At 43.2% G+C, this 144,179-nt stretch overlaps 3 protein-coding genes and 1 pseudogene across 4 annotated transcripts; 3 read left to right on the top strand and 1 right to left on the bottom strand.

Moving 5' to 3' along the window:
• The first annotated feature begins 55,717 nt into the window (after positions 1-55,717).
• On the top strand, positions 55,718-55,834 carry LOC136643285 (5S ribosomal RNA; annotated as a pseudogene).
• A 17,125-nt stretch (positions 55,835-72,959) lies between these two features.
• MOCS2 (molybdenum cofactor synthesis 2) lies at positions 72,960-78,722 on the top strand. 2 transcript variants are annotated; one of them, XM_066618299.1, is made up of 4 exons: positions 72,960-73,085; positions 75,818-75,889; positions 75,980-76,101; positions 78,596-78,722. In XM_066618299.1, the coding sequence occupies exons 1-4, from the start codon at positions 73,074-73,076 to the stop codon at positions 78,720-78,722; spliced, it is 333 nt and encodes a 110-aa protein (XP_066474396.1). In that variant the 5' UTR covers positions 72,960-73,073. The 2 variants fall into 2 exon arrangements, with proteins under 2 accessions (XP_066474396.1, XP_066474397.1); XM_066618300.1 differs by lacking the exon at positions 75,818-75,889.
• Positions 78,723-80,546: 1,824 nt separating this feature from the next.
• LOC136642087 (molybdopterin synthase catalytic subunit-like) lies at positions 80,547-89,421 on the top strand. The gene is made up of 4 exons (XM_066618298.1): positions 80,547-80,667; positions 82,190-82,343; positions 85,527-85,650; positions 86,773-89,421. Exons 1-4 carry the CDS (start codon positions 80,547-80,549, stop codon positions 86,839-86,841), a joined length of 468 nt encoding a protein of 155 aa, XP_066474395.1. The 3' UTR covers positions 86,842-89,421.
• A 5,332-nt stretch (positions 89,422-94,753) lies between these two features.
• Positions 94,754-143,011, bottom strand: ITGA2 (integrin subunit alpha 2). The gene is made up of 29 exons (XM_066615771.1): positions 142,915-143,011; positions 133,265-133,374; positions 131,788-131,879; positions 128,747-128,861; positions 127,591-127,718; positions 126,377-126,525; positions 125,183-125,333; positions 123,498-123,663; positions 122,740-122,813; positions 120,731-120,869; positions 119,292-119,437; positions 119,029-119,172; positions 117,927-118,130; positions 117,341-117,477; positions 116,516-116,655; positions 115,554-115,705; positions 113,806-113,916; positions 112,547-112,629; positions 111,148-111,289; positions 110,334-110,426; positions 106,111-106,187; positions 105,889-105,972; positions 104,469-104,571; positions 103,203-103,313; positions 101,650-101,754; positions 101,151-101,264; positions 99,652-99,741; positions 95,536-95,652; positions 94,754-94,934 (listed from the first exon to the last, which is right to left on the bottom strand). The coding sequence occupies exons 2-29, from the start codon at positions 133,329-133,331 to the stop codon at positions 94,848-94,850; spliced, it is 3,321 nt and encodes a 1,106-aa protein (XP_066471868.1). The 5' UTR covers positions 133,332-133,374; positions 142,915-143,011; the 3' UTR covers positions 94,754-94,847.
• Between the last annotated feature and the right edge of the window lie 1,168 nt (positions 143,012-144,179).

Genomic DNA, 144,179 nt, shown 5'->3' with positions numbered 1-144,179 from the left:
TTTTTATTATCATTATGAAATGGATGGCAATAGGAACTGAACCACCAACACTTTTGAGTGTATTCCACCACCAATTATAGAATAATAGGAATTAGAGATGGAAAAACATATTAGGTCATCTGGGCCTCCTTTTGCCAGTGGATTATTGTTTCCTACAGCATCTTGTCTGGCACACTCTCCTGTCTGGCTTTAAAACTCCTGCAAAGTCAGTTTCCATCACTTCCCTGTGGGAACTACTCCATAGAATAATGGATCTTCCTGTTAAGGAATCATACGCTACATATTCACAAGCCGCGACACTGTTTTGTCTTCCTCCACTAAGTATTATCTCTCTGACATTGATCACTTGAATTTAAAGCACTTGGAGGAATTTGACTTTCATGCAAGGAAATGATCTTAATGAATGGAAGATAATGTTATGAAAATACATGAGCGGCATCTGCTTCATAGCAAATACAAAGCCTGTGTCAAGTCACTCTGGAGATGGGAAGGCTCATCCTATTAAGCCACTTTAGTGCCTTCAAATGCAGACAGTGGCTTGACCTGTGGCAGAGGAAGTCGTTGCCTGTGCTTGGAAACTGCAGTAGATATTCCAAATTCTGTCCCACTAACCATCCTGGCAAGAGTACAGAACAATCCCATCTGTAGTCCCACGTGTGTTTTTTATTACACAGGCCTACACGCATTTTGTTATCTTCAAAGTCAGACCTACGCTTTGGGTATATTTAGGGTTCTGAATCAAAAAATGGCATTGGTTTTGGGGGTATGTCACAGCCTTGTTAGTGAATGGTGCAAGCAGATTCCTCTTGAGGAAGCCTTTTTCTTAAACGTCTGCCAGCTACAGATCTGGCAGAGGTCTGAGGAGACCCATTATGGATCAGGAGGCTTACAGAGGGGTAAGGAGACTTAAATCCCATTTCCCAGCTGAAGCATCCTAATCCGCCCCGCTCCGCTAGATACAGCATGTCATTTTTTGGCACAGCTGCACCAGCGGGGACAGGAAGATAGGGTTGGGGTCTTAATAGCAGAAGAGTGTGCATAGGATTGTAGTGTTGGTTTGCAGCAGCAGAGAAACAAGAGTTGCAGTGGTACCTTAGAGCAGTGATTTTCAACCTTTTACATCTCACGGCACACTGACAAGGCACTAAAATGGTCAAGGCACACCACTAGGTTTTTGACAATTGACAAGGCACACCATGCTGCCAGTGGGGGCTCACATCTCCCATTGGCCCTATTAATAAATGACCTTCCCCCAAGTTCATGTGGCACACCTGTGGACCACTCGCGGCACACCAGTGTGCCACGGCACAGTGGTTGAAAATGGCTGCCTTAGAGACTAGTAGGTTTTCTGTCATGAAGTATAAATAGTAACCTAGTTCAAAGAAGACATAGTTCTGCAGTTTGTGTACACCAGATGAAGTTCCCTTAAAAAAAAATCAAACTAAGTAAACAGCTTTGTTTATAAGGTGTTATGGTGCACTTTGGATGCAGTTCATCTTTGCAGGATCATAGGGAGCACACACAGTTCTGTGAGAGATCAGTCCATTGACTTCAGCATTGCACCATGAGTTTCACGTGCAAAAGAATAGGGCAGAACTCATGCAAGGGGAACACTAAAGTCTCCACTCCTGCATTGGAACATCAAGACTGGAGGATTTCAAAGCAGGGCAGAGTGCAAAAACAGGCACACATACAGGTGCATTAGATGATATGTTCAGTTTGACTTTGTGATAATAGTTCCAAAAGTTTCTGAGTCAAGAATATGAGTAAAAACTACTAAATTTCAAACAATTATCTTAATTCAGACCACTGCCCTTGTTTGATTTCATTTTTGTTCCTTTCCGCCCCCTGTACATAATTAAGAACAGTTCCTGTTCATGCAGGCTTCTAGTATTTGGCTTCTGCCTTTCCATTGGACCATTTCAGCGACGTGGAGAGGGGGGATTTGCTGCATGGGTAACAGCCTATCCTCCATACCTACTTTACCCAGGCTTCGCGCACTGGAGAGGACACTCTGTTCCAGAACCACCATTCAGAGCGCGACACCATAGTCTTCTGAGACTGAAGGATGCCAACAATTAGCCATGATATCACACAATTTATTTATTTCATTTATATGCTGCCTTTCCTCCAAGGAGCTCAGGATGGTATAAATGTTCTTATCACAACAAACCTGCGCGATAGATTAGGCTAAAATACAGTGACAGGCTCCAAGTTACCTGAAGGCATGTAACAACATGGCAGAACTCTATAGGCATCTGAACCTAATTCAACCCTGTATTATGCTAGCTGGCTCTAGAGCACCTGTGCATCTTTCCAATAAATTAAATGCAGTGCAATCCCATGCAGACTCGGGCTATCATTAGCCCTGACTGTCTGAGATGGGACTGTGAAATGTCAGAATTCTGAGATTGTGGAAAAATTCCAAAAGTCACATTTTAGTAATATCTTTGCTAGCCTTTTTGCATCATTTTGTTTGGTCCTAATATAGGTGTTACTATAACGTGAACCGACACAACTACATAAAGGTATGATAAAACTGAGGAGAAAAACTTTGTATTTAGTCTACAAAGAGTAACACTGCAATCCTAGTCACGTCTGTTCAGAAGTAAGTCTTATAGTGTTCAGTGAGGCTGACTCTCAGAAAGTGTGTATAGGATTGTAATTTAAGGGCCCAATCCAGAGCAGTCTGTGCCTCTTCACCGCCAATGTGCACTGTCGCAAACATGCCGTAAGGCACGTTTGCAAGAACTAGCACCCGCCCGGTGCCAGAACAGAACAGCGCCAGTTGGCATAGAGGTAAGTGGGGGCAGGGTGGAGATGGCGTTCCGGGGTTGGCAGAGGGTGAGGAAGGTGTAGCAGACCAGGGCAGGAGAAGACAAGAACAGCAGAGCGCAGCTTCGCCGGATCTGGCGTCTCATATCGGGCCTTGCGGCCTGACATCAGGTATCTTGACTCTGCACTAGCTAAATAGCCACTACAGAAGTGGAGCACTGTGAGATACAGGAAGCTAGACTAGATGGGACTTTGGCCTGATCCAGCAGGTCTCTTCTTATGTAGAGCTCTCAACTTATGTAGAGTTGAGTAGCCCTATTGTAGGGCTACTTCCCTTACTCAGTGGAAGGGAATGGATGACCTGTTGCCGACAGCCTGGTGTGCTCAGAATGCCGTGGCAGCCATTTTGGCGTCACGGTAGCCCCATGTGCTGGGCAGCTCAGGATTGGGCTGTAAGGCAGCAATCCTATCCACCTTTACCTGGGAGTAAACTGCATTGCCAATAACAGAGGAGTTATTTCTGAGTAGACATGCATAGGATTAGGCTCTTACGTTCTTACTCTATATCTGATAGTAATTTGCAGTGAGACTTACTTCTGAATAGTCATACATATGATTAGGCTGTAAATCTTCTGCAAATGAAATCAGCCAGAGAAGGTGCAAGGCAATTAAAGTGAATGATTATATTAAATTCTACAGAAAGAAAGAATGAAAATGAAGGGATGTGACTATGGTTGAGAACAGAGACATCATGAGACTTTTGTCCAGGTTAATTCTGGAAAATCTTGTATCTCTTTAACATGGGACAAGATTTTTTGTCAGAAATCCCAGAAGGGTGGTGTTAACATAGCAGATCATGAGCTTAGTGTGGAATATGCTCCTTTGTGTGTGGAAGATCCATAGCGGATTTTGCTACACCAAAAACCACCATATAAACAAGGTGACCAGATACAGTGGAGGACAGAGTGCATATACCTGTAACCATTGTGTGGAAGGGGGAATTTTTGGCAGGTGCAGCTCAGCATGGAAGGGTTTAAAAAGCTACATCTGTCAAAATTCCCTTGCCTATATGATAATTAAAGGCAGGCCTTCCCCCATCCCTTTAAGGGGTGGGGGGAGGCAGAAGGCAGCAACACAATCCCTAGGATCATGCTGGGGCCGATGGGAGGGGTTTTTTTACACTTACCTGAAGGCAGCACTGGAGTTGGGGGGAGGGGGTCCAGGCATCCAGGGAGTCCTCCACAGGGCTCCATGCACCTCCAAACTTCTTTAAAAAAATAAATAAATAAACTGGCACTTCCAGTTTCACAACAAAAACTGGAAGTGCCAGTTCCTTTCTTTTTTTAGATGGTTGGATGTTTGGGGAGCCCTGCAGAGAGCTCTCTGGCCACCCCGGAATTCCTGTACTGGCTGCAGGTAAGTAAAAAAAAACACAACTCTCCCATCCCCGGCAGCAGTGCAATCCTGGGGATCGCATTGCTGCTTTAGCTCCTCCCACGCACACACTTACCTCTGGTCTCAAACTCCCGAGGACTTTGAGAACCAAGAGTTAAAGGTATAGACGCTCTGTCCTCCATTATATCTGGTCATCCTGCGTATAAACCTATAGGACCAATACAGAATATTTTTAAACATTTGTAATACTGGCTTTTTTTCTGAATTAAAATTAGGTACTTCTGAGATATTCCTTAATCTTCTGACAACCTCCTGTGGCTCCCCATTCCCTTCTGTTTTTTGGTTTACAGAGAGAGAGAGAGAGAGAGAGAGAGAGAGAGAGAGAGAGAGAGAGAGAGAGAGATGTTTTGAAGTGAAAGGAATGCACAGACCAGTATGAACTAGTATAGCATATGACACAATTTTTGGCTTTACTGCAATCATAATTGGATGAGCCTATGATCCACCCATAGAAATAACACAAATCCTTTAACAAGAGTCTTCAGGATGGTTAGCTTGGGCCAACTTAGCAACAAACTTCCTCTGTAAACACACCTTATCTCAGGAAGTGCAAACTCTTCAGTGCCCAGATTTCAATTAACTTTGTCAAGCTTTGGAGAAACACTGAAGTTTTCAAGCTTGATTCACATTATGATGAAAGATCATTGCTTTTACTGGTTTGGCTCTGCAGAAAGATGGAAACAAGCTTTGCCAGACTGGATTACATGGGTGAAAAACACTAATTTGACATCTAGAATGTCTCATCCCTTTCTATACCCCTTTTCCTCTGGATACATATGTGTATATATGTGCAAAACCTCCTGTAAAGGCTTGTCTGCGTTTGTCCGTAAAAGCCTGAGCATTAGATCACAGGCTCTTGTTTATATAAGCTTCAATTTACTCCTCAAGCTGAAACTTAGAGATTTCCAAACACACGGATGCTTGCCCCCTACACATTTTGTTTGAAATGTTCTGTACAGCATCTCCTTTAACTCAGCTAACCTTCCAATTGTTCAAATCCTCCAAAATTTGTTTTGATTGCTGCACTCCATGGCTAGCATTGCAATTGCCAGCAAAGTTAATTGGAACACAAATACGTTTAATCCCAGCAAGAAAACAAATCTTCTTTAGAAGTCTTACTTGGACTGGAACAGGTTTAGCTTTGATCCTGCACACAGTTACCACTATAAGTCCTAGGGATATTTGTCCTAAGGATATTTGGCACAACTTTTAGTTCCCACATCCTACTGTAACTAATAGCCCAATCCTACCTAAATCCCCGTGCAGTGATGCAATGGCACCGGCACAATCTATGCTGCAACCCAAAGGAGATTTTTGGCTGCTGGAGGTCTCCCTGAATAAGAGGACATTTGTCCCCTTGCCCCAGGGTAAACTCCAGCAGCCACAAAAGGTCAATCTTGACTTGCACATGCAATATCGCTGGGACAAATCCAGGTTGATTCATGCAGGCGGATCTGGCTCAGAAAGGCAGTTAGGATATGGTGCACACCAGTGCAGCCTCCTGGGCCCGATCTACCCATCCCCCACTCTATTCTGCCCTCAACCCCTCCCCACCCCCTCCCACACTTGCTCCAGCAGGCCTCCCAATGACCTCCATCGCTCCTGAAACTTGCACTATTGTAACACCCTTTAGGTCACTTTTGCAACTGTGCACACCAATGGAATGTACATTCTGCCTGCTCAGGCCCTCAATAGCATTGGGCCATGTGCTGCAATCCTCTACACACTTATCTGCGAGTAGATCCAGTTTAACTCACTGGAACTTACTTCTGTGTAGACAAGCCTTGGACTGGACTGTAAGTATATATCATTGAAACAAACACATCTTTCCTCTGATGATACTAATCTCAATTTCATTTCCCTTCCTCTGTAGCCCTTCATGAATTTTTGCTTGTAAACTCCTCAGAGCAGGGATCTGTATTCTTGAACTTTGTAAAGACATATACATGTTGATGATAGTGTAGATACAGTTATCTTTAAAATGTATATCCCACCTTTCTTCTACATACAAACTCAAAGTAAATGTCATTTGGGCAAATGTACTCAAACAAAAATATAAGAATAAGTGTCTAGAAATTTGTGTCACTTGTAGCTTAGGCAATGAAGTGTGATGTCAGACAGGTTTCTGGTTGGTGCAGGGGGGCAGGAGGTCTGGTCTAGAGGGTAGAGCCTCCGTTTGCCTGAAGATAACATCCGCAGGTCACCAGTTCGAGGCCACTGGCACCGTGAATGGTGAGACCTTGAAGCAACTGACAAGCCGAACCAAGTTATTCCACCTGCTCTTCACGTCTTGGCTGCCCTCCATGTGAGAGGGGTGAAGGAGCTGCTTGTCAGTTTGCATGGGAGGAAACTGGAGGCTAGCATGTGATACCAGATCAGAAAGATCCATCTGAAATGTTGTGGTTCTTGAAAGATAGAACCTTTCAATTGTAAAAATCCCTATGGGGATTTAGAACAGCCTGCCTTTGTAAACCGACTTGAATAAAGTCTGAGGAGAAATCTGACGACCAAGAAAGGCGGTATATAAATACCTGTGTTGTTGTTGTTGCTGCTGTTGTTGTTGTTATTATTATGGCCAGTCTTACTCTGATTCTTAATACACTCATTTGAAATCAAGCCTTGTGGGGTTTTGATGTATAAATGAAGTTCTGTGCACCTGGGGTGTTCTCTGACATGTAAGTGAACAGAGTTCTCTTTCACTGGGAAATTTGTGCATGTTCACTGGAATTCCATGTGAATACCCCAGATCTCTTGCTGGACTGTTGGGAGCAAACAGAGAAAGTTCTTGGTACTAAAGAGGCTTAAACTAATATATGTGCTTATATGATAGTCTTAAATTTACTGTCATTACTTCTCTACCTGTTGAAGACATCAAGAAATTCTTAGAAATTAGGGTTCTCCAAAAACACCAAAATATTTGGGTTCAAAATATTTGGGTTCTCCAAAAATAATATCACCATTATTGACTCCTCTGTTAAGGAAGAGTCAATAATTCCCAGAGTCCCATGGAGCAGACCTGCAGAACATGCTGGCATCCTATGCTGAGTGCAGCAAAATAGCCATATACTGTATTGTCAACATTTTTTATTAGAAACTCTGTCCTCAGTAAATCAGAAACCTATTACAAATGTCTTTTCCACTATTTTCTATGAAGGCAGAATTGTTTCACCAAAGACATTTAAATCAATACTGCCCTTATGCTTGTGAAAAGGGGACACCTGGAATTAGATGTATGCCTAAATAAAAATGAATAAAGATGAACTACCTACCAACAGAGCCTCCATCTTATCTGGACCAAACTTCAGTTTGGGATGTGATGGGAAACCAATCACATTATGGGAACCCAATCCTATGCAATCCATTCAGACATAAACCTCATTAAATCAATGGGGTTTACTCCCAGGTAAGTGTGGATAGAATTGCAGTCTGCATCAGTGATTGCAGAAGGTGGCTTCTTAGGGAGATCTGGAACCAAAAAAGATAAGTATCAACCTCCTCCCCAGCCTTCCAAAGAAGTTATAAATGGAACTGATTGTTTCCTTAACTGATAAAAAAATGTTTCTAAATGTGCTTCATTTGTATCAATTTTCATTTGTTGCACAACAAATGCACACCCCTCTTGAAGAAGTCAAAAAGATGCAGCTTGAAAGAAATTAGTTTGCCAAAATTGTTCATGGCTGTTTTAAGAGAGACCTTTAAAGAGTTTGCCTGAGTGTACATCAAGACAAGAGTATATAAACATCAGCACGAACAGGCTGAACCACATGTGGTTTGCAGGTGACTTTGCTTTCCGTGTAAATGTGCAAGAAAAAACACAAAGCTGCACATCACATATTCAGCAAAGCAGGTAAGAAGAAGAACCCAGATGATCTTGATGGTCTTCAGCTGAAGAAAATGACACGGAGTTGTCTATCCTTTGGATGCCTTGTGCAATCCATACTCACTGCTTATGTCATGCTATAATCTGGTCTTGTCACAAACAATATTCTTTAATTTCAAGGATTAATTTGTTATGGATGATTTGGGCATGGGGAATTTAGCATCCCTCAAGCAGTTGGATTAAATTACATTTCCACCTATAAGATCATACCAATATGTAATTTTAATGCAATAGCTCCAGAAGGGAAGGGTGTTTTTTGCCAGAATTTATGCCAAATAATTGCACACCATGTAATATAATGCTGGTCTGCATAAGAGTGAAGACAGAAAGACATTCTCAGACTGGCAGAATTGATTTGAACACATATACTTCATACTAAAACAAATTCCTCAGAATGCAGCACAAGTGTATACAAACCGCTTCCACTGTGTGATAGAATATCTGTCTATCTTCACCCTAACAAGTTTAGTTAATATAGTCAGAGCAGGGGTAGATCCAAGGGGGGGCTATGGGTGCAATGGGTGCATAGCCCCCCCCCCCAGTCTACCAGCAGAGAAGGGCACCCACCGGGTTGGGGAGCAAAATTGGGCACCAGGGGAAAATCCACTGGGTGGGGCGCCAGCAAGATTGGCTGGAATCCAATCTGGGCTCTTGGTTCCAAATCTAGGTGAGAACCCAAATGCCTGCTGGGTAGACCTGGGCTCCCACCTAGACTTAGAGCCTAGATCTACTTGCTGGGTAGACCTGGGCTTCCAATTTAACTTGCGGCCTCTGTGGCCAAGGTTTGGTGGGCACGTAGACTGGCTCCCAGCTGGGTAGACCTGGGCTCCCATTCCAGCCAATGGCTCAAAGTCCAGGTGGGAGCCCAGGTCAAAATGTGCAATGTTAGACCAAAGAGGTGAAAAATATGCTGGCAGATGAGGCTGTAAGTCAATGGAAGAGTACATGCTTTGTATGTAGAAGAACTTAGGGTGCCATGGATAATTCCTGGAGAAGACCCTATCTGATGACCGCTTTGCAATAAGGCTTTTGACAAGTTTCCGCATGACAGCTTGCTGCACTGGCTAGTGAGATGTTGGCTAGATCTTCATGGCTATTGTCATGAATATGTGGCTGGCTGACAGACCATATCCAGAGAGTGCTTGTCAATGGTTCCTTTTCAGCTTCATCAAGGGAAGTGATGTGTGGGATGCCTTTGGCCTGGTGGTTGTTCAATGCCTTCAGATTGACTTGGATGAGGGAATTGAGGAAATGCTCTCAAAGCTGCACATGATACCAAACTGGAAGGGGTAGGTAATACCCTATAGGACAAGAAAAGGATCCAAGTCAGTCTTGACTGGTTGGAGAACTGAGCAAACCACAGATAAATGAACTTCAGCAGGGATAAATGGAAAGTTCTGCATTTGGGTAGGAAAAATCAGTAGCATGTATATAAGATTGGGGTAGTATATGTGAAAAAATCTTGGTGTTTTAGGTGACCAATAGCTAACCATGAATCAGCGGTGTGTTATGTTGGCAAAAAAGACAAATACAATGTAGGCTGCATTAGCAGAGGTAGTAAAAGAAGTACCCAGAAATAATAATAATAATAATAATAATAATAATAATAATAATAATAATAATAATAATAATAATAATAATAATAATAAACTTTATTTATATCCCGCCCTTCTCCCTAAAGGGACCCAGGGCGGCTAACAACATATGAAACACATTTAAAAACATAAATTAAAACAAATAGCAGATAAAAACATTAAAAACACATTAACAGCGACCTTAAAAAACAGTAGTCAGATTAAAAGACAGAATAAAAAGAGTATAAAAGAGCAAGTTACAGAGGAGTCAGACCTGAAAAAACTACAAAATGTGTAAAAAATGTTAAAAAGGCCAAAGAATCAGAAGGCTTATGTAAATAGCAGTGTCTTCAGGCCTCGCCGGAAACTCTCAAGAGAGGGAGCCATTCTCAAGTCAAGGGGAAGGGAGTTCCATAATGTTGGTGCCACTACCGAGAAGGCCCTATTTCTTGCAGCCGCCCCCCAGATCTCCTTGGGTGGCGGCACTTGTAAAAAGGCCTTCTCTGATGACCTGAGAGGGCGAGCCGGATTGTACGGGAGTAGGCGGTCTCTAAGATATCCTGGCCCAGAGCAGTATAGGGCTTTAAAGGTCAAAACCAGCACCTTGAATTGGGCCCGGAAACGAATGGGCAGCCAATGTAGCCCCCGGAGAAGCGGACTGATAGAGTCAAACCGCCTAGCCCCAGTGACCACACGGGCTGCCGCATTCTGCACTAATTGCAGTTTCTGAACCGTCTTCAGGGGCAGCCCCACATAGAGCGCGTTACAATAATCTAACCTCGATGTCACCATGGCATGGATCACCGTGGCCAGGTCTGTACGATCCAAGTACGGCCGCAGCTGGCACACCAGCCGAAGCTGAGCAAAGGCCCCCCTAGCCACAGCCGCCACCTGGGAATCCAGGAGCAGCTGCGAATCCAGGAGGATCCCCAAGCTGCGAACCTGCTCCTTCAGAGGGAGTGCAACCCCATTCAGAGCAAGCCGATAATCCAGCACCTGCGTCGAGGATTTCCGAACCAGGAGAGCCTCTGTCTTATCCGGATTTAATTTCAGCTTGGTAGCCCCCATCCAGATCCTTACTGCTTCCAGACAGCGCTCCAGGTCCTCAACCGCCACCCTGGAATCTGGAGGAAAGGAGAGATAGAGCTGGGTGTCATCAGTATATTGATGCCACCTCACTCCAAACCCCCAGATGACCTCTCCCAGTGGTTTCATGTAGATATTAAATAGCATGGGGGACAGAATTGAACCCTGCGGCACTCCGCACCTCAAAGGCCAGGGTGTTGAACAGGCATCCCCCAGCACCACCATCTGGGACCGACCCTCCAAGTAGGAGCAGAACCACCACAAAACAGTGCCTCCAACTCCCAACTCGGCCAGTCGGCCCAGAAGGATACCATGGTCAATGGTATCGAAAGCCACCGAGAGGTCCAGCAGGACCAACAGGGACGCACTCCCCCTGTCCAGTCCCCGGCGTAGGTCATCCACCAAGGCGACCAAGGCAGTTTCCGTTCCAAAGCCCAGCCTGAAACCAGATTGAAAAGGATCCAGATAATCCGCTTCATCCAAGACCCTCTGGAGTTGGGTCGCCACCACCCGCTCAATTAACTTGCCCAGAAACGGGATGTTGGAGACTGGCCTGTAGTTATTCAACACAGTGGAATTCAGGGAGGGCTTTTTCAGGAGGGGGCGAACCACCGCCCACTTCAAGGCGAGCGGCAACATCCCCTCCACCAAGGAAGAATTGACAACCCTCCCCGTCCACTCAGCCAGTTCCCCCTGGGTGGCTCTAATCAGCCAAGCTGGGCAAGGATCAAACAGGCAGGCAGGCGGCCTCACACTCCAAAGGAGTCTGTCCACAACCTCAGACTGCACAAGCTGAAAAGAATCCCACAACACTGGACAAGCAGTTGCCAAGGGGACATCATCAGACATTGTCAATGTGGCATCCAAGTCGCGACGAATATGATCGATTTTATCTGCAAAGTGTTGGGCAAACACGTCGCAGCGGCTGACCGTGTATTCCTCCTGGACTACCAGAGGGGCCTGATGAAGGAGGCCCCGCACCACATGGAACAGCTCTGCCGGACGGCTATCAGCAGACGCAATGGTAGCAGAGAAGAACGATCTCTTCGCTGCTACCACCGCCACGGAGTAGGCTCTATAATGAGCTCTACTCCGTGTTCGATGGGATTCATCTCGAGTTTTCTGCCACTGTTGCTCTAGACGCCTGCCCTGCCGCTTCATCATTCGCAGCTCCTCAGTGAACCAAGGAGCCGCTCCGAGTCTGCGACATGGCAGAGGTCGCTCCGGAGCAATCTCATCCAGAGCCCTGGCCATTTCCCCATTCTAGAGGTCGACCAGGGCCACAGATGAGGCGCCAGTCTTGGCAGTGGGAAAATCCCTCAGGGCCCTCAGGAAACCTTCAGGATCCATTAGCCTCCGGGGGCGGACTATAAAAAATGGTCCCCCGCCTCTGCGGAGGTAGGAAGTTGCAACCAGCCTAAACCCTACCAGGAAGTGATCTGACCATGACAACGGAGTGATCTTGATCTCTTCTACATCCAGATCACTGCCCCCGTGTCCAGCTGTAAACACCAGGTCCAATACGTGTCCTGCTGTATGTGTTGGGGTCCAGATCTTCTGGGACAGGCCCATGGTTGTCATGGCAGCCATGAAATCCTGAGCTGCACCTGCCACAGGGGCCTCGGCATGAACATTGAAGTCCCCCAGCACTAACAGGTGGGGGGGCCTTCAATGCCACCCCCGAGATCACCACAGTCAGCTCAGGCAGGGAGACTGTTGGGCAGCAGGGCGGGCGGTACACCAACAGAATTCCAATCCTGTCCGGCCCTCTCAACACAACATGCAAGCACTCGAACCCAGGAGACTGCTGGACAGGGCACCTGGTAAGGGAGATGGACTCACGATAGACCACTGCAACTCCCCCTCCCCATCCCTGCAATCTTGGCTGCTGCAACACCTGGAAACCTGGCGGACAAAGTTCAGAGAGACTAACGCCTCCCTCCCCGTCCAACCAGGTCTCCGTAATGCATACCAGGTTGGCTTTCTCATCCAGAATCACATCCTGGATGATACAGGTCTTGTTATTCACCGACCTGGCATTCAAAAGCAGCATCTTCAGATCCAGGGACTCACCGCCAGGACCACCAGGTATCCGAGAATTGGGGGAAGGACCAGAAGGGGAGATGATCTGTCTGCAATGAACTCTCCTTCTCCTATAACGGCCTGTCCGACCCCCACCACCATATTTCCCCTGGCCCGTCACACTCTTGATAGTGACACCCTTCTCTTCCCCTGGGCTCCCTCCCAAGAAAATAGACATGTGGCGAGGCCCATCTTCTGAGACTGGCCTGCAGGCAGATCCTCTGCTATAAGACAGCTGTTGCTCCTCTCTCCCCTGCCGCAACAGAAGGGGAGGAAATCTGACCACTGTTGAATTGGTCAACTGTTCAAAAAGGCACCCGATCTTCCAGGCACAAGCCCCAGGCTAAGAGCCACAGGCCAAGAGCCCCTTCAGCTCTTGCCAAAGGCTCGCGCCTCTGGCAAGCCCAGAAGCTCTAAATACCTGCGGAGAGAGGAGAGCAATTAGGCAGGCCGGCTTGCAGGCTCCACCCCTCAGCTGGTCAGACCCCCCAGCTGGGCTCCTCCAGAGTAACTGCCTCAGGGGAAGCAATGGTATCATTATATTATATCATTATATATAATTATTATATATTATTATATTATATATATTATTATTATATATTATATAACATTATATATAATATATAATTATTATATAATTATATCATTATATATAAAGGGGAAATAATGGTATCATTATATTCTGCTTTAGTCAGACCCTACCTGGAATTTTGAGACACACCAAGGGCCATAGAGCACTTTTGGTTTGCCAAAAATATCTGTGAGGATGGCAGCATTCAAAGACAACTGAACTGCACTGCCAACTTGAAAGTAAAATGTACACAAAGGGTATTTCACAATAATAAAATAATGAATCTCAGTTCCAAGCCTAAATTCCAAAGCCTTTATCTTGTTCCCTATTGCTAAAAATCCCAGTAACATTCCAACCAAGGCTGCCTGCATTGGTGACTTTTTTGTACAACCATATCTTGGTAAGGGGGTCACACACATCTACGAGTGTGTGAATAACTGTTATGGACCAAGATGTCTCATGTAATAATTATTCTATCCCAAACTTCATTAGAGTTTCTCCAGCTACTTGCCTCTTCTTCAAACATCTGACACCTTCATGTCCTTACTGAAGATGACACAAAGATCCTACTGTTTAATTGACTATCCATTTGCTCAAATGCTAAGAGAAGCTAAAAATGTAATAATTTATTTGAAAAGGGAGTGAGGCATTTTTATCAGGTAAGAACAAGCAGTAGAAAAGTGGTAGTACACTGTATGGGATATTATCCCCCTAGATACTATGAAACATTGGACATCTCCTAATAAGATGTTAAATATTTTCAGGGCACCACTTGGTTTTCCCAACACTCCATCTCTCTTCACTCTGTTCTTGCCAACTCTCCTCCTCCATTCTCTCTTGTCCTATGTTAACAGTCCATTTCTTTCTTCTCTCTGCCCTTTCATTCAGCTCTTGTTCTTTCTGGATGACTGGATACTTCCAATAGTATCCAAGGAGCCTAAGGGCAGAGCTACACATTACCTCAGCCAACACATCTTCCCAATTTGCATTTCGTAAAATAACACAAAGTCATGGATGGAGCATGCATGGTTTTGCACTTCAGTCCTCTGTAAATGCCGATATTCAGCTTGGCTATTTTTGTTTTTGGATACTGGCTGAGAAATAAAAAGGGGTTTAAAATGGACTCAAGTGCATTTGCTGGCAACAGCTGATGGGTGGAGAAGGAATAAGCCCATCCCCCTTCCTGTCAATTATCTCCTAGAATTGTTCCTTGTATTCATGTTCGGAGAGGAATTTTGCATTTCACCCTGATGGAAAGAGAAGTAATGTGAAATTATGACTGTCTTCTCTTCATCCTAAAGGGGTGAAAATAACAGCAGAGTTGGTGCAATAATGCTTACCCTGAACATGGGTCGTTGGATGGAGGTGATTCTCTCCATACAAACCATTGCTAAAGGTCTTTTTCACTTTCCTTGACTGTGTGACAATGCAATATTAAACAGGTCTACTTTGAATCCCATTGTGTTCAATGGTGCTTACTCTCAGAAAAGTGTGTACTGTCTAGGATTGTACTGTCAGGCCTGGTTCATGAAAGAATATTTCTTGTGCTGCCCTCCCGTCCCACAACTTGAAACTTCATATTCTTGCTCCAAAAAATAATCTCGACGCCCGATCTATCCAAGCCTAATTTTTTTCAGCAAGTTCTTAATTGACTTTGGGGAGGTGAAGGTTCCTTTGGCTTTTTATTTATTTTGCTGCTCCTAAAGTTTAAATTTGTTGTTGCTTAATTAGCCATTTGTTGGTATTTAACCTTGACTGTAAGCCTCTTTGAGTTTTCATTGGGTTGGAAAAGCAGGACACAAATCCTCATAGAGAAATCAAAACATTTCTAGTTCAGCAATAGCTGGTTTATCGATTTGTCGAACTGTGAACAGGGCAGCTCATTGAAGGGCTGGTTTAGTAAGGTGGCATTCCGCCTCCTGAAAAGACAATGGTGCCTTTCTGACCAACAAATATTGGCTTTTTTTTTACATGGCTACATGAAGCTATATGTATCCTGTATCTTGCTCTCTGGGGGAGAGCTCTAGTCTGGTGTAGAAAACAGGCTGCAGCCTTAACATAGTGCAAGACCGTATATTTTTCCACAAGACATAAGGCAATGTCTGCCTAATGAACCTCAGAATAGAACGGTCTAAAATATGCGATATGCCTATACAAGTAACAACATGTAGGAGTTGTCTAGGTTGAGGCTCTTTTTACTACTGAATTTATACAGGCGTAAAGTCTGAATTTATATGGGCATGAAGTAACACCTATATTTTAATCTTCAAAGAGAAAATCCATGTGTATAATTGGAGCAAAAATTTATTGTACTAACTATAAATGGCCACCAGATGCGTCTCTCTCTCTCTCTCTCTCTCTCTCTCTCTCTCTCTCTCTCTCTCTCATGCTCATGCACACACATTATATCTATATATCTATATATCTAATATATCTATATATCTAATCTCTCTCTCTCTCTCTCTCTCTCTCTCTCTCTCTCTCTCTCTCTCTCTCTTGCCCTCTATATATGGCTATATATAAATGGCAGTCCCTCTCAATTTTAGGGGATAATATTCATCTAGTCATTAACTGTTTTCAGACAACTTGCAAAGTCAAATAAATAACTAGTTCTCCATATTCACTTCTGTTGTTCTCTGAGGCAAGTCTCTTTCTTCCTTCCCTCCCTTCCCCATTCGGCTCTTGGAGTCCATTGCCTCTGAATTTTCTAGATGTAAAGGGAACTCATCATGGCAGTACTATGCACAGTTTTGGCCCAAGAATTCAAAAGAGATGTTGACAACTCTCAATAATTGGAGGAAAGTTGTATGTAGGAGGCCTATGAAGCTAAATGCACACTTACTAAAATCAAAGAGTTGTACTAGATAGCCCATGGTGCCTTGACGGGCACAACAATGGGAACTGAGCTACACCTACAGCCCAATCCTAAATAAATCCCCCCTGCCAATACAGCTGCACCAATGGAGTGCGCACTGCATCCTGTTGGGGGCAGTCATGGAGGTCTCCTCAAGGTAAAGGAACTTTTATTCCCTTACCCTGGGGATAAGGTTTTACTGCCCTGGGGGTCTCCTTGATCTACACCAGCTATTTACTGGTGCAGAACCAATCAAGTAAGGAAGAGGGAACCGGGAAAGGAACAGTCTAGGATCCCAATGCAAGTTGCTGCCCTTGTGATCCACCTCTCTCTCCCCCATTCTGCCTCACACCCACCCCCTTCCACACCCAGACACTTCCCTGTTTCTCCTTTCTACTGGCCCATCCCTTCCACAGCCAACCCTACCAGCATTGCCAGGAAGGGCCTCTCTTCCTGTCCATGCATGCGGCTGCCAGCCATGTGCACCGGCAGCCTTATGGTGTGTGCCTGTGGTGCATCCCTTACACCATTGGGCTTAGTTGTGATTGGGCCCCTACATAAAGCTGCACTGCTGATTCCACAAGCTGCTTGTGACCCAGCTACAAATTCATGCCAATGGAGATATATACTCTTGCAAATAGTGCCAGTGGGGCCTCTTTATCTGCTGATCTGGCATCCATGGATTTGCCTTATCGTGGATGCCAAATCCCCAAATCGCCCTCCTGCAGACCTCCCAGATAGGACTGGAAGGCTCTCTAAGCCTCTCCGAGGCTCAGAATGACACCAGGAGCATTTTTTCAATGACTTCCGGTTAAACCAGAAGTCATAGAAAAACTGCTGTAGGTGTTTTTCTGAGCCTCAGAGAGGCCACATACTGTGGTGTGTGGCCTCTCCAAGGCTCAGAAAGGCACCCAGAGCGGTTTGTCAATGACTTTCAACTTTACTGGAACTCATTAAAAAAATGCTCCAGGCATCATTCAGACACTTGGAGAGGCCGTACGCAGTGGCACACGGCCTCTCTGAGGTTCAGGTGAGCTCTGGATGTGACCAGAGCCTTGCTCTGGTCATGTTCTGAGCTCAGGTGTATGTACTCTTGTGCACAGGACACTGGCACTATTTTGTATTTTCAACTTGAATTGGGACACTCTAGCTAAGAAGGTTGGCCACTGCTAGGGAACCCAATTGAGTCCTTCCTTTCTGTAAAAGCAAAATGAGATGGGTTAACTGCCATTGAAGGATCCAAGGAAAGGAGAGGGAGCAATCCTACATGGTCATGTTGTAACTTTTAAGATTCTATAATATCCCACAAAAATAGAGAGCAGCCTATATAAATGAACATCATAATATATGTGGAGGGAAGGATATATACTCCATAAGTGTGGTGCTTACTGTGGTTGTTGCAGGGAGAAGTTGACATTCTGTATCCTCAACACACACACACACACACACACACACACACACACACACACACACACACACACACACACACACAGAGCCCTGCAGGAATGTGACCACCCCTAGCAACCACCCAAGCTTCCTTAGGAGGCTCATCTTGGATCAATTAAATCAGGGATTCCACAAGGTTTTTAAATAAATGTGCTCACTTGCCTCATTTTCTATTGTTCTCTGAGCACATATTTCTCCTCAGGGTTGCTATGCAACTTTTCCCCCCTCCCCTCCTATTTTTGCGCAAGGTGTTTCTAATAAAATAAATAAATAGCTACACTGAGGTCTGGTTTCATCCTCTCTAATACACTCCATCTGTGACAAGGACACACTTACGGGAGGCACTGAACTTGCACACCTTGACACAATCTGTGAGAGTGACTGGAAAAAAAATTGCAAGCTAATTAGAGAGACCAGGTGACCCATATAAAAAATATACCCAGCCAGAAGAAGAGGAAATAGTTAAAACCAGTCTTCCTGAGTCATTAATGTGCAGCGGGGAAAAGGAGTGTGCCATTGCAAACTTAAGAGTAGCTGGTGTGAGCCAAACCAAGTCAAAGGTATTCTGAGGTCTCTTGTGCCATAGTGTTAGGGGAAGGCATGGACCTTGTCCCCCCTCCCCAGACTGGCACAACTAATGCTACTGAAATGAATTTGGGGAAGAAAACAAAGACACTCTCCTAACTTAATGTGAATGCAAAACTGGTCCAAGCATGTTGTTTTTTCGTTTAGGTTATGGATGCTCTTGAGGTGAGCAGTTAGAAAAAAATGCCCAGGATACAAAAATATTTAATTTGGCAAACTGCTACTTACATGGTTGGCTCAACATTCATCCAGATGTAAAATTTCACTTCTCAAAAGTACTCCTCCAAGCTGAAAGCTGAAAGCAAGCTGTTGATGCATTTGGTGTGTAAATATTCAGGTCTGAATTTTGAAATTTGCCCTTTGTTCCTTTTCCCCCAGGATACCTTTGCAAGCAGTTGGGATCAGAGTGGCCCAGAGTGACCATGCAATCTAGGGTAAAATCCAGGAATTTGCACAAGTCTCATTGAAGCATATGGGAGCATCTTACCCCATCCTGGAAATGACCCTTTCTATGTTCTTTCCATTCTTCCCAGAAGAAATGGCAGGGAAAATTCACCATAAAGAGACCTTTTTTTCCTGTTGAACACAAAAACACATCTTTTGACTCTTTCTATAAAAAAAGAAAAAAGAGAGAGCAGAGCGTCAGCCAATTGAATTATCCTGCAATATTCCCTCATCTTTTAAGGATTATTTTCCCAACATTCTGTCTTTGTATTTTTTTCCCCAATCAGGGCTCCTTAGGAAACACTGTATCTTTATATTTAAAATTGGCCGTGGTCTGATCATTACACTCTAATAATCCAGCAAGTATGGGAGAACTTCTGGAACATTGAATTAAAATTCTGCTATATTCAGTTATGGTATGTAAGAAAAGCATAAAGGGTGTGCTTTGTTCTTTTTGCAATCTATCTTGTAAGGGAAGACCTTCGTAGACCAAGGGTCCAGGTGACCCGATAAATAGTTTTGAAGCCTGTGTGCATTTCTAAAAAAAAAAAAAAGAATTTCAATATTTATTCCAAAAGTTGCAAAACAAAGCAAAGATAAAACAAAAACCAACCTCAAAACTTTGGGGGATGTTTATTCTTTCAGCTGCACATCTTTTAAAAACATTCTGTTTTCACTTAATATGGGGGGGGGGGAGAACTGTGAAGCAATTTCACGCAAAAATATACCAGATGCAAACAGAGGACTGAGGCATTGTTTGCCATATTTTTCAAATTAGTCTAATTTCTTCATCAGTGAGAAACAAAGAGGCACACTGTAATTCCAGCACTCCCTAAGGTAGACTTATCAAACCAGGAGGGAAGAGCTCTAGAAGATGACAGAAATGCTGGTGCTTCCAACACAGGGAAAGATGGAGATAAAATAGGATTGTTTGTGAAACAGCCTTCAGGTGTTGTAGCATCTTGTAAGACTTGTAAGAACTGGGGTGAACTGCTTGATTTACTGTAGTTGATCCATTTGTTGAAATAAACGTCTTTCTGCTTCATAGTAAAAGGAATCGTGGGATGTGTTCTTCTACTTTTAGTGTCACTGAGGAATTGCGGTCCCTTAATATAGTAATCAGGATATGGAATAAAAATTGTGGTTTCATACAACACTTAATATAACACTATATCATCCAGGAATGGCTCTTCCAAAATTTAAAAATTCTTCCATAACATTTACTCACAAGTGGTATTCAGTTAAGGTCCCCTCCAACATTAATAGTTCCCTCCTCACACCTCCTTACTCTCATTCAGCATTCACTCTTCCCTGCAAGGGAGTGCATTCATTATTGATTCCGTTGCATTTTTCTTTGCATTTTGCAATTTTATTTTTGGATGGGCACCCTCTCAGTTCTTGCAGGGTGTCAGTGAGAACCCACAACAATGCTGAAGACACTCAGCACTGTCCTTTGTGATTGTGGCTGTGCACCTTACAATATGACCTCAATCCTCAGCAAGGCAGTAAAATTTTTCAGTAAATAATTGTATGGGGAAAGGATTATCTCATGGTCAAAACTGAATGCTAACTATGCTTGTGATCAAATCACTTCTTTAACATTATACACTGAACACAAGTACAGAGGGAATAAGGTCACAACTCCTTTGTGCTCATTGCCCCTGCCCTGTCTGCATTTTTCAGTGAAGATGTGAAAGAGCCCACAGATGTGCAGATTGTATGTGCAGAGGCTCCAACCATGCAATCAGGAATCTTTACAGTGAGAGTAAGAACTACAGTCACAAGCATTTCTCCACCTCCTGGGCTCTGTACTTTCTAAAAGTGGTTCTGGGTATGATCAAAATAGATACTATATAGTAAGTAGAGCAAGCCATAAGTTCTTGCATTTTCTATTAGAGGACATCATCATTGTTTTCCTTTCTTTCATCCTCTTCACCCCAATATGTACAAATGTTCCTTGAGAAATCCTTCCCCCCTATACTTGTAAGTAATAACAACTACATGATGCAACAGTTTTGTATAGCTAAATATATATGGAGGGCCCAAGGCAACGTTTCTGAGACTTTTGAACTTTAGCCTCCATCATGCTGGAATCATTTCTGGTTCACAAATGTAATCAGCCAATTCTCTTTTCCACAGCATATTCCCTTTTGGTTAACCCTCTCTATTGCTTGAGACTTCACATAGACACTAATGAGACAATGTGGCTTTTCCTTTTTCACTCTTTGTTTTGAATGTATTGAGTCTATTTGAATGCCTGTATTATTTTGCCAGTAACAAAGTTGTTGCCAGTTGTTGCCAGTAGTGGGACGCACAGGAAGGGCCTCTCAGTTGATCTTGGCAGTTTCATACAGGAGGAGGCAGTCCTTCTTTGGTCCCAAGCCATTTAGGGCTTTAAATGTCAACACCAGAACTTGAATTGCACCTGGAAACAGACTGGCAACCAACTCAATCAACCGATTGAGCAACCAGTTCAATCAACAAGCAAAGGCATGATGTGTTCACCACACCTGTACCACTCAACAATCAGAACAAAAACCATGCAGCAGCCTTCAGTGCTAGTTGAACAACACATGGGACAAAGCCCAAAGTTCATGGTGTCAAGCAAGAATCCCCCAGAACCACCTTCTGGAATCTACTGTCCAGGAAGCATGAATACCACAGCAAGACAGTGCCCCACAGCCCCATCCTGTCCAGGTGTTCCTGGTACTGAAAGTTGCTGAGATCAACAGCAACTTTCAGTACTATTCAGATCCAACAGATCTAGATCTCGTAGAACCAACAGATGCACATTCCATCTAGTTCTCAATGTATGTCATCAACTAGTATGACCAAAGCCATTTTCATTCTAAATCCTGTCCAGAAGCCAGATTGAAATGGATCAAGATAATGAGTCTCAGGCTTCAGTCGTATCCATACTTGCCTGGGAGTGAGTTTCATTGAACACAATGGGACTGACTTCTGGGTAGACATGCACAAAATTGGGCTGTCTGTTAGGTTACCTGTAGCTGCATCACCTCTGCCTCACTGAACACCATGCCCAAGAATGGGAAGCTAAAAAACTGGTCAGAGACTTGTAACACATGCCAACACACATTTTACTTCCTTAAATGTTACACCAATTCCTGGATATATTTAGGGTACCGATTCCAAAAATGGCATCCGTTTTGCCTGATCACATCTAGTTTTGGAGAAACGGCATAGCCTCTTTAGTGAATGGGTCAAGCAGCTTCCTCAGGAGGAAGCCTACACCATGGCTTCCACCATGCTTGAACCATTCACTAATGCAATGTTGGCAACCTTCAGTCTCGAAAGACTTTGGCAGTGATGGCAAACCTTTTAGAGACCAAGTGTCCAAACTGCAACCCAAAACCCACTTATTTATCACAAAGTACCAACACGGCAATTTAATCTGAATACTGAGGTTTTTGTTTAGAAAAAATAACTCATACATTAACATATTTGTGCTGCTTCCCTCAGCCTGTGCTGTGCAGTGTAGCGTGCTGGCTGGGTGACTGGTTGGCTGTATGAGCGGCTGGAACATAGGAACATAAGAACATAAGAAGAGCTGGCTGGATTAGGTCAATGGCCCATCTAGTCCAGCTCCTGTATCTCACAGTGGCCCACATCTATAATAAGGAGGTAGCACATACCCATCAGGGCTAGTAACCCATGATGGACTTTTCCTCCAGAAATTTGTCCAATCCTCTCTTAAAGGCATCTAGGCTAGATGTCATCAACACTCCTGTGGCAAGGAGTTCCAAAGGTTAATTACATGCTGGGTAATTGTGCTCACTGTGAACACACTGGGCAATTACATGCTAGGTAAGTGGGTGTTCCTCTTTTATTGAACACCCACTGGAGTCCCACTGGGAGAGTAACTGGTCCTCCGCACCCCAGCAGTGTCTTTTCTGGCGGCTGTCTGTTGGTGTTCTTTTGTTTCTTTTTACATTGTGAGCCCCTTAGGGACAGGGAGCATATAAATGCTGTCAGTAATAGTAATACTGTGCAAGATTGCATTTATTTTTTAATTAAGCCAGCAGTATCCTAGTTGGTTTTGTGGCTGTGTCTTTAGCTTCTGCTGAAGATGACAGATTCGGTGCATATGCACTGAAGAGAGTGACAGGTCCTGCTGATGACTGGAGCAGCAGGGACAAAATCCTTTCACTTCCTGCAGAAGGTGGGATGATGGATTTCAGGAGGGTATTTCTGACCGCAAAGCCAACTCCATGTTCCCTGGTCTCGTTTAGTGGTTTTCCCTGCCAGAAAAATGAGAAATTTCCCTCCTTGACAGATCCTGAATCCAGCAGCCTCGTCTCTTGAAGGACAACGATGTCCATCTGCAGTCTGCTCAGCTTCATGTCGATGACAGCTGTTTTGCGGGTGTCGTCTATTTCTTGCAGGTCATCAGAGAAGCCAGGTGTCATTGTCCTAAGGTTCCAGGTGCCCAGCTTTAGGGCAGGAGTTTTCTGTTTTCTGTTGCCTGGTGTAGAATTGTCAATCCGCTTGTTGGTTTTCACCCTAAACCCCACACGCCCCGTGTGGTTAACGGACCGTGGCGAGGCAGCACCTTACTGGCCAGGGACTGCCCAGCTTAAGGCGGGCGGTAGCTGCCCAATGAGATGCAATGATCTCTCCCACCGTCAGAAACAGCCCCTGGCGTCACGCTCTACGCCAATTGAGTGAAGATTTATAACCGGTAAACTGCTGCTTCCCATGTTGTGCCGACACCATTTGGTGAAGTTGGAGTGTCCTCTCCAGTGCGTGAAGCCTGGGTAAAGAAGGTATGGAGGCTAGGCTGTTACCCATGCAGCAAATCCCCCCTCTCCATGTCACTGAAATGGTCCAATGGAAAGGCAGAAGCCAATACCGTTGGTTCCAGCGGCGTCGCAGGAGTTGCCAAAGCGTGACTGTGTTCAGTCGTGAACTGCCTCAGGGACTCCGGCTCAGGATTTTGCCTGGAGGTTGACTCCTGAAGCCTTTTCCATAACTGGATGTAGCCACAACGCAGTGGAGGTTTGAGGTCAGAGTTTCCTTCTCTCAGATGAGCCGCCTTCCCAGGCTGACGAGCCTCATCTACCCAGTGGCTGTTTAGTCGCCTCTTACGACAAGTACAGCCAAAGGGGGGGTTGTGGAGGGAGAGGATTGCAGAATTGTGGTGGATAGAGAAGAGATTGTGGGACATGGAGGAGGGAGGGGTCAGGCAGGATTGTGCTGGATAGAGAAAGCAGAGGGAGGAGAGGATTGTGGGACATGGTCACTAATAATATCTCCAAAACTAGATGTGATTGGGCAAAACAGATGCCATTTTTTGAATCGGCACCCCAAATTCATATCAAATCACCATAAAGTTTGGGAAAAACTTTTCTGACCCTCAGTTTTGTAGGCCTGTGTAATTATCCAGAATGGCAGGATCAAAGGAGGTTTTCTTCAAGAGTGGCAGGTGTTTGCCACCTTAAGGCAGAATGGAAACATGAATTAGCTAATTCTTAGACTTTTTCTCTTCCAGGTTTCATCTTATTCTCCCTTCCCAGAAACAATATCCTCAGAGCTGGCAAGCTTGGGATAGCGTGTGTGTGTTTGTGACCAGTTCTCCCTAAGGACAGGGAGATGAGCAAGGTCTTTCGTCACTAACATACACTGAACTGAAATCATCTTCATGTGCTGGCCCTCCCAGCTAAGCTCTGGGATATCTTTTCTTCAGTTTTGATTGGCTGATCATAGGGGGTGGTGGATGAGGTGAGATTTACTACGGGTGGAGGGGGGGGAGAAGTAAGCTTCTCTGTTTTGCGAGGCAATCTAGGGCAGTAGGCTTGCCTGATTTCGGGCTGAGTGAATAACCTCTGCTCATGTTTGCCAAGCTTTCATGAGCGTTGGCTGATGTTCATGAACTTTCTGAACCTTGGATCAGAGACTCAGTTCAAGAGGGTTTGAATTCTGAGGTAAATATTGTGCACAGCTCCTGTTGTGACATGGGGGTTAATTGCTGGGACCAAGTTGCTCTTCCTTTTTCGACTACGCCTGCTAATCTTTCCTCCTCAACCTTCTTCTTTCCTCGTTTCTGTCATTCTGTCTGTTTCTGAACTGAACCTGTGGCTGTACAGCCAAGAAGGCAGGCTGGTACAACTCTGGGACCCACCAGGTTGAAGAGAGATTATCAGTCATTCATGGCACTTTATAGGTTAACCCAGTGATTTTCAACCTTTTTCATCTCACGGCACACTGGCAAGGCACTAAAATGGTCAAGGTACACCAGCAGCTTTTTGACAATTGACAAAGCGCACTATGCTGTCAATGTGGGCTCATATCCCCTAATGGTCCTATTGATAAATGACCCTCTCCCAAATTCCCGCGACACACTTGGGGACCATTCACGGCACACCAGTGTGCCATGGCACAGTGGTTGAAAATGGCTGGGTTAACCTGACAAACCTCTTTGCTTTATTGCCTGCCTGGGAGTGCAAAGATGTGTGTGTGTGTGTGTGTGTGTGTGTGTGTGTGTGTGTGTGTGTGTGTGTGTAAGCCACAATACACAGATTCTTGTTGTGTTTTCTGCTAAATTTTGATCATTTTATTCACGTTCTATATAAGTGCTGGAAACTTAGCTAATGGTTTAATTCTATTTGGCCTGGCACTGACGGAATAAGGCCTGGGCCATTGGTGTGGCATGCCAGCTGAGGCCAGCAGCATGAATGGCTGGCAGCTCCACAGCACATGCCAATGGAGCCCCCAGCCCCTTCCATAGCAGGTACATCGGTGGATTCCAGGGGAGGACTGGAGAGGCAATTTGGGCTGGCCAGGAGTGTGTCAAAATTTGGGCTGGCTGGGAGTTGCTATCTCTGGGAGCATTGCTGCCAATATCCTATGCTCCTGGCCTGATCTTCGTATCATTTCCCCTGGACTCACTTGGATTGATACAGCCAAAGAGCTGGCAAAGATCTGTGTAGGCCCATTGGGGACCATGGCATTGCAGAGCAGTTAGTCAAAAAGTTTTTTATTCCATCCCTGTCTCATCCCTGGCTTGCACACAGCAAACAGTAGAGACTAAGCCAGCGCTGTTGCTCAGCCATGGTCTGGCCCTGATGCAGCCTCTGGGGGGTTTTGTGTTAGGCTGGAAAGAAGGAAGCAGCTGCTCTTTCAGCAGCAGTTCCACTGCATTTGTCTTTGTTGCCACACATTTCTGACAGCTTGTGGGCTGTCTCAAGTTCATGGGCCTCATCTTACTCATGCTGCTACAGTTTGGGGATGGGAGGAGAGGGAGACATTTTAAGCCCTTGTATTTTTCTGCAAAGGTAGGGGGCTCTGGAGGCCTTCTCCTGTGTTCTAGAACCTCCCGGTTTTGTAGGCTGTGATGCTTTAAATTAGTAGTTTAAATTTTTGCCCATGAACTACAACCACTGAAGCTAAGCTTGAAAACACAGTGTCTCTCTCTCTCTGTCCCTCTCAGAATCCAGCTGGGCCCAAGTCAAAATGATCAAGGCTGCAAGCCAACTTACTACTAACTACATACTGGCCCACTGAGAACGCCAACAAGTAGAGACATTAGCACATGCTGGCAATTACTGAGTTTAACAGATAATTCACCAAGCTTGAATGCAATGTGAATCCCAGCCTGATGTCAAGTTTAGGAGGAGAACTGTTATAGTTTAGATCTGTTTGTAAATGTAATTTGAATTCCCAAATGGTCCAACATTTCATGCCTGAGCAGTCTTAGGCCCCAACCCAACAGGGGCCTTGTGCTGCCAGAACTAGCAATGCCTTTTACAGCAGTGCAAAAGCCAAACTTCTCTTACACGCTCCTAGGCCACTGCTGCAAACAGGTAGTAGCATAGCTCATGCAGCAGTGGCTCCCATTTACCTCTGCCCATGCTGGTAAATTGGTGGCAGAGGCATGTCATTGACAGGAGAGACAGAAGGGTGAGTTTGGAAGAGGATCAGGTGAGGCCAACCATCAGGTGAGGGCATGGAAGGGTTCCAGTAGCAGCAACTTGCACCAGGATCCTACCTGTGCTTTCTAGGCTACCCCACTCCTTTTTTCTCCTTGTGTAAAATGGCTGGTGTAGGTCTGAGAAGACTCATAGCTGATCTCAGGGCCAGCTTCAAACCAATTGGACCAATCACTCCCAATCAGGTTCCATGCCTGAGGATCCCCCACATTAAGGTAATCTGGTCTAGGGCACAATCCTAACCAGGTCAACTCAGAATGGAGGCAGGCTGTGCAGCATGGCCTCTCCCAGTTTGAAGAGACACTTGGCCAACAGTCTGATGCTAAGAGGCAAAGAAGGAAGGCCCATAGCCAGAGGGACAGACTGCACTTGCTCCCAGTGTGGAAGGGATTGTCACTCCCGAATCGGCCTTTTCAGCCACACTAGACGCTGTTCCAGAACCACCTTTCAGATACCATAGTCTTTCGAGACTGAAGGTTGCCAACATGACAACTCAGAAGTCTATTTTGTTCAATGGGGCTTACTCTTAGGACAGTGTGGTTAGGATTGCAGCCCTAGCCTTGTCAAATACACACAACAACACATTGCAACAAACACCTAATGCCACATTGCAGGTTTTATCAACCAACAACTATTTCAATTTTCTTCTTTAAAAAGTCAGTAGTGTTTGTTTAAACTGTTGATATTTTGAAATGTTACTTATATCTCTAAGACTCTACAGACCTTGACTGTGAACCTGGAGCCCTACAGAAAATGTTTCCAATTGGGCCCCACAGCTCCTAAGGCCAGCTCGGGTTGATCTGACATATTTACCTTGGCTGTCAGCTCACCCCCCACCCCCACATTTGATGCAGTGTGTGCTCCGTCAACACGGCTGCATCAGCCCCATGAGATGCTGTGAGATGAGATTGGGCAGTTATACTAGTAGATAATTCTTTATCAGAATAATGCACTACTTGCATTTTAAAATGTCTCCCCTTGCCTATTCCAACATTCATTAGGACTAGAAACTTGATTAAAAATAAAGGTTTTTTTTTTCCCCCTAGTATAGTTGCAAGACTCCTGGAATTGTGGTCCTTTCTGCAGAATAGCAGCAAGACAGCCATGTCTAAATCTGTCCCAAGCCTGTAGACAGATTGTTCATGATGGGACATGGTTACTTCATGATCTCCTACTATCCCTATTTACCAGAGACAGTCCCTGTTTTCTAGTCCCTGTCCCTAGTAAATCATTGTATCTATTTTTTGATCTCTTATTAAATTGTTAATGTGAGTTGGTTGAATTGTTCAACAAAATGGCTGGTGCATGTCCAAGGAAACCAGTCGGGAAGTGGAAGCTTACCCCAAGGTACTGGAACCAAAGTTGCAGAGGTCTCTTCATGGTAAAAGGAACAAAAGTTCCCTTACTGTGAGGAGACCTCTGTGACTATCCCCCCCCCCCATTATAGGATGCAACATGATGCAGCATGTACTCCATTGGCAGGGCTGCATTGGCGTGTACAGGGAGGGAGGTGTTAGAATTGGGCTGCTAATGTGCTTTTTCTGCACTTGTGCAAAACTATAGATTGCATACAGCCTTGAATATTATGTTTAAAGATGTGCAGGCGGTGACTGTGTTCCAGAGATCCTTGTACATGGCAAGAGGAAATGTGGTTATTGCTTGGTGGTAGAGCACATGCTTTGCATGTTGAAAGTTCTGGGTTCATTCTCTAGCATCTTTATGTAGGGCAGGAAAAGACTCCTACTGGACATCCTGGAGAGGCACCACCTGTCAGTGCTGACAGCTTGGAGCTTGAGGAGCTAATGGTCTCAGAGCCCAATCCTATGCCTGTCTACTCAGAAGCAGGTTCCATTATAGCCAATAGGGCTTAAGGAAAGCGTGGATAGGATTCTGGCCTTAGAGCACAATCCTGGGCTTGATGCGCGAGCTTACCGCCGACACGCACTGTCACAAATGTGCCGTAAGGCATGTTTGCGAGGCCTAACACCAGGCTAGTGCCCATGCTAACCCAGCGCTGGCCAGCACTGCATTAGCACCCGGCGGGTGCCTGGCCTCCGCTGCTTGGAGGTTGCATGGACCGCCGAGCCACAGTAAGGAAAGCAGGGGTGTGGGGGGAGGCGAGGAGGAGGCGTTCCGGGGTGGAGGGAGGTGGGCAGAGAGAGGCCGGGGAGGAGGCGTGACCAGGAGGTGAGAGGTGGGGAGAGGGCAGGCGGGAGGCATTCCGGGGGGAGGGAGGGAGGGAGGGATGTGGGTCTGGTGGAGTTCTTCTCCACCAGATCCTGTCTGTTCGTGTGGGGCTTGGCACCCTACACGAATGCCTTTACCGGTGAATTGAGTAGGCCCATTGTGGGACTACTTCCCTTACCTGGAAGAAGGGGATGAAAGTCCCCTACTCCTGAGGTACTGCCTGCGGTAGCCCGTGGTGTGTAGGATGAGGCGGCAGCCATTTTCGGTGCTGCCAAAGCTGCGCACCACGGGAGCTCAGGGTTGGGCTGCCCCTCAGTACAAGACAGCATCTTATGTGCCTATCTGCAGGTGTGCACCCAGTCCTATAAACAAAGATCTTCCTGAAGGAATTGCGGCCTCTGATAGGACTGATCAACTGCAGGGGTAAGTGGAGATGGGAAATGGTGCCTGGATTCCATTCCCCTGCTCCATTTGGATCTGTTTAGCAATGTGTATGCAGTGCAGGAACATCATGTGGGTACTGTTTCAAGTCATCTTCCATACCCAGCATCCATTACAGGCCATTCTTCACCCAGAAGCATGTTCTATGTGCAGAAACATATATGTCTCTGCTGCTTTGCAATGTGCGTCTGAAAAAAACATAAAGAGCCCTGCTGGATTAGGCCAAAAGCCCATCTCACAGTGGCCCACCAGATGCCTTAGGGAGCAGAGAAGACAGCAAGATACCTACATCCTGTTGCCACTCTCTTGCATTTGGCATTCTGAGCTAGCCTACTTCTAAAACCAGGAGGTTGCACATACTCATCACCTGTGCTAGACTTTTCCTTCATAAATCTCCATAAATCTGTCCAATTCCCTTTTAAATGTATCTAGGTCAGGGGCCATCCCCACATCCTGTAGCAAGGAGTTCCACAGATTAATTACCCACTGGATAAATCAAATACGTTTTTTAACAGGAGGCACTGTTACAAGTACAACACTGAACACAAGTACAGCGCAAATAAGGTCAGAACTCATTGTGCCCATTGGCCCTGCCTTGTCTGCACATTTCAGAGGTGTGAAAGAGTCCATGGATGTGCAAGTTGCATGTGCAGAGACTCCAACCATGCATATAAATAAATATTTTCCTTTCTTTTTCTTTTCTATTCCTTCATATCCCTCTCTTACAGTCGCCACTTTTTTTTTCTTTTTTAGTCGAAAGGTCCAGTGGCGGTGAATTGGAGCATCAAATATTGACAATGCCTAGAGAAAATTCTGGGTCTAAGTTTGACCACACTCTGTTCCAGCACAGCTTTGGACAAACACTATTTAATAACTGAATCTCGAAACAGAAACCTCAGTTCTTCTAAACAGCCTTGTTGGTACAACCGCAACATAATTGTACTTGCTACTGTAGCTTTTCATGATTACTAATGAGAAAATCCCAAGAGGACTGAATCCTCGGGCCCCTCCTTTCCGATCTCTGCTTGAAGCCCACTTCTCAACACAACACAAACTTGTCAAGAATTTCTTGTTTTCATGTCTGGTGATTCCTGCTGAATTTTTCCAGTGTGCACATTTCAAGCGTCTAAATCAGCCTTGGAAAAGACAAAATGTAACTGGCTCATTCAGTGTTGATATCACAGTCAGCAGAATTTACAGTGGCCTGGTGGCAGCGCCAAGGGAGGGGCAAAATGTTTGGCACTTTTGTGCTGAGGACATTCCACAAGTGCTTTGCTGGCATTCAGCTTAATCTCTTGATTTAGCATAATCCATTGTTTTATTAAAAGTCTGCTTTTGTCTTGAAACAAAACCTCCTAACTTCCTTCCCTTCCATTCTACAGTTAGATTACTTACGGACTCCCATGTTGTTGATTCCATTTCCCTGTTTTTACTTTATACTAATAATCACACACACACACACGCACACACACACACACACACACACACACACACACACAAGTTTACTTGAATGCAGATGGTATTTGTCCCTAGCCAGAAATATTTTCCAAAATGTACCATAGCTCAATAAACTAGTTCAAAAAGCATCTTAATGAAAACAAACAGTCAAATGAAATATTACTTGGATCAAAACAAAGATTAGCAAGGATGAAAAAACAAAAACAAAAAACCAACCAACAACCCTTGGAGCTGTGCAACTGGCTCCCCTTCTCTCTTCTAGATTTGGCTTTAACAATTTAATCTAGTTTAGAAATGCTTTTTTTAAGTAATCGAAAATAGATTGCATATATTATTGAATGGGGCTTGGAAAGATGATCTGTGACCACCTGTGCTGCATTAAAACAGGATATTATGTGGCCCCCTCTAACCAACCACACTGGACGAAATGATCACAGAGTCTGAAGTGTAATTCCGCTTCTAAGGCTGCAGTGACCTATGATGGTTGACAGAGGGCATTGATGAGTTCCTTGAAATCTAGGCTAACTGATTTTCCTTATGTCTGGAATTTTGCCTTTGAGTGTAAGCCATGAAATGTTTTGTTTTTTTAAAAAAAACACCCACATGCCAGAATGACAAATAGACATTTTTATGACTTAAACATAACCTACTATGTCTCTGAAAGTATATTGAAGCTATTTGTTTGTTTGAGTTATTTATTTGACTAAATTTATCTACTTGCATTGTTACAGTTCAATCTTATTTATTTATTATATCTTGAGATACTGCACTGATACAGCTGCATACTAGCAGAGCTGTGTGTATGTTTTGTGACTCCACAGACCCATACAAGTGCAGAGATTGGTACTGGGTACGAATTTAGCATCTGACATGACTTTCTTGCTTAGCAAACTTATAGACCTTAATGGAGTAAAGATAATCCCCAAAGACTATGGGAAACACCTAGTGGAATCTCCAAAGTCAGACAAGAAAAGCTGAGTATAATCTGGGCCAAAGAGCTGGTGAACATATGGCCGCTACCACATGAACCCGCTTTGTATCTTATCTGATATACATAAATGTATCAGATAAGATATATATATCTTCTTCAGGTATCTCAAACCGCATATATATATATATATATATATATATATATATATATATATATATATATATATATATATATATATATATATATATATATATATATATATATATATATATATATATATATATATATATCAACATTCAACATTATTTATTCAACATTATTTTAGCAGGTGGGAGCACTGCATCACCCCCCCTTCGAATGTCCCCAAGTGGTGTACCATGTTGAATCACAGAAGCAGAAATAAATATCCAGCATGCTGCCAGTGTGAGGGAAAGGGGTGCCTACACAACCACTGGTTGAGTCTAATTTCCTTGGGGGGGGGATGTGTGTGTGGAGGGCAGGCATTAGTAGTGCGTCTTCCTGAAGCACAAAGCCATCAGCTACTGCCTGTGACATCAGCCCTAATCACTATCCTTATTTTGTCTGCTGGAGAGATTCTAGAGATGCCTTCAAAAAATGTATCATGTGAACATGTGGCATCCCCTGGTTCCTTCTCTCTTGTCTCATTTACTTTTTGGACAGTAAATATTGCTGAATGTGCTATTCCATGTCACAGCTATTCCTTGATGACAACCAAATCAATGAACTAGAACTACTGAGCCAGCTGGGTACTCCTGAGGAATAACCCTATAAGTTGGCCAGTTATTCATGAGTTATTGTTGGGGAATAACCATAAGTGAGCTAAAACACAGAGGTGGACTGCTCAGCACCCTCTCAAAGCAGGGTTTCCTAATGTTAACAGGTTTCATAAGACAAGTGAAGCAGAACCGGATGTGTCTGGCACACTTTCGAGGATTTGAACGCCACACAAACAGCTGTTCTTTGCACTATGTTCACTAAAACTAATTCTTCCTATTGAGTTGCCTGAACTTCATGCTGACATTTTGTTTTCAGTGGCCTGGATCCAAAGAACCATGAAGAACACACTGAGACTTTAGATAGGTTTTCCTTAAACAGCCGCCCTACCTGCCCACCTGTGCCACATGGCAACCTACATACTTTTAAAATGTTTAAATAGTTTTAAGAGCTGTTTGTGATATGGTGTGGGTAGGAGAAGACTCATCTTTTCAAAGCAAATAAGTAGGTCTATAGATTGCAGCCAATATAAATGAAGGAAGACAAGGAAGACTGATTTGGTGTACTGCAGCTTAATCACAACCAAATGAAATCAGGAATATAGAAACATGGCATGATTTTTTAAAAATGAAAGCAGCATCATTGCATGCTGTTGCCTTCAAAGATACTTGGCACATGCCAAGTTTTTATAGATTAAGATGTATGTGAAGATGTACAGCTGAGGTTGATCTTCCACTCTCCTGTCCTGCTGTGGTATCAATGTTAAATATAGATTGGGCCCTTGAAAGAGATGTGTCTCGAATGAACAGAGCTGAGTTTAAAATCTCATAAGGAACCATCAGTCACAGAGTGTTGTGGCTAACATTTACTGCCACCACATGGAATGCAACAGAATAGTATCCGCTTCTCTTCTGTCTGAGCAACAGGAATCAGAATTCTGTGCTTAATAAATAAGGAGCGCTGAGTTAAAAGTTGGTTGTACTTGTCACAAACTTGTTATCTCCCTGAAAAATGCATTCTCCTTTTGGAGATAATTCATGGAGTTCTTGATTTTTTTTCACTGCAGTGGAAAGGAGTCATGTCACCCCATCTTATATCCAGGAAATTTTGCAACCTGTACTGGAACTCACGTAGAACAGAGCTGCATTGTGAACCTCTTTGCAATCCCAACTTGCTCCAAGGCTTCAGGTCCAATTCTAAAAGAGCCTTATGCTGCCGGAACTGACATTCTGTCTGACCACAAAGCTTTCTTGCTAATTACACTCAGCCTATCATATTTGGCTACATGTCTGGGCAATGGAAAGCATTTAGGGCCTTTTTCCAAAGTAGCTCACTGAGAAGGAGAATGACTCTTGGCCAGGCAGGCTTTATTTCTAGAAGTTCTGCCCTCTGCTGATCCTAAATGACTCCCCTACAAAATAACAAGGGAAAAATGTTTCCACTTGAAAGGGAAAGCAAAGAGCAGGCGGAGAGCAGTGACTGCAGGAGCAGAACCCTCCACTACCCCGTCAGCCCCCTCAGCCTTCCTGCTCACCTGCCTGATGGGCTTTTTCCTTCTCCTCAAGATGATCCGGCTGGAAACCGGTGAGTCTCATTAGGGCACCACGCCACAGATTGAAAAATACAGTATTCACAAAAAATTATTCCTCCAACTCCATAAAGGGAAAGCAAAGACTAGAAGAGGTAGAGTTGAAGGAATATATTTTTTCCCCAAATACAGTACTTTTTGATCCACAGTTGGTCAAATCTATGGATGCAAAGCCTGTGAACAGGGTGGGCCCCCTGTACAGTATCATTTTCTTTGACAACTATCCTGAAATCAAATCATCTTGCTGTTCTGACTCACTAATACTTTTTTGCCTGCAATATTAATACCAGTTTTATATTTTAAGAGGATTTTTTAAAAATGTTGTCCTTTGTTTTTGTTAGTTTAAAAAAATTATTTTTAAAAAATGGCTTTCTAAAACCTAAAATATATGCTCATTTACTTTTCATAATTATTTTTTGTACAGAGCAAAGAGGAATGAGTACGAAGCTTCAAATCTGCATCAACAGAGTAATCCCAAGACACAGTCTACTTCAGCAAATACCCCAGATGTCCATGCATTCAGTCATAGTTGTATTTATACCTATTCAGGTTTCAGTAGCTTGGAAAAACATTTTTTTAAAAAGACTACTTTCAAAGCTATTAAAAATCTCAGCTGTGAACAATTTAAAAAAGGAAGGTGGAATAAATCAAAACTGAACCTCTCTCAAAAAATAAAATAAAATAAAATACTACCAAAAATTACCCTGTGAATTAAAAAAACAAAACAAAACAATGTGCTCTTTCCTCTGAATTTTTGTACCAACACAGCAAGTATGTCTAGTGGCCAAGTAACTTGTGGTCAATAATTTGTCAATGACCACATGGTTTTCTCATTATCCAAACTAAATTCTTCTGTGGTCAAGAATGAAAATAGCCACTGGGACCTCAGAGATGTAAATTTTTATTATAATTGCTTTTCTTTTCTTTTAATTTTCAGTTAAAGTACTTTGTTAAAGTCTTTCCTGACAAAATTAGTAAATGTCAGTCGATATATGTGAAACTGCTGCACAATACACAATATATGTGTACCTTTCTTTCCCCCCATCCTTTGAGCTGCAAAGTCATCAAGTTATTTAGATTTCTATTTTCTTTTTAGTTTCCGTGGATAAACTGTAGTGTAGACATAAGCACCACTCAGATGTATGCTTACAAAACGATTTTGTTGTTGCAAGTTCAACTGGATCCAGGAAGGCAGATTAAGGCCAGGAAGGGGAATAGGATATTTGTGGTGGTGTTGCCACTGATACTTCCCCCTTTCCCAGCCTCAACACACACCCCTCTGTTCCATTCTCTCTCTGCCCCATTCTGTCCACCCCCACCCCCTGCACTGACTTACTGGTGCTGGGATGTCTTCAGAGACTGCTGACACATTCCTGTACAGGGCTGATCCAGGACCTCCTGGCATTTGAGGTGGTAGTAAAGTAAATTAAAAGAAAAGCAAAAAGATGATAATTAAAATGTGCATCACTGAGTAGCCTTGAGCATGTTATCTTTGGTCAAACTCAGTTCTCCAGTGGTAAAATGCCTTACTTCGCATTGCACTCTTGGGGTGGATAAGATGAAAGATTTGTGGAGCACTTTCCACTCTTAAAAGTGTTATATGACGAGTTAAAATAATAAATTGGGGCTGCACTGGCTTTAGTCTGGGTATGTGAACAGAGTTGTAGCTCGCAATGAATCTGTCCTAGGAAAATATTCACATAATAGGTGGTCTGTCTTGTCAAATGAGCCATTTGTTTGAAGTTCCTTTTATAAGACTAGACAGGTTGTGATGACTCTGAAAGAGCTGCTGTGGTCTGTTTTATACTACTGCATGGAATGAAAGCTCTAGCTATAAGGCATTGATATGATAGTAAAACTCTGCTCAGTGCTGGCTGCTGGAGTTCATAAGAGATTAAATGTGTGTACTTTCTCCTTCTCGTGATTATCCATCCAGAAGCAAAAAGAACTGCCCTATTATCCTTGTCTCTCGGTTCCCTCTGGCAAAAATTCTATGACTTAATACCCTGCAATCAGATATGATGTACTGAATGCAGCTATGTTGTGTACTATAATTCCTAAGTATGAAGAAAACCAGTTTTCTATTTCCTTCAATATCTGGTCAATATTTATTTCAAAGTGTGCAGGAGACACATGTATACTTGTGTACTTGGTGCCTGCCTGGAAATCATGGGGTAAATCAGTGACATGGCTGTTTGCTGGACCAATGGCAATAGGCTACAGGCCCACAGACCAGGAAGGCCATATTTTCAATTAATCACATTGCCCTCTTTTCTTAACTGATCTATGCAGTTCAACTCTCCAAACTTGAACAGAACATGTTTATTCCTTAAATTCAAATGGAATTTTCACTGCTCCAAAATTCATATGAAACTTTCCAGCTCGAAATCCTGCAGGGACGACATATCTGGTGTCTTGTGACCATAGCCACAGGTGTTCACCTGTTGATTTTACACAACAAGCTTCTACTGAAAGCCCAATACCACTTTTCTCTTGCTAGTTGGCAACTCTACAGGCAATGTAAGAGCTATCCCGTTCCTAAAGCTTATAAATAAAGGGAAATAATTTATGTTGCTCCAGTAGCTCACACCATATGTGGGCATCCAGTCCTTCTCTTTTTAACCTTCTCTCTGCGTGTGGGCAATAAGGTTTTCTGTAGAGCTGTACTAATATTCACCACTTTTTATATCTGAATGGAACATAGCAATATTTCCCCAAATACTATATAAATATAACCCAGTTATCCAAGGATTTTTCACCTGCAGTTTTATCTCAATGTTATGAGAAGGACCCTTTTAATTAAAGGAAAAAAATGTCCCTTTAAAATCCCTTTTAAGAACAGCCTCACTACACAACACACACACAAAACACAAAAACACACCACTAGAGGGTGCAAGCAATCATATGTATATCAATATGAGTTTGTTATGTGTTTGTTTATATTTGTTTTTTTGTTTTTATTTTGGAAAATAATAAAAAAAAATTTTTAAAAAAAGAACAGCCTCAGCAGGCAGACAATCACTCATTATCTCTCCAGGTACTTAGAACAGCTTCACTTCACTTCACTTCAGGCAAGTGAGTCCTCCCTTTCTCCTGGAGCAGGTGAAGAACATGAAGTCATTATCAACTGGGCTTTGCATTCTCTTTACATACTTTTGAGTGGGTGAAAGGAGGGGTCACTTGCCTTGGAGAGAAGCCTTTCTAAGTTCCTGGACATTGATTGATTGGTTGGTTGGTTGTCTGCCTGCTTGCTTGCTGCCACTCTTCTGCATTTCTATTTTTAAATTTTTAAACCACTATTTATAAATTATTATTTTGAAACCACTGAGCAAAGGGACATTGTTTCATTTAACATGATTATTTTTGGCATCTGTGGAGGTTCTGGAAACAGAACACTTAAGGATGCTGAGACTCAACCTACTCCTCTTTTCAGTGGTAATTACTTCTAGTTGCTCCTTCTTCATTTTCTTTATTAGTCATATGACTGATTCTACCCAGTGGGATATCATGCGCCAGTGCTTCTCAAACCTTTAGCACTGGGACCCTCTTTCTAGAATGAAAATCTGTCAGGACCCACTAGAAGTGTGTCATGACCAAAAGTGATGTCATCAAACAGGAAAATTTTTAACAATCCTAGGTTGCAATCCTACCCACACTTACCCAGGAGTAAGTCCCATTGACTATCATTATTAAAAGCATATACATAGTAGTCTGTTAAAAGTACAGATCTGTAACATTTCTCCCAATGCAGTCACATACCATCATAGCATCAAGTCAAATATCGTAAAAATAAAATAGTGAAATGAATGGGGACCCACCTGAAATTGGCTTGTGATCCACCTAGTGGGTCCCAACCCACAGTTTGAGAATACTGTAATGGGAAAATCTTGCAATGTAATGCAGCCAATCAGATTTGGCTATACGATGATGTTACTGTGGCCAAGTGAAAGTTAATGAGAATGAGGGCAAAGGAGGCAATGTAAATGCATGCCTGGATATTTTCTTTCTGAGGAGTGCTGAAAAGGTGTCAGAAAGGGAGGTGTTTTTCAGCACCATTGAAACTGTGAGTAGTTTTAACTCAGCTCTAGATGTGTGCGTGGCTCAGACTACACCTCTGCATAACTGTGACGTAATTGAATCTTTTGATAGTGCCAAAGGGGCTAACTGCTGAGAAGCAAGTCAACAATATTTAGCTCTCGACCCAGAGCTTTAGAAGAAGGTAAATACTCTCAAACCCCCCATCAGATATTCAGTGGCATCGCTAGGGGGGTGCGGGGGTGCAGGCCACACCGGGTGACACACCCTGGGGGGATGACGCGATAAAATCACACCATTAGGAGCTACCGCGTCGTGCGATACACCATTGGATGCGGAATGACTGGCAGAACACAATGCAAAAAAACCCGTTTAGGGGTTTAGCGCCTAAGATAGCGCCTTTTGTTCAAAAGTTATGGCCAAAAACCGGAAGGAAAAAATGCATGCAGCCCTATGGAAAGTGAAAGTGAGCTGTATCGTGCGTTTACTCGTGAGTAGGTGTACTTGTCATAGTCCTGCAGAAAGGAGAGGCTGAGAGGAATCCAACGACACCAGAATGGTCCCGATCCAATGAAAGCAGCCCCCCAAAAACACCCGAGAAGGAGGTCCCTATTCAGCCCAATGAAAAGCAAGCAAAACCACGTGGCTGTGTTTACTCGTGAGTAGGCGCACATGCTTTAGTCTGTCAGAAAGGGCAGGCTGAGAGGACTCCAACTCAGAATGGTCTCAATGCAATGAATGCAGCCCCCAGAAACACCCAGGGGGAGGTCCCTCCCCCCCAGCTGCGAGTGTATGGAGCCCTATGGGAAGTGAAGCAGCCTCACGGATGTGTTTACTCGTGAGTAGGCAGATGTGCCTTGGCTGGTGGTCAGGCCAGGTAAAGGGGAATGTAAGGACACCAGAATGGTCCCAATCCGATGGGACTGGAGTGCAACAAAAGCCCCAGAAGGCAGCCTCCCCCCCCCCACTAGAAAGGACCAACAAAGAGGCTTGAACTGGTATGGGGAAAGTTTTCCATTTTGCACTTGCAGTTTCCCTCACAGCCCAATCCTACCCCCACTTTCCTGGGAGTAAGCCCCATTGACTCTAATGGGATTTACTTCTGAGTAGACAGGCATAGGATTCGGCTCTCAGACTTGTAAAGCCAGGTGGGTCTTTGTATTGATATACTTGAAATAGAAGGACTTTAAACTGGGCACTGGGGAGGGCTGAAGATCTCACTGATTCTTGGGGGGTGTTATTGCAGGCAGGCTACAGAGAAAACTCACTTGGTGGAACAAGACTGGCTCCCCCTTATTTAATTATTTCTTTTATTTTAATTTAACAATTTATAATTATTTATTTTAATTTGTTTAATGATGTCACTTCTGGCCATGACATCACTTCCAATGGGTCCTGGACAGATTGTCATTCTAAAAAGTGGGTCCCAGTGCTAAAAGTTTGAGAACCGCTGCAATAAGGTGTTACTAAGTTGACACAGGGGTGTGCGTGTGTGACTCCACAAGTTTTCAAAGTCACTAAAATCAGAGTTTGGAGGAATAAGGCCATCATGTTATATATCAATCAATGCGTAATTTCATGCAGAATGCAATGAAACAAACCACACTGAAATATCTGTGTTCAAACAAAAGGTACAGCCAAAAAACCAGTGGGGGCGGGCGATGGTACATCACCATGCCCACCACCTGGGGTGTTGCCCCACCCACTGCATGGGGTGTGCACAGGCCTCCCACACCGGGTGACACAAATCCTAGTGACACCACTGCAGATACGCTCACTTTATAGTGTTGTAATATCATTTTACTGATTACAGATAGTTCAACAGAAAACAGCTTGATCAATAAAGACCTCTGTAGGTTATTCAAGGTTGCCAGTATGACAGGAACTTCCTCATTGTCTAGTTATTTAGACTCTAGTAGAAAACAGTGATGAGCAAATATTTGCATGCAGGGCACTCTCGGTGAGGCTCCAAAGGAAAAGGAGTGGGATGGCAATGAGATTGCAAAGCCGCCAAAACATGAGGAGGTAGTGGATGCCTCTACATACCTGCAACCACACTGGTACTGCTGCTACTTATCCCATCACCACCAACTCGGTTGGGCCTCATGCAGCATCCCCTTCTGGCATGCCACCTGGGGAGGCACACCCCCCCTGCCCCCACTTGCTACATCACTGAGTTTAACTAAACACCTAAAGAGGGACAATTACTTTCTACAATGACCTACAGCCCAATCCTTAGCTCCCGGTGGCTGCAGCAGCATCGAAAATGGCTGCCACTGCATCCTGCGCACCTCTCAGGCACCACCGGTGGCTCCTTGGGAGAAGGGGACTTTTGTCTCCTTCCCCCAGATAAGCCAAGTAGCCCCGCAATGGGGCTATTTGATTCCACGCCGACCCTTGGTCAGCGTAGAATTTTGAGCCTCTGTGTTGGGCCAGCGGCCTGAAACAGAGGCTCAGGATCCGGTGGAGCAAAGCTCCATCAGTCCTGCCTCCCTCTCGCCCCACTTCCTCCCTCTGGCACGCCTCCTCCTTGCCCTCTCCCCAAACTCCATTCGACTCGCCCTGCCTTCCCCCACCCCAGAATGCCTCTTCCCTGCCCTCTCCCCAAACTCCGTCCCCCTTTGTGACACTTCTGCATGGGGGTGAGAGAGGCACTCCCCCCCTTCTGCGCCCACCATTTATCAGCTCTAAATCCCCCCTGGTGGCTTTTACCTTCTCATGGGTTTTAAAATGTGTTTATGCTGTTGTAAATGGCAGGTGGTGGAAGGGCTGTTGTGGCATCTTGGACTTTTCCATTGCCCCCTCTGTGGTCTTTTTGTTTGTTTGTTTTTAAATGGCATATGTACATGAGTACTTAGCCTCTCGGTGACCTTTCTATAGTGTCTGCTAAGGAATCTGGGGCCCTTCCTAAAAAATTCAGTTTTATTAATTTACATTGCATTAGGCCAATTGATCCTGTTCACTCATGTTATTATGATGAGAACGTCCCCAAATTACCAGCAACACAATAGCATTGATTGTGAAAACAGACCTTTCTTTCTTCAAGAGTCCGTGTAATATTAACATACAGATCTTGCCATTAAAGCCTTGGGACTACGAGGAGGTCATAATGCACAAGGCAGACGTGTTAGTAAGCACACTCCACTACACCACATGTAAGCCAATCCATTTACCAGTACACTGTGTGGTGGAGGATCTGAAGAGCGGCTACATTATGACACTTGTTAGTATGTCAGGCTTTGAATTAATGCTATACCACAGAATGAAGCAAGCCATCGCTTATGTTGTGTTAGCTGACACAGATGGAAGCTATTTGGCCAGTCATGAAATGGTTTGTTAAGCTTTTTAGCAGTATTAATACAGTCTGTTTCTTTTCAAACGGAAAGATCTACCCTTTACAGCGGCGTTGAAGAGATGCATTATAGCAATTTATTTCCCCCTTTTTCGAAACCATAGAGTTGAATCTTATTAACTTTGATAACCGCATCCGTCTAATTTCTCAGCTTTTTGCAAAAATATGCACAAGTGTGTGTGAATGCACGTGCCAGCAGACCAGACATGAGAAAAATGAGAAGGAAGTTCCAGGTCAACATCACAAGCTTCAGAAAGACCAAAGCAAGAGTTTCTGTTGCATCTTTAATTTTAGAGCCTGGCCTTTAACATGACTATTATATAATATTACAAGTGGGAACTGCCTGCCCCCAGCCCTAATGTTCGTTATCAGGGTAGCAAATTCAAAATGGCTAATTCTCTCTTCCCCCAGTTTTCTGAGGATTTTGTCCCAGTTGCCACGATCAGTAACTTGTGTCTCCTGTTTTGGTTTGCTTTGCCTTTTCGCTTTCCAAGGACCCAACCCAATACAAATTTCCAGAAATGATGCAGCCACAATGCAGCTTAAGGAAGTCTGCATTACTGCCTGCCCACTGCAGAATGCAGCACATGCCCTGTTGCATGGCTGCATCCATGCCAGAAAGTTAGATAGGACTGGGCCCAAACTTACATAACTCTGTGTACCTAGGGAGTCCCGCAAATATGTAGAAATCACTATTTTATTCTTGAATGGTGCCATTTTGCTTCCAAACCGACAGACATTTGACCACCTGATTGTAGTATTTGTATATAAACCTATTTGTCATTTTACAGAACAAGTCTATGCATGTCTTCTCAGAAGCAGGTGCCATAGAACTCAGTGAGCCTTACTCCCAGAAAGTAATATAGGATTGCCATATTTTGCCTAGTGGTGTCACTAGGATTCACGTCATCTGGTGCAGGAGGCCACTACCTCCTCATGTTTTGGCGGCTTTGCAATCTCATTGCCATCCCACTCCTTTTCCTTTGGAGCCTCACCGAGAGTGCCCTGCATGCAAATATTTGCTCATCACTGTTTTCTACTAGAGTCTAAATAACTAGACAATGAGGAAGTTCCTGTCATACCAGCAACCTTGAATAACCTACAGAGTTCTTTATTGATCAAGCTGTTTTCTGTTGAACTATCTGTAATCAGTAAAATGATATTACAACACTATAAAGTGAGCGTATCTGCAGTGGTGTCACTAGGATTTGTGTCACCCAGTGTGGGAGGCCTGTGCATCACCCCATGCAGTGGGTGGGGCAACACCCCAGGTGGTGGGCATGGTGATGTACCATCGCCCCTCCCCCACTGGTTTTTTGGCTGTACCTTTTGTTTGAACACAGATATTTCAGTGTGGTTTGTTTCATTGCATTCTGCATGAAATTACGCATTGATTGATATATAACATGATGGCCTTATTCCTCCAAACTCTGATTTTAGTGACTTTGAAAACTTGTGGAGTCACACACATACACACACGCACACCCCTGTGTCAACTTAGTAACACCTTATTGCAGCAGTTCTCAAACTTTTAGCACTGGGACCCACTTTTTGGAATGACAATCTGTCCAGGTCCCATTGGAAGTGATGTCATGACCAGAAGTGACATCAAGCAAATTAAAATAAATAATCATAATAATTAAATTAAAATAAAATAAATAATTAAATAAGGGGGAGCCAGTCTTGTTCCACCAAGTGAATCTACTCTGAAGTAAGTCCCATAGTGGTCAATGGGGCTTACTCTCAGGAAAGTGTGGGTAGAATTGCAGCCTGTGAGCTCAAGCCTATGCATGTCTGCTCAGAAGTAAGTCCCATAGTGGTCAATGGCGCTTACTCTGTAGTCTGCCTGCAATAACCCCGCCCCCCCAAAAAAAAGAATCAGTGAGATCTTCAGCCCTCCCCAGTGCCCAGTTTAAAGTTCTTCTATTTCAGGCACATCAAGATTAAAACCCACCTGGCTTTACAAGTGCAAAATAGAAAACATTCCCCTTACCATTCAAGCCTCTTTTTTGTCCTTTTTGGTGGGGGTGGAGCCTTCTGGAGCATTTGCTGCGCTCCAGTTCCATCAGATCAGGACCATTCTGGTGTCCTCACATTACCCTTTGCCTGGCCTGACCACCAGCCAAGGCACGTCTGCCTACTCGCGAGTAAACACGACCATGTGGCTGAGTTTGCTTTCCATAGGGCTCAATAGACTCGCAGCTGGGAGGGAGTCCCAACTTGGGTGTTTTGGGGGGGCTGCATTCATTGGATCAGGACCATTCTGATGTCCTTGAAGTCCTCTCTGCCTGCCCTTTCTGATAGACTAAGACAAGTTCTCCTACTTGTGAGTAAATGCGGCCACATGGCTTCATTTCGGGCTCAGACTCGCAGCTGGGAGGGAGGGAGGGACCTTCTCAGGTGTTTTTTCGGGGCTGCATTCATTGGATCGGGACCATTGTGGTGTTACTGGATTCCTCTCAGCCTTCCTGTCTCTAACTTACTATTCTTCTCTTTCTTCCTTTCTATTCTATATAATACCATCTGATAAAGTTGCTTCCTATAGCCAGAATGGGCCCAAGATCTCCTGATGCCTGTGGCACCATGTTACATATGGGCCAGCACCCGCTCCTCCCACTCTCTAGTGTTCTAGCTCAGCACTCTCTTCCCTGCTACATTTCCTCTTCATCCTTTTTCAATACAGGAAATGGAAGGTGAGGAAGTGCAATGGCAGCAAGGAGCTGCCTCCTGCCTGAGGTGACCACTTCAGTTGTCCTCATTGCCTCTTCTGCATTGCTCACACTTTCCAGCTGCCAAGCTATGCTCCTTTCCCTAAGTCAGAACACATTTTCTCAGCAAACAACTGCCAGGGTCAGACAACTGCCAGAGCCTGATCCCTTACTACTGAGAAATAAGAGGGCAGCATCCTGGTGTAAAGCCTCAAAGTGTGGTGCAACCAAAATACCTAGGACTGTCACCTTGTCTTCTCTACTGGTAACTTCTCACAGAGAAACCCCCTTGGTTAACAGGTACACCAGTTCAGACTCTGAAGTGATTGACAGCCCAATCCTATTTATGTCTACTCAGAAGTAAGACCCATTAAAGTCAGCGGGGCTTACTCCCAGGAAAATGTGGCTAGGATTGGGCTGCCATGCTGCAATCCTATCCACACTTACATGGGAGTAAGCCCGATTGATTGTAATGGGACTTACTTCTGAGAAGATGTGCATAGGCTTGTGCTGTGAGTTATACAATCCTGGATTCAGAACCTGAGGACATCTTCTTCAGAGAGGTTTTCAAATATTTCAATCTCAGACTTTAGATCTGGAACTCAGAAGCCAAAAAGACTTTCTGTGACTGGGGACAGTCTTGTATTAGAGTCCAAATCTGAGGAGACGCTGATGAAGAGGCTCTTGTATCAGTTCACTGGCCCCATTGAGAGGCTCCACTGAGGGCCAGATGTGCTGAGTGGGTAGCAGTTCCTGAGACAGGTGCAAATGCTAACAGCAGTGACTGCACACTGCTGAACATGTGACCATAAAAACTTTAAAGATTTATACTGAATTCAGAGCCCGATCTTATTGGGCCCACGCCAGCCCATTGCCAGCACTCAGTGTCGCAAACATCCCGTAAGGCACACCTGCAGCACAGCGCCAGTGTGGTGCTGCTGGTGGTTCAGCATGAGCCCATGCTAAGGCAGCATCAGGTGGAGTATGGAGGACCACTGGAGCTCTGGGCAAGCACCAGGTAGCAGAATGGTAAGTTGGGGCAGGGGGGAGGTGTTCCAGGGTGGTGGGAGGGTGGGGGGAAGACAGTGCGGGATGGGGGCGGAGATGGTGGCAGGCCCTGCTGCCATATCCTAACTTCCTCCTGGCCTGGGAGACCTGACACAGGTCTCCTTGAATCTCCACTGCTCAATAACGGGCACAGATCCAGGGAGACCCATCAGGGCCACCTGGCCATTACACGAGGTAAGGGAGCATAAGCCATGGGATACAGTGGTAGCCATTTTGGTGCTTCTGCAGCCCTGGCACTGGGAAGCACAGGATTGGGCTGCCTGTCATCATGTCTAGTTAGCTCAGTGTTATCTCCACTGCGTGGCAGTGATTCTTCAGGCAGGAATCTTTTCCAGCCCTATCTGGAAATGCCAGGAATGGAAACTAGGACTTTTTGATTGCAAAAGTGCAGTCTACTAATGAGCTATGTATCCTCCTCAAAGATGCTTACCAGTCTTTAGGTGTGTGCAGTGTCGAAATAGTGCATGATTCTGCATTCTTCTTGGTGGGCAGACCAATCCTAACCAAACTACCTGCACCTGAAGCAAAGGCACCGAAACAGCCACTGTTGGCCCAGGAAGGGGGATAGGTTCTGGCAGGACCTTCTGTTGCCATTCCCTCCCCTTCACAGACCCAGTTTGCCCACCCCAACTCTGGCCTCACCCTCCCTGCCCTGTTTTTCACATTTCCCACTCCAGAATGCCTCTGCGCCACTCAGCAATGCACTTACCTGCACCACCTGTGCTGGCCTCCACTCAGCTGACATGAAGTGCTTTCCAGCACTTTTGTTATGGCTGTTGCCAGGTGGATTGGGCCATAAATGGCATCCATTATTCAGCAGTCAGTATTGTAAGCTGGTACAGTGCAGCAGTAAAATACTACACAAGCAGCTCCTGGTATGTGTGTGTGTATTCATTCCACTGTGAAACAAGCAGCTTTTAGAAATGAGGAGAGTTGTAGTAGTTTGTGATATGTCATAGAAGGTCTGCTGTCTGAAAGGAAAAAAAATCACCAACTGGAGTCACACAAGTCCCTAGCATATCTTGTATAGCACCTAAGTTATGGAGTACTACTACTACTACTACTGCTACTACTAGTAGTAGTAGTAGTAGTTGTTGTTCCAGTGTTGTCAGTGGAAATTAGCCTTTAATATGGAAAGCACTGCCTCAGGTAACATGGTAGCACTGTGTGCTTAGCACATAGTAAGAGAAAGATGCTTCCTATATCCAGAGATCAGGGAAATGCTCCTCAATGCCGGGATCAATTTAAAGTGACCTTGACAACCAAGCCATTTCATTGCACGTATTGCCAGCGGTTATTAACTTAGCAGAGTCTCCTTGAGACCGTGCTTGTTTTTGAGATGCGGAAATGCTTTTAACCTTGTAATGGCATGACTCGTATCCAGAGCTGTGGTGTTGTGAATAAAAGTTCCCAGAATTTCAACATCTCACACAAGGTAATGACGTCTCTGCCGGTGTTTGTTTTCCTGATCCCACCTCAGAGCACCTTGTTAGAAGCCTGTTGCAAAACAGCGATTAGTCCCTCTGTTAGCAGAAATCAAGCCGAGTAAACAAGCGATATTTTTTACTTGTTCAGTCAATGTTCTTTTAGAGTTATCTTTGGTTTCCCCCAAAGATATATCCATAGTAAATTTTTCCATGTGCGTAGAAGTGGCATCACAAACAAAACAACAACTTAAGAGTTGAAATGAAAATTCACAAACAGTGTATGAGACTAGGGGTACAGTCAGGGCAAGTCCATGACCTCCTGAAACCTGAAGTGACATGCCAAATGCTAGCCCCTGTTACCTGACAATGTGCCAGCCTCTGTTCCCTTACTTACACACTCCAGTTCAGCACTTTCTTTCCCACTTCATTTCCTCTCTGTTCCGCTCTTCCTTTTCCAATCCACGGAATGGAAGAAGGAATAGTGGATATGAGTTAGTGGACATAGATGGGTGATCCCCACCAATCTGCTACTGAGGCAATCACTTCAGTTGGCCACAAGGATGGACTGCCCCTGGGTATAGTAGATGCCTTCACACAAAGACATACTGTGCTGATTTTTCATGCAGCTCCGTCAAATGCAAGTTTATTCTGAAGTCCCACTGTGGTTACTTCCAAGTAACCGTTTACAGATTCCAATCCTATCCTTTCTCCCCACCCACCCCACTGGTGAAGCAGTGCCAAAAAGGAGTGTATTGTATCCAGCAAGGAGGAAGGCAGGTTAGGAGGGGAAAGGAGATTTAAATCCCCTTACCCCTCCATAGGCTTCCTGCTCCAAAGTGGGTTTCCTCAGACCCGTGTCCACTCTTTCTGGTCTCCTTCTTTCAAAGAAATGTTTGCAGAGAAGGCATGGCAGTACAGTACCTTTTGACACCTTTCAGCTGGTGCAACTACAGCCCTTCTCACAAGTACATTAGTTCACAGAAGGAAGCAATGAATGCTGCACCATGCCATGTGAAGGATTCAAATAGTGCATTGTTGCAAGTGGACTTTATCCATAAAGATATCTAAAAGGAACTGTGTGGCAGTGGCTAAGATGGAGGATATGCTGTAATAAACAGGCAAGGGGAAGATCTTCTTGATACCCATTATCAGCCAGAAGATGAAGCAGTTCAAAGGATCCTACTCCCCTCCCCCCACCATCCATGAAAGAAGGAATGGAAGCACACACTACCTCTGCTTCGGGCCAAAAGGTCCCCTGGGTTGCTTTGTGTTGCTACTGTAAGCTGCTCTGGGGGAGATTTGGATTAAAAAGCAAAACTGATTTTGATCAATCTTTCCTTGTAGGTGTGGACAGCCCAATTCTATGGTTCCCAGCATCCATGGCTCAAGTGGTACCAATGGCAACTGCCAAATCTTGTGGGTGCTGGGATACCGCCAGAGATCTCCTTGGGGGGAGGGAACATTTGCTCCCTTGCCCCTGGTAGATAGCAGCTGGCGGCAGTTGGTCTCCTTGGTTCCATGCCCGCGTTTTAGAAGACCTGTGCTGGGCGACCCGGGCTGGGAGAGAATATGGTGGCAAAGAATAGAATATGATGGCAAAGCCTGCTGACATCTCTACCATCTCTGCCCCTCTCCCGGGCCCAGTCCTCTTCTCCCTCCACCCCATTCTGTCCACTCCCTGCCTCCCCCCAGCCCCCAAAATACTCACCACTGGCTGGTGCTGGAAGAGTGTACAGTATAGAAAACATCATATATGGACTGGTCTGATCCATTGTCAGGCACTGTAGTCTACTTTTTTATATTCATGTGCCCCAATTCTAGACAAGTTAGCATTTTGAACTGTCACCAGAAACAAACTGGTAGCTTATAAATTCTTTGAGAATCGGTGAAAATTGTTGCCTGTGTTCAGACTTAACAGGTATAGTTACTTCTTCAACCATGCACTGTTTTTCACCCAAAGAAGCCTGGGACTGGGACACTGCTTGGAGAGGATGAGAGTCAGACTACATACAGCTCAGATCCATGTCATGTAAAAAGCAGCTGGTTTGGCTGAATGTGTGTGTGGAGAGAACAATTGGTTGGAACTGCATTCACGCTCCCCTTTCATGGTTTGTGTCGTGCTTTTGAAATACGATAACCAAACTCTCTTTCTTCAAGAAAACTTTTGCATACTTTTGCTCTACTTGATACTGTGGTTACCACCAGAGTGGTTCCTTGTTCAAGGTGTGACTGAAAATGAAATCCAAGGCCGACTCCACTGCAAAGTTCTCAGATGGAACTCACTTAATTATGAATCAGACCCCAGTACAAAATGACACCATTTTTGGAGGATTTCAGACTTTTGAAATAAGCCAGAGTTTGTGGCTTGGATTCTTCTTTCACTAATTAACACCCATGATAAAATCATATGGGCTAAATTAAAACAAAAGGGAAAATGCTAATATTGGATATGTTCGCTCTCTTGTCATCTTCAAAGGTCTCAAAAAGTTCAGGCAATGTGAACATGAACCAAACATTGACCAGCCATCAAAACCATGATTCCCTCTCTTCAAAGGAGAGAGAAATACCAAATGCAACTTTCAGATCAAACACTGTTTTTTTCTGACGTTATGTAGAGTTACACAAAAATGCAATTGGGACACAACAAATTTAATAGCTATGTCGACGTATCTGTAATAGTCAATTCACTTCCCTCCTTCATAAAAAGTTAAAAAATAAACCACAGAACTATTGTCCTTTCAACAAATGTTTATGATAGAGAATACTAGCCTCAATGCAGACACATCTACGTAAACAAGCCATTCTGTGTGACTTGTGCCATATGTGAACAACCAAATGCAGTGACATTTTGATCAGATGTGTGCATGTCTTTGCAGCTTCATAAAGCAGAGGGTGGAAAGGCAAGGCATCATCCATACTACATAGGAACACTATAACACTGTGTGAGAAGCATTAGCACACGCATAACGTATACAGGGGAGAGAAACTGGCGCTCTTCACTCTACCACAGTGTCTTTTCTAGTGACTATTCACTGTTGTTTCTTCTGAAAGGTCCACTGTCACCAAAGAAGGATAGAATAGAGCCATATGGTGGCAATCCAGTGGAGTCACTAGGGGGTGCAGGGGGTGTGGGCTGCACCGGGTGATGTGCGATGGGTAATGCACCCTGGAGGGGTGATGCGCTAAAATCGCGGCATTAGGAGCTACCCCATCCTGCCATACACCGTTGGATGCAGAATGTCCAGTGGAATGCAATGCAAAAAACCCGAGTGAAATCGCTCCTTTCCTTCAAAAGTTATGGCCAAAGACCCAGAAAGAACAAATGCATGGAGCCCTGTGGAAATTGAAAGTGAGCCACATCACACGTTTAATAGCGAATAGGCATACTTGCCATAGTCCGTTGGAAAGAGATGCCATTGGTGCATAATAACATAAGGACTGAAGTCTTCAAGCAGAACGAGTGCGGGCAAGACTGTGAGACAAACAGATGACCTTCATTTCAGTACTCTAACTTGAGAGCCACTTGGTATGTTGTTTTGACCGCTGAAATAGGTATTCCCATGAATTCCTTCCTCCCATTCCCAGTCCTAGGGATCTGCATTTGATATTAGCCCATCTTTTCTAACCAGGGATGTTTTGAGAACTTCACTGCAGGAATGTCGACACTCCTGGTGAAAAGCAGTGTACAGACCGGATCAGAGAGGCTTATGAAATCTACAGAGCAATGGTGAGACTGACTGAGGTGATTGTCTGTGAAGATTTGAATTTCTGACAAAGAACTGGACACCCCACTTGTTCTAGGATTTTCATTGTCGTTGGCAGTAACTTCATCCCTTAATGGGAACAGTGCAAAATATTATTTCTCCATGTTCCATAAGTAAAACTGGCCACACTGGAAGATTCTCAAAACAAAGTATCGTTTTTTGTGGTTTTCTTCATGTATTTGATATATATTTCATTCTGGGTACTTAGAAAAACATATTTTATAGCTTCTGAGTAATTTTCCATGTTACTTTTATTATTCTTTGAGGTCCAAATTAGAATTATTTAATTATTATATTTTTTAAATTATGCTTTTCCTCTTAATCCAAGGTTTTAAAATCATGTATACAAAACAAATGCCAAAGTTATCATTTATGTAGCAATAGGAAAATCAAGTTACTCCAATGGAAGTAATTTGAATGCAATGCAAGATGGAGACCACCAACACATTTATTTATGTATGGATGCATTTTATTTAAAAGTTATATCGTGCCTTTCCCATGCTAAAGCAAACACCCAAGGCGACTTACAAATACAACACTAAAATGTACAATATGTAAAACAATAAATAATTGAATTCCATAATTGAGGTGCTACTATAAAGAAGGCTCAGACTTGCACCACCATCCCTCTAACATGGGATGAAGATGGCATTTATAGGAGCGCCCCCTCAGATGACTTGAGAGGGCAAGCCAGAACTTATGGGAGAAGGCAGTCCCTCAGATAACCTGGACTCAAACCATGAAGGACTTTAAAGGTCAAATCCAGCACGTTGAAACTACCATCACATTGTAGACTGCATGGCCAACCTGCATTGGGAAAGGCCTGAAAATCTAGTATATCTGAGGACTCAGTCCTAACCTGTGCTGTATCCAGTACAGGTTTGGCACAGCCCAGGGCACAACTCAAAGTAAGGGGATTTTAGTCCCCTTACTCCAAGCAACACCACAGTTAGCCTCTATGGGGCTACTAAAACCTGCGTTCACAATTTTACAGGCACAAATCCAAGTGGCCCAAGTAATACCACTTGGGCTGGTGGGGATCTGACTGCAGTCAGCCCCACCCCTTCCTTTACAGCATGTTTGCAATGGCTGAGAACCACACAAGGGACTTGCACTGGCTCCTGGGATGGGAGGAGGGGTTAGGATAGTGCATTCACTTGGGTTATGGCTCCAAAAAATTAACTAGTAGGCCAATCCTGTTGAAATTTTTCCATGCTGATGCAGCAGGGCCAGTGTGGCTTGCACTGTACTCGGGGGGGGGGGGGGGAATTTTGAAGTCTGGAGGTCTCCTTGAGGTAAGGAAACATTTGTCCCCTTGCCCCAGAGAAAGCCACAACCACTGGTCTTTTCAGACCTGCACCTGCTGGAGCAACTCTGAGGTGATCTGTGTTGGTGGATCTGACCCAGAAAGGGGGATAGGATGCAGCTGTGACTTCTGGATTGTGCACCATTATTATCTCCAGCTTCCTGGCTTGGCATGCCCATGACCTACTGCAGATGACTCAGAGCCCAATCCTATGCATGTCTACTCAGAAGTTAGTCCCATTGTGTGTAGTGGGGTTTACTCCCAGGAAAGTGTGTATAGGACTGCAGCCTTAGTGGGTGACCAGTGTAAGAAGTTTGGAAACCCCTGCTCTAAAGGGTTTCAGGTAGCAGGGCTACGAATGGCCTCTGCCTGCGATGCTGGAGAGCCCTGCCAGTGAAGGCATGCAGCATTGGTCTAACCTAGGATAAAGCAGATCCTTTGAGTTAGTTTATATTCCAGCATTTAATGAACCCTTAAACAAACATCCCCTGAAATACTTCAAGTAAATACAGGTGAGCAGAACACAGCAAAACAATTCTCCTGAACTGGCATTATTTTTAACCCAAGTGCTAAAGTTGCATTTTTGTTGTAGAATGTATGTTTAGTTCCTAGCCAGTGCTTGTGGGGGGGATGTGCAGGGGCACCTTCACCCAGTTCCTAAGGTGGATTAGCCACTACCTCTGCCCCTAGTATTAAGGATTTGGGAGGCGGACCAAACAGGTAGTCTCTGATGGGATGAGTGCTCAGTCAGTGGCTAATTCCTTAAGCCACCCCTGTCTCTAGCCATTGAGATTCTTTTTATTTCCCTCTTTATTAAAGACTTTGCACATATTCAAATACATCACATATACTCACACAGAGCCCATAATAATAATAATAATAATAATAATAATAATTATTATTATTATTATTATTATTATTATTATTATTATTATTATTATTATTATTATTATTATTATTATTATTTTATAATTATTCATTATAAAAATTTATAAATTATTAATTTTATAAAAATTAATAATAATTATTATTATTAACAGTATTTATATACCACTTTTCAACTAAAAGTTTCACAAAGCAGTTTACAGAGAAAAATCAAATAACTAATGGCTCCCGGTCCCAAAAGGGCTCACAATCTAAAAGATGCAAAACACCAGCAGACAGCCACTAGAAAAGACACTACTGGGGTGAGGAGGGCCAGTTACTCTCCCCCTGCTAAAAAGAGGAGCACCCACTTGAAAAAGTGCCTCTTACCCAATGTGCAGGGGTTTAAGCACTCATTACTTATTTTTCTATGAAAATGCACAGGCACAGCAATGTTAAAAGCAACAGAGGGCAAAGGAAAAAAAAAAGAGGAGGGTTGGGTGCGTTGTTTGCTGAATCTTTATTAAGGAATGCAAGCTCTACATGATAAGGCAAATGTGTGCTAGTAACTTCACTGGTTTATTAACTGAGGGTACCAGCCTAACCAGGTATACTCAGAAGTAAGTCCTATTTTGTTCAATGGGGCTTACTCTCAGAAAAGTGTGGTTAGGATTGTAGCCTGTGTTTTATACTATTCTCTAGCAGGGCTGTTAACACAGGCCTGCTGCAGGGCTTCTGCTGATCCAGAGCAAAAAAGGCAGAGTCACTGATATATTACAGTAGGGAGATTAAGAAAATGCATATGCAAGAATATAATGTATCTAAATAGGTCTTGTTCCTCTTTCGAGTATCCATACTGGGTATATGAATAGTTATTGATGAAGAAAAGAATTTTGGTGCTTCTTAATTCCTTCTTTCATTTTATATCATGGGCTCTTGTCTTCCTGGATTTGAGCATTTTTTATCCTTGTGTCATATAAGATGAGTACAGAGACAGACCAAGACTTTTTTTTTTAAGGCTGTAGATGTGATGGATGCCAAATTAATTTTATTCTGAATTGTCATAGAGGACGGTTTGAGAATTTAGTATTTCCAGGCCACAAGCTGAATCTGTTGTTTAGTGACTTGATATAAAATGAAAATGAATAGCTGTTCCAATGAGTGTTTCATGTCATTAAATCTGGTAATAGGATGTGATATGGTGCCCTCAAGTGGAGATAATTATTCTTACACACATGAAGGGGAAACCTGCACCTTTGAAAAGCTGTACTGCAGAGCAGTCCAAACAAAACATTGCAGCTTCAATGCACTTTCTGCTGTACAGTATTTGCTATCGTAATACATGTGACATAAACATTGAGAACACATAAATGAACACCGGTGGGATTGTACCATGATGGAGAGCTGTCCCAGAACTGGAGGGATTTGTAACTACCAGCTGGGGTGAAGCTATCTTTTCAATATCATAGGAAAAAAAGATTATCTAAAAATGGAAATTAATAACTGAAGTCATAACTGAGTTGCAGAATCATGTGATGCTGTAATTGTACAAAGGTTGCCAATTGCTTCAAATTCATTTTACCTTCACATCCATAATCAAATACAGTCAGCTCTTGGAATCCACGGGGTTCTGTTCCTGGAACACCTGTGAATGCTGAAACCTGCAGATAACCAAATCCACTGGTCAGGTCCTCATCTGACCTTCAGACACAATCGGAAGTATCTTCCGGTCGTGTCCTGAAGTATTCTGAGGCCCCAGAAAGCTGTATGAGGTGTCCCCAGGCTTCCAAAAGCCTCCCAGACGTGACCAAAGGCACTTCAGGTCACATCTGGGAGGTCAAGTGAGGCCCTCCAGTAAAGGTTTGGAACCTGTGCTAAGGCAAATCTATGGGTTCTGAGCTGTACATTTTTTTATTTTGTACCCAGGGTAAAAAAGGGGGCCCAGGAACCAAGGCGGGGATCCAGATCTTACATTTTCCAATCTCACCTGGACTTGTTACCCACATGGGATACTGGGGGGACTACTGTGGGCATGGTAGTTGCTGCTGCCTTTAGCCATATGGACTGAGAATGGGAATGCATATATGACACTCCTCAACACAGTGTCAGATTTGGGAGGAAACTGGCCTGCTATAGTAGGCTAGTAGATTCGCTAGTGCAGAGGTTCTCACACATTTAGTACTGGGACCTACTTTTTAGAATGAGAATCTGTCAGGACCCACTGGAAGTGATGTAATGACCAGAAGTGACATCATCAAGCAGGTAAATTGTAACAATCATAGACTGAAATCGTACCCACATTTACCCAGGAGTAAGTCCCATTTACTGTCATTGTTAAAAAATATATATACATAGTAGCTTGTTAAAAGTACAGGTCTGTAACATTTCCCCAAATGCAGTCACATACCATGGGAGCATCAAGTCTAATATATTAAAAATAAAATATTGAAATGAATGGGGACCCACCTGAAATTGGCTCGCAACCCACCTAGTGGGTCCCGACCCACAGTTTGAGAAACACTGTGCTAGTAGAGCCATTTACCATGAAGGAGTGAATAGGAGCAGAAGGACACAGCTGTAGATGTTTGATACACAAAACGCACTTTCCATTCTAGTGTGAGCCTAAATACTATGATGGTAATTTTTTGCAATGACTTTCTATATTTAAAAGATTTTAGAGAAAGAAGTATGTTTGGTTTGGTTTGGATTACTGTATCTAGCTGTTGACACCACATAGATAGGTAGACCTGGGCTGTGCGTTGGGAAGTCCAGTAGACTTGAACTCCAGAGACTATTCTGGATGTCTGTCCCCCCCCCCCCCAATTTGGGAAAGAAACTTTGTATCCCCTGATAAAATTACTCTCAGAGGCCCTGGATCAGGCACCTGGTCTGAAGTATAATTCGCTGCATGTGTAACTTCCATTCATGGCACACGTACAGCTATTTTATCAGGAGACAAAATAGATTAACTATTTCCTATTGATGTGCTGCAGCCTACGTGTGTTTTGGACTGGATCAAATTAGATCATACCAACAGTTTAATCAAATTTGAAGTATACTCTTTTTACGTTTTGTGGTATTATTGATTTACACAGTAAATAATAATATTTTGGTCATGGCAGAGGATGCTTCAGGGAACGGAGATGAACTAAGGAGGCTGCAACTGTTACCCTGCACATGCCTGATCTTGTCTGATCTCGGAAGCTAAGCAGGGTCAGGCCTGGTTAGTACTTGGATGGGAGACCGCCTGGGAATACCGGGTGCTGTAGGCTTCTACCATAGTCTTTCGAGACTGAAGGTTGCCAACCAAGGCGGGGCCTTCAGGAGTCAGCAGTCTAAGATGGAATTTGAAATCTGTTGAGTTATTTACAGCTTAGCAGGTTGTCCATACAGGCCTACATCTCAACCAGCCAACCCATCCATGAGGTCAACTGAAGTGGCCGCCTCAGGCACCGGCTTGGTGCAGGATGCTTATCTCTGTCTACCCACTTGCCACCACTGCTCCTCCTTCCATTCCTTTGATGGAAAAGAGGGGGATAGAGAGGAAGAGGATATGTGGAGGAGAGGGGAATGCTGAGCTAGAGGACTAGAGAGCGGGAGGAGCAGAAGCTGGCACATCACCATGTAAGAGGGGGCAGTGTTTGGCATGCCATAAGAACATAAGAACAGCCCCACTGGATCAGGCCATAGGCCCATCTAGTCCAGCTTCCTGTATCTCACAGCGGCCCACCAAATGCCCCAGGGAGCACACCAGATAACAAGAAACCTCTTCCTGGTGCCCTCCCTTGCATCTGGCATTCTGACATAACCCATTTCTAAAATCAGGAGGTTGCGCATACACATCATGGCTTGTACCCCATAATGGATTTTTCCTCCAGAAACTTGTCCAATCCCCTTTTAAAGGCGTCTAGGCTAGACGCCAGCACCACATCCTGTGGCAAGGAGTTCCACAGACCGACCACACGCTGAGTAAAGAAATATTTTCTTTTGTCTGTCCTAACCCGCCCAACACTCAATTTTAGTGGATGTCCCCTGGTTCTGGTATTATGTGAGAGTGTAAAGAGCATCTCCCTATCCACTCTGTCCATCCCCTGCATAATTTTGTATGTCTCAATCATGTCCCCCCTCAGGCGTCTCTTTTCTAGGCTGAAGAGGCCCAAACGCCATAGCCTTTCCTCATAAGGAAGGTGCCCCTGCCCTGTAATCATCTTAGTCGCTCTCTTTTGCACCTTTTCCATTTCCACTATGTCTTTTTTGAGATGCGGTGACCAGAACTGGACACAATACTCCAGGTGTGGCCTTACCATTGATTTGTACAACAGCATTATAATACTAGCCGTTTTGTTGTCAATACCCTTCCTAATGATCCCAAGCATAGAATTGGCCTTCTTCACTGCCACCGCACATTGGGTCGACACTTTCATCGACCTGTCTACCACCACCCTAAGATCTCTTTCCTGATCTGTCACAGACAGCTCAGAACCCACCAGCCTATATCTAAAGTTTTGATTTTTTTGCCCCAATGTGCATGACTTTACACTTACTTACATTGAAGCGCATCTGCCATTTTGCTGCCCATTCTGCCAGTTTGGAGAGATCCTTCTGGAGATTTTCACAATCACTTCTGGTCTTCACCACTTGGAAAAGTTTGGTGTCGTCTGCAAACATAGCCACCTCACTGCTCAACCCTGTCTCCAGGTCATTTATGAAGAGGTTGAAAAGCACCGGTCCCAGGACAGCTCCTTGGGGCACACTGCTTTTCACCTCTCTCCATTGTGAAAATTGCCCATTGACACCCACTCTCTGCTTCCTGGCCTCCAAGCAGTTCTCAATCCATGAGAGGACCTGTCCTCTAATTCCCTGACTGTGGAGTTTTTTCAGTAGCCTTTGGTGAGGGACCGTGTCAAATGCCTTCTGAAAGTCCAGATATATAATGTCCACGGGTTCTCCCACATCCACATGCCTGTTGACCTTTTCAAAGAATTCTATAAGGTTCGTGAGGCAAGACTTACCCTTACAGAAGCCATGCTGACTCTCCCTCAGCAAGGCCTGTTCATCTATGTGTTTTGAGATCCTATCTTTGATGAGGCATTCCACCATCTTACCCAGTATGGATGTTAGGCTGACCGGCCTATAGTTTCCCGGGTCCCCCCTCTTTCCCTTTTTAAAAATAGGCGTGACATTTGCTAACCTCCAATCTTTTGAGGGACCGTTTTGAGGGACAAGTTGCATACCTTAGTCAAGAGATCTGCAACTTCATTCTTCAATTCCTTAATAACTCTTGGGTGGATGCCATCAGGGCCCGGTGACTTATTGATCTTTAATTTATCAATGAGGTCTGAAACTTCTTCTCTTTTAACCTCTATCTGACTTAACTCCTCGGTCAGGAGGGGCCGTTTGGGCAGCGGTATCTGCCCGAGGTCTTCTGCCGTGAAGACAGATGCAAAGAACTCATTTAATTTCTCTGCCTTCTCTAAGTCTCCTTTTATCTCCCCTTTCCCTCCCTCACCATCCAGAGGGCCAACCGCTTCTCTGGCGGGTTTCCTGCTTCTAACATATTTGAAGAAGCTTTTTATTATTCCCCTTAATGTTGCCGGCCATGCGTTCCTCATAGTCTTGCTTGGCCTCCCGTATCACCTTCTTACATTTCTTTTGCCACAGTTTATGTTCCTTTTTATTCTCCTCATTAGGGCAAGACTTCCATCTACGGAAGGAAGCTTCCTTGCCCTTCACAGCCTCTCTAACTTGGCTGGTTAGCCATGCGGGCACCCTCCTGGATATGCCACCTTAAGTGCCAGGAGGTTTTGGGCCAGCCCTGGTGACTGCAAGTGACTGCAGTGCAAAAAGACTTTAAATTTGAAGTGACTCTTTCTCATAGATAATAAGACAATATCTGAAACATATCCTAGCTACATAGCCTGGCTATTTAAACGTATGACCCCATATTAAAGGCACTTGGTGTAACAACCTTGCTGAAACTAAGCTTGGACAATGCCCTAAGCCCCTGGAACAAGAGTGGGATGTCATAAATAAAAGTGTCATCCATAATTTAGAGTAAAGTCAACACACATACAGGCAGTTCATATATTGCAGTTCTGCTTCTGTATAAGAACTTTTGCTGGCCTTTTTAAACTGCTGTTGGTCACAAACCAAATCTCTGAAGAAATGGAAAAATCTGAATATCCTTTTTTTAAACAAAAGTAGCTCAGAGGAAAAGAGTGGTTGCTCTTCAAGACACAGCTCAAGACAGCCATAAGGGTTTTGGATTATTTGCATGCACTTGTGTGAGACATTCAGACTGAAAGGCCTTCTTAAACTTGGGTGATCTATTGGTTTAAGAGAGCTACAGATTAGTTCCAGATGTGGTCATTATACTGGCTTGGTCCTTCAAAAAGTAACTATTGCACCATCTGTTTGGTAATGGACAGTATCAAAGGGTGCCAAGGCAATGTTAAAAACAGTGGTCACATCACTACCAATGTCTCTTTTACATATAAAAACATCAAGGTCATAGCACCTTATAAACTGATTCATATATTTTTTTTTCACTTGCTATTCATTCAGCTGCCAGTGAAACTCAGGGAAAAATGTTCTATGTTCTTTTTTTTCTTAAAGGTGAAACAATGCATCAGAATTAGGGACACATTTAAATCTAAGAGTTGATCAGCATTGGAGAGTCATGTTCTCACACCTAGTCACACCAAATTTGGTTTGTGTTTTATTTTTAGAGAAATTCCAGATGGAGGTTAATATTAAGCACTAAAAACAACAACTATCCAGTTGTCCATGTCCCGTGAGAGAATTAGTAGGGCTCCTATGTCTTTTCTTGACTTGGGCTTCTATTCCTTTAATGATATGATAGGCAAAAACTCAACAGGTGCACTCCAGAAGTAGTGTTCATGAGAAAGCTCTACCTGTTGAATGTCTATCAAAGGTACAGAGAACAATTCAGAAGAAAAGGTCTTACTGAGACCTGACATCAGTAATTCATGCCAACAATATTTCCAAGTTAGTTATATTACTGTAATGTGTTTATGCAGGGCTGCCCTTAAACCATTTCTGCCCAGTTGCGTTGATCCCTGTTGCGTATGTGCAACGCTGGGCAGAAATGGCTTAAAGATTGTTCAGGAATTTCAACTGGCCTAAAATCCGAAGGCTCCCCAGCAGGAGCCTTAAGGACAGAGAGTTCAGAGGAACAAGAGGCATCAATGAAATAATAGGGTCATCTAAAAATTTGTGGGATACCAATTCTGGTGGGATAATTGCCAAAGCGACATGTTAGTAAATGTATTGCTCATAGGAAGTGAATCACTGGCAAAATAAAAATAAAAATCTATAATAAAAAATGCTGCAGTACATTATTATATTGGTCTTCCCAGCACATCTTTTCTCATGCTCACTTCTAGGCCTTAATCAAGTGCTGAGTTGTAGGTGACTGTTCTTACATACTGATGGCACCCCTCTGAAGTAGAATCAGACAGTCAGATTGCAGAAAAACACCTTTCTTAGAGAGAGTTCCTATTTTAATGATGAAACTTCCACTTCCACTGGTACTTAGAAAAATCAACAGGGTTTACATTGAATTAATGTTATGTACAGATAATGTGGTTTGGAATTTTAAGTAGTAATTTAACTGTGTAGAAATCCAAAAACAACACTTTTCAACCAGAGATGCTGTAATTTAACATTACGATGATCAAATATAAATGAGGACAGGGTACAGTACTTGCAACAAAACTCCACTTTCTCCTCCTCCCCAGCAGGACGCCTGCTGTCTTTCTTATCTGCATGGCTAGAGTTGCCAACTATCCTGGAAAAATCTCACCTATTCATATGCCTTTAAGAACATTTTGATTTGCCAAAATCAGTAGGACAAACTTCTCAGGGCACGGGAATGAACATGATCACTTGCTAGTATCTGCACAACCGAGCTAAACAAACGCATCGGTAAAGCAGCTACCACGTTTTCCAGACTCACAGAGAGTCTGGTCCAACAAGAAGCTGACGGAACATACCAAGATCCAGGTCTACAGAGCTTGCGTCCTGAGTACACTTCTGTACTGCAGCGAGTCATGGACTCTTCGCTCACAACAGGAGAGGAAACTGAACGCTTTCCACATGCGCTGCCTCAGATGCATTCTTGGCATCACCTGGCAGGACAAAGTTCCAAACAACACAGTCCTGGAATGTGCTGGAATCCCTAGCATGTATGCACAGCTGAAACAGAGACGCCTGCGTTGGATTGGTCATGTCGTGAGAATGGATGATGGGCAGATCCCAAAGGATCTCCTCTATGGAGAACTCGTGCAAGGAAAGCGCCCTACAGGTAGACCACAGCTGCGATACAAGGACATCTGCAAGAGGGATCTGAAGGCCTTAGGAGTGGACCTCAACAAGTGGGAAACCCTGGCCTCTGAGCGGCCTGCTTGGAAGGAGGCTGTGCAGCATGGCCTTTCCCAGTTTGAAGAGACACTTGGCCAACAGTCTGAGGCAAAGAGGCAAAGAAGGAAGGCCCATAGCCAGGGAGACAGACCCGGGACAGACTACACTTGCTCCCAGTGTGGAAGGGATTGTCACTCCCAAACTGGCCTTTTCAGCCACACTAGACGCTGTTCCAGAACCACCTTTCAGAGCGCGATACCATAGTCTTTCGAGACTGAAGGTTGCCAATGCAATGCTTATCAGTTCTTAAAGGCATGTGTACAGTGAAATGCTGATGAATGCAAATCCATGAAGATTTAACCATTCTGCTTTTCTGTTTCATTGATTCTGCCCTCTTATTTTTGCATCTCTATGTCTTTGCAGGGTTTCAGTTTTTTGATGGTCTCTGCTCCTCTGCTGTTTATGGCAACCTGACATGCACAAAGTTATACTTTCCATGCTACAAGTCTTCAGCTGCTGATTTCTCCAGATCAAGCTACTGTTAAAGGCACCAAAGCAGTGCAGGAATTTTTTTTCCTGGTCAGACCACGATCTTAATGGGGATGCTGCTAAATCTTTCCCTGCCAACCTGTGGCTGGTTTCCATGGTGCCTACGAAAATGATTGATTTAATGTCAGATGTACAGATCCAAGATTATGCAGTCCAAAAGAATAAAAGGAAACAGTTATTCACGGTTACAAGTGGTCAGTGTTATTTACCCTGCACATGATGTCTTGAACAGAGTTCAATTTGTAACAGCAGTTAATCATCCAGGTCTTTTACAAATGGGAGATCACGCTTGGATGCAACAAAATTAACCTCTTCAGATTCGCAGTGCAGGAGATCAAAACACAAAAGGGTAAAATTCTAATTCCAGGGCCTCCAAAGTTAATCTAACCTGAGGGAGTTGAACAGAGATCACACTAGTTTTAATAGAGCATAACTGTTCTGAAGCAGACAAATCTTCCTTGACTCCATTTGAAAAAAAACAAACCAATAAAGAACAATCCTGACTTGTTTCATGAAAACATCAGGCCTGCTCCCTCCAACTTTTGCCAAATCAATTTTTCATTTAATAGAATTTCAGCACAATCCTATACATGTTTACTCAGAAGAAAGGCCCAGTGTTATGTATTCAAAGAACAGAGCTGGCCTATAACATCCCATTGTCTGAGGCACTTGTGCCAAATTCTCCTTCCACTGCTTTCTCTGTTCCTCCTTCTCCCTGGTTCAGAAAAGGAAGAGGGCGACAGAATGGGAAAGGAAGTGAGGAGGACAGAATGGTGGCTGTAAAATAAGGAAACATTTTGGCAAAAATAGGAGTGGGGCTTGTATTAACAAAGGTTTGAGTTGTTCTTGATCTTTTAATTTTTTTTAATGAAGAGGAAAAAATTGAAACAAAGTTACACAAGTACAAACAAAACAATAACACAAAAAGGGAAAGGAAAAATGATATTAAGAAGATACAGAAAAATTCCCGCAATCTATATTATAAATCACAAACAAGGAATACACTGTACAAATCAATCTAAGAAGGGCTTCCAAATATCCAAAAATACATCTATTTGCAGAATGAAGTTACCGTATTTAAGATAGAACAGATTATATTGCTTTAGACCATGGGTCAGGGAGCCTAGCTTTCAAGGATCTTTTTCTGAAGCAATGCAATTGCAATTCTTCCTTGGTTGTCCCCATAGTTTATACCACATCCTCCATGTCGACATCATTAGAATGGTGCATATGGTAAAACACAGTCCATCCTAAGCCTGTGCTCAGACGTTACAGATGAGGTCTCAGTGTGGAATGCTGAATAAAGTTGATGTTGTTCTTATTCACATATAGTTAGTTGGCAACCTTCAGTCTCGAAAGACTATGGTATCGCGCTCTGAAAGGTGGTTCTGGAACAGCATCTAGTGTGGCTGAAAAGGTCGATTCGGGAGTGACAATCCCTTCCACACCGGGAGCAAGTGCAGTCTGTCCCTGGCCTGTCTCCCTGGCTATGGGCCTTCCTTCTTTGCCTCTTAGCCTCAGACTGTTGGCCAAGTGTCTCTTCAAACTGGGAAAGGCCATGCTGCACAGCCTGCCTCCAAGTGGGCCGCTCAGAGGCCAGGGTTTCCCACTTGTTGAGGTCCACTCCTAAGGCCTTCAGATCCCTCTTGCAGATGTCCTTGTATCGCAGCTGTGGTCTACCCGTAGGGCGCTTTCCTATACTTTTATGTAATAAAACCAAGAAATTGCAGAAGTGAGTGGAATCCACTGAGAGCAGTAGTGAGATAGTGGCACCCACATTGTTCCTAGTAATGTACAAATGAAGTTTCAGTTCTTGTCTCTACTGTCCATTAGTTGTATTGGTCCTTTTAGAGGCACTGCCTCTAGAGGACAAGAAAACCCACCCCACAGGAAGGTCAGGGAGATGTGGCGCCCTGCAGGTGACAGGTGATGAGGGAAGCAGGCAAGGCAGAAGTATGGAGGGGAAAGAAAACAAGAGGAGAGAAGGCCTGTTTCACTCCCTCACCACAGAGGCCTCAGAGGACTTCATCATTGGCCAGCAGTAAGGTTCTTAAACCCTGTCGTCTGACCTGAGCTGATCCCTCTTCCAGCCCAGTGCTTTCTTCCCTCATAAAGCTCAGATAGTGAGTCTCTACTGCAATGGTGATTGGGCTGTCCAGCACACTCTAGGCACCCCACTGGATTGGCTGTAGAGCAGCCTCTTCCCCCTGCCCTACAGGGCAATTGGCCAGCATAGCTCAGTGGTCCTTCGTCATCAGGGCTGTTTGTTCCCCAATAGAAGAGGTGTCGGAAACAGACTTTTACATCTGTGTTTTGGTAGATGCCTAACATTGTTTGACCAAGCCTCGTTTTCCAGACAACATACTGACATAGAGGACCCGCAGCCCAATCCTAAGCCTTCCGGCGTGCTGCGGTGCTGAAAATGGTGGCCATGGCATCCTGAGCGGAATGAGGCAGCTGTTGCCAGCTCCTCAGGGGAAGGGGACTTTCATCCTCTTCCTCCAGGTAAGGAAAGTAGCCCCGTAAGGAGTGACTCAATTCTACAGCAAGCCTTGGGCTGCCACAGAATCAAGAAGCTCCATGTTGGGCTGCGAGGCTCAACATGGAGCTCAGGATCAGTCCCACCCTCCTCCCATCCCATTCCCTCCCCCGTCATGCCTTCTCCCTGCCGTCCACCCACCTCCCTCTGCCCTGGAATGCCCCACCTTCCTCTCTGCTACCCAGTGGTTCAGGAGACCGCCAAGCAGCAAAGCACCAGCTTTCCACTGGTGTTAGCCCAGCAATGGCTAGCGCTGGGTTAGTTTCAGTCCTGGGCTGGCACTAAGCCTCACAAATACGCTTTAAGGCACATCTGTGATAGTGCGTGCTGGCAGTAAGCCAGCGTGCAGAGCTCAGGATTGGGATCCCAGTTATATCAAACTTTCCAGTACAAATGTTCCCTTACCTAGGGGAGGCCTCTGTGACTGTTCCCCTACCACAGTATGTAACACATGTCTCATTGGCCCTCATTGGCTTGTTCCTAGCACCAGCACTGGGAAATTGAATAGGATTTAGTCCTAAGAGTGTCTGACAGCACTTGTGAGAGATGGCATGGGAAATTTCCTTCCAAGTAAATGTTGTCAGATATCATTAATCCATAGTTTTCAAAAAGGCAGTATCCATATTATTTTGTCTTTTCAAAGGAACACTTTGATGCTCTCGGCTCTTGAAATCCCTTTACTGCAGACAAGTCAAGATGTGGACAGGGCATAGGCTGTAAATGTGCATTGCCAAGGAGATAGTTTTAGCCAGGAATCACTGTTACAGTAAATGTCAAAATGGATACACAAGCTTGATAGGACCTGCCTTGTTAAAGCAATGGAAACTGGCAGAATCAGGGCAAGGAGCAAACATATAAAGTAAGCTACAGACCTATATTCTGGTAGCCAGACAAACTCTTTTAATGGAGCACCTGCACAGGACATTAGTCAATAAAACAGGCTTAGTCCTTCACCTTGATCTCCCCCTTTCTCACTTTCATCATTCATAGCAATGAAACAGACAATAAAATATGTGGTTCATGAATAATGAACAGGCCAGGAACAACAATGAGATGAAGTCACCAAGTTTATGATACATCTTCATCTTACATTCTTCACAATGCCATTTTACCCGCTTACAAATTAAAACAAAACTCTTAGCAAATAGTTAAAAATCTTTTAACTAAATATGTAAAAAAAAAAAAATTTCAAAGTCTCGAGGCTTAAAAGGTTAAAAACCTTAGAACCTTTTTTCCAGGTTAAAAAGCAGGAATTGAAGAGACTTACAGCCCAATCCTTTGCGTGTCTACTCAGAAGTAAGTCCCATTAGAGTCAATGGGGCTTCCTCGCAGGAAAGTGTGGATAGGATTGGGCTGTTAATAAGAACATAAATATTGCCTTGTGAATCAGAAAAACTGTTTTCAGTAGTGGCCAACCAAATGAATCTGAGCACTCAAAAACAGGAAATAAAGATAGCAGTGCTTTTTTTATTTATTTTTATTTTCCTTATTTGACCCTGACAACAGTCTTTAGAGACATAGTGCCTCTGACCATGTAGCTTAAAGCACAGTTAGCTGTCATGCCTAATAGCAATCCGCAGGCTTGATCGCCTATGAATTAAAATAACTCTTTGAAAAGGCTATCTGAGTGCTTAAGCATACAAGACAATAGAGATCAGTGTCCACATTTTCCACTTCTTTACATTTTGGGAATTTGGGAATTTGACATCAGTGAGGGCCCAAACTGAAGTAGAACCACCCAGTTGAGATGGAAAGATGCAATTCATTCATTCAATGCTATTTCATGGATGAAAATCACCTGCACCCTGCTGGTACTTTCTTCACTGATCCACTTGCTCCTCAAGCTCCTATCCACTCATCTCACTCCTCATGCAGTCCCTTTAGGGAAGCGCATATCCTGATTTGTTTAAAGATGGGGTGTCAAACATAAGGCTCCTGGAAGCTCTTTATCTGGCTCACAAGATAATTTTGTTCTCCCAGGGCTGCCCTTTCAGCAGCACTGCTTCTGCCTAGATTCTGGGAGGGAGAGACGGAAGGAGGCCTCAGAAGACAAGTAACGCTATGGGAGAAGGGGGTAGACCAAGAGGTGTAAGACTTGGGGATGCTGCCGAGGCAGAGCCCAATTATCATATAGGTCGCCTTTTCAGCAGCACTGTTTCTGCCATTACTTTGCATCACTTCACAGACCACCTCTCAGCTGCTGAGCTGTGAAGTGACACCTTGGCAGAAGTTGACGCTGCTGAAAGGGCTCTCCTAGCACCTTTGCAGAATCTCCGTCTGTTACACTATCTCAACCAAAACTGTATACAGTATTCCTAATGTAACCATGCCAGAGACTTGTGTAGCGACAATATAATATCCTTTCCTAATGACCCTGGCATGGGATTAGTGTTCCTTACAGCTGCTGCATGCTGGGTTCACATTTTCATTGTATTATTCACAACAACCCAAAGATCTTGTTCTTGGTTCGTCACAATGATCAGCTCAGGCCCATTAGTGTGAAGTTGGATTTTTCTTTGCCCCAATGTGCATTTACTGACAGGGACTTGCACATGTCATTTTGTTGCCCATTCACCTAGTCTTATGAGGTACGTGGGTGGAAAGTGGAGTAGAAGCTGGTGTAGAATAGTAGCCAGTCCTGGATATAAGACCTATGGAATGACTAAGATTTACTGTATTCTGAGCAGACATGCATAAGGCTGCACTGTATGTGTTTTGAGGGAAGACTTTCCTGGTTGAAATCTCACCTTGGCCATTGGGCTCACCATATGGCCTAAGGCTGCAATCCTATACACACTTACTCGGGAGTAAGGCCAATTTACATATACATGAGATCACACTGTAAAGCAAGCTATGCCCTTAGCTCCCCAGCTGGATATTGAACATACAGGGCTGTTGAAAGACATGATACATGTGAACCGCTCTGCGCATTCAGAAAGTGCTAAACAAATTGTTACAAAGCATAACATTCTTATTTATGGAGTTGTGTATGACTTGAATGTTTTAGAGGGCCAAGGAAAATCTTAATTGTGGAGGGAAGCATGGGAAATCCAGGAGAGATTCTTATAGAGCAGGGGTGTCAGGGGTCGGGGGCTTCTTGTAGTGGGGGATTCGATTATTAGAAACATAGAGAGGGGGGTTTGCGACGGATGTGAGGACCGCATGGTGACTTGCCTGCCTGGTGCGAAGGTTGCGAACATCACTTCTCGTCTAGACAGGCTAGTAGACAGTGCTGGGGGAGAGGTAGCGGCTGTGGTGCATGTCGGCACCAACGACGTGGGCAAGTGTAGCTGGGAGGTCCTGGAGGCCAAATTTAGGCTTTTAGGCAGGAAGCTGAAAGCCAGGACCTCAAAGGTAGCGTTCTCTGAAGTGCTACCTGTTCCACACGCAGGGCCAGCTAGGCAGGCGGAGATCAGGGGTCTCAATGCGTGGATGAGATGGTGGTGTAGGGAGGAGGGGTTTAGATTCATTAGGCACTGGGGAACGTTTTGGGACAAGCGGGGCCTGTACAAGAGGGACGGGCTCCATTTGAACCAGAATGGAACCAGACTGCTGGCGCATAACATTAAAAAGGTGGCAGAGCAGCTTTTAAACTGATCCCTGGGGGAAGGCTGACAGGAGCCGAGGGGCATCCGGTTCGGGACTCCTCATCCCTATGGGATGAGGATGGGGAGGTTAGAGAACAACAAGACAAAGGCAGGGTAGGAGAAGAAATTGGGAAAGGTAGGGTGATGGGATGTGATAGACGGTTTGGCACAATGAGAGGATGCGGGGACAAAGGAGCGAATAAGCAGCCCATCCTGGGGCATTCCGTGTATAAATGCTTTTATGCGAATGCCCGAAGTCTACGAGCAAAGGTGGGAGAACTGGAATGTCTGGTGACAAGGGAAAATATTGATATAGTGGGCATAACGGAAACCTGGTGGAATGCGGAGAATCAGTGGGATACCGCAATCCCGGGCTATAAACTCTACAGGAGGGACAGGCAGGGGCGTGTTGGAGGTGGGGTGGCCCTTTATGTTAAGGAAGGGATAGAATCCAGCAAAGTAGAGATTGAAGGTGGGTCCGACTCCACCGTAGAATCTCTGTGGGTTAAATTACCAGGCTTGTGCAGCGATGTAATACTGGGGGCGTGCTATCGTCCTCCAGACCAGAAATCGGATGGGGACCTTGAAATGAGGAAACAGATCAGGGAGGTGACAAGGAGGGACAGGGTTGTAATCATGGGGGACTTCAATTATCCTCATATTGACTGGGTCAATTTGTGTTCTGGTCACGATAAGGAAACCGGATTTCTTGACGTGCTAAATGACTGTGGCTTAGATCAGCTAGTCACGGAGCCCACCAGAGGACAGGTGACTCTGGATTTAATTTTGTGTGGTACGCAGGACCTGGTTAGAGATGTAAACGTTACTGAGCCATTGGGGAACAGTGATCATGCTGCGATCCGTTTTGACGTGCACGTTGGGGGAAGAATACCAGGCAAATCTCTAACAAAAACCCTTGACTTCCGACGGGCGGACTTCCCTCAAATGAGGAGGCTGGTTAGAAGGAGGTTGAAAGGGAGGGTAAAAAGAGTCCAATCTCTCCAGAGTGCATGGAGGCTGCTTAAAACAACAGTAATAGAGGCCCAGCAGAGGTGTATACCGCAAAGAAAGAAGGGTTCCACTAAATCCAGGAGGTGCCCGCATGGCTAACCAGCCAAGTTAGAGAGGCTGTGAAGGGCAAGGAAGCTTCCTTCCGTAAGTGGAAGTCTTGCCCTAATGAGGAGAATAAAAGGGAACATAAACTGTGGCAAAAGAAATGTAAGAAGGTGATACTAGAGGCCAAGCGAGACTATGAGGAACGCATGGCCAGCAACATTAAGGGGAATAATAAAAGCTTCTTCAAATACGTTAGAAGCAGGAAACCCGCCAGAGAAGCGGTTGGCCCTCTGGATGGTGAGGGAGGGAAAGGGGAGATAAAAGGAGACTTAGAGATGGCAGAGAAATTAAATGAGTTCTTTGCATCTGTCTTCATGGCAGAAGACCTTGGGCAGATACCGCTGCCCGAACGGCCCCTCCTAACCGAGGAGTTAAGTCAGATAGAGGTTAAAAGAGAAGATGTTTCAGACCTCATTGATAAATTAAAGATCAATAAGTCACTGGGCCCTGATGGCATCCACCCAAGGGTTATTAAGGAATTGAAGAATGAAGTTGCAGATCTCTTGACTAAGGTATGCAACTTGTCCCTCAAAACTGCCACAGTGCCAGAAGATTGGAGGATAGCAAATGTCACGCCTATTTTTAAAAAGGGAAAGAGGGGGGACCCGGGAAACTATAGGCCGGTCAGCCTAACATCCATACCGGGTAAGATGGTGGAATGCCTCATCAAAGATAGGATCTCAAAACACATAGACGAACAGGCCTTGCTGAGGGAGAGTCAGCATGGCTTCTGTAAGGGTAAGTCTTGCCTCACGAACCTTATAGAATATTTTGAAAAGGTCAACAGGCATGTGGATGCGGGAGAACCCGTGGACATTATATATCTGGACTTTCAGAAGGCGTTTGACACAGTCCCTCACCAAAGGCTACTGAAAAAACTCCACAGTCAGGGAATTAGAGGACAGGTCCTCTCCTGGATTGAGAACTGGTTGGAGGCCAGGAAGCAGAGAGTGGGTGTCAATGGGCAATTTTCACAATGGAGAGAGGTGAAAAGCGGTGTGCCCCAAGGATCTGTCCTGGGACCGGTGCTTTTCAACCTCTTCATAAATGACCTGGAGACAGGGTTGAGCAGTGAAGTGGCTAAGTTTGCAGACGACACCAAACTTTTCCGAGTGGTAAAGACCAGAAGTGATTGTGAGGAGCTCCAGAAGGATCTCTCCAGACTGGCAGAATGGGCAGCAAAATGGCAGATGCGCTTCAATGTTGGTAAGTGTAAAGTCATGCACATTGGGGCAAAAAATCAAAACTTTAGATATAGGCTGATGGGTTCTGAGCTGTCTGTGACAGATCAGGAGAGAGATCTTGGGGTGGTGGTGGACAGGTCGATGAAAGTGTCGACCCAATGTGCGGCGGCAGTGAAGAAGGCCAATTCTATGCTTGGGATCATTAGGAAGGGTATTGAGAACAAAACGGCTAGTATTATAATGCCGTTGTACAAATCAATGGTAAGGCCACACCTGGAGTATTGTGTCCAGTTCTGGTCGGCGCATCTCAAAAAAGACATAGTGGAAATGGAAAAGGTGCAAAAGAGAGCGACTAAGATGATTACGGGGCTGGGGCACCTTCCTTATGAGGAAAGGCTACGGCGTTTGGGCCTCTTCAGCCTAGAAAAGAGACGCTTGAGGGGGGACATGATTGAGACATACAAAATTATGCAGGGGATGGACAGAGTGGATAGGGAGATGCTCTTTACACTCTCACATAATACCAGAACCAGGGGACATCCACTAAAATTGAGTGCTGGGAGAGTTAGGACAGACAAAAGAAAATATTTCTTTACTCAGCGTGTGGTCGGTCTGTGGAACTCCTTGCCACAGGATGTGGTGCTGGCGTCTAGCCTAGACGCCTTTAAAAGGGGATTGGACAAGTTTCTGGAGGAAAAATCCATTATGGGGTACAAGCCATGATGTGTATGCGCAACCTCCTGATTTTAGGAATGGGTTAAGTCAGAATGCCAGATGTAGGGGAGGGCACCAGGATGAGGTCTCTTGTTATCTGGTGTGCTCCCTGGGGCATTTGGTGGGCCACTGTGAGATACAGGAAGCTGGACTAGATGGGCCTATGGCCTGATCCAGTGGGGCTGTTCTTATGTTCTTATGGGTGCTCAAACTTTCAACTTTAGGGATGCTGGACCTTTAACAAGTGTATAGAAGAGGGAATTTCAGCAGGTGCAGCTTGTCATCTGTGGGATGACAAGCTGCACCTGCTGAAATTCTCTCTTCTATACACTTGTTAAAGGTCCAGCATCCCTAAAGTTGAAAGTTTGAGCACCCCTGTTATAGAGCAGAGGGTGCCAATCTTTCAACTTGGATCTTTAACAATTGTGTAGAGCAGTGGCTCAAATTATGACTTGGGACCCACTAAGTGGGTTGTTGTAAGTGGTGAGCCAATTTCAGGTGGGTCCCCATTTATTTCAATGTGTTTTATTTTTAATATATTAGACTTGATGCTCCAAGGTATGTGACCGCAACTGGGAAAATTTCACAGATCTGTGATTTTAACAGGCTACTACATATATGCTTTTAACAATGATAGTCAATGGGGCGTACTCCCTGGTCAGTGTGGATAGGATTGTAGCCTTTGGGGTGTTTGAGGATTTTTTTTTTTAAACAGATAATCAGCAATTGCTGGGGAGGTGGGGTTAGGAAGATGGTTCTTTATTTTAAATAAATTTTAAACTTATGCTTATTGTAAACTTTTAACTTAATTTAGATTGATTTTGTTGTATGCGGGTGTTAAAAGTTTTACTGCTTGATGATGTCACTTTCAGCCATGACATCACTTCAAGATTAATGATGTCACTTCCTATGGGTCTTGACAGATTATGCTTTTAAATGTGGGTCCCAGTGCTAAAAGGTTTGAGAACCAGTGATGCAGAAGATGACAAGTGGCAACTGCTGAAATTCCCTCTTCTAAACAGTTGAGCCTGAAGTTGAAAAGTTGGGAGAGTCTATTAGTCTGCCCTGCAGAAAACAGAATGTGATTATACCTTCAAGGCCCAATCCTATCCAATTTTCCAGCACCAGTGCAGCCACAATGCAGCCCCATGGTAAGGGAACAAATGTTCCCATACTTTAAGGAGACCTCTGTGACTGCTGCCCCACCACAAGATGCAGTGCATGCCCCATTGGCACAGCAGCACTGGCACTGGAAAACTGGATAGGATTGGGCCCTCAGTCTGCCAAGGGAATAGGACAGGGGCACTTGGCTGACTACCTTGTGAACCAAGAAATTTTCCCTTACCATGTGTCTGCAGATCCTGGCAGTGGCGTAGCTAGAGGGGGTGCAAAGCACTAAGTTTTTCAGGGAGAACATAAGAAGAGCCCCACTGGACCAGGCCAAAGGCCCATCTAGTCCAGCTTCCTGTATCTCACAATGGCGCACCAAATGTTTCAAGGGAACACACTAGACAACCTGCGTCCTGGTGCCTTCCCCTGCATCTGGTAATCAGAGGCAGCCTACTGCTACCTTGCACATACCTACCATGACTTGTAACCCATGATGAACTTTTCCTCCAGGAATTTGTCCAATCTCCTCTTAAAGGCATCTAGGCATCACTACTTCCTGTGGCAAGGAGTTCCACAGACAAATGTGAACTCCACAGAGTTCAACAGACTCCACAGAGGGAGCCTCACCGAAGCGTGCAAACGGCCCCTTCTTCCCTTCGGAGCCATTCTGGGCGGGGGGAACGCCTCTGTTTTGCTCCCACCCCGGGACTGACGGGGGAATGGGCCACTGCAAAACGTAGTGCTTTGCACCCCCTCTGGCTACTCCACTGGATCCCGGTCCCGAGCCCAATCCTATGCACGTCTACTCAGAAGTAAATCCCAGTATGGTAAAATGAGACTAACTCCCAAGTAAATGTGGCTAGGATTGCACTGCAGCCAGATTGCAATCCTATGCGTGCTTTCCTGGGAGCCAGGCCCATTGAACTCTATGGGACTTACTTCTGAGTAGACACGGGTAGGATTGGGCTGTCAAGTGCCCGGTCCCATGAACTTGACTACAGATGCTGGAGATCAGGAGTGTCGGCGCGGGGCTGGGCATATAGGTCTACTCGGGAGTAAATGCCCCCGATTCCACCAGGCCTTCGTAAGCGCATGAGGACCTCCTCCCAGCCAGCGCCGCTGCTCCTCCTCAGCGAGCCTCCGCCTGCTCTGCCTGCCCTGCTCGCTGCTTCCGGGGCTGCAGCCGCCCTCCGCAAAGCCGGCCCTCCGGAGGTGGAGCCGCTTGCAGGCGGCCCAGCAGAAGCCATTCCCCGGACGAGCGCAGGCGTCAAGCAGCCGCAGCGGCAGGGTCGGCACCCGGGGGGCGCTGCCCGCCTCGGAGGGCGCATCCATGAGCTGCGAGGTACGCGCCGCGCTCCTGGGATGGGGAGCCTGGCCTGGGGTGGCCCCCTGCGGAGCTGCCCCTTCCCCCCGCTGGAACCTGCTCTCTGGCAGGGGCAGGGCCTTGGGGAGGGGTTTTGCGGGGGGGGGGAAGTTTCTTGGGGCCCCGTCCCGAGGGGGATCCAAGTGGGGGGGATGGGGGGATGCAGAGCCCAGGTCTACCCACCCCTGCAGCATCAGCAACTCGATGAGCACTCCAAAGTGGCCCTAAAATTTTTCTGAAATAGAAATTTATTGCAGAAAGTTGGCATTATCGTAGTTAGGCTCACACCAGAGTGGAAAGTGTCCTGAGTGCACCAGAACTTGCTTCTGCAGCAGCTGTAGACCCGCAGCTGTGTCCCTGAGCTCCTCAACACTCCTTCATGGTCAGCAGATCCTCAAGCCAGGTCTGTAGCAGACTGTAGCAGGTCGGTTTGGTCCCAGATTTGACACTGTGTTGAGGAGTGGCAGGTGCTTCTGGTTTGCATCTCACATGAGTTTGGAAAATGTAAGATGCCAGGAAATGTCTGGGTCCCCTCCTTTGGTTCCTGGGCCCCCTGTTTGACCCTGGGCCCAGGTAGAAGTTACCCCCTTTACCCCCCTCTCATGGACGCTGCCCAAGGAGCCGCCACTCTACTTTTGGATGAGCCAAACCAGGCCCATAGTCAGGATTCTAGAGGTGGGTAGGTGACTGTTTTTTCAGGGTGGGCACATGTCAGGTACATATATTGGTGTCTATGCCTAATAAAGGATTGTTCATTCATTCATATATTGGTGTGCAAAATTAAAGGATAAGCATGGAGAAACATCAAAGATCTGTAAATGTAAGAGCAGGCAAGCTGCTGACTCAGGGTGGGCAATGCCCATCATGGCCCCCCTCTAGCTACGGCCCTGAGCAGAGCGCTCACCCTGTGCAAGCAGTGCCCACCACACTGCAAGCCTTGGCCCCAGAATGAGATGTGAAGGGTGATGGTGTTGTGGTTAGGGGAGCGGAGAGTGCCCCACGCCTGCGTGTGTTCTGTTGTTACTTTGTAAGTCCCCCTATGCTGCATCCTGACCCTCAGGTTCCCAAGCTGAAGCCTGTCTTGCTGGATTCTGCTTGAACTCTACCCTTGCAAGGCATGCAGGGGTGGAGTGACTGAGCCGTGGCGGGACACAGGATGTGTCCCAGTATATCTGTGTGAGATGGAGCAGGACTCCTTGGTAGAATCTAGCAGTTCTGCAAAACACTCTTTACCAGTGGCATAGCTAGAGAGGGTGCAAAGCACTAAGATTTGCGGGTACCTGAACGTGCTGTGCAAGAGGCACCTCCCCCTCCCTTTCGGAGAGAACAAAGACAGAACACATTCTGCATGAAATTACGCATTGATTGATATATAACATGATGGTATTATTCTTCCAAATTATGATTTTAGTGATTTTGGTCACTAGTGGTGTCCCACACCCCCCCCCCCCCGGGTGTCAACTTACTAACACCTTATTGCAGCAGTTCTCAAACTTTTAGCACTGGGACCCACTTTTTAGAATGATAATCTGTCCAAGACCCACCAGAAGTGATGTCATGGCAAATGACAGAAGTGACATCATCAGGCAAATTAAAACAAATCAATATAAATAATTAAAGTAAAACAAATAAATAAGCAAAAGCCAGCCCTGTTCCACCAAGTGAATTTCCTCTGTAGCCTGCCTGCAATAACACCCCCCCCCCTCCAAAATCAGTAAGGTTTTCAGCCCTACCCAGTGGCCAGTTCAATTGAAGAACTTCTGTTTAAACCAGATCACTGTCAGGATCCACCTGGCTTTGCCAGTCTCAGAAAGGTTCACTTATCAGCTGAAGCCTCTGTTTTGATCCTTTTTAATGGGGGGGGGGGAGGCTGCCTTCTGGAGCACTTGTTTAGCTGCAGGTGCATAGGATCAGGACCATTCTGGTAGCCTTGCATTCTCCTTCACCTAATCTTTTGCACTAGCCAAGGCACACTTGCTTACTCAGGAGTAAATGCAACCATGAGGCTTAGTTTTGCTTTCCGTAGGACTCAATACATTCATCTGCTTGGAGGGAGGGACTTCCTTCTCAGGTGTTTTTGGGGGCTACATTCATTGGATCAGGACCATTCTGATGTCGCTGGATTCTTCTCACGCTGCCCTTTGAGACTGACTAAGGCAAGTTTGCCTACTTGTGAGGAGACGTGTGATATGGTTCACTTTCCATAGGGCTCCATGCATTTTTTGTTCTCCAGTTTTTTTGTCCATAACTTTTGATGGAAATGAGATATTTCACTCTGGTTTTTTCCATTGCATTAAGCTTGAAATTCTGCATCCAACGGTATATAATATGATGGGGTTATTCCTAACCACCGCAATTTTAGCACGTCACTCCCCCAGTGCGCGTCACCTGGTGTGGCCCGCACCCCTTAGCGATGCTACTGGCTAGTGATGCAGACAAGTAAGCTCTCAGTCACATTACCAGCAAACTCCTTGTTTGTATATGTATCTGTTTGTACGTGAAACATAACTACCCACAGACAAAGGCGCATTTTCTACACACTTGAGAGTTAAGGTGGAGTGGGCATTGACAGATTGCCAAATTCCAGCATGAATTTGAAAATTCTGGAGGAAAAACTGCTCCTTGGTTCTTGCATCAGATTCTCTGAAGTCACTTCATGCCCCACTACTGTATGTCAGTGTTTACCCTTCATGCATCCTGTTAATTATTAGAACAAGAGGAAATGGATGACAGTTTGCAGATGGGGGAATGGAAGCCCTGGAACATCCAGTAAGGAAGAAAAGGTGCATGGATTTTGGCCTTCTTAAGTTCTGTTATGTGAATATGCTATGCAGTGTTAAATTTTATTATTGGTCTGACCTTTAACAAAACAGGTGGTAGTGCTGTATTTTGCAAGAAGTGCTGAGTTAGCCGGTGTCCGCACCGAGATCATTTCTGTGCCCCAGCAGATAACATCATTGCAACTGTGGGAAGAAATTGTGAGGAGACATTCAAGGTAATGTCCTGTATCCGCACAAGTTAGTTCGTTTGGTTCTGTTGTACTCTAGTATTGTTAAGCAACTGAGGGCCCAATCCTATCCAACTTTCCAGCTCCAGTGTAGCCACAACACAGCCCTGTGGTAAGGGACCACATGTTCCCATACCTTAAGAAGGCTTCAGTGACTGCCCCCTCACCACAGGATGCAGCGCACATCCCACTGGCACAACAGCACCAGCACTGAAAGTTGGATAGGATTGGGCCCTGGACCATTAGAGCAGTGGTTCTCACATTTTTTACACCGGGACCCACTTTTTAGAATAAGAATCTGTCAAGATTCACCAGAACTGATGTCATGACCAGAAGTTACAACATCAAGCAGAGAATTTTTTAACAATCCTAGGCTGCAATCCTACCCACACTTATCCAGGAGTATCATTTACTATCATTGTTAAACCACAGCTGCGATACAAGGACATCTGCAAGAGGGATCTGAAGGCCTTAGGAGTGGACCTCAACAAGTGGGAAATCCTGGCCTCTGAGCGGCCCGCTTGGAGGCAGGCTGTGCAGCATGGCCTTTCCCAGTTTGAAGAAACACTTGGCCAACAGACTGAGGCAAAGAAGGAAGGCCCATAGCCAGGTAGACAGACCAGGGACAGACTGCACTTGCTCCCAGTGTGGAAGGGATTGTCACTCCTGAATTGGCCTTTTCAGCCACACTAGACGCTGTTCCAGAACCACCGTTCTGAGCGCAATACCAAAGTCTTTCAAGACTGAAGGTTGCCAACAGGTATACATAGTGGTCTGTTAAAAGTACGGATCTGTAACATTTCCCCAAGTGCAGTCACATACCATGGTAGCATCAAGTCTAATATATTAAAAATAAAATACACATTGAAATGAATGAGGTCCCCCCAGAAATTGGATTGTGACCCACCTAGCGGATCCTGACCCACAGTTTGAGAAACAATAAGAACAGCGCCGCTGAATCAGGCCGTAGGCCCATCTAGTCCAGCTTCCTGTATCTCACAGCAGCCCACCAAATGCCCCAGGGAGCACACCAGATAACAAGAGACCTGCATTCTGGTGCCCTCCCTTGCATCTGACATAGCCCATTTCTAAAATCAGGATGTTGCACATACACATCATGGCTTGTAACCCATAATCGATTTTTCCTCCAGAAACTTGTCCAATCCCCTTTTAAAGGCGTCCAGGTTGGTCGCCATCACCACATCCTGTGGCAAGGAGTTCCACAGACCAACCACACGCTGAGTAAAGAAATATTTTCTTTTGTCTGTCCAAACTCTCCCAACACTCAATTTTAATGGATGTCCCCTGGTTCTGGTGTTATGTAAGAGTGTAAAGAGCATCTCTCTATCCACTCTGTCCATCCCCTGCATAATTTTGTATGTCTCAATCATGTTCCCCCTCAGGCGCCTCTTTTCTAGGCTGAAGAGGCCCAAACACCGTAGCCTTTCCTCATAAGGAAGGTGCCCCAGCCCGGTAATCATCTTAGTCGCTCTCTTTTGCACCTTTTCCATTTCCACTATGTCCTTTTTGAGATGCGCCGACCAGAACTGGACACAATACTCCAGGTGTGGCCTTACCATCAATTTGTACAACGGCATTATAATACTAGCTGTTTTGTTCTCAATACCCTTCCTAATGATCCCAAGCATAGAATTGGCCTTCTTCACTGCCGCCGCACATTGGGTCGACACTTTCATCGACCTGTCCACCACCACCCCAAGATCTCTCTCCTGATCTGTCACAGACAGCTCAGAACCCATCAGCCTATATGTAAATTTTGATTTTTTGCCCCAATGTGCATGACCTTACACTTAGACTATGTGGATGGGCGGGTGGAGAGCAAATGCAGATAGGTACAAGCCTGGTTCTCTTTGCGTTGAAAATATTCTGTCATCTTGGGCACAGTTGAGGGTTGCAATCTACCCCTTGCTCTAGAGTCATTTTCAACCAGTGTATTATGGGACATTGGTGTGTTGTGAAAGGTCTCCGGGTGCACTGTGGGAGTATGGAGCGCAGAAGTCGAAAATCTTTAAAAAACGTTCAGGTCCTGCAGCTCTGTTTCTAGGGCAACTGTCTGTAGTAGTTAATTGTCTGGCCCTCTTCTCCCACTGGCGAAGGAAGACGGACAGACAGTTCATTACTATGCAGACAGTTGCCCTAGAAACAGAACCCAGAAAAGCCTCCCAGAAGCCGGAAGAAACATCACAACCAGCAGAGACCACAGAGGAGGCCATAGAGGTTAGTGTGCTGTGAGGGGGGGGGGGGGAATGTTGAAAAGCACTGCTCCAGACAGTGTGTTATTGCCTCCAAGTGGTTTCTTGAAGCTTTATCTGCTTGTTTTAAGAACTAAACTGCTACTTAAATCGTGGATGCCTGATCCAGCTTCTACTGACTTTGTTTGGTGCCTGAATTACAGTATGCTTGTGAAAGGCCAAACAAAATAAAATTTTGTTTAATTTTTCTCCTGATTGCGTCCTTTTAGGCTTGCTGCTATCCGGGATCAAGTCATCTTTGCTGTTCGCCAGGAGTACGTGCTCCTCGGGGATCAGTTGTTGGTCCTGCACCCGGGTGACGAAGTTGCCATTATTCCACCTATTAGTGGAGGATAGCTCTGCAAATACATTCTCTGGTATGTGGGGCTGATTTCCTAAATAGTAGTTATGTTGACAAGGACCTATATGGTGGCATAGAAATAATGGTGAACTGTAAAACCAGGTAGTTTACTTATACATATTATATGTAGCGTGTCTCAAGAAAACATACACACTTCATAGTGTCAAATTTATTTTGCTATAATACGCACATATGCTGCAGATGGTATGCTCAGAAGGATTTGATTGATTGGTTAATCAATTAGTTAATGAATTAGACCAAGTGCTTGAAAGTGCCTCATTGGCTTCTATGGTATATACCGCTGACATTGTTGACTAAGGGTCCAATCCTATCCAATTTTCCAATGCTGGTGCAGCCATGCCAGCGGGACATGTGCTGCATCCTGTGGTGGGGAGGCAGTCACAGAGACCTCTTCAAGATAAGGTAACATTTGTACCCTTACCTTGGGGCTGCATTGCGGCTGCACTGGGCTGGAAAGTTGGATAGGATAGGACCCTAAGGGATCTATAGACATCCACCAATGTGCGTGCTGGAATGGTTCCACACATCTCTTCAACTTAGATGTTTGCTCATTGTAGGTTTTCTGCAATGAAGTGTTTATGAATAAACTTTGTGTACATTTATTTTGAGAACCTTGTATGTATGTATTATGTCTATATGTTTTGTATAGTAGTTCTATTATAAAAATTAGAGAGAAGAAGAATAAGGTTGTTGTTATGACATGTTCCATAAGTCACTTGAAAATGAAAGGAAGATTAGCCCTGTGGTATTTGTTGGGAATAACCAAGAATAGCTAAAATTCAGAAATTAAGCCTTAAATTGGAATTTTAGTAGGAGTGGGTGGAAGTTGAGAGCCAAATGCACATGACTGTGTCCCATTTCAGAAGTTGCCCTTCTCAGTTGAAAAGCGGTATATAAATACTGTTAATAATAATAATATTCACTGATTGCATGGAGCTGAGAGGGTGGTTGTGCCAGATTGCCATGCTTTGTCACCAGTATGATTGCTGGCACACCCCCAAATGGCCATGTGTTCAATACTGGTCTGCATATGGCATTTCCTTCACCAGATTTGCAACGCTGTTTTGTAAGGAGTTCCGACAGAGAGCAGTTCTGCTTTGAATATTATTTGCAGCTGAAATCAGAGTCTGGTCTCAGATTCTCTTCATGCTTCCTGTGTGAGCCTACAATACTGTTTTCTTAATTAGAGAGCGTGTTTTCCTTCAGGGCAATTTGTCATGTTGTGAAACATTACGTAAGCTTCCATCATTGAGATTACATGTACTTTGATCTTGATTGCATGTTGATGTTAGTCGTCTCCATCATCACCACCACCACCAACAGCCTGTGACTATTTAAAAAATCCATCTAACTGTCTTAAAATCCATGTAATTTAAAACAAATAATTATTGTTGTTCACAAATAAACATGCTTAGTAAAGGAGATTACCACTTGACAAATCGAAGAGCATTTCTTGGCAACATTCCTTCGTTTTAATCACTGTTATCAATATCTAGGGGCAACCACTCATAAATGAACCTTTTCAGAAAAGGGTTTGAAATATTAATTGATGAAAAGTTAGTACAGGTTTAACAAAGCCCATCTTGAGAGGCAAAACATTATATGTGAAGAATAATTGTTAATGTGCATTAAAATAGTATAGTACATTATGCTATGTGCAGTCTCTATGGTTTTTGATATGGTTTTGATAAGGCACATTTTTCTACCTGAAATGTTATTGCATATTGCAGCCCAGGGAGCATCTTGCACCTTATTCTCTAACAATAGAGTTCTGTTGCTTCTTTCATTCTAGAGAAATCATGAATGAAACGGAGGATGAGCTGAAGAATTTTATTACACTGAACTACAAGAAGCTCTCGGCAGATGAAATCTCAGCCCTGGTGATTTCTCCTTGCTGTGGGGCTGTGACCCTGTTTGTGGGTGGGTTTGATATACACAGCATGAATCTCTGAGTAAGAGTCAGCAGCTCAGTAAATTGGTTGCTTGAAAAGACAATTGCCAATATAGAACTGCACACAGAAAAGCAAGGGTGTATAAACATAGGGAGAGATGGAAAGATGTTGAATGTGAGAGGTCTATGTGGTGCGATACAAGGACATCTGCAAGAGGGATCTGAAGGCCTTAGGAGTGGACCTCAACAAGTGGGAAACCTTGGCCTCTGAGCGGCCCGCTTGGAGGCAGGCTGTGTAACATGGCCTTTCCCAGTTTGAAGAGACACTTGGCCAACAGTCTGAGGCTAAGAGGCAAAGAAGGAAGGCCCATAGCCAGGGAGACAGACCAGGGACAGACTGCACTTGCTCCCAGTGTGGAAGGGATTGTCACTCCCGAATCGGCCTTTTCAGCCACACTAGACGCTGTTCCAGAACCACCTTTCAGAGCACGATACCATAGTCTTTTGAGACTGAAGGTTGCCAACTACTACTATGTGGTGGAGTAAGCATGGAGCAAGGGAGAGGCATTTGTTGCAGTTGTATCTTTGAGCATAACTTTAAAGCCACAAGGCTTAGAACAGTGAAGGTATACTGGTTTATCTGTGATGGCTGAGGAAAGGAATTGCATGGATGCATGGGAAATACCTGCATTGCATCTTTAGCATGGCATGTGGCAGTACAAACCTCTGATACTGTAGATCTATTTATACCACCAGAAGTCTCTGTGCTCCAGGTGGATCAGTCCTTTCCATGGATACATCTCACTTCAATGCATTAAAACTGCTACTGCCAGAGATGTGCCTGAACAGCATTTCTTTCAGAGACTACATGTTTTTGTTTTGAGCATATGTTTTGTGCAGGTTAACTGCACTGGAGGTTTTAGCATCTGAAAGCCCCCGGTCCATCATGACCCTGCTGTGGTGAAGGAATGTTCCAGAAAGGAGGTTCCTGTCACATCGGTGGATGCTTGCTACACTTCCAGTCAAGCATCACTGACCGCCCAATCCTATCCACACTTTCCTGGGAGTAAGCCTCATTGACTCTAAAGGAACTTATTTCTGAGTAGACATGCATGGGATTGGGCTGCAAGTCAAGAACAAGGGTGGATGTGTGGTGTAGATGTGCTTGCTGTTAATCTACTATTTTTGGCAAGTTCTTGGTAAGCCATCTTCTAACTTGGGGATGAGCGGGACAGAGCTCTGTTCTGATATTGAAAACAAATTCAACTGGAATGTGTGCAGCCTGTTCCTTCATTCCAAGTGCACATCTACTCCCAGTGCCTCTGTTAGCACCTGCCTCCTGTTGGTGGATCTTGGGTTCTAGTATTAAATAAAGCAGGTCCTACAAGCTGGGTCTCCCCACCATCCATGGATCTGCTGACCTCCTTTGGGGCTGTGTTGACTGTTGGGAAGCATACACTCGTGTTGACTATTATGACAACTAAAGGCAGTGGCCTAGCTAGTCTCTTGCTGTGGGTCAAAGTTTCAGTGAAATACTTCCATTTATTTCAGGAACTACCAGGAATAACTTTGAGGGACGAAAAGTGGTACAGTTAGAATATGAAGCATACACTTCAATGGCAGAAGCGGAGATAAAGAAAATATGCACGGATATTAGATTAAAATGGCCATCAGTCAAGCATATAGCAATACAGCATCGGCTGGGGTATGTATGACTAGCACGCACGCTTTGCGCTCCGTTAAACCCGTTAAATTTGAATATGGATTTGATTTGTTTTTAAGCAATAGAGTCTCCTTCATGGTGAAGTGAGAATGGTGGAGACAGCTTCAGCTATTCCCTAAGGTAGCAATAGAAGCTAATGTAGGATCAGTGTAGGCTTTCATAGTGGGGAGAACATATTTTAGCCAGGGTCTTAAATTTTGTATTGATACAGATCTCTAATGTGTTAGATGCTGCGTGCGTATGTTTTATTTAAGCTTCTAGGCTGCTCCAACCCTGAGGCTTAAGGCGGGATACAATATTTAAAGCATGCCGCACATACAAAAACAAGCTTAAATAAAACATACTCAATTACAGACCAGCAGCAGGCCAGAACAGCAAAGCCTTTCAGATCTGGCCCCCGAGGACCGTAGCAGTGGGCTGGGCTGAAGGCTTTAGCACCGCGTCCCCTCAGGGGGTCTCGCAGCAGTGCATCAACATCATTTGCTTCTGAAAGATATATTCTATTTTTAGTTAGTGGTTTTGAATATTATCTCACAGAAAAGTGGAATATACATCTGTTAAATAAATAGATGATCAGTTTATGGATGATGGCCGGATCCCAAAGGATCTCCTCTATGGAGAACTCGTACAAGGAAAGTGCCCTGCAGGTAGACCACAGCTGCGATACAAGGACATCTGCAAGAAGGATCTGAAGGCCTTAGGGATAGACCTCAACAAGTGGGAAACCCTGGCTTCTGAGCGGCCTGCTTGGAGGCAGGCTGTGCAGCATGGCCTTCCCCAGTTTGAAGAGACACTTGGCCAACAGACTGAGGCAAAGAGGCAAAGAAGGAAGGCCCATAGCCAGGGAGACAGACCAGGGACAGACTGCACTTGCTCCCAGTGTGGAAGGGATTGTCACTCCCGGATTGGCCTTTTCAGCCACACTAGACGCTGTGCCAGAACCACCTTTCAGAGCGTGATACCATAGTCTTTCGAGACTGAAGGTTGCCAATACAATACAGTTTGGGCAATTCTTCCCCCTTCCTATCAGCACACATGCTAAATGATGTGCATGCTCAGCTCCTGACCCCCCTCACTTTCCCTGCTTTCTTATAGATCCCCCTAACTGCATGAGGGGGTGTTTGTCTGAACTTCTCCCCCAATGTTTAGAGAGAATTAAGGGGAAAGTGAGGCCAGGATGTAAGTATGCATGTAATTTAATCCATGGTGCTGATTGGATGGGGTAGGTATCATCCAAACGGACCCAGGTATAGCTTTCTGGAGGAAGTGTAACCTTAGGTTGCAACCTAAAGTTGCTTGTGTGGACTTTCCTCGTATGGATGGATGGAAGCTTTCCATGCATCCTTGGATGGATGCTTTAGTGGATCTCTTGGAAATGGAGTTTCAGAGTTGTGTGGCAGCTGCTGCCCACACCACTCTACTTTCTCCTGTTTATTTGTCTGAGTAATTAAGATGCTACATTCTAAAAGTGTAAGTAGAATGCAATGTCTGGGTCTCTTACGTAGTAGCTTGTCCAGAGTCTTCAGGATAGTTGTGCATGTCTCCCAGAGTGATTATAGGCAGTCCTGCTTCACTGGCCCAACTCTCCCAGTGAGTGAGAAGTGCATGTTCCCACTCTGTTATTGTGTATTCTACTATCTCAAAGGTCTTCATACTCTGTGGCAAAGCCGGGCACAGTTTTTTTAGGCAGAAAAAGCCCAACTTTGAGTACAAGTTCTTGTGCATATTTACCCGATTGTCAAATGCACCAAACAGGTGAGTGTGTGAGTCCTCAGGGCAAACTGCTCTATGGTAGGTGCCATCACCCCTTCTTACAGCCAGTCCTCCAGCCAAGGGAAAACTGAGGTCCTAATAATAATAATAACTTTATTTTTACCCCGCCTTTCTCCCCGAAGGGACTCAAGGTGGCTTACAACAGATTAAAAAAACATAATTTAAAACACATAAAAAACATTAACACATGTCATAAAAATAGCAGTCAGATAAAAGATAGGTAAAAAGAGCATAGAGCAGCAGCAAATCATAAAAGAATCAGGCCTGTAAAAAATATTAAAAGATGTTAAAAAGATGTTAAAAAGGCCGAGAACTCAGAAGGCTTGTTTAAACAGAAGGGTCTTCAGGCCTCTCTGAAAGGTCTCAAGAGAGGGAGCCATTCTTAAGTCAAAAATAGAAGGGAGTTCCATAGCGTTGGTGCCACTACTGAGAAGGCCCTAATTCTTGCTGCCGCCCCACGTACCTCCCTAGACAGCGGCACTTGTAAAAAGGCCTTCTCTGATGACCTAAGAGGACGAGCCGGATTGTATGGGAGTAGGCGATCTCTAAGATACCCTGGCCCAGAGCAGTATAGGGCTTTAAAGGTCAAAACCAGCACCTTGAATTGGTCCTGGATACGAATGGGGAGCCAATGCAGCCGCTGGAGAAGCGAACTGACAGGGTCGAACTGCCTACCTCCAGTAACCACACAGGCCACCGCATTCTGCACTAGTTGCAGTTTCCGAACCGTCTTCAAGGGCAGCCCCACATAGAGCGCGTTCCTCTATGTAGTCAATCCTACAGACTAACTTCCCAGCCCTTGCAAGCCCTGAGGTCCCCCAACCTCCAGGGACTCAAACCTCATTGTTTTGGTTTACTTCACAGTAGTAGGCCAGACTTGGATCAACCAGTTCCTTTGGACCACTCAGACATAAGCCTATAATAATAAATGGTTATTTAAAGAACAGAACAAGATCTTGAATGGCAGATGCTTGAGATAATAAATACAGTAAACACAATGATGAAAATATATAGCTAAGCTCCTACACAGACTAGATTTTCCCTGCCGTAGTTGCTTGTGACTTTTGATGTCATTGCCTAGCTTCAACTGGGAAGGCTGCCAGTTGACCACTCATGATCTAATTATTGTTATAGCAAGTTGTTTTTGCATGCAGTCTCTCTGTCTTTCCTTAATTTGTTTTCCTCTTGAATCCTGCAGAGTCTGAGAGAGACATCCAGTTTCTGTCTAATTTAAGATTCCTAGAAAATGTCCTAGCCATCTTTTTTTAATCTGTGCTTAATAAGACTGTGAAAAAGAAAAAAAATAAAGCCATAACCTTGATTTAGTCATCTAAAAATCAAATTAATGTAGATAAAAGCAAGAACTAATGCCAGTGTTTACTTTCTCTTTAGTTTGGTTCCCATTAGTGAAGCCAGCGTGATGGTGGCCATCTCTTCCCCACACCGCGCAGAATCTCTCGAGGCTGTGAAGTATTGCATCAATACTTTGAAAGCAACAGTCCCCATATGGAAAAAGGTACTGGTGCTGCAAACTCTTGCTTTCCAAAGAAAGGTGCAATAGATTCTGTTTATCCCTCAGATGCTTCCTAGGCACTGCTGATCATATGGAACGAAATCCTGGTTGTTGTTAAGGTTGACTGGCTACTACTAATTAGATGCCAGTGAACCTCTCCAAGTTGGGGCTTAGATAAGACATTTGGGTTTGTGAAGCTTGATGAACTTCTAAAGCTCTCCAGATTCTCCAAACTGAAACTTTGGAAAAGGTGGCCAGCATCTCTTTCCCCCACCCCATCCTTACTGGTTCAGTAGTAGCGGGAATGGCAGTGGCTTGTAGGGAGCTGAGAGCGTTTCTCCTTTGGATTGACCTTCTGACGTACTAGTCTGCTGAAATATTTGCTAGGTAACATTCCTCAGAGCCCAGTCCTACACCTGGGCAGTGTGGCTGTCATGCATGCTGCAACAGCCATTGCAACAGTGTCATAAGGCACTTCACGGAGATGAACAGTGTCAGTGGAGAAGCCAGCACCAGTTGAGATGCTGGGCCTCTGTGCTGGTGGGATGACCAATGGCACCTGCCAATGATACATTCCCTGCTGAGTGGTGGGGAGGCCTTCCAAGGCAGGAGGAGGATGGGAGGAAGGTGGGGGGAGGGCAGTCCAGGTGTGGCTCAGTCCTGGGAGGAGAGTGGGGATGCCAGCAGAGGCTGCCGCTAAACCTCATTCCCCCATCCTGTGCCTGAAGTCTCTACTGGGCTGTGGAGCTGGTACAGATCTGCCCCATAGGGGTTGTCTGGTCCTGACACGGGGTAAGGGAACCAATATTCCCTTAACCCAAGGAGACCTCCAGCTGCCCGTAGGATACAGTGGTGGCCATTTTGGCGTTATTGTACCATGGCACTGGCAGTTTGGATAGGACTGGGCTGCTCAAAACAGTTTGCATGTCCTCAAGCCTAGAAGGTAATGGAGAATCTGTGGCAGGAGAAAAGGCACAGTGGCTGTTGGAAGTCTACCAGTAGCCCTGGCAAGACAATCCAGATGTTACAGCGTACTGCATTCCTGTATTGGACTAAATCTCTTGTATACGTTCTGACTAGATCATATCTGCAAAACTTCTCATCCGTGGCACTTTTGGCTTTCAGGAGGTCTATGAAGAGGACTATTCCTGGAAAGAAAACAAGGAGTGCTTTTGGGCCAAGTCAGAAAAATAAAAATTTTCCAGCATGCTCATTGGGACTGTCTAGGTGTAATTAAATAACACAAAGGACAGTTAGGTTTTAATTAAATTTACAGTTAATCTTTTAAGTAAGTTGGTGAAGCATTAACAAAGACCTGTTTAGGGCTAACTTTATATGGGTGCACAGTGCTTGGTTTCTTTTCTTCCTTCTCTCTTTTGATGAGTCATAACTAGTGCTGATTTTGGTCAAAAGCTGAATTCTTCAAATTTTGAACCCTGAATTTTAGAAGCTGGGCTTAAATCCTCTGTACTTTCAGAAAATCATTGTCCTTATAAACACCTGTAAAGAAAATGGGGAGAAAAAGTATGGAGTACCTGCTTAACAACCAGAAGCTTCTGTCTGTAGGGCTGAGCAAGTCCCCTTTCTAAAATCCTGGAGAGCCTTCTCTACTTAGTGTAAACAGCATCTGAGGTCACTGGATCACAGAATGCCCCCACCAACAAGGTGAATCCCCCCCAACCAGGGGCCTTCTTAGGGCAAGAAGAGGGTGCATGCAGCCTCTTCCAGCCCTCTGAAGGCCTTCTGAGGCCTATGGAAGGCATAAGAACAGCCCCACTGGATCAGGTCATAGGCCCATCTAGTCTAGCTTCCTGTATCTCACAGCAGCCCACCAAATGCCCCAGGGAGCACACCAGATAACAAGGCCTTAAACATCACTTCCATTTTTGTCCAAAAACCCGAAGTGTGCTTTGAAGTCCCTCTGGAGGCCTCAGAAGGCCTTCAGAAGCCATGTGTGATCTCTCCGGCCCTCTGAAGGCCTCTGGGCAGGGCAAGGAAGGCAGTGGGGGATGGCTGGCGAAGAAGACAGCACTACCACTGCAGGTGTGGCGCCCTAGGGCATTTGCCCCCCTAGGTATGCCAGTGTCGGGGGTAGATGGACTATATAGTCTGACTTGGTACAACACAATATCCTTGAGTGGTGATTCTTTACAGTGCTCGTGTCCAGGCATGATTAACAGCTGTTTTAACCAATGGGAGTAGTGCATTCTGGGCCAATTGGCACTTGTTTGCTGCATTTGTCTTGCAGGGAACTTATCCCCAGTGCTATCCTATGTATTGCTGTATTCAGCAATCTAGGATATCTGCACAGCTTTTAAAAAAATAACACTGCATTAGTCCCTTCTATTTTAAATGTGTGTGTTTGCTTTCAGCAAATGGAGGCTTAGGGAGGACAATCATTTTTTAAATAGTCAAACTTCTTTATAACTGAAAATACATTAGTAAATATTTTTGATGCTAGTCACTTGAAAGAGTAGACTCTTTGGATAGGTGAATAATATATTCTGATTTTATTCTTCTAGGGGATAAGGTACAAGGATGTTTACTAGTCCTACAAAATTGTTCACATTAGTAAGCAGTGATAGTAATTTTATTCTCGCCTTACAACCTACTCTGCTTACCCTTGAATATAGTTAACCATGACCAAGTCACATTGAAATCGATGGGTTTTAGGGCCCAATTCTATCCAACTTTCCAGCGCTGATGCAGCTATGCAAACAGGCTGTGTGCTGCATCTTGCAATGGAGGGGCAGTCATGGGGGTCCCTTCAAGGAAAGGGAATGTTTGTTCCCTTACCTTGGGGCTGCATTGCCACTGGAAACTTGTATAGGATGATTACCTAAATTTAGGGTGCAATCCTAACTCCTTATGTCAGTGCTTTCCAGCACTGGGAGTGTCCAAAGATATTATTTTATATATAGCATACCCAGTACTTTTGGTTTCAAATATAAGACTGTCTGAAAGGGCAATGCAACTCTGAGGTAAGGGAACAAACATTCCCTTACTTTTAGGAGGCCCCTGTGAGTGACACCCAACTGCAAGATGCAGGACATGTCCTTTTGGCACCGCTATGCCGGTGCTGGAAAGTACTGACATAAGGTGTTAGGATTGCGCCTTTAGTTTGTAACCTAAGCATATAGAAAAAAATGCTGAGGAGCAAAAAGATGTTAGTAATACTACTGGCTCAAGATTCTGGTATATTGGTTGGCAGCTTGGTTTAATATTAATGGTCCTAAATCAAGGTTGCAGTTGGACCACCTAGCTTCAGCACTGGTCCAGCAACAACCACTGATACTGCTGAATGATTTCCATCGTGTGATGTTATTGGGGTATTTTGAGGGGGATGGGGTTGGCTTTGCACTGCACTGAATGGGGGCTCCTTAGGCCCAGCGGAACATGGAAGCAACTATAACCCTGAATTGGACTGAACAGAAATAACTGGTCACAGCAAGGTGGAAGAATGTGCCAGCTTCTTCATCACCACTGTGCCCAACCAGGATGTCCTAGAGCTGTGATCATGCAAGCCTTCAGGCACCTTACAGGCTCAGCTTGTTTTGAGTGAAATTCTCAGACTGGGACATCTAAGGAGTAACTTAGCTTGCCAGTTGCAATCTCGCCACAAAAATGCTTTAGTGCCTTTTGGGAGTGTCCAAAGATATTTTTATACTCAGTACTTTTGGTTTCAAATATAAGACTGTCTGAAATCATGTATAAATTTGCATTGCTAAAAGGATGATGTTGCTGTAAAAACAAAACTGGATTTTTTTTTTGAAAGAGAGGCTGTTGATTTTGATAAAACAAGAAAAATTAATATACATTGGCAATGTTAAGGAATTGTTAAGTCTGAGGCTAAGAGGCAAAGAAGGAAGGCCCATAGCCAGGGAGACAGACCAGGGACAGACTGCACTTGCTCCCGGTGTGGAAGGGATTGTCACTCCCGGATTGGCCTTTTCAGCCACACTAGACGCTGTGCCAGAACCACCTTTCAGAGCGCGTTACCATAGTCTTTCGAGACTGAAGGTTGCCAATACAAAGTAAAAAAAACTCTTGGAAGTTTCTGGATATGGAAACAAATATGGGAAGGAAAGCAATACTTGGAGTACAAGTCTTGCAAGAAGCAAATGCCAGAGATACTTCAAAAATTGAAGTATCAAAATTGTTCAAAATTGAATTTGGAGGGCAACTTCAGCATGGAAATGGACACGGGTGAATTTTCATGCAAAGAAGGAAATTTATGTGTGTTTGAAAAGGGTATTTGGATCTGCTCCACAAGTATGCATTGGGTATTAGCCAGTAGGTGGCAGAGGAGTGACTACTGTGAAACAAAGCTTTGGGGGAGGGATACAAGCTTTTTAGTTTGAAAAGAAGGGGGAAGCTGCTTTTTCATTACCATTGTAAATGACTGAGTTCATTTTCATAATTAAAATGAGTAGTATGTTTTCCTGTTGTGTCAACACTGATAAACTTGAGAAAGTAAAAAAAAAAAAATGTTAGTGGTATTGCATTTTTATCTGCAGTTGTCTGCTTTTTCCTGTAAAGATACTCTGTCAAAACATGGACGATAAGTCAAAGACAGGGTTGTCCCATACTTAATAGTTGTGGAAAAATGGAAGTTTTAGCAATTGTCAGAAAAGGCCATCACATTTACTTAAGCAAATCAGTCTTTATTTAACATACCCCACTTCGCTACATCAGTTCTGCCATTCAGAAACAAAGTGCAAAATATGCATACAGTGATGGCAACACTCACTTCACCTGATGAATTATTTCCTACAAAAAAGGAAGATTGTTATTTAGTGCCATCATTCCTCATGGCATTTTACACAGCATGAGAACAAGTTCCTGGCCAGAAGAGCTTCCACTTTTTAAGGGAAAAGTGATGATGATGGAAACAGATGCAGTGAAAATATTCAGAAAACACACTGGGTTGAAGTCAAACTATGACATTCCTTGTCCATCTTCCATTCATATCTGTGTGCATCCAACATAATCTGAATGGGTTTGTTTCCCCTGAGAAAAAGATGCATATCACCCTGCTTAGAAAACTGTCATGCACAGAATGGGGCTTCTTGATCTGAAGGTACAGAGAAGACAATGGTCAGTGCAATCTTCTGTATGTCTACACAGATGTAATCTCCACTGAGTTCAATCAGGCTTACTCCCAGGTAAGTGAGTAGGATTGCAGTTTTAATTTCCCTTATTTAGTGTGAAGTAACCAGACACTTCAAAGGCAGGTCTTCAGTGAGGTTCTATGATTGTGGCAAATGAAGAAAAGTGTTATTTGGGAATTATTAATTCTGTCCTTCACTAACTACTGTATTTACGTGAAGTTACAGAAACTTTCAGATCTTTGTATGAAAATGCCTTTCTGCCTACCCTGTGTTTCACACTGATCATACCAGTGATCAATATGAAACTGAAGTGCAAAGTTCAGATTATGCCAACGGCAGCTTTAGAGATACTTGTCCAAGCAGCCATGAGATAGTTTCCCTGGGCAAATTTAATAACACAAAAAATCCTTGAAAAGTATCTCACAAACCCCAGTGTTGTCAAAGCAGAATATGTTGAATAGACAAGCTATTGTCTTGTAGCTTAGGCAACATGCATCTATTAGAAATGTACACCTCTGCATTTCTGTCTTTGGTTGCGGAAACAAGTGGTTTCATTTCATATTGTAGCTTTCTGTAGAATATAAAGATTCACATAAATCTTATTTTTAAAACGGATTTGCTACCCTTGCTCAAATTTTAAAGTCCAAATTCTCAAGGCTGATAATTTAAAAGGAAAAAATAAGTACTGTATAATGAGTATGTAGCTAACTAGTTTGACATTATTTATTTTGAGGGCAAATCAGTAGTCAGCTGGGTTGGGTGCCAGACAAAGTCCCATGTTCCTCAGCAGACCCTGCTGGCCAGGCTGAACCCTGAGCCTTCAGTGCCGATAGTAGTGGAAGCACCCAAGGTACCAGCAAGGAGTGGATGGTGAGAATCAGGTGGGCCCAGTGCAGCACTTTGCCCCAGAGGCCTTACAGCCCAATCCTATGCATGTCTACTCAGAAGTAAATTCCATTAGATTCAATGGGGTTTACTCCCAGAAAAGTGTGGATAGGATTGGGCTGTTAGTATCTCAACAGCAGCACTAGGGTCAGTGCAATTGTAGTGTTAACTTGGTCATTAATGAAAGGTGGAGAATTATAGGTTCAAATGATGGGTTTGGAAAGTCCTCATGTTTGTGTTAACTGAAGGCCCTTTGCATGTGAAAGGAAAGGTGCTATGGAGCAGGAAGAATTATGCAATCCTGTGCCCTTACTGTGCCCCTAATCAAATTAATTGCTACATACATTAAAATAGTGCCTTTAGATATACATAAAAAGTTAGTAAAACAAATTTCCAAATACATTTTTTAAAAAATAAAATGTTATACATGCTATAAAATTACTGTACATATTTACATCAGGTTTTAGCAGGTTTGCAGTGATTGTGGCAGTTGAAAAGTTCAATGAAGTATCAACAGTAAAGTAACAATTGGTTGACTGCTATCAAAGAAATGGCATGATGCTTTAACTGAATATGTGGAAACCACTGCTATCAACTTAACAGCTTTCCAAATCAAAATGGTCTAGATTAGAAAACTATCCTCATGTCCTGCACTAAGGCGTTTTGTAGGACAAGATCTGTGAACATTTGTATTCTGATCTTAAAGATTTGTACAGCAGCATTCTTTATTCAACTCAAAAGGCTATTTATTCACCATGTAGCTACATATATACTGCATATGCCTGCTTTTGCATATACTCATATATGACTCTACGCAGATAAGGTTGCAGGTGAACTGCAACTCTATGTAGCTCTTGTTCTGCTCCACCTGTGAAAGGCACAGTGGCTGTGGATTCAACACTCATGTCTACAAGAAAGTACAAAGTTTATGGAGCTGATTAGCACAGCAAGGCATTAGGCACCATTCTGATTTCTTGATGGCACAACACTCCACATTATAGCTTTTCATATAGTTTCAAACAAATTATCAAAACAAATTGCACATTATTCATATTTTTAAACTTATACTTTCATGAATTACTTGCATATAGCATGAAGAATGAGAGTCTCATTCACTCTGACTACTCAACTCCAGAAGAAAGCAGAGAGAATGGTCTTCATGGGAGGGGGTAAAAATTACTCCATGGGGTGTGGAGCGATAAACTCCATGGTGTTTACTCCATACATACATAAACTCCATCCTCACTCAGTCCCATAGCAACCTTCATAGGTAATGCTAGCACCTTCTCTTCCATTATTAAGGAAGAAGACAACCTGAGCTCACCAAGTCCTAGATTCCCTTCCTGCACTACCTCTTGTGGAGCAGATCAGCCAGTTGCTGCCTCACTCAAAGATTATGCAAATCCCAGGAAGTATGCCAAATAGTACATAAATACCCTACAATGATTAGAACTACTTGGCAGGAAAAAAATATATGCAGTGAAAACACACACACACACCCTTTACGATGGTACTCAGTTCGAGACACTATAGCATTGTGAAAATATTGTGACGTGAACTCAATAACATTGTTTGTTGGTAATTTGTTCCAAGACCTTGGAAGTTGATGTTTTAGCCACAGAATACATGTATTTCCCTCTCTAAAAAGCCATTTAAAAGGTACCTACTTTACTCTTTAGGGGTCATGGTTATCAGTTTACACAATGTTGTAATTATAAATTACAAACTTGTAAATTATACGTATTTGTAAATTATAAATTGCAAGGCTGTATTCTTCCCACAATACATGCCTAAACAATAATAAAAAAGTTGCTACCAGCTGACAGCCCAATCCTGAGCTGTCCAGAGCTCCTGGACCCGGCGGCTCAACGGAGGGCTCCCACCGGATCCTGCGCCTCCCGCGCTACCACGTCCCCTTCCCCCAAGTAAGGGAAGCAGCAATAGGGCTACTCACTTTAGTGGCAACCTTTTGGTTGCTGCTAAAGTAAAGGTGCTCGTGTAGGGCAAGCAGCCCTGCCCGAGCACCTTGGATCCTACGGATCCGCCTCTCCTCCCCCTGACACGTCTCCCTCCTCCCTGAAATGCCTCCCACATGCCCCTGGCCACGACCACATCCCCTGTTCTGCAGCCCAGCGGTCCAGGAGACCACCGAGCCGCAGAACCCAGGCACCCGCCGCACGCTGGCTCAGCGCCTGCTGGAGCTGGGCTAGCTCCAGCGGGAGGCTGGCGGTAAGCCCCGCAAACATGCCTTGTGGCACATTTGTGACTGAGGTCCAAAGCACGGAGCCGCGCCGCAGACCACAGGATCGAGCTCTGAGATGCTACCTAGAAGGCTTTCATATGCATCAGCTAAATCCTTCCCTCCTTATACACAGCTGGGATGTTAAAAATGCTGCTATTGGCTGAGATGCTACCAAATGCTTGCATTTACATTTCTAATTGGTTTATCTATCACCCACGAGGTTCTGGTATAGGCAATTGTGAGGCCAGTGTAAATTGAATAACTTATTGCATAGTGAAACTTTTTTTACTACAATTTGAGGGATCCATATATATATGCTGGCTTACAGGCGGATATGGCCATAATATAGAGATGTTCAAGTATCCTGCAGGACTGAGATTATCTCTTCTCCCTGTCTCTTGCTAGAACATGTCTACAGTCAAGCATCACAAGCTGTCTTTTAAACTAATAGGAACTTCAGAAGCATGATGCAACACATGAAAGTGATCAGTGTGCCACAGTCAGCACAGGTGCACACATGTAAACCTTTTGCACACTAAAGGAACTCTCTGCAGACAGAATGTTAAAACAAAAGCCATCCATTTATGGAAAAGTGATTGTATCCTGGGCCCCCCCTTACCTATCAATTATATGAAAAAGCATTTTATTTCTGACACAGTTCACTACTACTGCCTCTGGTCCTGCCATTTCAGAAATTCTATTAACAAAATACAAGAAAACATTAGATAAAATATTTTAAATTCTTATAAACAAAGCCCCAAACCGACCAGCAGTTATTACTAAAATAAAATGTATAAAAAATCTCATCCATAAAAAGACATTTTCATTGAAAAAGAAAGAAAAAAAATGAGTGATCCATTACAGTAATCTGCAAGGTACTCCAGTAGATGAACCAGTGTGATCGCAAGCATTGCTTATGGCTCAGAGGGTTAAAGTTCATAGTCTTATTACGGTGATGTACATTATCTGTTTTTGGTGAGTTCTGTAATTTCATCCATATCTTCCACATCCTGTGCTATTTTCTTATATTTCCTCTGGAAGAAACCGAGCTGTAAGAAATTTTGAAAAACATTTTAACACCAAACTTATATGTTTCTTAAGGGGAATTATTAACACATTAGTTTTATGTAGGCACTGAAGCTGCCTCTTTAGTGGACACCATATAAGACTATATCAGTGTGAATGCATGATTCCTGTGTCTGATGTTTTGGTCTGGTGTGGCTGTGTGAGCCACAAAATAATACACCACTGTTGCAATAGCTACACATGTCATATGAAGAATATGATTCAATTATTAATCATGGGTGCAGCAATAAAAAACAAAGGTGCAACTCTCTTTCTGAAGGCAGCTATTGCTACCATCATATCAGGTTAAATCTCACATGTCAAGTTTGTATTAAGTTTCCTTAATTAATTCTTAATTGTATTAAGATCTCTTCCAGCGACTCCAAAGAACTTCAAAAATTTTTTTTTAAAAACCCAAAAAGTCAAATGGAAGGTGCAAGCCATAGATTCCATTACAACATGCTCAAGTTTTAGTAAAAATAAAGATTATTCAATATTATTATGAAGTATTTAAAAAGATGCTGTTTATGTACTCAAGAAAAGCAGATCTGCATTCATTTTTGAAAGCATTAAATATTTACTTACTTTCCATAGAACAGCAACTATCGCAATCAGTAAGAGGAGACCTGCCAAGACACTTCCTATCACCACTCCAACTGGTACTTCTGCTTTCTCATCAGGCTTTATTAGTGTGAGTGGGATCTAAAATAAGAATTTGCAGTTATCACAACATATAAAATAGGATTTATACCATATAAATGTTATCAGTACAATCTGCATACACTCCTTGGGCTCTAGATGGAGAGATGCAAGACAATTATTTGCTGTTCCATGGAGCCCAGGGAAAATTCATTGTTGGGCCCAGAAACCCTGGAGGTCACTGTGGGCTGGCCTTCTATTATGGAAACAAAGGCAGGTGGAATCTTACAGAATTCTCCAGGACTTGATTGTTTTGTAATTCAGTTCCTAGACATAACAGAAATGGTTTGCACAAGTCAGAACATCAGAAACGAACACTGAATACTGAGTTTAAAGAGCAGCTCCTCTCCCCAAGAAGTTAACAAGGAACTGGCCAATTTTTCATGAAGCAAATCTGATTACAAACACAGATGGTCCTGTTGGCTCCCAAAGATATTTAGAGCTTTCAAAACCAATGGAAATCTAAGCTGAGCACTGAAAATCTGGAAGAACAATTTCTTTTAAAGTGAACAATGTGCGAAGAGTTACAAAGAAATTTTCTGATCCAGTTTAAATTCATGACTTCTGGGAACTCCACCCTGAAACCATTTGGATATTTAAGACTTTATTGCTGGAAATAACGTTTATTGTTCTGGTGGCTGTATTCACATTTTTTATTATGGCTGTTTCCTATGTATTTTTGAACAGAAGCACCACAACAATGATTTTGCAGGTGACAGCAATCAGTAGCGTAATTCCAAAAGGGTGGCCTCTTCTGACTGTGGGAGAAAAAATAGCTTAGAGTGCAATCCTATAAGTTTTTACTTGAAAGTAAATTTCACTGGGTTCAAGGGACTTACTCTCATGTAAATGTTGCAACCTGAATTTCCTTTACATAGAGAATTTAATTTAACCCATTTCTCCCCAGCCCACAGGTGTACATATTTGATCCCTCTTGCATATGTATGCAACGTTAGGTGGAAATGGCTTAACCCAACAATGTCTGACAGTTTCTGTAATCAGTTCCATATTTCAAAATCTCATATTATTATATGTTCAGATACTAAATATATGATTGCAGAACTCCAAATCGCATATATCTTGCTAATCTAAAAAAAAAAAAAAACAATCAGGGAAATTTCAACTCTTAACAAAAGTGCAATGATCAGCAGTAATAAGGGTGAAAAAAATCAACAGTTAAAAAAAAGCTAATTCTCATATGGGGATTGATCAACTAATAAATACCCTAATATTTTCCTTAATGCATATTTTCCCACTAGGTAGCTGAAATGCACTGTAATCAGGTTATTGCTTCTTACATACTTCAGAATGTCACAGGAAAGGGCTGCTGCCTTCAGGCCCTGCGGAATTCCATGAGACCAGGGGTGCCCAAACCCCAGCCCGGGTGCCACTTGTGGCCCTTGAGGACTCCCAATTTGGCCCACAGGGAGCCCCCAGTCTCCAATGAGCCTCTGGCCCTCTGGAGACTTGCTGGAGCTCGTGTTGGCCCGATGCAACTGCTCTCAGTGTGAGGGCGACTGTTTGACCTCTTGCATGAGCTGTGGGATGAGGGTTCCCTACACTGCTTGCTGTTTCACTGCCTGCTGTTGCTATTTTTGTTTCCCCTCCATTAAAAAAAAAAATCCTCAGCTCTTCACATTCCTGCCTACAAAGTCATGTTGTCACTTGGTTTTCCAGTCCTCTGATCAATCTTCCTTCAAAGCCCCAGTTTTCTTGTCCTACAGGAATATTGTCTAAGAGGGTTGTCTCCTGCATCAATGGACTCCCTGTGCAATCATGTATTGGAATGCCGAATGACAGTGCCAGCCAGCAGCTCCTGAAGCCTTTCGGTCCAGCTTTGTCTGTCTAGACCAGGGGTCTCCAAACATTTTGGCCAGAAGGCTGCATCAAATATCTGGCACGGTGCTGAGGGCTGGAAAAAAAATTAAAATATAAAATTTATATAAATTAATTAGACATGGAACTTAGATGAGTGAATGAATGAGTGGGCTCATTCATTCTCTGGCCCTTAGAACACCCTCCAGATGCAACCAGAGCACAGTTCTAGTCATTCGGCCAAGTGGGCCTGAGGCTTTCAGGGGACAAGAGGCTGGCTATGGACCGGACAGAGGCTTGCTGCGGGCTGCATCTGGCCCCCAGGTTGGGGTTTGGAGACCCATGGTCTACCAACGGAGGTGAAGAGCTCATGGAATGCCATAGCATGCGTGTACTAAATGCAGGATCACATCAAAGGACATTGGATGACTGAAGGGGACAGGATCCAACTAACAGAGGCACTAATTCTAACTGTACTTGAACAGTTTAATTGATCGATCATTTTTTTTACTGGGACTAACATTGCAGTCCTGTTACTGGAAGTCACAACAGTAAAATACACTTAATGATTTCTAAAGAAATCGTTAGAACCTCACAGGTACATTTTAAGCTCTAAAAATTAGCAATATAGATTCAAGTACAATTGCCTTCAGGCAAATGCTTCCTGAAAAGTCAAGTATTAACTGGCCACTGCAATACAAAAAGGGAGGTGACTAAACATGTTTCAATCTATGTTTCAAAATGTGGGCTAGGACAGATAAATGCATGTTTCTTTTTCTTCACTAAGAAGAATTAACTTCTGTCAAGGCTGGTACATGGAGTAGAGATCTCTCTGCAGATCAGAGGCATTCCACATATGCTCCACAACAATGGCCCTCTCCTATGAAAATGTTTTGCATTGTGGAAATCACCTCAACATGTCCTAGGAGTAGAAACCAAACTCACAGCCCCCATTTCCCATAGTAGTTCCTTGTCCCAAACAACTACCAGCCAGATAACCTAAAACAGGGATTCTTAACCAGGGTTATCCATACCCCTCGGGGTACGGGAACCAAATGATAGGACTTGATCCCTGAACAACTTAAAACAAATTGTTGTTAGATTAGTTTATTATCTATCACTCTTATCAATATGGATTGAGATGTTCTGTTCCTAGTTATCCATAGGTAAAGTTGTTGTTGGCAACCTTCAGTCTTGAAAGACTATGGTATTGCGTTCTGCATGGTGGTTCTGGAACAGCGTCTAGTGTGGCTGAAAAGGCAGATTCGGGAGTGACAATCCCTCCACACTGGGAGCAAGTATAGTGTGACCCTGGCCTGTCTCCCTGGCTATGGGCCTTCCTTCTTTGGTTCTTTGCCTCAGTCTGTTGGCAAAGTGTCTCTTCAAACTGGGAAAGGCCATGCTGCACAGCCTGCCTCCAAGCAGAATGCTCAGAGGCCAAGGCTTCCCATCTGCTGAGGTTCATTCCTAAGGCTTTCAGATCCCTTTTGCAGATTTCCTTGTAGTGCAGCTGTGATCTACCCGTAGGGTGCTTTCCCTGCACAAGTTCTCCACAGAGGAGATCCTTTGGGATCCGACTTTTGAAGTCATACTGGTACCTAATAGGACTGATGATAATGATGATTTTGACAGTCTGGTGAAGGGGGCATGGGGACATATTGGGCAATCCACTGGAGTCTGTAATAGTAAGAAAAGTTAAGTCATTTCTGCCCAACGTTGCATATATGCAATAGGGACCAAATATGTGCACCTGTGGGCTGGACAAAAATGGGTTTAAGAACGCCTGCCCAAAAAGACTCAGCCATCTTAATTTTCTGAGGTCTGTAGGTTTCCACTTTCTTGTGTTTATTTGCAAAACTAAATGTTTACCATAACTATGTGAATTTACATTTAAATACCCAGAAGTTTGGTGGTTAAACAAGAATGTTTTATAGGTATGGTGCCAGCCAAAACTCAGGCATATGGAGTTAATTTAAATGTTCATGGTATTACTTGGCAGTTAAATCGGAGTTTCCAATAACTTTAAAATGCACAAGATAATCTATAAATGCAAGTAGAAGCAATATAACAGTTTTATAGGAGGAAGTTTTATAACTCGTGGCATGCCATGAGTTTTTTAATGAGCATAAAAGCATCATAACAGTGCCTAGAATGGTATGATTGAAAACCATAAACAGTTCTACTCACTGATAAAGTATTATCTCCAATCACAAATATATCTGAGTTGTGTGTATCAATTTCTGCACTTGCAGATAACTGTATTGTCTGGAAAGTTGACTGCAGAAGAAAAATGTAGGGAAAGTAAAATGTTACAATTAAAAATTACATTATTGTCATGAAATGCATTCTATTATTTAGGGCTTCTCATCAGTGTAAAAGTAACTTCTATAACATTTAAAAAGGAAGGGCGACTGACTTCCAAACCTGCAGCAATTAATATACTGTACAAAATTTCAAAGTTTTTTTTTCATGAAGGGATCATCAGTAATGCTACATCATCTTAGAAGACTCATTTTAAAGACCTTTCTTGAATCATACAGGTTTTTAAGACTAAAATTCTCTTGCTTATTCTAAAACAATACTAACTCAAAGCCTGCACCCAGTTGTGTTTTGGTCATTTCATAGGACATATTTTGTGATCATATACCTTGGCCTGATCTATATAGGTAGCACAATGAGTTGGTCAAATGAATTCCTCACTTCAGAATGCAGGTAGGGGAATCACATTTTAAAATGTTTTCTTATATTTAAAAAAAATAATCCTGGGGATTGCGCTGCTGCCTTCCCTCAGCCCCTGCTGCCTCCCCCCTACTCCCACAGGAACTTACTGCAGCTTTCAAATTCCCTGGGAGTTTGAAAACTGCAGCCCCAGGGGACGGCCCAAGTCCTGCAATCGGGCTACTCAAGCCCCATTGCCTGAGTACTCAACGGGGCTACTCAAGCCTTGCAAGCTGAGCAGCTCCATTTCAGGCCAGGAGGCCCGACACAGGGTTCTGGATCCAGTAGGATCCGACCCCTCTCACACTGCTCCCTCACCTACCCCACCTTTCCCCACCCTCTCTAGCCAAAGAATGCCTCCCTGTCCTGACTCACGTCTCTGCCTCTCAGAGCTTGACCTTTGCTCCGGGCAGTGTGTGGTGGGCGTCTGGCTAGTACTAACTCAGCGCAGACTGGTGCTGAGCCTGTGCCAGTACTGACCCTGCGCTAAGTCTCACAAGCGTGCCTTATGGTACATTGGTGACATTCATTGTCAGCGAAAGGTCAGTGCTGGGTCTTCAGGATCAGGCCCTAAGTGGTAGTCTATATCTCTTCTTCCTGATGTGCTAGTTTTTTCAGGGAACTCTTACATTGGGGGGGGGAGGAGCATTCATCAGCGGCATGCCTCACCTGCAATCTAAAGAGACACAGCTATTCTATCATCTACCATGTTATTCTCCATTTTGTTTCATGTGCTGACATTCATTTTTAACACTTCAATGGGTTTGTTACCATTTTAAACAGTAACAAATTTCTTACTTTCAATTACTTTGAATTCAACCTCAGTTATGATGATGGCTCAAATTTTACCTTTACAAAATTAGACAAAATTATGCCTAACAAACAAATAACTTTAGTGTTCAACTCTTTATATATCAACAAATATGAAACATCCAGAAACTGTTACTCATTAAAACAGTATTACTTACACTTGCAAATGTCCCATTCCAGATTCTGGTGGAAACATTCACATAATATTCAGCTTTCATCGTGAGATCTTTTAATTCGCAAGTGATTGTATTGCATTTGACGTTCTTGCAATTCTTTTAGATAAGGGAAAATATTATATTATTGCATTACTTGAATGTTATGAATTTTGAAGATGTTCAGGATGGCAATTCATATCATGAACTATTAATTCTATTTCTGGAATTAACTGTTTCAGATTAAAAGGTATTGCACATTTCGATACAGACCGACCCACCAATGTGTGTTCAGACCAGCAGGAGAAGCCAGCTGACTTACAGTTGTATATTCTATTCCCAACTCAACTCTAAGTCCAATGTAAAACTGAAAGTTGCATTTCATTCCCTACTGGTCTTAGATGTCCTCTGCAGGAAGAAGGAACATTCCAGCAGAAACAGGCATTTGATAGTGTTTTAGACAGTGTTATCTAAACAATAATTGTAGAAAGAGTCATCAACTCACCAGTTCTTTCATAGCTCTGAAATTTTCCTTCCTAAATGATACGGAATAACTTTTCTCTCCTATTTTATATGGATTGATTTGTGTATCACAGCAGATACCAGTGTCCTAGAAAGAGCACACAAAAGGTACACATAGGTATATTGAAAATTACACAATCCTGTGAAATTGAGGATCAGAAAAACTTTTTTTTTCAAAATGCATGATGCTTTTATATGAATCTGGTGTGCAGAATCCAAAAATGGCATTTGCCCTATCAACTCTAGTTGGTTTTGCCCTATCAACTCTAGTTTCGGAGATATGGGCATGGCCTTTTTAATGAATGGTTCATGGTGTATTCACTAACGAGGCTATGCCATATCTTCGAAACTAGAAGTGATAGGGCAAAACTGATGGCATTTTTGGATTCAGCAAATATACCCAGGAATATGTCTAACATTTAAGGCATTAATGTGTGTGGGCCTGTGTTATCTAATGCTCATTATTGCAAGTCTGCTGTAAGTAACAAATATGAATGTATTTTAAAAACACACTAGAGTTTATTAAAATCCAATATTAAATGACAGCACAGAAAAAAAATTTATAGGAACAGCCTAACAGCCCAGACTTCTGCGATTTATACATTAGATAAGATAGAGAGGCAGAATCCACCAGTCGGTAGCTTAGAGGGAAGGGGGAGACTGCAGCCCTATCTTCCAACACCCTTACACATTTTTTCCAGGGACTTGTAGCGCAGGGGCAGCAGGTGAGGCAGAACTGCCCCATCTTAGTCCACGGAAAAGCACCATAGCTGCTCCCCCTCCTTATACCCAAGAAAGCAAGTGTAAGGAGAGCCTCCTCAAGTGTAAGCAGGTTCAGTAACTGCGGTGCTTTTCCATGGACTACTATGGGGCAGTTCTGCCCCCACATCGCACATCCCTGATATTTTCCCCAGTCAAAATGGTTAGGAAAACATCTAAGGAGCTAGCTTTCTTTTACTACCATCTTCGCTTACCTCATCTCTCTATAACTACAGTAAAAATGTACTAAATCTGAGCAGCTGTACTAGTGCTAAACTCAAGCAGATACATATAAAGACAACTCGGTCAAGAAAACATCAATGTGGAAAATACCACACAGAAATCAAGGTTAAACATTATCTTGTGCCAGGTCACCATAAGTCTGTAAGACTCAACACTTGATCTAGCTGGAGAGCAACAAGATGAAAAATGCCAACCGGGTATCTGCGATTCAAAGGAACAAAAGATTATTTGAGCCCACTTTATTCCTATGTTTATCTGAACACAAGATGAGGCTGTGAGTCACTGTGAAACCGACATTCAAAAACCATTTCTGTGCTATGAAGGCATATTGATAGTCCTAGATCAGACACAAAATCTAAACAAAAGCTCCTGTTTTGCAGCTCTTGAAAATTTCTTAGTATGGGAGCATCAGCTTATTAGAGGGCAGGTGTAAATTGTTCCATCACTATTATTACTCCTTTCCACATGGCTTTGGGTTCAAATTGCATTAATTATATTTGTTATATATTTGACACCTACCAACCATTATTTTACCTGATTAGTGTGCACTGCAGTCACATACAACAATGGATTGTTCCGTTCAGTGTGATTTGGGATATGGATTTTTAAAGTTGCTGTGTTTACTAGAAAACTTCCTCTTGTGACCTGAAAAATAAACAAACAACTATCCAGATAAACACTGAAAGAAAACTCCTGCAGAAAACTCCTAAGTGGCCTGTGTTGGAAAGCTAAGAAATTGCAAGTTTAAAAAAAACAACACATAGGCTACAATGCTTTGCATACCTCTGAGCTGATCCAGAAGGACCTTCTTTTGTTATTTAATTTTTAAAAAGAATATCCAAATATTATAACATTGTAAGTATGTATTTTGAGTATAGAATTTGGGGGGGTTTGCTGTTGTGGAATTGGGGTGTGTGAGTTTTAATTTCAGATCTGATCCTGTTTGCCCATAAATACATACATAGCAATGCTGGTCATAGCTGATCTGGACAAACATCTGCAGACATACAGTTGCTACGGACCCCAAAAGAGATACACAAGTCACTAAGACACTTCATTTAATACCAGCCATCTTTTTGTTGGACAAATTGTGTCTGAAATTTTTTTTATCGTACTGATATGTTTATAGAACTTCTAGTGCCTTGTGCTGGAATGGTAGAGATTTATATCACTGGAAAAACCATCAATTTTGAAAGTATCCATGAATCTTATTTCCAAAATTTTCTTAGAGGGGGAAGGAGGTGGGAGGTGGCCAAGGGAAGTAAATAGCATTCAGCCTTCAGGAGAAGCACAGACATTGAGATGGGTTAACAAAGCAACAGAGACCCAGATGTTTACTAATTCAACATTAGTTCAGTGGGTTCCTTGCTGACTGATGCAGTGTACAGAAATTACTATGACTGCATTAGCATTATGGATAAAGGTTATAGTTGCCTGAGAATCTAATAATAGCCACCTATCAAGGAAGGTCAATAAACTTTTCAGCCTGGGAGTATGCCATGTAAGGCAGATGGAGTAACTGGATAGTTCTTCAACTGTTATGTGGCAACCCATCCATGGAGGACCAGTTGTTCTGGGGAAAAAGAAAAGCAGCCATCAACAGCTGCTTTGGAAGTCCACTCAGGAAAAACCAGAGTATAAATTGAATGAATGAATGAAGACTGAATTAATATGTGTTGTCTATTCCTGAACTAGTCCAGTAACCTGTCTCTGACACTAATTAGTTCATTCTGCTTCAGCCAGAAATGCAAAATAGAATAGGATGTATATATGTAGAATATAGAGGAAATGTTTACTCACCTTAACAGAAAAATTGAATGCAGCTCCTATTTCATCAAAGGTGTTTACAGTGGAAGGAACATTATTATCAGAATATATCTCATAAAAGTTCATGCTGGTAAGCCTGAGCAAAAACAGATTATTAATAAGCACATTTTTGGTATCTTAATGGGTGGTTTCGATATAAAATGAAAGCGGCTGAGATCAGAAATATATCTGTAAGAGAATCACATACAGGTGCACTGCTGTTTATTTTTTACAACAGCAGTGTCAAATATACAATAGGTTGTATCTGGAGTGTTGCACTTTTGGAAGCAAAGCTGTCAGAAACTGCTGGGTAGTCCCTCCTTCCTTTGCAAACCCCCCCCCCAACGTTACATTATATTCTGCAGCACTAGCAGAGCTAAGGGATGCCAGTGGGGTTCAGGGCCTCGGGTATCACATGGGTGCCTCATGGGACTGTGATGGGGTGAGGTATCACAAAGGGGGGTGGAGGAGAGAGTATTGCAGTAGCGAGGAGCACCTCCTCCTGCAGCCACTCAGAGCAGTTGTGCACCACTCTGAGCAGCCAACTGCTTCTTTTGCTTTTTTCCCAACCCTCAGCAGTCACAGCATGATAGAATCATAGAGTTGGAAGGGGCCTAACAGGTCAGCTAGTCCAACCCCCTGCCTTAGGTAGGAAATCCTCTTAGAGCACCTCCAACAGGTGCTTGTCGAACCTCTGCTTGAATATCTCTAGTGAGGGAGAGTCCACCACCTCTCTCCAGAATCTGTTCCACCACCGAACCGCTTTTCATAGGGTATGAGGGCTTCAGTAGGGAGGAGTCTTATCAGGCTTACTCTGAGAGACATGTAATGCACACACACCAGGAATCTATTGCTTGCACATTGGGTGGTATCTACAGCAGTAGTGAGGCCCGTATCCTATTCCCCTTGACAGCCTCAATCTGCCTTCCCAAGTCCACTCGGAGTTGTACCAGCTAGACCTATTTGGCCAGTAGAGGCTTATGCCTGGTCAAGGGAACAAATGAGGAGGAGGAGAAGACTACCTCCCCCCCCCCCCACAGGATGTGGTGCATGTTTCAGTGGCCCAGCTGCATCAGTGGGGTAGGGATTTGATAGGATTAGTCTGTTCGAGTTTGTTGTAGGGTGAATTCATCAAGGACTGCCCCTTTGTACTGTACAATAACAACAGAAGAAAAATGTTCATGCCCTTTACTCGGTTGTGTACACATCTTCTTTGCTTCACCATTCCTATAAAAGCTAGAATCAGGATGAGAAAATTCAGTACAATAATAGGTATGTGGGCTGTGGCCAAGATTTCTGCTTCTGTTGGTTAATCTAACATTTATAGAGGTCCAAAAGATGACAAGGACTCTGCCTTGTTGTATTAACACTGATAAATTTCTGCAAAAGCAGAAATTGGCTAGGTTAGGATTACCTTGTTAAGTGAAGTTCTGCATCATAGCGAAGTGGAATTGTTAGGTTGACCTGATTGTTTGTATCATCCTCTTCATAACTTGCACTATATATAATACATAGAAAAGAATCATATATTGAAACACTGCCTTTATACACATCGCCTGGCAGTAACAATTAGTTATTGCTATTAGCTGTGGGGAATATGTTACAAGGTTATATGAAATATTTATATATACTATACCTCAAAGCTTGAAAACTTAAAACTGCCAGATTCTGAAGACTATTCAAATTAAAGTCAAAAGTAATATCAAAAGATACCTATGCAAAACAGAGATGAAAGGTGAAATTAAAACAAGCAAAGTAACTGTCACTAATCATCAGAATTATTTTAGGGCACTATCTTCAATATCTGCATTATCATTATTAGGTTTGGAATAGCTTCATGTTCTCTTAAGTGTCATGTCATTTCTAGTCTTTCCTCAAGATCCTAGTCTTCAGCATTGCTCTTCTTTGTCCCCCACCCAAGCCTTACTTTATGCACATCCCCACTGTTAACTGCTTGTCCTCCACCTCCCTGAATCCACCATAACTCCCTGCACCACAATGCCCAAGCAATGCCTGCTATATTACATATATAATTAGTTTTGGCATGTTGAGGCCTCATCAGGGAAGGGAACATTTGTTCTCTTCTCCCGGGGTAACACTTGCTGCAGCTATGGGTCAAGTCAGACCTGTACCAGAAATATTGCTGACACAAGTCCATAAGAGCCTATGATGACCCATAAAGAGCCTAGAAAGGATCTGGTGAGTGCTTCCACCGCCGCTCCCCCTTCCTAGACTAATCCACTCTCCCCATCCCATTTCCCTTCCCATTCTGCCCACCCCTGCCCTATTCCACACACCCCCGCTATCCTCCCAACCCCTGTGCAGGCTTACCTGCACTGGGAGGTGTCCGCGGTCCTAATTTGCATGGACTTGGTCACATGCTCTGGCTGTTTTGCCCCTGCAACAGCCACAAAGCATGTTATGCCAGCAAAACATACTTTCCACCAGCATAACACGCCTATAGGATTGGGTCCTTAGTGTAAATCCCCAACCTTACCTTCCTTCATCCCTGCTTTATGTATCCTCTTAGACCCTGGGCTTATTTCTCCCACTGTCCCATGTGAGTGAACACTCCATGCTTATGGAACCTCTAACTAATTCTTAAAATATGCTTGAAGTTTTACGGGGCAGCACTGATCACTACTTAGAGGGAGAGAACCAGGATAGGAAGACAGCCTGAGCAACTCCTTTCTTCCCATCCCCTTCAATCTAGTGATAGAACCAGTTATCTGATGGGGAGAACCATTTCCATACATATGAACCTACTTAGATTGTGTCCCAAGACCTTGCTCCAGATACCCTACACCTAATTTTGATAAGCACTGTGTGACTACACATGACAGAGCAATTTCAGCAGTAGTGTCAATACTGTGTAGCTCCCTTCTCAGGCAGACTTGCTTGGCTCCCTCATGAATAGAATTCAGATGACAAGTTAAGACTACCGATTTAGAGTGGGATGATATATTTCTATTCATATTGGCTGGGGATAAGAATAGGCCTTCAGTTTGGCTGTACTTGTCGTAAGAGGCAACTAAACAGCCACCAGGTAGATGGGACTCATTAGCCTGGGAAAGCAGCTCATCTAAGAGAAGGAAAACTCTGATCCCAAACCTCCACTGCCTTGTGGCTACATCCAGTTATGGAAAAGGCTTCAGGAGTCAACCTCGAGGCAAAATCCGGAGCCAGAGTCCCTGAGGCAGTTCATGGATGAACACAGTCACGTTCTGGCAACTCCTGCGACGCCGCTGGAACCAACCATATTGACCTCTGCCTTTCCACTGGACCATTTCAGCGACATGGAGAGGGGGGATTTGCTGCATGGGAAACAGTCTATCCTCCATATCTACTTTACCCAGGCTTCGCGCACTGGAGAGGACACTGTTCCAGAATCACCATTCAGAGCGCGATACCATCATCTTCTAAGACTGAAGGATGCCATCAAAAAAAACTCATATTTATATCCCAGTTTTTTAGCCTTTCAGATCCCGAATAAGAATGGAACCTATTTTTTTAATACAAGGTCTTGGTCTCTCTCTTTTTCTCTGCACTTACTTTGTGCTGCCTCTTCAGCAGACTGTTGTTCCTGGACTGAGACTAGTCCTGAACCAGCCCCTACCCTATTGTTTGTGACAGATTATTTATCTAGCTATTTGTTTAATATTTAAACAGCAGTAACGATATCTGCAATTGTTTAATCAGAGCTTGATTTACAGTCATCAACTATTTCATCAAGTTAGCGTGTGCTGTGGCTAAATGCCCAGAAGGCTATTGTAACTGTGTGATATAAACATTTGATACATCTTCAGCTACAAACATTTATTGTTGTTTTTCCGCAACCACAAACCATTTATACTGTGAAGACTGGAAGTGTTGGCAGTGTAGCAGTGAAAAACCACACATACTCCCAGTGCTCAATACGCTGACTTTGTCAAGTGGGCTAAATTGTAATTTGAATTTCAGCCTGAGGTGAAGTTGCACAGCTTCACCAGTAGGATCCTGTAGCTTTCTCAGTAGATATCTTTGTGGATTTTAGCCACCCATGCTTAAATGCTACACAATGGCAGGACAGCCACAACATGTTTGTTGCCAGTAAAAGAAGTAGATTCCAGATTTTATTTTTTAAAAATGATGGCAGTTCAGCATATTAAGTAAAAAAGAAAAACTCATTTTCTATTTAAAAATGTGCTTTAAAAAAATTATAGCTCATTGAATCCTGACACCTCAAGGCAAGAGAATTTCTGTGATGATGGTCTCTGTGTGCACATGCATGAATCCATGTTGTGGTGGAGGTTCTTTCTACTGTCTCCAGTTCAATTTTTTTGTTGTGTGCATGTTGTAGTGAGTGTTTATGGTTGATTTACTTAATAGTGCTATCATTTTGCTTTTATTTCATGCTATGTGCCACCCGGAGGCCTTTTTAGTGAGTAAATAAATATTTTTAATAAACAGAAACAAAATCCCATTAGAATAAATTAGAATTAAACAAAAAGCTAAAAGAAACCGTAAAGCCTCAGCCCCTTTATACTGGGAGTATACTACACTCAGGACGCAATCCTAACCCACTTTCCAGCACTGACATAAAGGCAATGCAGCTCCTAGATCTAGCCAGCTGTCCCGCCCCCTCAGGTGAGCCAGCCAATCAGCTGGCAACAAGCCCTGCTGCCGGCTGATAGGGGGGCAGGCATGGCAATCTTTGCCAGCGCGCCATACAGGCGTGCTAGCAGCCCTTCCCTTACTTTGAAGAGGCCGTGAATGCCACCCAACTGCAGGAAGCAGCGCACATCCCAGGGGCACCGCTTTGCCAGTGCTGGAAAGTTGGTTAGGATTTGGGCCTCAATTGCCTCTTGATTGCCTCTACATGTATGGGCCACCTTCACTTCTCATAGCACTAAGCTTTTGATCATGGTTTCAAGCAGCTGTTCACAAGAGTGCAAGTACTGACTTTAGAAAGGAGATGAACAGGGACAAAAATGACAAGTTGTCCAGTGTAACAAACACTGAATAAATATTAAATTTAAACAGAGAAGTGCAAAAACCTAACTCTGATTATGAGGATTGCTAGTTAGAAAACAAAAAAATACAGAAGGGCAGAAACCAACCCTGCTTTACCTCTAGTCATTTATATAATATGAATAAGCATTTATAATTAGTTTATTAATTATACAACCCTGTGAAGCATGTGATCCTTTTTCCTATTTTATAATTGAGGAGCAATGGTTTTACCAAAGTTACTTTATTTCCACTGCTAGTGTCCCTATTCCAAGATCCCTGATTCATGTTACAGCAGAGAGATGCTTAAACAGATCCGAAAACTGATTACAATTTGCCACAGAACAACTAAAGCCAGTTTCCTTTTGTGCATATGTGTATTTTTCCCCTTCAAAAAACTGAGGTTTTTTCCCTCCCATTTGCTTATACAATGATTTATATACATTCATCTCTTGATGATAGAAAATTCAGTGCCAATTGTAAATTTTCAATTGCAAAGAGAAGCAGTGAAACTGACAAACTTGCAGCAGCAAGCATGGATATCTTTCTTCATGGTAGAGGTGATTTCAAGCCACTTGAAAATTTTAACTGAAGGGACTTCATCAGTCTCAGGGCACAGGTAAGGGAAAGCTTGTTAGTTTCACTGCTACCTTTGCAGCTTTCCTACCTAAGCTTGTGCAATATCCAAAAAATCTCTTTTCTCTGAAAAGAAGAAAGCTTGCATTTTCAGCCACCAATTCCCCCTGCCCTCACTACCCACAGAATAGAAATTAAGTGACAAAAGAGGTCCCAGAGAATTTTCCACATGGAATTACTAACCTGTCACATTATTGCAACAGTCATGATTTAAATAAGAAATTTCAGAGATACCTGTTGACCTGCTTTAAAAACAGGATAGCTGATTTGGCAGATAACAAGCTGTGGGATAGCTGTCATGTGACAGGAAACTTCCGTTCCATCCACCTAAAGACAACAAGCAGATGTTTGGAAATATGAAATTCTACTACAAGACTGTATAAAGCTTTCTGTCAGTATGGTTTTAAAGGCTGAGCTTCCTCTCTCCTGGGGCAATACATTCTGGGGTGAGACTGGGAGGAGAGAGGAACCTCAGTGCAACCTGGAAGTAGGTCTTTCAAGGCTAGAAAAAGCTCTGCACGCTGAGAAATGGAGTGGTATGGCCGGGAAATGGTAGGAAAAGTGATTTCGTCGCTTTTTTGTTTTAAAGGGGCTTTAAAAGTGGACCCCAGTATCCGCTGGCATCTGTGATGTGTGTTTTGCCCCGGTTCCATTTTTCTTCCCATGCTGAGCAAAATGCTCCCCCCGCGCTGAGGCTCCCTGGCACACTGGCTGCTCCGCCCCCCTCCAGCTACGCCACCAGTGGTATGTCAAATCCGTGGATTGCAGATCTGTGGATATCACAGGTTGACTGTACACTCTATTGTTGAGTTTGCCGGTGACTTTCTCTCTTGGGTAAACTGAATTATTAGAACTAAAGTCTGTTTTATGAAAAAGAGAGCATTAAGCGGTCCTATTACATTAGGAGAAACCTTTGCACTGGTGAGGGGGAAGGTTGTTTCCACTTGCGAAAGCAGGGATGGGTATAGTTCTAAAAGGAAATGTAAAAATCATAACTGGTATTGCTAACAGCAATAGCTGTAAACACTGAGATAAACATCATACCTACCGGTGCAGAAGACAAAGCAAAAAACAAGTTTTGAGAAAAAGCAATCTGAATTCTGGTGTTGTACGCATTTTCATTCTTGTTTCTCAGCTTTGCACTGAACACTAATTTTTTGTTCTTACTGTTGATAATAAAGGGTTGTTTGCTGTTTCAGAAAATAAAAAAGAAAATATATATATATATAAATACATTTAGCTTCAGGCTACGGAAAGAGAAGCATATGTACTGAACAAAAACAAACCGGTTTCAATCCAGCATGCAGTCATGAACACTAAAGTTCCACAGAAATTAGCAGAAACTATGCTTTGCTTTCACATGGGTGGAACTTTATGGCCCAGAGTCTAACCAAGGCCTGCACTGCCAGAATGCTTGTTCCACTGGTGTAGGCTGCTGTAAAAACACCGTAAAGCGCTTTGCAGCAGTGCAGAGAGCTCCTGTGCGTAATGGAGGCCCCCCAGAGTTGGCAAGCCCTGCACAGGGAGCAGATTGGGGGGATGGCAGGGAGGGGGTTGAACAGGGCAGAAAGGGCAGGAGATGGTTTGGGCAAATCAGGCCTGGGAGAGGGCAGGCTTGGCAGCAGCGCACACCAAATCCTGACCCCCTTTCCAGGTCTGATCCACCTGTACGGACCAATGCAAACTTGCGTCATTGATATCACTGGTGCAGATCCAAGGTGACCCATAGTGGTTGCAGGGGCTTACCCTGGACAAAAGGACAAATGTTCCCCTACCCCCGAAGAGACCTTTAGCAGCCAAAAATCCTTTGTGGGATGCAGTGTAGCCTGTGCTGGTGCTGCTGCATTGCCATGGGAGGATTTAGGTTGGGTTGGGCTGCCTGGCTATAAATCTATACATATGTACCTAGGAGCAAGTCCCATTGAATTCAGTGGGACTTACTTCTGAGTAGGCATTATAGCTTGCACTGTACAGTCAATCTTATCTGAAATTTTTGTTTGCAAACAAGGGCCTTGGTATTCACTTATTTCTCTAGTGTTATGCACACCGTTCTTTATGGGAATCACAAATTTAATCTACCATTTCACTAGAGCAGCAATTTTCAACCAGTGTGCCATGGGAGTTTGGGAGAGCGTCATTTATTAGTAGGGCCACTGGGGATGTGAGCCTCCCACTGGCAGTGCAGTGTGCCTTGTCCAATACAGTACCTTGTCAATTGTCCAAAAATTGGTGGTGTGCCTTGACAATTTTAGCACCTTATCAGTGCTGTGAGATGAAAAAGGTCGAATATCACTGCCTTAGAGATTAATAATATTTGCAGACGTTTCTCACTTAGGCTTGATGAAAGCAAAAGGTGTTACATACACACGTTTCCCCATTTATTCAAAATATTTTCTGCATTTTCTGTTGCTCTTATGGATGGGATGAAGGAGAAAAACATGCCTTACCCAGTATGTGTTTTCTGCTGAACAGCAAGAACAAGATCTGTACTGCAGACTTCATCATCCCCACAATCTTTAATAAATGGTATCTATAACAGTACAAAAATGACTTTAGTTTTTTTCAGTGAGTGAAAGGGCATGAGATATTAATAAAATAAAAAATGGACTTACTAATGTCAAGAAAAAAATGCACCACTAATGACTACATTTGTGTAACATCTAACTGCGTTACCTTGGTTCTTTCATGTTAGAACAGTGGTTCTCAAACTGGTGGGCCACAGCCCACCAGGCTGAGAAACTTTAAGGGGCAGGGAAGGGAAGAAGAACCATGTCACTGCCAGGATCTCAGGGGCTTTCCAGAAACTTATCTCTGCCCGCGGCATCCTCTTGGGGATGCGGGGAGCTCTACCCTCTAGGCCCCCTGCACCTCAAAATAATAAAAAAGCGATTGTGACCCACTTCCAGGTCACAATGGCAAAACTGGATGTCTTCTGGGGACTGCCTTCCCCCCACCAACACTTACCTGCAGTCCCTATGAGTTTGAGAACTGCTGTGTCTGAACATAGGCTTCTGTGGGTCTGCACATAATTTCTACACTTTTTACTGGAGCAAAATTGTGCCCTGCAATTACCTAAATACTACACAAAGAAAAGTCTAATTATGAGACCTACAAATTGCGCTATGAAAATTGCTTATTTTGTATCATTTAGGGGTAATTATGTGCATTCACTGGCACAGGTCCAAGTAGACCCCTCTGCCCTGTTACCCAGAGAAGACCTCCACAAGTGCCCCCCTCCACAGAATGCAGATGTAGCAATTTTGGCATTGCTGCAACAGCGCGGCAGAAGCATCAGATTGGGTCAGTGTGTTTCCATTGGTTAAGGAAAAAAGCACAGAGCTATGCAAGGAACTAGATTATAACTTTCTGACCCTGAAAATGTTGTCCATCTTCCCATGTCTCCAACTCAAGATTTTGAGACCTCATCAGGTATTGTCCACTCGAGATCAGCTCAATCTTAACCTTAAATGCAAGCTGAGACTCAGAATGCTAAGCTCTGTACACAATATCCAATTTTATATTTGTTTTGTCTAATCGTGACATTGAGGAATTCATACAGCCTTAGCTATTTGCCAGTGCCATCAAAGTGCTGTTCCTTCACCAGCATCACAACAACAGGTTTTCTGTAATCACAGAGGCATTCATACAGGTGATGTGCCAATTTATGTGTTGATCAAGCAAGGAGACTGTGGGTTGATATACTTACACTATGAGAAACAGATGCAGGTGAGGTTTCATCCAGAACAGGACTGGAACCAGGATTCTTGAGGCGAATATCAATGCGTACACTAAGGGGGTCAACAGCATCCGAGGGCTCCTATTAACACACACATACACAGAAATAATTGACTGGCACCAGTTTAGTTGGCATTTCTAATATAACAATTTCTGCCCAACCCACAGGAGTACACATTTGATCCCTGTTGCATATATGGGTCCCTTTGGGGAGAAGGGCGGGATAAAAATAAAGTTGTTTATTATTATTATTATTATTATTATTATTATTATTATTATTATTATTATTATTATTATTATATGCAATGTTGAGCAGAAATGGCTTAATACTTAAAACATACTGACAGATGGTGGCATAGCTGGAGGGGGGCAGAGCACTCAGCCTGGCCCCTCCCTCCGCTTGCTCACCCTGCTGTGGCTCCCTGCCAGGCTGAGTGCTCCACCCCCCAGCTATGCCACCGCTGACAGAGTGCTTCCATTCAATAATTATTCAAAGTAACTGTTTTGCTTCTTACTGGTTGCACCAAGCAAACATGTCTCTTCTTTAACACAGTGCTATAAGCATGCAAGCTTATAGAACAACATGCAGGCAAGCAGGCTGGATACTATAAAGACACAGCCAGAACATTAACAAGGAAACAGGAAGCTTCCTGCTAACATTTGCTTAGGGCCCAATCCTATCAGATGTGCGCCAGCCCAGCACTGGTGTTCAGTGTAGCAAATGTGCCATAAGGCACAACTGTGACACTTAGTGGCGGGCAGTGCTGGCTCAGTATGAGCACACACTGAACCAGCGCTGGGCGGATGCCAGTTGAATGCCACAGGAGCTCCCGGCGAGTGCCAGGTGATGGAATGGTGAGTGGAGGGGGGGAGGGCAAGGAAAGGCGGGGTGGGGTGGAAGCAGGACAGAGACGGCAGCAGGCTAAGCAGCTGTATCCTGACTCCCAGCCTGGGAGACCCGACATGGGTCTCCTCAATTCTGCGCCTGTTCAATAGCAGGGACATATCTGAGGAACACCCATTGGGGCTGCCCAGGTCTTACATGGGGTAAGGGAGTGTAAGCTCCCTTATCCCAAGGACACCTGGCACTGCTTCCCAGCCCTGCTGGACGCAGCAGTCGCCATTTCAGTACCACAACAGCCTTGGGTGCTGGGAAGCATAGGATGGGGCTGTTAGTCTCTTCTAGCATTCAGGCTGCCTGCCTATGTTGTTCTATAAGCTTGCATGCTTATAGCATTCTATAAAAGGAAGAAACACATTCTTGCCTGGTGCCACCAGTAAGAAGCAAAACAAAGTTAATGGGCACGGAGGGGTGCACAGAAATAGGGTTCTCTCATATCTGCGGTTTCCATATCTGCCGGAGGCCTGGAACATATTATATCCAACTTGAAACAGAGACAAATGGACAAATCACCTTGACTAGTTCTCACAATAGGAAAACAGAAGAACTTGTAAAGCCATTTCTGGATCATATCACTTCAGACTGCAAGTGAAAGCTATAGTCACAGAATGTTTCTCCATGCATAAAAAAAAAAGCCTCAGACATGCATCTTAGCTTATAGGCATTATAATATTATTACTGCAATTTCTATGACACCATTCAGTATAAATTCTCAGAATAATAAGAAAAATAGTACAATAAAAACCCACAGAGTAAAAAAAAAATGATTCAAAAGTTTAAACCTAATGTGATATACAGAAGGGTTGGGTAGTATTTACCTGGACATTAAAAGCATGCTCTGTACAGGTCATTATGGGACGGACTATGATATTACTCTGCAGGTACCGCTCATTGTTTTCTTTAAATAATCCTCTAGAGGTCACTCTATAGGATAGGAGATCAGCATCCAACGTCAGGTTGTATCTCACAGCTGGAGGGAAAACAGAAAATAGAACAGACTTTGAAAGAGCTCCTGTTGATCTGAGAAAGTTAAGTACAAAAATATACAGCTTCAGTCTCTATGGGAAGCTTTAGGTAACCTGCTCTTTTTCTGCCTCAGATTTCAATCTTGTGCATGCTGACCAGGGAAAAAGCCCCATTGAAGACAATAAAACTTACTTCTAAGTAAACCTAAAGAAGATCAAAGTATTTGTTCCTAAATTGTAAAATGTAAATCACAATACTTTCATTTGCCCAGCTGTGCAAGCCCCAGGAATAATAGCACCACATTAAGAATAATACCAGTCAATCTCTGAGATTGCATTTGCATTTGCATATGCATTTGCATATGCATCATGCATATGCATGATTGCATTTGCATATGTAACAAGTGCTGTGCTAATTATGTGTATTAATAAATACATCTTTCTAATGAATAAATAAATACAATTCTTCTTAATTTCACTTCATTAACAAGACCTGGCCAATCTACAAAGAAAGCCTATAAGCAAAGGTTTGCTCATGCTTACAAGTTCATCACTCAGTTAGACAAGTAGATGCTTACAAATTCATCACTCATTAGAATTTGGCAGGTGGAAAAGTCAAATAAGTACAGTAGCTGCATTCCCCGCTACTAGAACACCTGCTGCCATAGAAACCGTTCAATAAATATTATAACAATAAATGTACTAGCACTTCCCAAAAATATGTCAGGTGTTAGGATTCTTTCTGATTAGCATCAGAACTTAAGCAGAACTCTTTCATAAAAATAAATGTCAAATAAAATATGAGAAATACTTACCCACTTGATTAGTGCTATTGTTGGGCCTAAATGTGGCACTGAAACATATCTGGAGGACTACCTCCGTATTCTTGTTCAGCAGGCTGATCCTCTTTGGTGTAGACGAAATATGTATAGATACATCTGCTATACTCCAAGACCTAAAATACAGACAAAAAAAAAGGTTTTTTCTAGGATAAATCTATCTAACAATTAGAATTTAAACAAAAAAAATTATAATAAAGATGACTTAAGACAACTAGAATAGTAAGTAGTCTTAGGAGACTACATATTAGGAGAACTTCTAGAGGTTTGTACAGCACAGAGAAGACATAAATAAACGGACCTGTGCCAGAGTACAAATATCCAACATCACATTTAAATTAACAGCCCAATCCTAACCAGCGCAGCAGTGGCAGAATGAGCACATCCATATCACAAACATACCATAAGGCACACTGCAGTGGTGTGGAGACTCATGGCACAAGCAGAAAGGCCTGCACCAGCCTGCTGGCACCAGTCAAATGTGTGCACCCATCAGAGCAAATATGCTCTCTGCATGCTACAAAGGGGAAGATTGGGCCCGGGAGGAGAACAGGAACGGCAGCAGTAGCTACCACCATATCCTATCCCCCTTCCCAGGCCTGATTACCTGACATGAGACATTCCCACTGGAATGCTAACGATTCACATGGAGCAAGCAAGGAGCACCCAATTTAAAGGCTGTGTTGGATGCATGTAGCTCTGCATGAATAAGGTTATTTCACAGACCCAGAACTGGAAGAAAGGTAGCAACAGGGGAGGAAGCAACTTGCTTTGTGAGTTCATTAAAAATCCAGAACTTACCAGAGTTGAATCACATTTCCTTCAGCACCCACAGATACATCGGTAATTCCATCACCATTTAAATCACTGCGGCCATCGATTGATCTTCCAAAAAACTGGAGTTGCTGGCCGAATGCAGGTTCTGATCCTGAAATTTTCTGGAAAGAGAAATTGATTACAACAGTCAGTTGGTCTCCACACACACACACACACACACACACACACACACACACACACACACACACACACAGAGTTTCAGTAACAATATTAGACTACATATAGTTCGAAGACTCTCCCCATTAATTTCTATAGTTTATACTTTCATTAATTTTATACTGTGGATCTTCCATCAGCTTATCAGAGTAATACTACCCCAATAACAAAAAAGGACTCCCAAAAAGTATACTGATATACTAATAAAAAGAGATGACAAATAATTCTGTTATGATCCTGTATAAAATTCTCAATATTCTTAATTCTAAAATTATTATTATTATTATTATTATTATTATTATTATTATTATTATTATTATTATTATTATAATAGAGTCACATCTATGGAGAGGTAAGAATCCAATTAAGTATATTATGTAACAATGTTACTTACCTGAGAATATGTAGTGTGTATTGTTCTTTGTTTGCCATTGTAAATGTAGATAGCACCAACATTTTCATTTTCTAAGGGCGCCCCAACTATCACATCATTAAAGCCATCCAAATCAATGTCTGAAACATCAGCGATAGCAGATCCATACCGAGCATTTTCTAATCCCTGAGGGCCTTCTAGGAGTTCTCGTTTACCCAAAATACCCTTTGAGAAAAGAAGGGGGGGAGGCAAAGCCTTAAATTAAAATTATTAAATGTACCAGACTTAAATTCTTGTATTCAAATATAATTCTTTGAAACAGAAATGGAATTTCCTAGTTCCTACAAAAGAAAAAAAGAAAACAGCTGTAGAAATACTTATTCCTTTGATTTTTGTTGTGCCAGCTATGAAGGAAGTGCTAAAAAATCATCTTACAGATTGAAATAAAACTTTCCTTTAAACATTTCAGCAATCACAGCTTAAAGTAAGCAATTTCATTCATATATTATTAATGATTACTGGTGTCTGCATAACATGGTACAGTCGTTCCATTAGGCATTGGTTCAGTTAAGGACAGTGTGAGAACAGATTCGGCCCATGGGTGCTTGGGACACCCCCCCCCCCCACTGAGCCGGTGTTTGCACAGCCTTTTTAAAATGCTAACATTTTACCATTTGCTGTTCAGCGGAATTCAGTTTCCCAACTCAGCAGTAAAAAGCCAATAAGTAGGACTGTAAGTATTTTGAACGAGCTCCATGAAAGCAGCCCAGTTACTCCACATATATGACTCTGAATCAAAGCAAGCCTATTTGTTTATGCCAGGTGACTGAAGTGAAATTCCTCAAGCATGTGTTGCTCACTCAAAAAGACCAAATATTAAAATACCAGGGCTAGTGACTCTATTATTATTGTATTAATGTTTTTATTGCTGTTTATGACATCCTTAATTATTATGGGTTTTAACCTACGATTTGAGTTTTAATTGTGAATTTATGCTCTTATATTTTTACATTGGTTTTTTTGTAAGCTGCCTTGGGTCCCTCTGGGGTAAAAGGCAGGGTAAAAAATACTGTAAATAAATAGAAGTAAATAGTGATTAGAAACCCAGGTACATTTTACTTGCCTTTGTGACAGAAAACAAGTAGACTCTGCCTTCTTCTTTTTTGAAGTCATTCATGAACATTGGTGCACCAACCAATAGCACATCTGTGACAGAATCCCTATTCACATCCACTGAACATACCACACTGCCAAAGTAGGAGCCAATCTGAAATTATAAAGTTTCATTAGATGGTGAATGTGACACCGGCTAAAACGATATACTGCAGCAAGGGCACAGAAAGATAAAAAGCCCTCAAAAAGCTCAGTAGCAGGTACTGTACTTGCCTGCTCTCCTTTCTGGGAGTGAACAATAGTGATGTGGCCATGATCATCAACTTCATAAACTACTATCCTTCCAGTATAGTTGGACCGTGGAGCACCAGCAACAAAATAGATGGTGTTTTCACTTGAAATAACAGCAACAGAATAGCCTAAAGAATAAAGTCAGTTACCGTTATTGATTCCAGAAATAGAGATGTCCATATAGACAACTGCACATGGGGACAAAAAGTGTATATAGATTTCCAAACACCTTAGGATATCAAAACTGACATTATATGGGTTGATGCTCACTAAAGGTTCCACTGATAACTGATAGAGTTACAAAGAGAAGATTCTCTTTGTTGAAATGTTCCCAGAGAAAGCTTCATAATGAGAAGAACTGAAGGATATCACTGCTCTTCACTTCTTGCTATATATCTACAAGAGATAGTTCTGAAACTGAAAACAGTGCATCTTAAACTCTGAAATGGTCAGGACAAGGGGGAGGGAAATAGTATGGTCCACCTGCAGACACGGATTCATACTCCCTGGCATGAGAAATTGAGCTATATTCAGGAAGACTAATTCAAAAACAGAGTGAAATGCACACCACATACTATTAACACTGCCACAGGTGGGGAATCCATAACCCACCAACATGCATAAATCAGAGATCTTCTTTCAAAAAGGTCACAAACATGGGTTTTTGTTGGCACTCATTCTGAAGTTAAATAACATGCTATTTTATTTAATCAATCAGTCAAAAGATCAACTAAAAAAGCTCTGCTTGATAACCCCAGTATCTTGTATGCTCCTCAATAGAAAATGCCTTGTATGAAATCATCTTGAATGCGAGTCTTTAAATAACAGCCCAATCCTACCTAAATTTCCATGAGCCAATGCAGCAGCACCAGCACAGCTTCCACTGTATCCCATGGGGGATTTTTGGCTAGAGGTCTCCTCCCATTGCCCAGGGGTAAGCTACATCAACTGCTTTCAGGCAACTTGGACTTGTGGCAGTTCAAGCACTGGTGCAAGTCCATGTTGCTCTGTGCAGGAAGATCAGACCGTGAAAGGGGTTTGGATCTGGTGTGCCCCACCACTACTAAACCCACTCCCTTCAGGTCTATGAAATCCATCTCCCATCCTATTTCCTCCCCTGCTCCCCACCCTGTTCCAACCCCTGCACTGGGCTTACCTGCTCCAGTGGGCCTCCCAATATCCGCTAGTACATGCAGGAATGCTCTAACCGCAAAGTGTTTTACGACTGCTTTACAGAAGTCCACACTGACGGAATGCATGTTCTGCCAGCTTTAGTTTTCAATAGAATTGAATCGTAAATGTATTTACTAATGTTCAAAATAATTTCTTGCTTTTCAACTTAATTCTAAACAGGAATATGCTATGGTGTTCAGAAGCAACAGACAAACCTTTCACAGTGCCTTATGAACCTCTACCCTCACCTAAATAAGAGGTCTGATTTCTGTCCTGAAAATCTTTTTCAAATGCTTCACTGGGAAATATAGTAGTTTGTTTTGCTGTTTCTTGAACCACAGTGCCATTCCACTCGTAGGCCCCAACAGCGCCCAACATCAGAACATCCTGAAAGGAAAACAATCCAAAGCAAACAGGAATTAAAATATAATCCAGTGTTTATTAAAAATAACTACATGACAGAAGTTGCAACACTATGAAGGTAAAATGAATCCTAGTGAATAAAAGCTCTGTGACAGTAAAGTCAATTCATAAATTACTGCAGTAGGCTGATGGCTGCTTCTATATGTATGTGCCTTCAGTTGGAGCAGTGGTCCATCTATGCTAGTACTGCCAATTCCAACTGGCAGAGATCTGGCAGAGATCTGTCCCTTGGTGTATCTGAGATTCCCATAACAGGAGATGGAAGCAAAACATGTGCTTTAACAACTAACATATGGCTCTGCTGTAAACGTTTCATCTCACACAGATCTGGTAACATCTAAATGTAGGAATGCCATGAGGTGGAGGAATTACTTGGTTCCCACCAATGCGTATTTAACTTACAGCCCAAACCTAATGGGAACTTGTGCAAGATCCTTTATGGCGGTTTCAAAACATGTGATATGCTATTCAGTGAAAGCAGACTACCTCTACAAGCAGCAGGCAGCCAGAACCATGCACCAGTGGCTGAAGAAGGAGCCACAGAGCCATCAGTGCAGGGGGTGGGTGGGTGGGAATGAGTGGGTGAAATGGGCAAGGGAGGAGGAGTGGGGTCAAGACCAGAGTGGATCGAGGTCAGGAAGGGGGCAATATCGGTGACAGCATCATTTCATATTCCCCTTCCTGGCCTCAATCCACCTTTCTGGGTCCACTTAAGACCTGCACCAGCAAAGTAACTAGTGGAGGTATGAGTAGACCCATTCAGGGGGCGGAGGCTTACCCCAGGCAAGGGAACAAATCGTCCCTTACCTCAGGGACCTGAAGCTCACCCGAGGGATGCAATGTGCACTCATTGGTGTGGCTGCACTGGCGGGGAGATTTAGATAGGATTCAGCTGTTAATACCTCAAGTTTTTGGAGAAGAAATTGGGAAGAAACCATGTTACTCACCCTTATACAAGTTTTCCTCATATATTAATGGAGTAGCCCAGGAAGAACCATGGGACATGGCTGCTAAACCGATCTCTTATGGATGATCTGGATGTCACAGAATATACCTCATGGTGTGAAACTTATTTAAGGGCTGAATCCTAAACAGTGCGTGCCAGCTCACTGTCGGTGTGCACTGTCGCAAATGTGCCATAAGGCATATTTATGAGCCCTCACACCAGCCCAGTGCTGGAACTAGGCCAGCGCCAACTGGTCCTGTGCTTAGCACTGGTGGTAAGCTGGTGCTTTGCTGCTTAGCGGTCACCTGAACCGCTTGGTGGCGGAAAGGTAGCTGGGGGCATGAGGGGAGGCGGGGAGGAGGCATTCCATGGCGAGGGAGGTGGGGGGAGGGCAGGGGGAGGGCGGGCAGGAGGCGTGACAGGGGGAGGGCACATGGTGAGAGGAGGGCGGGCAGGAGGCGTGACGGGGGAGGGAACATGGCGAGAGGAGGGCAGGACTGGTGGAGCTCTGTGTCAGGCCCCACGACTGGACATGGAGCTCTCCTATTCTGTGGTAGCTCCAAAGCTGCTGTAGAATCCAGTAGCCCCATTGCAGGGCTACTTCCTTTACTTGGGGGAAGGGGATGAATGTCCCCTTCTTCTGAGGAGGTGGCAGTGGTTGCCCCGTGTGTACTGGTTGCAGTAGCAGCCGTTTTCACCGCCGTGGCAGCCCCGTGCTCCAAGCAGCTCAGGATTGGACTTTGCTTTAATACACCTGATATCTATTCTTCTAAAATGCAATTATGTAGGTTGAATATTAACTCTTTACTTCACATCAAAAATGCAATTATAACATACTACACTGTTGTAGAATTATAAATGCCTTTATTACATCAAGTTATTTATTACCTTTAGCTGTGAATAAGATGCACTGAAACCCACTTGTGACATTTCCATCTGGAATAAATCACCTTGATCAGTACCTGGTTAAACAAAATTCCAGTATTTCTGTAATTTATTCAGATGTCTGGCATCTCAGTTACAAACATGTCAATTAGAACAAAGCCACATTGATTTCAAATAATAATGATTGGGTCCGAAGACCTACTTCAGGCATGCTTAAGGTTTCCACATGCTAAGTGGGATTTTTGACTTTTTTTCTTTGAAGCAAACACTCATCCCATATCACAAATCGCTTTTAAAACTCTCTTTTTAAATGCAGTGTCATGTTAGATGCTGCTGCTTTGAGAAACTCAAGTCCCAAGCCTTCTTAAGCAACAGAACTGGTTGCAGTCTTCTATAAATACTGCTGAATAGATTGATTTTAAGGCTGCTAAGGAATTTTGCTACACCCATTGGGATTTATATAGCCGCCCTGGGTCCCTTTGGGGAGAAGGGCGGGGTATAAATAAAGTTTATTATTATTATTTATTATTGTTGCCAATACATTATGAATTGTTCTTTCCCCAGACACCTGCCTTTCACATCTTATAATGCAAATTCCAGGAATTGGAATCCCCATTTTTGTTCATTCAGTTTTCGTGAAGCTTTTAAAGTGTGTTTTCAGAATTTGGTAATGAAGGAATAACATCAGCAATTACCAATAGTATTTAAAAACTGCTAGGGAAACAGAGACATCCTAATGGAACAGGAGTGTATACATTTACCTTCTATGCTGAAAATTCGCTCTCCCAATGTTCCTGCTTCTTCTAAAAGTGCAGCCTCAGAAGACACGTTAAAGAAATATTTTGATGTAGGATAACTAGCAATTCCTTGGATTTCTTTAATTAAATTTTTAGTATCCATCTCATTCCTAATCAAATATCCTAACACCTGGAAAAGAGGGGGGGGGGGAAGTTGTATTTATTTCCACAGGAAACATCAAGATATTTAAAGGAATCTGAAATGACTTAAATTGCTACAAAATGTTTCTGTCTCCTACTTTACATAATTTCCAACATGACTTCAGAATCAACTTCCTATAATCTTTGGGTAAGGCAGAATAACCGGCAACAGTTTTACAAAAGGTCTACTTGCCTTCTTTGACAAGCAAAACAACAGGTGGCATGATGATAACTTGTGTGGTTCACACAAGATGTTATGTGCAAAGATGCACACAAAGAAGTTCCTTGGTTTAAAATAAATCAGGTGACCATATATGCCATTTAACAACAGGGATACATTATGAGAAATGCATCATTAAACAATTTTGAACTTCTGTGAACATTATAGATCACATAGTAATTGAAAAAAAAATTGACAATATTCCTGGCCATCCCCAATCTCTCCTCTCATCCTTCTCCTTCCCCGTGAGGCAAAAGGATTGGAAGCCGATTTCCTGCACTCATGTTTTTGTCTTGCCAGGCCTGCTTTTCTTCCTCCTTCACGGATACGGAAGAGGGCACACAAAGACCTGACTCAGAATAGTCCCTACCCTCTTATTGGGTAACTTCACTCTTCTCCTAGTCGACCAAACAATGTTTCTTTTCATTGGCCATTCTAAACACCAATCACTATCTGGTCTGAGTACCTTTGACATATAGTAAAAATTTATGCAACTGATAAGTTCATTGACTGATAACAGGCTCACTTACAGATAAAAAATAGCAGTGGCAGAGGAGGGTGATGTAATAAATTAAATCTTATGGGACTGCTTTATACAAGGTCCATCACTGGTTGAAACAGTATTATGCAGTGCATATCTATATAGTACTTTCATTTATACAGTACTATGCAGCACACATGGAGTTTTGAACTTGGCATATGAACATTCCTCACAGAGAACTGTTTCCTGAGAAACTAAATTCTAGGTGTACTTTCATTAATCTTTCAACACTTGTATAATGTGAACATTTAATATGGAGTGCCCAAACCCCAGACCGGGGGCCACGAGGCCTCAGGGACTCAAAATCCAGCCCGCAGGGAGCCCCCAGTCTCCAATGAGCCTCTGGCCCTCCAGAGACTTGCTGGAGCCCATGCTGGCCCGACGCAACTGCTTTCAGCGTGAAGATGACTGTTTGACTTCTCATATGAGTTGTGGAACGAGGGTTCTCTCCATTGCTTGCTGTTTCACATCTGTGATGCAGCAGTGACAATGAAGGAAAGGACAGCTTGCTTAGTGCAAGGACTTTTATAGACCTTGAGCTATTGCAAGACCTCCATTTATTCATTCAAGTTCCATCTCTAATATACTCATTTATGTAAATTTATTCAAACTTGAAATATAAATTAATTCAGCCCCTGACACAGTGTCAGAGAGATGATGTGACTCTCCTGCCAAAAGGTTTGGACACCCCTGATCTAATAGAATAAGATCAACCAAAATGGCAGATGTAATGACAACGTTACTTACTGCAATACCAAATCTAGTGATATTGTCCTTGTTGCATTCAGCAATCACTTTTTGCATTTGTGAGCCATCATGCGATTCACCATCTGTCACAACCACCATGACTTTACTTGCTGTTGGCCGTCCACCAACTTTCTTTGAGAAAGCTTCAAGTCTGCAATGAACAGAATGAGACACTAAAAGATGTGAATTATACTTTTAATGTGTGTTTTCATTGCTACTTTCAATAGAACCAACTTAGAACAAAGTAAAGCTGGAAACCAACTTTAATTCAAAATTCTTAGGGGAATACTGAATATGACCAGCAATTACAGCATCTCTAAATATTCAAATTCCTATTCCCAAGAAAAGCAACAGTTGAGCCATGCACTGCAGCTTAAGGGAAAATGAGCTTGAGGATTCCTGTAAAAGAAGCATAGAAGAGTCTGCCTTGGAATGAATGGTCTGGTTGCAATATTGCACATCTACCCAGTGAGATAGGTTCTATTGATTCTTATGGGGTGACTCTCATGCTCTCTGAACATGCAGACTCTGCACAATTGCATCCCAAGTTTTTATTCTTACTTAGGAGTAAACATGCATAAAATTTGACTGTCAGGATTATGGAATTCTGAACTACTTATTCCAGTTAAATGCTACGAACTTAGGTAAGCTTAATATATTGAGTGATAACTCTCACCACGGAATAGAACTGAAAGGATTACTGCATAGAAGTGTAATAGGATTAATGTTACCATTTATTTTTTATTGCATTATTTACCCCACTTTTCTCTAAGGCATTCAGAGCAGTGTGCATGGCTTCCCTTCCCATTTTATCTCACAACAACCCTATAAAGTAGGTTAGACTGAGAAACAATGACTTTCCAAAGCTTCCCAATGAACTATATGACTCAACAGGTCATATAGGTCTCCCTAGCTGAAGTCTGACATTCATCTCGCTGTACTGCATGGACTTTGTATTTCATAGCATTTGGGCTATGGTATTTACAAGTCTTTTTTTCTGTGCATGTAGGTGTCCATATGCCAGTTAAGGGTGTACTTCAAGCATCTGATGAAGTAGGCTGTTGTTCATGACAGCTTATGCCACAACAAATCTGTTGGACTTTGTGATAAGGTGCCACCATTTTTGCTATAACATATAAACATGGTTACTCTTCAATTTGTTACCACAGAACAATAAATACTGATGTGCTTTACCTGGTAAAATCAATTGCTTTGAATGTATTAGTTTCACTTCCTCCTTTCTGATAGGTTAGTGACATTGCTTTTACAACATCTTCTTTATTTTGGTAAGTACTCAGGTTGAACACGACTCTGGGTTCATTACCATACTGAATTAAGCCTACCTAAAAATTTTAAAAAATGAATTTGAAAAGCAAAGGTTGATTCAGTATAAGGTAGCTACATGGCATACAAAAATATTAGTCTGTACTAACCCCTGGCAATCCCTGGCAACAACTAATCTCTGTGCTGGAAACCCTAGCATGTATGCACTTCTGAAACAGAGACGCCTGCGTTGGCTTGGTCATGTAGTGAGAATGGATGATGGCCGGATCCCAAAGGATCTCCTCTATGGAGAACTTGTGCAAGGAAAGCGCCCTACAGGTAGACCACAGCTGCGATACAAGGACATCTGCAAGAGGGATCTGAAGGCCTTAGGAGTGGACCTCAGCAAGTGGGAAACCCTGGCCTCTGAGCGGCCCGCTTGGAGGCAGGCTGTGCAGCATGGCCTTTCCCAGTTTGAAGAGACACTTGGCCAACAGTCTGAGACAAAGAGGCAAAGAAGGAAGGCCCATAGCCAGGGAGACAGACCAAGACTGCACTTGGTCCCAGTTACCTGGGAGTTAAGTCTTACTGAATTTAACAGGTGTTACTTCTGGGTAGACATGTGCTGGATTGAACTGTGACTTGGACCTGAGAAGAGCGTTATTTAGCCTGCTCACGGTAAATTCAATCTTAAGCCACTTCTGCCCAACATTGCATATACACAACAGGGATCAAATGTGCACACCTGTAGGGCTGAGCAGAAACGGGTAAAGCAATGAAAGAAACTGAGAGCATATTTGGGCACGTATTTGACAAGTAACAATAGCCACTAATGTATTCATTTTCCTATGACATTACAGATAACCAGAATGCATAGTTGCTTCCCACAAAGCTGCCTCTGCTTGAACAGAATTGTACAGCAGTATTGATGAAAGAAAAATCCAGTCCTGGCAAGGGTGCCTGGAGGCACTTTGGTGACTCAACCTTGAGATAACTGTTTGTCTTAATATAAGTTGCTTCTCAAGCTTCAACCACAAAAACTTTATGGTAAAAGAGATTTGTTTGCTTTAACGTACACAGAACCACAAGGTGATGAACAAAACACAATTTTTTTTCCATTTACTGTTGTTATTAAGTTCACTCACCTGAGTTTTAGTAGGTCCAATATCTAAACCTTGGGCAAATTTTTTCAAAAATGCACTCACATAATGCCAAGGATAAATACTGTTTGATTCATCACATACTACCACAACATCTATTGCAGAAGAACATTCTATGAAAGAAAAGACAGGCAAGGTACATATTCAATGACATTTTAATTCATTTCCATTTCTTTGTGGTTGGTCTGTGGAACTCCTTGCCACAGGATGTGGTGCTGGCGTCTAGCCTAGACGCCTTTAAAAGGGGATTAGACAAGTTTCTGGAGGAAAAATCCATTACGGGGTACAAGCCATGATGTGTATGCGCAACATCCTGATTTTAGAAATGGGCTATGTCAGAATGCCAGATGCAAGGGAGGACACCAGGATGAGGTCTCTTGTTAGCTGGTGAGCTCCCTGGGGCATTTGGTGGGCCGCTGTGAGATACAGGAAGCTGGACTAGATGGGCCTATGGCCTGATCCAGTGGGGCTGTTCTTATGTTCTTAACTACAATTCCCAGGAGGCCCTGCAGGTCTCTTGTTATCAGGTGTGCTCCCTGGGGCATTTGGTGGGCCGCTGTGAGATACAGGAAGCTGGACTAGATGGGCCTTTGGCCTGATCCAATGGGGCTGTTCTTATGTTCTTATGGATCTGCCCTACTCAGGGGCCCACCATGAGCAGAGATTTTGTTGGCAGGTATTAGGCAGGCCGTCTCTGGTTGCACCTTCTCCGTGGAATGCTCTCCCTAGGCAGATTTCCCTCTTTGATTGCTTTCAGGTAACAGATAAAAAACATCTCTTTTGGGAAAAGTTTTGGCTTGGTGTAGCTCTATTTTAAATGATTTTATCACTTCAGTTTTTAATCTTTTAACTTTACTGTGTTTTATTTATTTGATGGTATTTATTTTGATGTAAACCACATTGTGGTTTTCTATGAAAATGACAATAACTTAAATCAACTTAATTCGTACCCTGGGGCCATTAATGTTAAAAATTCATAGAATAAAGACAAAAGGAGATGGAAAAGGCTTCATTTTTTCGCATACAAACTGGCACTTAAAATTTGCCAATGAAGTATTTGCTGTATTAAAAGATGGAGTCAATTACTTTGCGTGCATGGAGTCCATCTCATTTTTTATTAAACCGTGTTTACATTCCTTACTTTGCACAGCAGGTGAAAAACTCCTCATGAGCTGGAAATTTGGACTGAACTCAGAACAGAGTCCTGTAGCATAATACTGGCTTCCACACTGCTGTGCCCATAAAGGACCACAAGTCTTTGAAAACAAAAGCACAAATAAAAATTACATGCTAAAACACATATTAAGACAGGAACAATTCAATCCACTCTTCACTATATTTGACAGAACATTTTGGTGAAAAGGCGCACTGTACAATCCCCCACCTTGCACTCCCCCCCCCCCACTACAAGACTGAACCATTCACACATCAGTAGTGAGAACACCATCACTGGAACCACTGACAGGCAGGAAATAAACCTTAAAAAATGGGAGAGGAGTCATAAAAACCCCTGACCCTAGGCCTTTCAAAGAAACTTATTTTGAACAACAAAAAGGTTATCCTGAGACTTTTCCGCCCAACCCTCTGAAAAAATCTCATTGAACTAGACAAACTGACCAGCACTGGCCAGAAGATGGTGCTACACTTGTGTGCTGTGTAGCAAGCCCACCAAGTCTTTTGTTAACTGTGTTATTTCACTGATACACATTTTCCTTTGACGTTCTCTGGGAATTAAAGAAAAAGAAAACAGAGATTCCTATATCACCTATAACTGATGCTATGGACTATGTTTAATTATTAGGAAAAATTTAGCAGCTAAAATGTATATATTTTCAGCACAAAAGATATATAGATGGTGTAATTTATATTATTGTTCCAAAGTTGTTCTTGCTAATGCAGATGAATTCATAGCACAGAAATGTACCTCATCTGCAACATTAATATTCATAATCCTGGAGTTTCCCCAAACTGCTATTTGTTTTCATTACTTCTTTTGCGAAACACAGGGCTTTCTTACATTTAGAGCACAATCCTAACCAACTTTCCAGCACTGGCATAGTTGTGCCAGTGGGGCACGTGCTGCCTCCTGAAGTTGGGGGGCAGTCACGGAGGCCTCCTCAAGATTAGACAAGGTTTGTTCCTTTACCTTGGAGTTGCATTGCCCTTATGTCGGTGCTGGAAAGTGGGTTAGGATTGCGCACTTAGTCAAATATGTTCAGGACTAAAAGATGCACAATTTATCCTTCTGAGACACAGATTTGTTTTTATATTTTCCATAAATGCTATAGTACAGTTTCAGAAATTAGATCATTACATTATAAGAAACACTGTGGCTAATGCAAACAAATCACAAGAGACCTGGTTTTATTGCATATACAGCATGTAAACATACAGGATGACTTTTTCAAGTCTATGCAAACTACATGCTCTAAAAGGTTTTGCAGAATATAATTACAGAAACAACAAGCACAGAGAATGCAACTTCAAATTTCCAGATTTTGTGGGTCAGCATTATGTAGGCCAATATACATTTAACTGAATTACGTGCAAAGTTTTGGTGAAGGAAAAAAAAAGTTTTAACTTGGAAATAAGCTAACATTCAAAGTACTTAGCTACAATTATGCTTAACAACACTCTGGGACATTTTGCTCTGCAAGTTTTTGCCTCACTTAGAAAGCCACTGGAAATAACCAACTAATTATATCTCAATTAGGACTTTGAATTCTATGCTGTCCTACACTTATCTGATAGGTATTAGGGTAGCAAAACATGATCTGAAAAGGGGTTCTACAGATCTTTGTTCCCATCTCAACTGAAACCTTCCAGAAAGCCAGCCTCTATAAAATAAATTATTGGGGGAGGGAGAACCATTCTAATATGAAAACTCTTGGAGTTGGACATCATCCTCATGGTTGTCCAGGAACTGCAGATTCAAAGGGAAGCACCTAAAAGGCATTTGAGGTGTGTGTTTTATGTTTGTGGGAGTTATTTTTTCATTTCTGTTTTTGAAAATTGTCGTAAGCTGCTTTGAGGATCATTTGGTTGAATGACATGGTATAAACTCTCAAGTAAACACATGAGGAACTGTTTTTTAATCAGTGACCATTTGGACACCAGCAGGGCACTGTCTGGGCCACGGTTATGTCTTCTGTGGTTGGTTAGCAGGGCCACAACCAAGAAAACGACCCCTCACAGGTGTGTATACTTGAAAATATATGTAGCCAGGACTGGGAAAAACAGTGCTTTTGAAACTAAACTGTTCAACATGACCTAAGGACAGACTGCATACTATGTAACTGAAAGCCACTCTTACCTTTGGCTTGTTTTGGGTACCAAAGGGGAGAAAGTTGCATCTAGCACTAGATGAGAAGTTGGATGACACTGAGAAGGGCAGCACCTGGCCATGTACTTGGGCTGAGGTCCAAACTAGCAGTGGTGCATGAAGTTGTTTACTGAGAGTTCACCCTCCAATAATCTTCTTTGAAATCAGTTCAGCATTCACCCTCCTGCCTTCTATCAGTGTGAGATTAGCTGGCCATGTTTGGGCTGAGTAGGAATTTTACTCAGTTGCCTTCACTTTCTTTTGAGAGACTTGTTCTTGGCTATCCAATAACCAAGAAAGGTGGTATACAAATACCACTTGCTGCTCCTGCTGCTGCACACTGATGATAAAATGGGCTAATGATTTTTGTGGATGGTGGTTCAAACAGTATGGTCCCTGATCACAATGGAATGTTAGTATGTGGGGTAGCTTAATATATTATTGGTGACCATCTGGAGGCACTATTAATAATAAGACGAAAGGCATTTCATTGAACACCTACTCAGGGCTTTTTGATCCAGGGGTTATCAGGGAATAAGAGAGTTATTAACAGAATTAGTAACAGAGTTATCCCATTTCTTCATTCCAAGCGTGGACTTGGGTCATGGGTACTTGGGTCAAAAACATTAACGTGTATATAATAAAAATTATACTAACTGCAGAAAAAAAGTTTACAAATGTAAACAGCAAACATATTTATCATATAAAATATTTGGTTACTCCTCATCCTATTTAGATAAACAACATATTGAATTGAAAAAGCATTGTTTGCTCCATTATTTACATCAACAACAAAGACAGCAATACAGTTTGGTCACTGACTGGGAAGAGTTTATATTACTTGTAAGGTCAGTACTTACCAAAAATCCTCCAGTTATTGAGTTTCTTACTAAAGTTAGTCCTAGATTCATATCCTTCTTTATCTCAGTAACATTTGGGATGCTTGCAAAAGCTGAAAAGTAACAATGAACTGTAAATTCTAGGTACAACAGTCACTGTTGTTCTTACCAATACATCCTACACTACTTGGGCCCCACACCTGTTTGAAGTTGTCTTCTACTATGTTCCAGTTCAACTCCTGCTAGGAAACTAGCATGACCTTCAAATAAGTACTTTAAAAGTTGAATTGTTTATGCCAATAAAGGTGGAATGAATGAAGTACTTTAAAAATATGTGGGCCACCTGAAAAACTGTTTTTGGAAGTTAACTTAGTATAAATGTAAAGTTCTTTGTCCGAGAAACTCAGCTGAGGAAGTATATAAAGGAAGCATTGTAAGATCCTGACTATCATTTGTGGTTGGAATAACTGTTTTTAAATAACTAAATTTTTAATAGAGGGTCACAAGATACCTCGAGTCTCAGAGAAAATGCTCAGGTAAATGTTCATCAGTTTTAGAATTAAGGATTGTAACTCTAACCCTAGCACATACAGCTTTCTGATGTGCTACTAAGTTCCCAGAAGAATTGCAGCCAGATGAATAGAGTGGGTCCTTATTATCCATGGATTGGGACCCACGGATTTGACTATCCCTGCATCCCAAACCTGGTGGGTTGGCCCAATATGGACACTCTGGAGGTAATGGGAGCACAGCTCCCATTGCCTCTGGACAGTTACAGGTGCCCAGACCCATGTATTTCATTATCTGTGGGTTTCAGGATCCACATGGGTTCCAGATAACACTTGTAGTACTTGAAAAATGTATGCATGTTGGCTTCATAATCCATAGTGAATAGGTCAGTAGAATTATCATGTGGGTTGCCCTCTCAGCAGTGCTGCTTCTGACACAGAAACAGCACTCTGACAGGGCTGCCCATACAATATTGGGGCTCTTTCGTATCTTGAAAATATTACCAAGATTTGCATATTTTCTCTTCTGCCATTTGTAGTTGAGTTCCTCAGTGAAAAAGTGCTTATTTCTGGTCATCACTTGCTTAATGACATCACTTCTGGTCCTCAGAAGGTGCCATGAATGCTATTTGGTCCACTGTTTGACATGAGTTTGACACCTCTTTTCTAAAGTACTCTTAAACAGATAGATTCTGGCACACAAAGTCTCAGATAGGGTAGTAATTCCTACCCATAACTACAGTACTTTTTCTGAAGAACTGTAGATTGTGTGTCTTCATGACTTTTTTCCCTCTTTCTTGGTTTTAGAGGCATTTTCTGATTCTGAAAGTGTAATACTCTGTGTAATAATTCAAACATGTCCTGCAGTGTTCAAAAGGGCTTACTCCCAGGTAAGTGTGCATAGGATTACTACTCTGATCACTAAGATTTGATCACTTGAATGATCTGCAAAAATGAACATTTGCAGCATGTCAAATGTTATAACTTACTCTGCAAATTCATCTTTAAACATTTGGACCCCTTTTCATGAACAGCACACTTGTAGAGGTCTCCCATCCTGTTATTTGGATATCCACTCCAGGGTGAACCAACAAGCAACCTGAAAAAAAACCCAACCAAAATATTTAAGAAATATTCAATCAACTCAGTTTACTCTGAAATACTTTACAGAACTTCATTCTCCAGCACTTCAAAGTGGTTTCTTGACTCTCTATGCAGTGTACTTCATGTGACCACAGTAGGGTTCAAAATTTGCATCCCTTTAGCTGCTTGGTAAGAATTCTGATTTGTTTCTAGTTTATATATATTTTTTTATGGTGGAAAAGTACTACTGACTTCACGAGCTCATTTTCATGTGGGGAGCCATTTGTGCAGAATAGTGAATAGGTATTATTGGGTATAATTATGATTTATAGAGGTAGTTATCCCACTCATAGCCAAAATATTTTTAAAAAGACTTCCATACAACTTGAGAAATCAGACACTCACAGGAATTACAATACCATATCTGAAACAGCACTAAATTCTGCCTTCCCCCACTAGCATGCAGCATCTCCCTCAGTTAACATCAGTATGAATGCCAACATCACCACCCACACAGCAGCCACACCCTAGTGCAAGCACCAGTCAGCCACCATCTGCCCAGCTCACCACCTAAGCAAGCATTTCAGTTGGGCTAATGGTTAAGCTGCCTTTGTGCACACATGTTCAAAAGCATTTTGCACTGTGGAAAGAAGACAGACCACTATTCAAACAAAAAATCTGGGCACACTATTTCTTGGAGGAGTTTTAAGAATGTAGAGCAGCCATTTCAACCAGTGTGCTGTCACGAATGGACCATAGGTATGCTGCAGGTATTTGGGGAAGGGTCATTTATTAGTAGGACCATTGGGGTATGTGAACCTCCCCACCAGCAGCATCATGTGACTTGTCAATGGTCAAAACTGTACTGTGCTTTCACGATTTTAGCTCCTTGTCAGTGTGCTGCGAGATGAAAAAGGTTGAAAGTCACTGATTTAGGGTGCAATCCTAACCCCTTATGTCAGTGCTTTCCAGCACTGACTTAAGGGCAATGCAGCTCTGAGGTAAGGGAACAAACATTTCCTTACTTTGAGGAGGCCTCCGTGAGTGACACCCAACTGCAGGATGCAGCACATGACCCATTGGCACTGCTATGCCAGTGCTGAAAAGCACTGACATAAGGCATTCGGATTGCACCCTTAGAGTGTTCTGCTTCATTAGAATGGTGGGCAAAACATCTAAGATGTCCCTGCTTCCTTCAGAGGCAGCTGCTGAAATTTCTCAATATTTCTCTGGGTTTTCACAGGAGCAGATGTATTTGGTGAAATGTCTGTCAGTGTGCTGACAAAAACGCACCTCAGTCATGAAAAGACTTGCTCTGTATTTCAAGAAGGTTCAGCAACAGACTTTCATTTTAAAAATGAACATGAAGGATTTAGCCTGCCAAAGGCTATGGCCAGAACAAAATTCCTGAAGTGAGACCTATAAGCTACAAACAGGCTTTCCTTCCTCTCCCTGCCACCCCCTCCCAGTGTCCTTAACATTTCATACAGCTTTGTCATGGACTTTGTTACTGAAAGCTGTCTTTTGCTGGAAAACAGGGTATAAATATTATAAATAAATGAGGCTTTTCTCAGTAATGTTCTCTCTTATTCTGATCACCTCCTCCTCCTCTGCTGCTCTGTTCAGGAGACTATGATTATAATAGACTCTGAGTAATAAGGATAATTTTCATAATAATACATACCTCAGGTGATTAATTCACCCAGTGCAATAACTATACCACACCCTTTTAAAATAGAAGGGTGCAATCTTGGAGACAAGGTGGTTACAAATTCAACTCAGCACGTCAAAGCACCTCTAAGGATTACAAAGCAGCAAGCAGTTGAAAACAGAGGGAGCAAAAACAGGCTCCAGTTGTCAAGTCACAAAATTCTGAAGCAGCTCCTCTCCGCTGCTAATGCAGTAACTTGAAAAACTGTGATAGGGGAAGGTATGCAAAGAGGAAAGTGCTGTGCTTGAGAATACACTGAAAATAAATCCAGGAATATCACTAGATTTGGCAGTATTAAGTGAAATTCTGAGACAAACAGAACTGCCTCAGCTCCACGGAGCTACAGCAACAGAGCTGTGAGTTGTACAAACATTTTAAAGGCCATCACCAACACCTTGAATTGGACTTGGAATGGAAGGGGCAGCCAATATATCCGCCAGAGCATTGGAATGGTAGAATCAGCCCACCAGGCTCCAGTAACCAACCAGGTTGCTGCACTCTGCACTAATTGCAGCTTCTGAACAGTCATCAAGAATAATCCCACATAGTATGTCATTATAAGATGTCATTAGGGCATGGACTGCCATAGCCAGATTTGAGTAAATCTTCAAATCTTGAAGAATAGCTTTCCTATTACCACGTGGGCACAACAGTCAAAGCAGATTTTGGAACGATACAAAGTATTATTATTTTAACTTTGTCATAGAAGTGACAAAATTGAATGTCTGGCTTCTCTGGTGCTATTCTGCAATGATGGGTTGCGTCTAAAAGATGTAGCACAATATGGTACTCACTAGACACCCAGAGTGAAAATAACCAAGAACAACATCTGACATCAAAACTAACCATCTTGTTGCTGGTTTTGATACTTTGAATTTGTGATTCAAAATGCCTATCAGCTTTATTTAAGGTTACTGATGTGTTCACTTCTTTCATCAGTACCCCTTTCCTGTGTTTTACTGAAACAAATGTGCGGTTACTTACAGACTTGACACCATACTGTGAACCTATAATCTCTGCCTAAATATTGTTGCACTGAGTACATAAAGTCTGAATAGGTGACACATATCCCTAAAGTCTTGGGGGGACACAATGGCCAGTTAAAATTGGTTACAGCTCTTAGGGCACAATCCTAACCAGGTCTACTCATAAGTAAGTCCTATTTTGTTCAATGGGGCTTACTCTCAGGAAAGTGCGGTTAGGATTGCAGCCTTAGTTGTACGCCTAGATACTAGTGCCAATACCAGGATATACTGGTCAGGGGGGAAAGGACTGATTATGGGATCATTTGGGAGCACACATTTTGCTGTAATAAGTAAACGAACTTTAGTGAAATGCTTGCCATTAAACGAAGTGGAATTTGGCTCTGACATTTATATATAACGTCGGATCAAACTCCCTAAATTTCTTCAGAAATATCCACCTGACCCTTGATTTGCCAAATACAGGCAACTTGTATGATAGCCTTATAATGATGGTTTGTAATGTATTTGTAACCAGGACTAGTAGCAAAGAAAGCCGGGAAACAATTTAAGAAGTACATTCACTTGTAACACCACCACAAAACATTCCCAGCCCCCTTCTCCTTGATATTATCTTGACCACAGAGCAAAACAAGATTTAGAGAGTGAGTGAAAATCAACTGATATTCACATCTACCTGAACTGGACTTTCTGCCACTTGGGACACTTTAAAAGGGCATGACATATAGTTTGACACTCAGGATTCAATGTACTGTATATGTAACAAAAATAAATATTACAAAAGAACAAATTAACTTAAAGAACACTTTCTACAGAAGGGATACCCTCTTTATGCAGTTGATCAGAAATCCATAGGGCTTCCATACTCTCAAGAGAACCCTCTCTCCACAGACAAAAAAATAAGGAAATATGTATTGTGGTTGAATTCCATTCAGCATGTCCTAATGATTAAATGGCAATTAAGGAGCGTTACCCATTGGTAGCAAATTCACCACACCTTGCCAAAGATATCAGCAAGTCTCCCGTCACTGACCCTCCCCAAGCCCAGCGGGATCCTGCAGGTAAGGGGAAAATCCCCTGTATCCCCGCGGCGCCAAAATCATTACGGTGCCATCAGGACACCTCTACCCCAGGCCCTACCCTTGCAAATACTTACCTGCAATCCCAAAGTCCGAGTAGGACTTTGGAAACTGCTGGTGTAGGTTATTGAAGTGATTCTCAAACTGGTGGATTGTGACCAACCAGCCTGAAAACCACTGCCATTGTCCTCTTAAGGGACAGGGAAAGGGGGAAGGTAGTGACGCAATCTCCAGGATCACTCCGCTACGAGGGACATAAAGGCTTTTTAATACACTAGAGTCCCTGCCAGAGTCCAGGGAGTGTGGGGGCCCCCCAGAGTCCTCTGCAGGGCTCACCGTACCTTTAAAAGCTGCAAAAACATGACAATGATCCACTTCCAGTTTCACTATTGCAACAGAGAAGTGGGCTGCAATCATAATTTTCCACTGTTTAGAGCAGGGGTCTCCAAACCCCGGCCCAGGGGCCAGAAGTGGCCCGCAGCAAGCCTCTTTCTGAACCGCAGCCAACCTCTTGTCCCCTGAAAGCCTCTGGCTCACTCAACTGAACATGACCAGAACTGTGCTCTGATTGTGTCTGGAGGGTGTTCTGAGGGCCAGAGACGTTGAATGAATGAACCCATTCATTCATGTATTCACTCATCTAAGTTCCATCTCTAATTTATTTATTTAATTTTATATTTAAATTTTTTTCCAGCCCTCCACACCACGCCAGATATCTGATGTGGCCCTCTGGTCAAAATGTTTGGAGACCCCTGGTTTAGAGGCATGGGGAAACCTACAGATGACTCTGTGAGGTTCTCCCCCCCAATGCTAACAGGGACTCAGGTACATTTAAAAAGCCCATACGTCCCCCCACAGCAGCAGGATCCTGGTGATTGCATCGCAGCTTTCCACCCCACCCCCAAAGACTTATCCCAGTCCTCAAATTCCCAGAGAGTTTGCAAACCAGGGGGTTATTAAATGCAAGTATCCTAGATGCCACATTCAGAATGCTAGCAAAACAACAACAGACATCACACAAGTTTTCATAATCACAATTTAGCAATAATTAATAATTTAATAATTAACTCATAATCATGTTAGCATTGAGTAGCCTTAAACTTTTTAATTTTGATGGCCACAGCTTCTTTGACCTACAGTAGGTTGCAATTCTAAATTTACTGTTTTGGGAATATGCTCCATAGGACACAATAGAATGTACTTCTAAGTAAGCAAATGATAGTGTTGTTAGAAACATTTCCTTTTGAGAAACCAGCAAAGACAGGTACAGACTGAATCTCAGTATCTGTAAGGGTTCTGTTTCCAGAACTCACATGGATGGCAAAAGTTGCATTAAAGCAAATTCATTTAAAAAACAATATCCCTTTGCTAGGCAATTTAAAAACAGGCTTGCTGACCTTGGTGATGTAAGACAGAGGCACTGGATTCATCAATCAGTCTCTCTCCAGGCACTTAGAAAGGCTTCACTCCAAGCCAGTGACCCCTCTTTTCACCCAGAGCAAAGCGCTGGCAAAGAATGCAAAGTGCTTATAATTCTTACATGTGCTCAGGGGGAATGGAGGGGTCCCTTGTCTTAGAGTGAAGCTGTTCTAAGTGCCTAGAGAATGATTGATGGATTGTCAGCTGGCTGCCACCTCTCGCATTAACGAGGCTATCGTTAAACAACTTTTTCCCTTTAGTTTAAAGGGCCCTTCTCATCGCATTGAGATAAAACCGATGGTGAAAAAATCCATGGATAATTAGGTTATCCCTGTATTAGAGTCAACATAAAGTTTCTGGATATAAATGAAAGCGCCCCGATTTGCTGCCCCACCATAGCATGCACAATAGATTGTTTTGGTGCAGCTGAATGCTGTGGTGGGGAATTGGGGCTGCTACTCTGTATACATCTCTTTAACTCTGGCATTAGCCACTTTGTTGAGAATTCCACAATCTTCAATACTCTCCAAACAGTAACCAGCACCTTGGCTTATTTTAAAATCATAACTTCGTTACTGAGGTAAGCAGAAGCAGAAATGTTGAACATTTAACAGTTTAATGTTCTCTGTTTGGTCAACTACTTATTCCAACACATAAGGCCTACCAAATGCCACATGTGAAAAAGTTCTATTTTTAAATAAACAATTTGCTATATGGTCCTTTTAAAATTAAGTATCTAACTGAACTTGCTCCATGTTTACTTTGCTATGCTGTTTTATAGACTTTCCGCTCCTGTCTTGCACAACACTGTGTGATTAAATTCAAACACTATTGTGGCATGTTATTAGTCAGCTCTCTAAACATCCTCCCAATGAATATTCTTGCCAACGGGTCTGAATTTTAAGTAGCCCAGAACTCTGCAGACACAATGCAAACATACAGTAAACCATGGGAGAGGCAGATCAAAGTAAACATGACTGTTGTACTGTGTAAGACTAAACTATGATGTTGCTCAGAAACGGAAGTGAGTGCAGCATAAAGTCAACTTGAACTCCTTCACAGTCTACAGTTTTCAGTACTCTTCATTTTTTCTTTCCTTTTTAAGAAAGAAATACCAGTAAATTGACTAAGAAGTTTACCAACAAATCAATATTTCTGTTGTCTGATCAACTAATCAATAATTCTGTTGCAAAGTATAGTGAAAGCAGGAAACAGTCTGGATGACAAAGAGAAGACAACAACTGGGGGGGTGACAATGTAGCACAACAGCAGAGCACATGCTTTGCATGCAGAAAATTCTGGTATTCCCGATAGGGCTGGTATCCTTGATAGGGCCAGGGAAGTCGCCCATCTGAGATCACAGCAAGTGACACCTATCACTGTAGCTAATACAAAACCCAACGGACTAATAGTTGGATTAATAAGATGGCTTCCTATGTTTAACTGGCAAATTTAGCTTGGAATTCATAAAAAGTTTTAATTCAAAGCTTATAGTTTTGAGTATTCAAAACACAGTCACAGCCCTTCTCGTTCTGGGGTTCAGCACCCGTGGATTTGACCTAACACAGGAGTCTTCTGGTCCTGTCTAGGAGGTGTTCTGAGGCACATGGAGGCTGCGAGCTGAAAACCTCAAGTGCCTTTCAGAAGACTCCAGTTGCATCTGGGAGGTCCTTGGAGAGCTTTCTGCACCTATGGAAATCAATATCCACAGGGGGAACTGATTTCCACAGATACTGAGGGCCCATTGTACTGATCTTAAAATATCTGAAACACCACAAGACAACTAAATATGCTATTTGGAACATTCTTAAATGACCCCACTCTCTAAATCAGTGATTTTCAACCAATGTACTGTGGCATACTGGTGTTGCACATGGTCTGCAGGTGTGCCGTGGGAGTTTGAGGAGGGTCATTTATTAGTAGGGCAATTGAGGGATTTGAGCCACCTACCAGCAGCATGGTGTGATTTGTCAACGGTCAAAAAACTGATGGTGTGACTTGACAATTTTAGCACCTTGTCAGTATGCCATGAAATGAAAAAGATTGAAAATTCCTGCTCTAAATGGATGACACTGGGGTCCTCATTTGGAAAAATGAAGAATATTCCACCTACACTTTCTTAAATCAGATATTTGTACACTAAAAAATCATGGAAATATAAATTTTATCTTTTATATGCTAAACTAACATTATGGTTTAATCCTGGGTTAATTATGGGTTTCCTTTTGGTGGAAGACCTGGACCGATAGGACAATTTTTACTTAGTTCATTTTAATTTGAATCTATTAATTGGTCAACAACATGAGTTTTTTTGCAATTCTCAAAGTTGAAAGCTGAAATGATTTGCCATTATTTGCGGAATGGCAACATTTACAATCATAACCTTTTTTATAGCCTGATCCAAAATACATGCTCCCCCACCCCAGCCAATGCAGACATGCCAGCAGAGTATTAACTTCATCCTGCCGGGGGGGGGGGCAGTGCCAAAGGTCTCCTTTGGATAAGAATTTGCTTCCTCAGTAGGTATACTGGGACCTGTGCCAGCTGTTTGGCTAGCACAACTCTGATTGGACCTGGGGAGGTGGGTTGAGACCAGGGAAGGGGAGGATATTGTTAGAGTTGCTGCTGCTAACTGCCCCTTCTCACTTTCAACACACACTGATTCCCACCCTATTCTTCCCCTTCCTGTCCCCACCCTCCCCTTGTGCAAACTGACTAGCATGTTTGCAGGCCACTGTTGCACAACCATCACTGCTTGCCATTTCCAGTGGCAGTCTGGTTGTGTGCAGAAGCAGCTACTGAAATGCAAGTTCCAACCGCACAGTGGCCTATTAGACTGGGCCCTTAGTGTCTAAATTTGGTTAAGCAGCATTATCGGCTTCTAAATCTCCTACACTTTTAGGAATGCTTGCTGAATCACTGGATAAAAAGAAGCAATAATATTTGTTTATAAATACTTGATGTCAATAAATATGACATTCAAAGTCTTAAAGAGATACGGAATACAGAGTTGGATCACTCTACCTTACATAATCAATGGAAAATGGCTTTAGCGACCATAACTACAATATCCATGGATCTTAAACTGTGATTAATTCAACAAAAATTATTTTTAGTGTTGATTGGACACCACAATGCCATTATATTAAGGGTCTGACCAAAGAATCCAGTTGCTGGCATTGTAATTTCCTTGAAGCACCTTATTCACATGATGCAGTCTTATACAGAGATAATATACTTTTGGAAAGGAGTTATCAGCTGTAAGAATTTTGTATTACTGCAAACATTTATATTTGTTGATATTTACGTTCTTTTAACTTCATGGAAGATAACTACAAGACCGTGGAAACAGACTTTTTGTCCTCTAAGTGTTGTTAAAAGATTTATAGTAATATACCAGAAGTATAAGTGTTATGATCCAATTGACTGAGGTCCTTTTAACCTTATCAACATTTGAATGTATGAGTTACAGACAACAACTACATATGGATATTTTTTGACATTTGGAAGCCTTTCTTAGAGATTTGTGCATAGATTGCTTAATAAGCTTCGTAATATTTATGTATTTTATTTATACTAGGTATTTTCCCCCTTTTTCTGCTTCTTTTTATTATTGTTGTTATTGTGTTATTCCTAATAAAGAGGAAGTAAAAAACATAACTACAATTAGACCACCTGCCAGGGGCAACTGCTGCAGTCTGTCTCACAATAGACCACCTGTGTGTGTGTGGGGGGGGGGGGGGGAATCATGATGTCAGCATTTTTAGAATGATCTGTGTCCACACTGCACTTGCTTTTATGCCACACAGAAATGAATGAGGAGTCCACACCAAATGACAGATCAGGCTGATGCAGGATTTTGATCAGTGCATGTGGAACTTCATACCACAACAAAAGCACCTCCAATTTCTGCACCAAGCAGCTTCCTAAACACAGCTTCCTAAACACCTAATATTTGGCCATTTTGAGGGACAAGTTGCACATCATAGTCAAGAGATCAGCAACTTCATTCTTTAATTCCTTAATAACTCTTGGGTGGATGCCATCAGGGCCCACGGATCTTTAATTTATCAATGAGGTCTGAAACATCTGTTTCAACCTCTATCTGACTTAATTCCACATTAGAAGGATGCTCCATCTCTCAATCTGCAATTCTTAAGATTCTCACTCTCTTCAGCAGGAGGCTACAGACATTCCATGAGGTTATACAGAGCATAGGGATGTTTCAACCATTTTGAAAAATACATCGTGGTAGTATGGTGAAAGAGATCCAACTATGGAAAATCTAATATCTATACAAAAAATGCAAACAAGGATTTTTTTTTGTATGTCTATATGGTTAATGAATAAGAGAAAATACTTACCATTTGCCATCTTGATTTATGAGCTGCTGAACTGTATATCCAAACTGCTCTCTTGGGGGGCCAGAGAATACTTTTGCACCTTGGAGTCCAATATTGTAAGCTTCACAGCAGTTCTGAAAGAGGCCTGTTACGATGAATAATAATATTACCATAAAAGTCCATTTCGAACAGAAGTTTATGTACTTTCCTCTTTCCATGCCAGTTCCTATGTCATGGGTTTGTAGATGTTCCATATTTTCACCACTGCACAGGCATAGAACACAGGTACCAAGGCAGAACTCAGCATCCTGACTTTTCAGTTTTAATTTTACATATAAAAAAGATAAGTTTCTAGCATATGGGCCCGAAAGTGTTGGAGTGTAATTCTGAGTGAAAGGGAGATAATGTTTGTGTGTATGAACATGCTCAGTATGATTTCCAGTGGACAAAGTGTATGGCTTTAGCAAGCTGTATAACTCCTTTAAGTTTCCAATTATCAACAGAAGTAGGATAAAGCTTTAATATAGGGATAGGTTACCCTGTCATAAAATTTTTATTGATTTAAGCAGTACACATAGTCCTGTAGGTCAAATAAAACAAATACTTTAATACAGTCTCGGTTCTAGGTTACTGGAGGCCCTTGGTCAAGCCCTGCACTGAGCCACCCATGGGGCAATTGACTCCCATATATCCACAGTGAGCAACAGGTGGCAGTGAACAATGGGCAATAATAGCAGGTGACAGTTAAACCAGGAAAGGTTTAACAGCTGTAAAGGAAACCAGGGGCTGACAAAAGCTGACCCTACTGATTACTACTCCAAGCCAGGGATGCCCAGGGATGCCCTGGGGCCACTTGCGGCCCTTGAGGCCTCTCAATCCGACCCTCAAGGAGCCCCCAGTCTCCAATGAGCCTCTGACCCTCTGGAGTTTTGTTGGAGCCCACAGGCAACTGTTTGATGCCTCACGTGAGCTGTGGATGAGGGTTCCCTCCACTGCTTGTTGTTTCACATCTGTGAAGCAGCAGCAGCAGCCAAGGAAAGGCCAGCCTTGCTTTGTGCAAGGCCTTTTATAGGCCTTGAGCTATTGCAAGACCTTCATTCATTCATATAAGTTCCATCTTTAATATATTCATTTATGTAAACTTATGTAAATTTATTCAAATTTTAAATGTAAATTAGTTCTTTATAACCCCGGCCCCCGACACAGTGTCAGAGAGACCATGTGGCCCTCTTGCCAAAAACTTTGGACACCCCTGCTCCGAGCACTGCTTCCAGTGCTCTGCTTTT

This window comes from Tiliqua scincoides, chromosome 2 (genome assembly GCF_035046505.1).
Source record: "Tiliqua scincoides isolate rTilSci1 chromosome 2, rTilSci1.hap2, whole genome shotgun sequence".
Classification (NCBI taxonomy): Eukaryota; Metazoa; Chordata; class Lepidosauria; order Squamata; family Scincidae; genus Tiliqua; species Tiliqua scincoides.
The sequence above is the reverse complement of the archived record's forward strand: the minus strand, read 5'-3'. Positions and strand labels throughout refer to the sequence as shown.

Excerpts from the sequence above, each read along its gene's own strand:
- MOCS2 (XM_066618299.1), top strand. Across the intron at positions 75,890-75,979 it reads CATCCAGTAAGGAAGAAAAG|GTGGTAGTGCTGTATTTTGC; the intron begins GTGCATGGATTT and ends TTAACAAAACAG. Across the intron at positions 76,102-78,595 it reads ATTGTGAGGAGACATTCAAG|GCTTGCTGCTATCCGGGATC; the intron begins GTAATGTCCTGT and ends GCGTCCTTTTAG.
- LOC136642087 (XM_066618298.1), top strand. The coding sequence starts at position 80,547 with ATGAATGAAACGGAGGATGAGCTGAAGAATTTTATTACACTGAACTAC. Across the intron at positions 80,668-82,189 it reads GGCTGTGACCCTGTTTGTGG|GAACTACCAGGAATAACTTT; the intron begins GTGGGTTTGATA and ends CATTTATTTCAG. Across the intron at positions 85,651-86,772 it reads CAGTCCCCATATGGAAAAAG|GAGGTCTATGAAGAGGACTA; the intron begins GTACTGGTGCTG and ends TTTGGCTTTCAG.
- ITGA2 (XM_066615771.1), bottom strand. The coding sequence starts at position 133,331 with ATGGGAGACCTCTACAAGTGTGCTGTTCATGAAAAGGGGTCCAAATGT. Across the intron at positions 111,290-112,546 it reads CAGCAGAAAACACATACTGG|CAAACAACCCTTTATTATCA; the intron begins GTAAGGCATGTT and ends TTTCTGAAACAG. Across the intron at positions 103,314-104,468 it reads CATTCAATTTTTCTGTTAAG|GTCACAAGAGGAAGTTTTCT; the intron begins GTGAGTAAACAT and ends TTTATTTTTCAG.